Below are 144,179 nucleotides of genomic sequence, written 5' to 3'. Positions count from 1 at the left end.
CATGTCCATTGAGTTGGTGATGCCATCCAACCATCTCATCCTCTGTCGTCCCCTTCTCCTCCTGCCCTCAATCTTTCCCAGCACCAGGGTCTTTTCAAATGAATCAGCTCTTCGCATCAGGTGGCCAAAGTAGTAGAGAGTTTCAGCTTCAACATCAGTCCTTCCAAAGAACACCCAGGACTGATTTCCTCCAGGATGGACTGGTTGGATCTCCTTACAGTCCAAGGGACTCTCAAGAGTCTTCTCTAACACCACAGTTCAAAAGCATGAATTCTTCAGGGCTCAGCTTTCTTTATAGTCCAACTCACATCCATACATGACCACTGGAAAAACCATAGCCTTGACTAGATGGGCCTTTGTTGACAAAGTAATATGGCTCTGCTTTTTAATATGCTGTCTAGGTTGGTCATAACTTTCCTTCTAAGGAGTAAGCGTCTTTTAATTTCATGGCTGCAATCACCATCTGCAGTGACTTTGGAGCCCAGAAAAATAAAGTCAGCCACTGTTTTCAGTTTCCCCATCTATTTGCCATGAAGTGATGGGACCAGATGTCATGATTTTCATTTTTTGAATGTTGAACTTTAAGCCAACTTTTTCACTCTCCACTTTCACTTTCATCAAGAGGCTTTTGAGTTCCTCTTCACTTTCTGTCATAAGGGTGGTGTCATCTGCATATCTGAGGTTATTGATATTTCTCCCAGCAATCTTGATTCCAGCTTGTGCTTCTTCCAGCCCAGCGTTTCTCATGATGTACTCTGCATAGAAGTTAAACAAGCAGGGTGACAATACACAGCCCTGACGCACTCCCTTTCCTATCTGGAACCAGTCTGTTGCTCCATGTCCAGTTCTAACTGTTGCTTCCTGACCTGCATACAGGTTTCTCAAGAGGCAGGTCAGGTGGTCTGGTATTCCCATCTCTTTCAGAATTTTCCACAGTTTATTGTGATCCACACAGTCAAAGGCTTTGGCATAGTCAATAAAGCAGAAATAGATGTTTTTCTGGAACTCTCTTGCTTTTTTGATGATCCAGCGGATGTTGGCAATTTGGTCTCTGGTTCCTCTGCCTTTTCTAATAGATGGTAGTTAAATAAATGATGGTACAGCCATACTGTGGACTTCAATTCAACAATAAAACAGAATGAATGTGATACAGGAGCATCCTGAATCAATCTGCAGAGAGTTGTGCTGAATAATAAGAGCCAATCTTCCTCTTCTGATTTTGATTTTGCATTATAATTGTATCTGACGTAACCCTTGGGGATAGCTGGGTAAAGGGCACATGGGACCTCTTTGTACTAGCTTTGCAGTTTCCCACAAATCTATAATTCTTTCAAATAAAAGTGCTTTTTATAAAAGATAAAGACAGACAACTGAATAAAAAGCATAGAAGCCTGGAAAAAGAACCTCTTTAAGGAGAATATTTTAGTGACCGATAAACATATGAAAAGATAAAAAGGAAATACATATATATTAAGCATTTCTGTATATATACTACATTTCTGTACCTATATGTTATATTTCTCTCTATATTACATTCCATATATATTTGCATTTCCTTAATGACTAATATGGTGGTATTTCAGCCAGTTGTTGAAAAACATGTGAAGCAAATCGAATTCTGACACATTTTTAATGGGAATTTTAATCTGTGAAATTACTTGGAAACGTGCTTAGGAGTGTCTACCAAGATAGAACATACCCACAATTTACGACACAGAAATCCATTCCAGAGTCATACCATATGTACACCGAAGATACATACGAGAATGTTTGTAGATGCATTTTGTGAGAAGAAGGTCGGTAGTAGAATGGGTCAGCACACTGATACCTCCCAGGGTGTCTGCTCTGCTGGAATCAGTCTGGGACCCAGGCTACACTGCTTGGTGACACAGAGCCAGATGCCTTTTGGGCGGTTCTTATTCAACACTCTCATCCCTGCAGCCAGGAGCAGCTGCTACCTCGCGTTTGTCTCTTCGGATTACTGTCTGTGCCTTCCCTCCAAGTCAAACGTTTTATTGGTTCACTAATCCTCTGGATGAGAATGGACAAGGAAACCACTCCCCAGTCACCCTCTTCCTCCCCAGAGGCAAGCAGTTTTCCCATTTCCTTCACTGTAAACCAGTGTTTGTAAACTTCCTGTAAATGGAGTCAATTTGAAATGTGTTCTTTTGAATCCGGCTTCCCTGTGTCTGTGAAGCTGATCTCGTTGTCATGAAGAGCAGTGGTGTATCCTTTTATGTGCTGGGCCAGCTTCCCACTGTGTGAGTAATACCCATTCTAGTGTCGATGAGGTGTGTGTGTGGATTTTCTTATTTTCTTGCTGTTATTAACAGGGCTTCTGTGAACATTCTTCTGCATGTCTTAAATGCCTGGAAAAAAAGCTGCTGTATCATGAGAGGCACACATGGTCAGATTAATCAATGCTGTCCGACAGTTTTCCAAAACACTCACCAGCGCACACACACGGCAATGTATTTTTGAGGTGCTGCCTTCTTGCAAACACTAGTCTTACAGGACTCATTCTGCTCTGTTTCAGCCACTCTGTTGTGTGTCTAATGGCCCTCTCCTCGATGTTCGTCTGCACCTCCTCGAGGACTAAGCCATCCAGCCCCCTTTCGTGAGCCCCTGGCTCATCCCTCTTGCCCAGTGCCTTCCACCCACTTTCCTTTGGGTTGCTCTCTTTTATAGATTTGTAGGTGTTAGTGGTCCACTCCTCTGTCCTTAGCCTTTCACTTATTCAGTGGTGTTTTTTTGATGAACAAACTGCTAAAGGAACAGTCTGATGTGGCAGTCCTTTTCTTTATTGCTGGATGTGTTTTGTTCATGTTCAAGAAATCCTTAAAATACTCTCCTACCTTATCTTCTGAGAGCTTTCTTTCAAGGTTATTTTTTAAGGAGAGGGAATTTATTTTTCTCTCTCCACCCCCCCCCCCCGCTTCCTATAGATGCATACACATATCTTGAAACACAGAAGACAGAAGAACGGAAAGAAATATCTGCTCTACATGCCCTGGACACCAGTGGTGAAGATCAGAGGCCATCACAGCTACTGCATAAGCTTTGATTCAGGCACATTTGAAAAGCAAAGTGGAAATTTGTGAAGAAGTAGAGAGCTCTCAGTATTTTACAAAAAGAGCAGTGGAATAAGTTCCTTTAGAAATAGAAAAACCAGTCAGCATATCACCAAGATAATCTCCAGGCAACCAAAACCGTGTCAACGTAAAGCTTGCCTGACTTTAGAAATGCTGAAGGCTTTGCTTATCTAAATTGAACAGAATCCTGACAAGTGTGCCTGTACTTGTGGGAAAAACTGCTTTTCAAAACATACGTGCGCGTGCACACACACACACACACATACATACATTCACAAATCACATACATACACATACACTTACATATGCATATACGCATATATGCACATACATATACACACACACACGCGCGCGCTTGGGTCTATTATCAAAGTTTCTACTAAGATTTTTCATCCTTGTTGTCCTCTTGCTTTGACTAACAGAGTCTCTGGGCATCAGCTTTGGGCCTGGCAGCAACCGCACCCACGCTCTGTGGGGAGCCCAACCGCCATGCCATCAGGACCTCTTGACTGGACCACTGAATGAGAGGATCTTTGGGGAAAGGACAGGGGAGGGGACAGGCAGGCATGGGGGTCTTCTCAGGCCTTCAGCCAACTGAGTGCAGCCAAGTAAGTGGTCCCAGCTTGAGCCACAAGGAGAGGGTACTGCCTATTCCAGTCCTGCCCAAAGTTGTGACCCACAGATTTGGGGGGAATACCAACTGGTGCCATGTGGAGCCACTGAGTTCTGTAGGGGACGGTGGCACAACCCCAATGCCAAGTCTAAGGGCAGAGCTGATGCCCCCTCCTGCCCCTCCTGCCAAAGAACCCCCACCCCCACCAGCAGCAGGCTTGTCCTTTACCCTCGGCGTCCCTCGGGCTCTTAGCTGACTCGGCTCCCGTCCTGTCTCAGCTCTGACGGGGACGGTCTGTGCCCTACGGGTCGTCGACCACTGTTTGCAGATTTTCTCTGCTAAGTGGGTCTGGCCCCTCACCAGAGTGCCCCCGACCCTGAAAGGAGGGCCCCAGGAGGGCATAATAGAGCCTTGTCTCTTTATGGTACCCCCTCAACAAGACCACACTTACTGGCCCCGTCCAGGCCAGTACAGGCTCATCGAGGGGACAGACTAGACATCTGTCCAGCTAAAACCTAAATGCTGCTTCAGTGGAGGCACACAGGAGAGTGCCTTGCATATAGCTGTTGGTACATAAACATGGAAAACATTAGAATTAAGCTTTTCCCTCAACTACACCAAATAATCCCTCCTAACCTCTGTGAAGCTATGTTTATGCTTCTAGAATTTGCCTCCTCCTAATGGAGCAGTCCTGTGACTCGAGCGGACACTGTGCTCGTGGGGGCAAGGGGCTTTGGGGCGGCTGGCAGCTGGAGGACCATGGCCACGACCTTTGCTCTCGGTGGGGATGGAGGTTTCTGACAGTCACTGGCCTTGGTTTTTGTTGACATATTGACTTTCATCTTTTCTTCTTGCTACCTTCAATTCCGCTCTCTTGAGACTAAATCTGGTTGGTTGTTTGTGGGATGCCGTGGGAGGAGATGGGAGAAGCGACTGGCCTCCTCAGTGTCTCTTTTGTTGTCAGTAAGATGCAGGACGTGACAGCAGCTGTGTTTTCAGGGTTAAATGAGCCAATGGGACGGGGTGCCCAGCACAGAATGGGATCCAACAATTATTTTGCATCATGACCAATAGCACTAATAGACCAATAGTAGGTTCCATATCTGTCTACATATTACATCTTAGCTTGTGGTTGGTGAGGGTCCACCCATTGAGTTTTTATAACGGGGACAGAGGGGACCATACATATTGGACATGTCAGCTCATTTTTTTCAGGAAGAGAGAAAGACATTGTTCAAGAGGATTTAATCAAAAGCAGGACCATTCAGAGCTCCCAACTCCCCCATCCCTAGGACTAAGTGATGTTCAGAGCTGCTGTTCTATGGTAGGGGCTGCTGGCCCTTGGAGATGCTATGATTGGTACCCACAGAGGCTGCAGGAATGGTGGTTTTTAATGTGGAAAAGGCAGTGATGTTCTGAGGACAATGTAGGTTCCTGTCCACCTTGGAATTAAGACTGAAGCCCCAGACATGAGTTCCCACACCTGCCCCATGAGGTCGTGTGGTTGGAGGGCAGGTCCCAGGTCTTGAGTCACAAGAAAATGTCCTGTTCTATTGAAGCCTCCCTGTTTTATCTCAAGCACTTTAGCTGGAAATATGCCAACAGACACTGCAGGCTGAACTTGACCCATATTTGAGCTGTGTGACCTAAGCCATGACCACTTTGCACAAGTCATAGCTACCAGGAAAATCAGGCTGTTGGACCAGATTATGTTCAATCTTTTCCAAACAGCTATTTAATTATTAGAATCAAATGTTTGCAAGTTGATAGCAAAGATTTGGAAACAGGGAACTGTAACTTCATCTCTTCTCCAAGAATAATTCATGAGGATGTTTTATAATAAGATATCCTCTTTCATTCCTGCAAAACAAATCATGAGACAGATGCCCCATTGACCTCATCATACTTGATCTAAACTCTGCTGCTTCTCTGAGGAGACTTTTGCAGATTCATGAGGTGATGTTCTTTAAAGAACACAAAGTCCCCTGCATTAAAATGGGACCAAAATATAGATTTTTTCAAATCAATCTTGGAGGATACACTGTAAGGCCAGCAGTGCCATCCAACACTGGACATCTAACACAAGCAGCATATGTAACTTGAAATTTTCTAGCAGCTACATTAAAAAAAAGAGAAATTAATTCTAGTAATATTAACACAGAAAGGGGGCTTTCCTGGCGGCTCAAATGGTAAAGAATCTGCCTGCAATGCAGTATACCCAGATTTGCTCTCTGGGTTTGGAAGTTCCCCTGGAGAAGGGAATGGCTACCCACTCCAGTATACTTGCCTAGAGAATTCCCTGGACAGAGGAGTCTGGCAAGTTTCGGTCCATGGGGGCGCAAAGTGTCAGACATGACTGAGCAACTAACACTTTACTTCACGAATAAAAAATATCCCAAACCTTGTTATTTTAGTCTGTAACAGATATTAAGGAACTATTTCATATTAAGTATTCAAGTCCAGTGTGCATCTATATAGCAGTCCCTCTAATTGTGAAACTTTGCAAATTTTGGGATCTCAATAATCACAGGAGAAAAGTGAGGTGGGTCTTGGGTTCACCTGTAGGTTCTTGGGATGCTGTGCCCTCAGCTCCTTCAGGTCCTGCATCTCTGCTGCCCCTTCCAGAGCATTCTGCCTCCCCCTTCCCCCCACCTCCCAGTCCCCACACAAGCTCTTGTTCTTCCCCCAAGTTCTAATCAAGTGTTAGCAGCCCTGGGAAGAGCTTCACACTCCGGCCTCCTCCGGACACAGGCAATTCCACATTCTGTTCTGTTTGTGTGCTCGGCACACCTGTTATTTATATTGATTTGTCTTCAGGGTTTTCTCCCCTCAGTGCATATCCTGAAGGCTGGACTGTGTATTCTGTGAGTAGCAACACTGACTAAGTGTTGCTTAGCCCCGGTGCTAAGTCAGTGGCTGCAGACTCGATTTTAAACTCAGGCCTCGGGAAGTTCCCGGGGCCACCCTCTGCCCTCCTGCTCTCTGTCTGCAAGGGTGCAGCCCAAGTCCTCCAATGAGACAGAACTGTGCCAATAAATGCTACTGATTAGTGATAAAATATGAACACACGTCTGCTTTCTTATCTATTATCTTTTCTCGCCTTAGGTACAATCTGCTAATTGGAGTCCAATGCCCAATTAAGTAGGAAGCAACCTGAATTTGTCTGAAACCAAACGAAGCTTGCAGAAAGTATGAGCAGATTCTGCCCCAAAGAAGAAAAGACAAGCAGGATGAAAAGAAGGGATGAGTGGCCAGTTACTGCTGTGGGTGACAAGCACTGTGGCGGTTGTGGAGGCGAAGGGCAGAGCAACCAGAGAATGTGGCTGGTCCAGATTGTGTGACTGTGGACCGCAGCATGCCTGGCTTCCCTGTCCTTCACCATCTCTGAGATTGCTCAAATTCATGTCCATCGAGTTGGTGATGCCATCTAACCATCTCATTCTCTGTTGCCCCCTTCTCCTCCTGCCTTCAATCTTTCCGAGCATCAGAGTCTTTTCCATCCAATGAGTCAGCTCTCCGCATCAGGTGGCCAAAGTATTGGAGCTTCAGCTTCAGCATCAGTCCTGCCAATGAATATTCAGGGTTGATTTCCTATGGGAGACCCCCACAGATGGTAGGAAAAGACAGTGCAGTGAGGTGAATATTTTTGCTGTCTTTGCAAGGCCCCTATAACTGAGTCCACAGTCCAAGTGGCATGTTTCAGGGATGTTATTAAAGTAGACACACGTTAGGATCCGTAGCTACACCCATAAGACAGCAGCGAAGACTTTTTTACACTCACTCGCATCCTCCATCCCCCTAGATGTACGCGTCAATACATGGCTGTCTTGCAAAGACAGCATTCACTGTGGACACTGGAGGAGGGGACAGCTCGGACCATCCTCCCCTGATCGGAGCTCTCACTCTCCATTCTTGCAGCTTCAGCCCAGGTTGGCTTTGACTGCAGGGAAACATGGTCAAGTCTGCTCAGTCAGAGTTGCCTCATGGGAGATTCTCCATGGCTGTTCCTCTATTTGTGTCGTTCGTTTGCTAAGTCGTATCTGACTCTTTGCAACCCCACGAATGGCAGTACGCCAGGCTTCCCTGCCCTTCAACTATCTCCCAGAGTTTGCTCAAACTCATGTCCACCAGCACTGGTGAAAGGTGGTGTGTTAGCAGGTAAAGATGTAAAGAACTTGAACTTCCAGAGGACAGCGGGGCCCTGACATGGGACAAAAGAAAGCAGCTGTGTCCATGACTTTCCCCAAATGGGAGATACTTCTGCCTCGTGGGCAGAAGTGATGCCCGAGACTTTTGGACCAAAACGTTCAGGGGCTGCTGGGCAGCCTTCTGCTCTCCTCTGTCCAGTGACCTGGATGCCACCCATCTCCATGGAGGGAGCTTGGATCCTTGAGGCATAGGATGGAGGACAGTCTTACCTGCCTGCCTCAGATTTTGAGTGAAGGAGAAAAAACTGTGGCCTTGCTAAGGCTCTGCGGGCAGTGCAAGCCTTGCTGCCTCCTGTGGTGTGAGCTAGGGCACCCTAGCTGAGGAAACGGCACTCTCCTAAGAAATATGCAGTAATTAAAGGCATAAGAGACATCGTCCTTGCCGCCAGGAAATTCACTGCGTCACCTACAGCACTGGTCTCTGTCTCCGGTTCCTGGATCAGCAGTATCAACATCACCTAGAAAGCAATAACGTAGATTCATACCCTGGGGGTGGGAGGTGGGGGTCATCACGGGTGCTTCCACCAACCTTCCTGGAGACCCCGATTCCGGCCAGTTTGGGAGCCATTCATCTAAAAGATGCTGTAGGTAAGCACAGCAGAGGGTTTTCCAGGTTCTGTATCTGTAATACACACCTCAGGACACAGAGGACGTTCTGACTGAGTTCTCTGGCCCTTTGGAGGATGCATTTGTCTCTATCTTTTAACACCCTCGAATGAAGAACACCAACCATTGTCTCCTGTCTTTCTAAAGGACCTCTTCAGCTGATCCTGGGGCAAACTCTAGACCAAAGGGAACAAGCCAAGTCCCCTTTCCCTAGGGCACATACAGAAGATATTCACCAACTTGAGGGCGTTCCTGGTTTCTCACTGCTGGGTTCCCATGACACCCTCTTTGGTTTCGATTAATTTGCTAGAGATGCTCGCAGGGCTCAGGAAGCTGGTTTATTCCCTAGGTCTACCAGCTTATTACAAAGATTTTAAAGGGTACAAAGTAATAGTCAGATGAAGAAATACATAGGGTGAGGTCCCTTCTCTGTCCATTGGATTTGGAGCCCAGCATGGTGGTATGTGGAAGCATTCTTGTTCCCCAACCTGGAACCTCCCCAAACCCCATCATTTTGGGTTGTTATAGAGGCTTCTTTACAGATGCATGATGGATGAAAACATTGGCCATTGGTGATTGGATTCAACCTCTGGCTCCTCTCCCTTCCCTGGAAATAAGGGGGCCTAACATTGGAAAAGACCCTGATGCTGGGAGGGATTGGGGGTAGGAGGAGAAGGGGATGACAGAGGATGAGATGGCTGGATGGCATCACCGACTCGATAGACATGAGTTTGAATGAACTCCAGGAGTTGATGACAGACAGGGAGGCCTGGCATGCTATGATTCATGGGGTCGCAAAGAGTCGGACATGACTGAGTGACTGAACTGAACTGAACTGAACCCTCTGTTATTCAGTATTGGTTCTCATGACAGCTAGCTCCTACCCTTAAGTGGGATTCAGAAGTCACCTTGTTGACATAACAAAAGATACCTTTTCAAGGCTCTCAACACTTAGGAAATTCCAAGGGTTTGTAGAACTAGAAATGAGGATGAAGACCAAATATATATCTTATTACAAATAAAAGTATCACAGTCATATTTTAGAAGGTGGTATATTCACTTCTGGGGCTTCCCCAGTGGCTCAGTGGTAAAGAAGCCGCCTGCAATGCAGGAGTCGCAGGAGATACAGGTTCGATTCCTGGGTTGGGAAGATCCCCTGGAGAAGGGCATGGCAATCCACTCCAGTATTCTTTTCTGGAGAATCCCATGGACAGAGGAGCCTGGTGGGCTACGGTTCGTAGGGTCACAAAGAGTCAGACACGACTGAAGCAACTTAATATGCATGCACATGTATTCATTCTTGGGGTGCTTATGACTTGTTCCCATATGTTGAGTGTTTGGAGTCAAAGTTTAGAAATGACACAAAAGAGCACATGGGAAGATGCAAATGCTGTATCTGTATCCAGCAGACCTCTAACCTTCCTGGATACAGTTATGAGGGGAGGGTCACTAGGCAAGTGAAGCCCCTCCAAACACAAAGGGTCCGTGGAGCCCAGTGTATCTTCTTAAAACCTTATTTATTGATTGATTGTTGGCTGCACTGGGTCTTTGCTGCTATGTGAGGGCTTTCTCTAGTTTTAGTAAATGGGGGTCACTTTAGTTGTAGCGAGCCCGGGCTTCTCATTGCTGTGGCTTCCTTTACTGCAGAGCTCTGGGTTCACAGGCTCTAGGTTCCTGGGTCTCAGTAGTTGTGGCTCACAGGCTCAGTTGCCCCACGGCATTTGGAATCTTCCCGGACCAGGGATTGAACCTGTGTCTCCACCACTGGCAGGTGGATTTCTAACCATTGGATCACTGGGGAAGTCCCTAATATATCTTTTGCGCTTTGAATTTTTTCCCCCCTTGAGATGTTTGTTTCTTATAAAGCACAATAGTACTAATGACTTGTATGTTAAAGACATAACTGTATCTTCAAAAATCAAAGCAAACCTGCCAATGTCCAACATCTTGTTTGGAGAAAGGGACGCTAGGCCAGGATGAACAGACTTGTTCCAACTGACTGTCACTGACTAAACAATTATGAGAGGCTCAGTGTCTAGCTTGGGTCTTTGCCTTTAAGAAAGAACCTGGTGTGCGGAAGAAGTGGGCAGCGGAGAGAGGATTAAGAGAGGAACTGACCAAGTGATTAAAGGGAGAGTCTGGCAATTACAGGGAGAGGTTAATGGAGCTGAGGCCACTTCTCCAGCAGAACGTGTCCGGGAGGTGGATTAGTGAAGGTCATTGAGTGTCTGAGAGGTTGTGGTAAGGACACTTCACAGCCATTTGCTTTCTCCCCAGAGGTACAAACAGTGAGAGATGCACCGGCATTGTAACAGCAGCAACAGAAACGTTCCATTAGAAAGGTAAGAAAGAACTTCTAGGTGGTGAAAGAGGTAGAATCGTTCTACAGGCTCCAAAGAGCAGACTCGAGACCCCGGAGGGAGAATGACCTGTTCTGGACCCTGGGGCTGACGGTGTCCTGCTCCCGACAGGTCCCCAAAGCCACCTGGTGCACAGCAGACCCTGGTGCGGGTCACTCCCAACCGGCTGGCCTCTTGACTGGAGGGCTGCATGCTCCTGAGTTTTCATCAATGATCGCCGGGTGCAGAGACATCACCCTGACTGATACACTCAGAGGAGGGACCAATTCTCTGAAGAGGTTTCCTCTCTACGGGCTCTGCTGGTTACCTAGCCTGTGATGGACCGCTGTCCCTTCCTGGTCCCCATTGCCCACCCTCCACTTGCCTTGCTGGCCATACTTCCTAACCAATCACATCCACGTGAACCCTCATCTCAGCATCTGCCTTAGGGAAATCTGACTTAAGACCAAGTATGGGTTAATTTTGGCTGCGAAACAAATAACCTTACTCTTAGTGGCTCAGAACAGCTGCAGTTTATTGAACTTAACAATTCTGCAGCTTGGTGATTTGTGCTGGGCTCAGCTGGAAGGTTTTTCCCGGTCTGAGAGACTGTAAAATGGGCCAAGATATTTTGTATCTCTTCCCGTTAATGGGTGGAATCTATTTTCCTACCCTTTGAGTCTGGGTTCCTCTTGTACTTTGGACAACAGGATGAGACAGTTTTAAGCCCAGGTTTAAGCATCTTTGCAGCTCCTACTCTTTGCCCTTAGGCTGTTCCTACCCTGAGAATGTGCTGAGCCAGCCTACCGGAGGATGAGAGACCCCAGGGAGAAAGGCCAGGGTCATCCCTGCCATCCCCACCAGTTCATCCTGTGTTATGAGCCCCTGCCACCCAACCCAAAAACCACAGATGCATACACTGGCCTCACTGAGGACCACTGAACCCAGAACCCCTCAGCAGCCCACATTGCCAACCTATAGAATAGCCGATTAAATAGATGGACATTGAGCCACAAAATCTGGGGTGGTTTCTTATGCAGCGAATCTGACCAATACAGATGGACACTTAACTCTTAACTCTCTGGAGGCTGGAGCCTAGGTTATTGAATCTCCTGCGGTGCTCTCCAACTTTTCCAACCCACAATAGATTACTTGCTTCTCCCTTTCTGACACTGGAAATCTGCAGGTGCTGGAGAAGATGAAAGTCATCTTGAGAAAAAAAGCAGCTCAGACCAAGGGGTTAGGGAGCCCACTGGGTACCAAATACTGCTCCCTTGTTGGGTCACAGAACTACCCTCTGTCCATGTGAGTTTGTATGCTTTCACAAGTTCCTTCAACATGCAGTTAGAGAGCCTGCATGTGGGCTCCAAGGACAGCTTTAGTCTAAAACAGTGTGTCTGACATTTTTCTTAATTTTTTTCCCCGACTCAGGCTTTCCTTTCAGTATTTTGGAAACATTCTCCCCAGAAAACTTCACAGACTTTAAATTATTTGCAGAGATTGTAATTTAAAAATTTCTGAACCTCCTTGAAGTCTGTCCATGAACTCTGTAAATCCTTGGGTTAATAACATACACCCTGGAAGATCTGATGTAGTTAAACAAGAGAAAGCCTGGACCTTAGAATGGTTTTCCACAAGTGTAACATTTTTACCAGTCTTCCAAAGGCCTCAATTCTGAGTTGAGTGGATTTCCCAGCCTGTCAGGGGAACACGGGGAAGGAGGGATGGAGCTGACAGGAGGGCAGGTCCTTACTCAGGGGTTAGAATGAGGCAGGAGGAGAAGGGCCAGCCTAACTAAGCGGGAATTACCCAGGATGACCCAGCCCTGGCCATCCCAGGACTTGCCTTGAGGATATTGGCGGTGGAAATGTGTTAAGGTTTGAGCCAATAAATCAGGAGAAAGGGATGCAAGGAAAGGTGTTGTGCTTGGGGAGGACTTGATGAGGAGGAGAAGGCTTGAGTGAGACCTTGTAATTTTCCACTCGTCAATTCAACTTATGAGTCTCAGTGGAAGCCGAACGGAGCCTCCTGCCAGATGCTCCGGAAACCTCTCCTGGTCCTGAAGCCCACGGCGCCTCTTGATGTCTTTGCTTAGAGCTCATGTTCCTGGCTTTTGATGGCTTTAGATCCCGCTTAGGAGGAAAAAACCTACCTGAGACGAGAAAAGGCTTACAGAGCCATCTCACAGGGAATCTCTCAGACCTGGGAGTAGGAGGTCTATCCTAGTGGTTCTTGGGGCTCAGGAGGCTCTTCTCCACATCTGAAAATGGAGATGTCGTCTTTGCTCTTCCTCAGCCTGGTTGCCCAAGCATCTCTGTCTGTGATCCCGCTGAGGACCCTCTGGGGAGAGGAACTCCATACCTCCCTAGAACCATCCAGAGACATCAATTAGCTGTCAAGGCGAGTCATTAAAATGCACTATGACGACTCTTGGGCTTGATAATCATAGTAATTAAGTGCACACACTGTGTCGGGTACTAATTAAGTGACTTCAATTTTATGGGTTTGACTCCTAATGATCCGTCCTTTTACTGATCAAGATGTGTTAAGCTCAGAAGGAAATGGGGATTCCTACATTCTTGGCAGGAAGCATGTGAGGCCACACAGCGTCGGGAGGAAACCTCTTCCATTTAGTGGAAGAGCAAAGGCAAATTTTCTTGAATTTATTCCTAGATGACACCATGCTGGGCAAGAGGTGACTGCACCAAGGCCAGACCAATTTCTGGAATCTGATGGTTGGAGGAGGTATTGGAATTTGTGCTTTTGTTTTTCTGAAAGTTGATCGAAGAGGGGTTTCACATTTTTCTGCCTTTTCAAACACCAATAATTCCAGAGGACCCCAGAGATGCCTGGTTGGCAGGGGGAAGTGGGACTAGAAACAGATGTCCGAGAAGCTAAAATCAGAACATGCTCCCTTGGGCCCTGGTCCCAACCTATCACCACACTATGTTGGCTCCAGATGACCAAGGGTTTCATGTTCACCCACAGCCTTCACCCGAGGCGTCCTGCTGAAGGCATGCAAGGGAATGACTTCATGTCTAACATGAAGTCAACTATGATTGACTATATCCTGAAGGAAAAAGAGAAACATGTATTCTTTTGTGCTCTTCACATTTTAAATACTCCTGGATTCTATTATAGGATCCAGAAAAAGGGGCTCACAGATAAAATACAGAGAGTTGCAGACATTTACGTTGTCTTTTCAGTTTTCTGGTGAATTAAGAGTTTTATGGGGGATTCCTTGGTAGTTCAGTGGTTCAGATTCAACATTTCCAATGCAAGGGACGTGGATTTGACTCCTGGTTTGGGAATTGGATTCTACATGCTGTGTGGTATAGCCAAAAAAATTAAATTGTAATTTGTTGTTATGATTGATACCATTTTTTAAAAATTTAAAAAGAAGAGTTTTATAGGATTTGGGGTTAATTTTGCTTATATGTAAGTTTTGTTTTATATACATAGACCTGAGAACTTCGCCCTACGAATCCATGAATCCTGGCTTCCTTCTCTGTCTCTCTCATTGTCTCTGTCTCCAGAATTTCATAACTGAACGCATTGTAACCCTTCTTGTAAAAGAGAGGACCACCATCCTGTGAGACACCCATGAAGAAGCAGAAGTCATTACCCCTCCGTGTTTCTCACGGCCCCACTTCCTTCTGGGGGTTGCGTCCCCTCCCTACCATCCTCACTCATGGCTTGAGCAGGATGCTTGTCTTCCACCTTGATCATTGCATTTTCTCCTAACTGAGCTCCCTGCTTCTTTAGTGCATACATTGGAACACTTACACACTGCTGGCGGAAACGTAAAATGGTGTAGCTTTTTGGGGAAACAGTCTGACCAGTCTTCAAAAGGTTAAACAGAATTACCATATAACTCATCAGTTCCACTTTCAGGTATACACCCAAGAGAAATGAAAATGTGTATCTACACAAAATCTTGTAATAGGAATGTTCAGAGCAACACTCTTCATAACCAAAAAGTGAAAAGCCTCCAATATTCATCAACAGATGAATGGATATATTCAGTGTGGTACATCCATCCAAAGGAATATTATTCAGCAAGAAAAAGAAGTACTGATACACGAACTTTAAAAGCATTATGCTAAATGAAATAAGCCAATCAGAAAAGACAACATATCACATGATTCCATGTATGAAATGTGCAAAATAAGCTAATCTATAGATATAGGAAGAAGAGCAGTGTTACCAAGGGCTTCGGGAGTGACGCTTGCAGGTATGGGCTTTCTTGCTGGGGTGATGAAAATGCTCAAAACTTAATTCAGGTGGTGGCTGCACAACCCGGTGAATATAACTTAAAAAATATTGAATCATATACTTTAATTGGGTGAAATGTATGGGATGTAGATTATATTTCAATAAAGCCATTGAGAAAAGAGATGGGATTGTAACATGAAAACCATATCTTTATTGTTTTAGATTTAATATACAGTTGCTGTCTTAAGAAACCCAACTATAACAGCTTTTCATGGCTATAGAGAGTGTCGGTCATCATCAAAGCAACTTATCATACACAGAGGGGTCCTAGAATAAGCTTCTGAGCCATCCTGGGGCATCTACTTTCATTTCTCAGTGAGAGCATCTGAATCTGAAAGAAAGAAAAAAATGTGGTCACTTCCATTTGTCATGATAATTTATCCCATCTGACCGCGGCCACCGTATTTGCAGTCAGCACCATGGAGTCTAGCAATTATGTATCGCTCGGTTGTTGCAGGCACTGCCATTTATTCCCCCAAACGAGGCTGATTGATGGATGCTGGGAGACAGAGCAGCACTCGGCAGGTTAGTGAACTCAATTAGAATCCCCAGACATCCTATCCTCCCTGTCAACCACCATCAGCCCTGGTGAGATTAGCTCACCCACAGAACATGATTTTAACCAACCTGCCCAATTAAGAGTCTCCATGCAGGGCCCAAATTGGCATTTCAGGTCTGAAAATGGGCTTGGCACTCATTTCATACAAATCTCTCATTTTGTGGGTACAGAACTGAATCTGATGGACATGTGGAGACTTCATCACTGATGCTAGAAAGCCGGCCAGCACCAGAGCTCACCCAGAACGCCCATCTTGGCCTTCGAATACCCATCCCAACCTCATAACGCTGCTGGGACCTTGGATGACCTTGGGCCTCAGGAAGCCTCTGGTTCAGCCCTTTCAGGGCTGACCCAGGTCTCTGACTTTACCCAGGGTGCTGGGAGCTAAGTAAATCCCACCCCAGCAAAATCTCTTTGCATACCCTTGAAATACAACATTGTCTCACTACAGACTCATTTTGAGACCTAAACTCATCTGAGGTTCTCGGAAAAAAAATTAAACTGTTTTAGTTTAAAATGATATGCTGCTGCTAAGTCACTTCAGTTGTGTCCAACTCTGTGCAATCCCATAGATGGCAGTCCACCAGGCTCCCCCGTCCCTGGGATTCTCTGGGCAAGAACACTGGTTATTAGCATTTCTGTGTATATGAAAGAATTATTTTATCAAATATACATAAGCACATTTCCAAAGAGACAAGATTTTCCCCCATTGCTCATGGACCGATAACTTTCATAAGGTAAGGAGGAGTCACTTTTGCTGGGGTAGATAGGGGTCCAGGCTTCTCTCTTGACTCTCACCCCAGCTGTCTTGGGTTGGGCTGCACTGTGCTAAGTTTGGGTGGGAAGTCATCATAAATCAGCTGCATTTTGCCCCGTGGAAACCCCTCCGCTCGAATGCAATAGTCCCCTGAGTTCGCGGGTCTCCTGAGTCACAAAAAGCTCTGGACACACTCTGCCTAGGCTGCCTTCCCACGGTGGAGGGCAGCAGCAGAGGAGTCCGTCTGAGAGCCGAGGGACCCCTTGTGTTTATGCCATGTCAGCCCAGAGGCTCTTAGGCTACTTGTCAGCTCAGTCACTCAGGGACGGATGTGTGTCAGCTGCTGCCCAAGCCAAGAGAAAGCTCGATTCCATTTTGTACAGAGCATCCGTGAGTCTTGTCCAAGGTGGCGCCATCCATGTTTCCATGGCAACCAGCATCTGCTGGAAAGGAGCCAAAAGCCCGGATTATCGTGTCATGGACCAAGTCGTCTAGACACACTGGGCAAAAGGAGGCAGCGTGGAGGAAATCTGATGCCAAGTTTATGTGACCAACTCAACCTAGGGTATGTTTCAGGAAAAGGAACTCTGTGGCTGGAAGAGAGGTTTGTTTCCTCGGATTTCAGGGCCTGGCTGCCTTTTGGAGCTGTCGCTGCCTTGTCTACAGTAGCAGAAGACACAGCAGCCTCTCTTGCCGTTCTGGGACAAATATCTGCCAGCCATGAGACTGGCATTCCATTGAAGTATATGGAAAGGGCCTCTCTGAAGACCTTTCACACCAGCCCTCTGGCCGCCCAGCAGGCAGGAGGTGGGGCGGTGTGGATAGTCAGCAAATGAGCATCCCCCAGAGCTGGAGGGGGCAAGGGGCACCTTCCTATCATGATGGTTCTCCATGTGCCCACGTGCTGTCCTCTGTGAGACCCCGTGGTGTGCCTAGCAGCTTGTATCAAGGGGCCTTCAGACCTGGCCCGGGGTAGTAATGAGGGGTCTGAGGTTAGGATGAGCCTGTGAGAGTGAATGCTTTCTGCTAGTGGCTCTCATGGGGAACTCCAAATCTTGGTGACCATGCTGCTGTTAACTAGTCTGTGAGATGGCAGCTTGGCCTGGCCTGCGCTGGCATTTCAGGCACTGAACTGACCCTTTCAGTGGTAATGGCTCGGTTTCAGAGTCAGGAGCTGAACCCCCTTGTGACTGCCATGCAGACACTGACCCTACAGCAGGGTAATCTTCATACCTCGTCTTCCTGGGAGTTCTTTTTCTTATGTTTGTTTTATTTATTCACTTGGCTGGGCTGGGTCTTAGTTGTGGTACTGGGGTTTTCTGACCTTCATGAAAGCCCTCGGGACTTTTAGTTACAGCATTTGGATTCTTAGTTGCTGCATGTGGGATCTAGTTCCCTGACCAGGGATCGAACCTGGGCCCCCTGTGCAGGCAGCTTGGGGTCTTAGCCAATGGGACTACCAGGGAAGTTCCTTCTTGGGAACTCTTGAAGCTGCCTTCAGGAATCAGTCAAGGAGAAGAGCCCATTGGCAGGACAACAAGATCTTACTGGGATCTAGAGCCATCACGCCCCCTCCCTTCCCCCGCCTTGTTTCTGAGGGGAGGGATGCATGCATTTCTCTCTCTGTGTTGCATTTTTCCCTTGGCCGGTATTATTGCTGGTCCCCAGGGGTGATTTACTGAGGATGCTGACCTCCCAAGAACTCCGTGGTGGCTGTTACCCAATGACACAAGAGCAAGAAGGTCCAGCCGCTCCCACGCCATAGCCGCATTGACCCTTCCATTCCCAGCAACCCGGTACTGTGCCCACGTAAACAGCATCGTGCTGGAGACCAAGGAGGGCATTTCAGCCTGGACATAATGGGTTTGGACCTTTATGGAACAATGAGGCAATTGCCATTTCAGGAAAGTATCCCCATGGAGATGTCGGGGAGAAGGAAACTTTCTTGGCCTTTCTAGGTTCTTCTAGATGGTCTAATAATTAGAGGCATGAGATAGACTAGCAGGAGAAAATCAGACTGAAGTTTAATAATGTGCATATGTTGGAGAGACTCAGGGAAACTGAGCCATTGGATAGCCTATCCTTTCTCCAGGGATCTTTCTGACCCAGGAATCGAACAAGGAGGTCTCCGGCACTGCAGGTGAATTCTTTACCAGCTGAGCTACCAGGCAAGCAAACGACTGAAGTCCTCCTTTAAATGTCATCTTTAGCCAAAGAGAAAGGAAGATGTTGAGGATAGAAGTTTGGGACTGTTTGGTAAACAAGTGTTTGCTGGGCCAGCAGAGACAATGGGGCACAGAGAGGACTTTTAACAGACTGGCCATGCTGGGTTACTCCCTGTCTGCACAACTGCTTTGTACTGTAGTGGTCCATGGTGATGCTTCTTTCTTGGAACCAGCCCTGCATCCACGTTCTTTAGGCAGTTGGGGAAGGTCAAATGTTCTTCCTGCATTTTCTGGGCCTTGATAGTTTTCAAGTTTTCAAATACCCCACATGCTGAAGAGACATTTTTGGGTGGCAAATTTTGCTTCCCTATAGAGATTATTGACGAGTACACAGGCATGGCAACCCTTGGCTACAAACTTCTTGGCTGTTGATCTTTTATAAAGTACTGCATAGTGTCACACTCACTGCATTTGGGAAATGTAGGCTTAGAAATGTTTAGATAAATATTTCTAGGATGAGATGGGATGGATTCATATCAAAGTCTTGGTGTGTTTATGGGCTTTCTTTCTGCATATTTAACATGAAAGGGGATCTGGTGAGGCTGCTCTTGGCTCTAAAAGCACACTTGCTGGTTGGTGGTGAAGAGGGTTGTGGTTTGTGCCTCCTGCACCTACAGAAGCTGCATCTCTGTCACCAGGGGAGGGGCCTGCCTGATGCCTGGCCCTGTCACCCTGCCTGCCCTCCTGAAGGCAGGAATGTTTCAGTTTGGGGCACAGAATCAGGACCTTGTCTTGCTGATGCTGATAGATTTTGTAATCTATTTTTTAAAAACTCAATACAATGAGCTTAAAAGAAGTCCAAGGAACTGCATAATTACCATTTTCTATTCACTGCTCAGCCTCCTGACTTTTTCTCCTGAGGTTGAATTAGAATGTTGTCAGTTTTCGGTGATAAACGTTGTTGGTGATTGCCAAGATGAGTAGTAGTTTACGTGAGTGCAGCCGATTCAGTCAAAAAGGCGATTTTCAAGATGACAATATGGAGAAGGCAAGGGGAAGCGTTCATCCTCACAAAGACCAAGAGAAGAATGTGTATTGAAGGCGCCGCACCATCGCAGACTGTCAGATGCATTCTTCTTTAACCATGTGCAACCCTAGTCATAGAGATTACTCGAAAAGAGAAGTTAGGCGAATGTATGGAATCAAGAAAAGCACTGACAGTCTTGCAGGCCTGGTCGGTATGAGAATGAGGGCTGCCAAAGAAGATGGTGAGAAACAAATCGAGGAAGAGATGGGCACCAGGTCTGGGAATCTGCTGGAGGGAGTCAACAGGTCCACGGTGTCGATCAGGAGGCTCTCGGTGCTCTGGTGATACCTGAGACCACTCTGACTCTGACCCCTCATGACTGCTCCAGCGCAGGCACGGATGATGCTTGGTGCTTGGGCCTGGTTGTGGTCCCATCGATTCCAAATCCTCTCCCAAAAAACCACCAATCCAGATGAAGATATGACCTGCCTACTCAAACGTGATCCCTAGTTACTTTCTCAGTTACACCAGCCTTTTCTGGATTTGTAAACATGGTAAATGTTTATTCAATAAATCCCTGTAGTCACATACACAGTCAAGTCGTGCTGTGATTGTCCATAGTTACAGGCGGGGCCAGGAAAGCAAATAACCCAACGTGTACTCAGAACCTGCATTTCAGCTCCTGGGATGTGGGCTCCCATCTCAGGTCCATATTCTAAGTTCCCAGTCAGATGCTGATGGTTTTGAGCTTACATTTCTTGTACTTGGTGCTGTGTACCCCCTGATGAAGGTATACAATGGCACCCCACTCCAGTAGTCTTCCTGGAAAATCCCATGGATGGAGGAGCCTGGTGGGCTGCAGTCCATGGGGTCGCTAAGAGTCGGACACGACTGAGCAACTTCACTTTCACTTTTCACTTTCATGCATTGGAGAAGGAAATGGCAACCCACTCCAGTGTTCTTGCCTGGAAAATCTCAGGGACAGGGGAGCCTGGTGGGCTGCCGTCTATGGGGTCGCACAGAGTCAGACATGACTGAAGCAACTTAGCAGCAGCAGAACCAAGAAGCCACAGCAGGGTGGAGAAAGTAGGAAGAATGTATTATTTCTGGAAACCCCTATTTGTAATACAATTTTCTTTACCTGTAAACAACATTCATTGGGAAGTTGACAAGTATGGATACATGTTGTGGGTCTGTCTATGAACACAGATGTGTGTCTGACTTGAAACAGACAATGAAGTTGATCATTGACTCGTCAGTACAGTTTGTATTTGTATTTTCATTGCCCTGAAGAAAAAGAACAGCTATTTCCCACCTCAAAAAACAAAAACAAACAAACAAAAAACAGTCATGGGGACTATTTTCAAGATTTACAGTGAAGCATCATGCCTCAAGTGAGATTCCAGCAAAGCATCAGTCCCTGTTTTACGGCCGAAGCTCAGCTTTATATTTGTTTTGTCTTTCATGTGATTACACCAAAAACATGCACTGGTCAAGTACATCTCCTCCAACTCTTTCAGAAAAGAATAAACTGTTAATTGATGTTTTTATACTGTAATGCCTTTTATTAGTAAACCCTCTATTGCCAAAGTTACAAATCCCATTTTCTAAGGTAACTATGGTACTGGTTTTAGAATTAAAATATTTTCCAAGATTCTGATTTTTCATCTTAAATCAGAGGTCCTTCAAGTCCCCATTCTCTCTTTTTTTCCTAGCATTAGCCATTTGGCAGATGACTTTGGCTATTTAGAAAAAACATATACTATGTCTTCAGTATAATATATCTATAGAATATAAAATATTGATACATGAATATAGTAATTCTATTACATTACTTTGGGATGAGATCATTGAATAGACTTAATAACTTGCAAAGACTACAAACACTGGGCTACTAAATTTGAGTCCCCCAATGTAGTGAAGATTAGATAAAATACTGTATATAAGAGCATGTGATAGTTGCTCCACCGATGTCCACTCCGTTAATGAATTCATATCAACAAAGATGTAAAGTTAGTGGACTTCCCTGATGGTGCAGTGGATGGGAGTCTGCCTGCCAATGCAGAGGACACGGGTTTGAGCTCTGGTCCAGGAGGATTCCACATGTGGAGCAACGAAGCCCATGCACCACAACTACTGAGCCCACGACTAGAGCCTGTGCTTCGAAATAAGAGAAGCCCCCACAAGGAGAAGCCTGTGCCCTGCAACAGAGAATAGCCCCAGCTCGCCACAACTACAGAAAGCCCGTGCAAAGCAACTACGACCCAGCACAACAGAAATTAAATAAATAAAGTTTTTTAAAGATATAAATTTATCAATTCTATAGCAAATGTCTTGGCCACCCTAGATTGTTACATGACTCCCCAGAGCCCCTCTACTCATAGCCAGCAGATATGAAGCCAGACTTTCTCCCTTCCCATTAGGGCTCATCCTTTCACGCCTCTCCCAATCCATCCTTCTGTGCACAGTGATCCCTCCCCTCCAGTAAATAGCCATGGTTTTCCTCTGGGGACCAAGGAAGCTCAGCCAGAGGATCCTGTGCTTTCACATGTGAGCTTGGAGTCCTGTTAAATTTCTTGGTTTGTATTAGCTTTTGTGTCCTATTACTCTGTTGACACACAGATGATCTAGAAGCATGCTGGCTGGATGCAGTGAACTCACTCAGGACCCGCGGTTCTCTGAAGAGGGCACTTCTCCACCAGGCGGTCGCATTGCTGCGAGTGGTTGAGCTCTTCTTGGGCAAGTGGAAGTGGACACCTGCAAATCTACTCACGACTTGTCCCCAAAGCCACCCTGGAACAGTTTTCTCCTGCGTTAATGTCAACTTCTTGTCCTGATCACTTAGAAGGTGATGTGTCCCAGGAACTCAGAGTTCAGGGTCTGAGAATCACTCTTTCATGCCTGCTCCCTGTGGACACGAAGGCAGTTATTTTTTAGAAAGGGGAGCCCCAAACTGGGCCTGATTTCCAGGGGCAGAGGGGAAAAATGGGTACACTGCTGATTATGAGCACTACTGTTTACAAAGCCCCTGGGAACGTTGACTTCATTGATGATTCTCCAACCAGAGACACTTCAACTTCAGGAGCAGGACAATGGGATGGACAGTGGTCATGGATAGGACAATTGTCAGACAACGGACTGTGAATCCCACACTTTGTAAACCCAAGTGGTGAGCATCTCCTATTGGAGTGACCCCCTCCTGGGCATTTTCTCTAAGAACACAAAGCCAATAGGATGCCTGACTTCTTTCTTCTTCTTTTCTGGGCTGCACAGCATGTGGGATCTTAGTTCCCTGACCACGGACTGAACCCATACCCACTGCCTTGGAAGCATGGAGTCTTAACCACTGAACCACCAGGGAAGCCCCCAGGATACCTAACTTCTTGGTGGAAGGTGGATGGGAAACACTTGACCTGACAATGTCTTTATGAAGTGGCATGGGCATGGAATCTCCAGGATCGTCTAGGAAATCTTTGAATTTAAATGATGTCATTTACTTTTTTCAAATGAATCAATGAAATTAATATACCTTTAAGTGCTGGTCAAAACAAGCCCCACATGATAACTATGGAGAAGAGAAGAAAGACAAGCACAGCCATGCGGGGACAGCCTTTGCTGATGAAGCAGGTGATGAGCCCATTCTCTGTACACGATGGTCTCAAAAAGAGGTCCAGCCATTCCTCTGCCCCCTGACATTGTTCTGTCTGTGGTCTGAGAACAGCGTGGTCATCCCCATGCACGCCCCTCCCTAACATGTGACAGAGGCATTGCCTGTGGATGGTACCTACGGCCATATACCCTGGTACTTCTTGGTGGGTTAACTGTGGTTTCTGATGCCTAATAGGCTAGCACCGCCTCAAAGTGCAGCAAGCACATCACCCACTGTGGCTGACACAGTGGGGGATAGACTGCTTCTGTATTTTGAGTGAAACAGACCTGTCTCCTTGTAATCAGATGGGAATATGACTTTTTCGTGGATTCACACAGTTACAGAAGTACAGCTTGCTTGTGTGTTGTTATTCATTTTCATATCTCCTCCTCTAACCCAAATCCATCAAGACATGCTTTCCCCTGCTGGCTGACTGCTCTTTCCTGAGGGCGTGCATCTTCTGGGATGGTCATGGTGTTGGAATGCCCTGCCCCACAGGCTCCTTCCCACATGCTGAGTGTATTTCCAGATGTGTTGGGGCCTCTCTTAGATGGAATCAGAAGATGTAGCCTGGGCATGCGGTTAGGTGATCCATCAGCTCTATAGACCGAGCCTCACAGGGCTTGCCCGTCTCTGTGTCAGCCTAGAATAGACGGTGCTCTGCTTAGCATCTATCAAACCCAGAGTGGCTTCCAGCATAGAAAGGCACCAAGCCCCACTCATTCAGTCCTTCAAAGGACACGCGTGTGTGCACTGCATGTGCTGGCTTAGTCCACCTGTACATTCTTTGATCCTGGTCTCTACATTTAGAAAAGAGGTGGCATTGAGAGTCCAAGTTGGACCCCAGGGGCACTTGGACTTGTTATCTTGCTCCTTTCTTCCAGGAAGAAATAGACCTCCTGAGGTTCGCCAGCAGTGAAGGTCATGCAAGTGGAGACAAGAGCACAGGCAGAGGGTGTGAGGGAGGTTTGCAAAGAGAAATGCCTGATCCTGGGAAATAAAGAAAGGCTGCCAGTGAGACCTGCCAGTTTTAGTTCTGAGAGTGATGAGCACCTCGCTGTGTTGAGAGTGTAGTCTTCACTAAGCAGCATCCCATAACATCCTAAACCTTAAACACACAAGCCTGGATATTGTCACTTCCTTTTCAAATTTCAAAGAAATGAGGAAGCAGAAGTTCAGGGCCAGCTCCTGCCTGTCTGACAAGAGCTGGACTGCAGATGCAGAGATCTCCTGCTTTCGAAGCTCTGCCACCACATTCTCTCTTTTGGACATATTTAACTTTGTAATTATATCTCTTCATGACACTAATTGTTTGTGTTGTATTTTCCCCACAGAGTTATAAGATCCCTGAGTTTAAGACAACTCTGATCGATGAGCTTTGGTCCACACAACACATGGTATACTGAGTTTTATATTGTTGTTTTTTGTTGAGTGACTGGATGGGTAAATGGTTAGAACCGATGGATGGGTGGATGGATGGATGGATGGATTGATGGATGGATGGATGGGTGGATGGGTGGGTGGATGGGTGGATAGATAGATGGATGGATGGGTGGGTGAATGGATGAATGGATGGATGGGTGCATGGGTAGATGATAGATGGATGGATGAATATATGGCTGGGTGATTGGTGAACCAATTCTGATCAGTGCCAAATGGGCAAGTCAACAGATGAGGTCTCAGCCTTTAGTAACCTCTTAACATCTGTTAGAGGGACACTGAAATCCCTTGGAATCTTGTGGACTGAGGGAGGAAGGAAATGACCAACATCTCCTAAAATCTTTCTAGATCCAATATTTTTTCTTTAGGGTAAAGGCTGCTTGTTCTCTAGTTATTCTGTAAACTGTATACCACACTTAAAAGACAACTACTGGTCATCATGACAGTAAAACCCCAAAGCTAACAAGATGACTGACTTTATACACTGAGTGTATCAAATTGTCCCTATGAGGTAAATTTAAAAAGCAAATACTGCAAGCAATATGGAAAGTACTCCAAAAAAACGTGTGCTATGTTTCTTCTCAGATATTTTGGAAAAGGAGCAAGACATGACTATGGAACAATAGAATAAGACTTCATCTTCTCTCACTGATCCAAAAAGGATTCAGTTCCAGTCCAAACTGGCATCAACTCTCCCTGATTCTGTGAAACAGTCATGCCAGGCAGTGAACTTGCAGCCTTTCTTTTGTGGTCACATGGAGAATGTCCTCGGAGAAGGCAATGGCAACCCACTCCAGTACTCTTGCCTGGAGAATCCCAGGGATGGGGGAGCCTGGTGGGCTGCCATCTATGGGGTTGCACAGAGTTGGAGATGACTAAAGTGACTTAGCAGCAGCAGCAGACAATATCCCACGTGTCAGCATCACTGGGGAACCTGTTAGGAATGAAGAAATTCAGGCTTCCCGGCAGACCTGCAGAGTCAGAGGTTTGGGTGGGGGTGGGGCCCTGACACCTGTGTGTCCCCGTGTCCTCCAGGGAATATTCTCTTGAGCCCAAAGCTGCTGCTCTAAACCAGGTGAAGCTGGATTATGTGAAGCCCTGGTGTCAACTGAACAGGTCCCATCCAAGGATCCACAGCACAATCAGTCTCATTCTCTTCTCTTTTCTTTGGCAGGAATGAAGCAAAAGAGAGAACAGGTGACTCACTGCAAAAAGGGGTTTGCTCGTGAATCACCTTGTAGGAGGCAGTGGAGGGAGGTCTCATGAGTGCCCCATTTATTGATCTCTGCATTCACCAAATCTCAGCTGAGCTTGTACTGTGTGCCAGAATGGAGCAAGGAGTTGGGGTGCAATAGGACATGGAATTGAGTGTGCTCCCTGCCTTCAGGGGTCTTGTGCTCCAGCAAACAGAACAGAGGTCAGGCAGGCGAGGATCCCAAAGTATGAAGCTGTCATGGAGACGTGTTACTGGGAGCTATGGGACCGAAGGACAGAACCCCATCTTCTACTGAAGGTGGTGACCTCACTACTCCAGCTCCAGAGGAGAGAGGTTGAATTGGGGCTGCAAAGAAAGAGCAGGATGGAGGGGAAGGGTTTCAGGTAATGGGGTCAGTGCATGCAGAAACTGTGAGGCCCATAAAAGTCTGGGGACTGTAGGGGATGAAAAACAGTCAGTGGAGCCAGAGCTTAGCAAGAAAAGGGCCTGGTTAAGGATATGAGGCCACGAGGAGAAGGTCTCTGGGAACCCCAAAGTGTTTGCCCTTCCTTTGCCCTTGGGATGACTTGTGGAGGTGATGGCTACACCGGGCCATGGAAGAAAAATGAGCAGATTTTGTTTGGGGAAAACAGCTCTGGATGCAGGTGGAGAAGGGGATTAGGAGTGGAGCTGAGGGCTGGGAAATTACTTGGGAGAATATTGAGTGGACCCAGGCAGAGTGAAACAGAGCAGGACCCTCTGGTCCTCACCCCCATGTCTCTGCCTGCTTTTCATCTGTGGAAAAACTTTAGCCAAAGAATAAGTTTAATCAGAGAAGTGAGAAAACACAGAAGCAAAGAAAAGCAGTCAAACAGGACCAAACAATAATAGTTTAGTTAGTATGCAAAGTCAAGGACGTTTATTTTTTTCTTAAGTGTTATACATAACACTCTGAGCCATATCCTGTGAGCTGTCCCAAACATACTGAAACCCCTACCAGGTGGAGAAGTTAACCACATGATGACCAGCCTGTAGACATGGACATAAGCTGCTAAAATTCCAAGAACTGGCCTTGAGGAAATGGGAGCAAACCAACTCTGGAGCTGAAGACTAACTGTTTCTAAAACAATCAAGATGCTGCTGCTCAGACCACCGATGGCCAATAGCAAGAGGACCATGAGAGCTGACTGTGCTGTTTCTACATGGAGCCCCCGCCCTCTGTCTATAAAGGTTCTTGTCCCCCGATTCTCAGGGACTGGGGGGAGTTGGCCTTTGGATAGAGGTCCACAGCCATAGTCCACCAGACAGTCCAATGAAAGTCTTTGGCAAGATCCCTGGTTCTGCTGCCTGTGCCTCTGACCAGGGTGGGGCTGTCTCCTGGCGTGTAAGGTGTGGATCCAAGAACACTCATGGGCACCTGGGCATCTGAGACGTGATGGGGGTCCTGCCCCTGCCTCATCCTTCAGTGCTGTAACCCTGGAACTTACCATTGTCTCTTTGTGTTGCTGCTGCTCTGGGTACTGTTCGAGCAGCCGGCCTCAGTTACATCCCAGGGAAACTGAACAGCGTTAATTACCCACATGTCTCTGCACCTGCTGGCAGGAGCAACTCCCAGAGTGATTTTGTGCCTTAAAAGACACCTGCTCAGAAAGTGTAGTGCCTAATGAAGAAGGTTTGGGTATGAACACTGCAAACAGAATCATCCCTGGCTGTCTTGTTTTCCCTTTTTTCCCCAAGTTGAAAGACAAACAATAGCAGTTTTCATAAATATTCTTCTAAACGAATTGATATTTAAGATTACTTTCAGAAATGTGTAATTACTTTGGTAAATGCATAATCTCTTTGAATGTCAACCAATTAATGTACATTTCATCTTAACGGAAAGGCATTTAAAGAGGCAAATAAAGTCAAGTGTGCAGGAGAGATGATATTCACCATTGGAACCCACGTAGCTGAGAATAAATGAGAAAATTAACCTCCTTCTTTCTACCTCCCCACCCCAGGCAGAGAATGACGAGGAAACCAATCTGTGTAGTTCAGTGTACAGAGCAGTTCTCAGCTGAGTGGTGGGCAGGAAGGAACATACCTCGAAATAGAAATTATAGTTAAAGCCACAAGGATGCTGACAAGTCATAATGAGTAAAATGGTAAAATATCGTCAGGTCTCAGTCTTTTTAAGATCTACTTTAGCTACTCCATATTTCCAACAAATTTCAAGTTTTAGATTAATTGTCAGCCTTGAAAAATTAAGATAACAGAGCCATTCAGCCATTTATTCATTTGACAGTATTAGCTCAGCATCTACTGTGTTGGCCCCCATCCTTGGGGCTGAGTCATGAGAGTAACAAAACACCATCTCTGTTTTCTAGGAGCTTCCAAGCCTGTGCAATCTTTCTCAGAAGAGTATTTTTAGAGACATAAAACAAAATAAATAAGATTAAAACATAAAATGGATTATGGTAGTAGAGATACTGTTACTAAACTATTATAAAAGCTGCAGTGTAGTAATAGATGTAATTTTAAGTTAATGTATTAAGTGACAATTGTGATGAGACATGAAAATATCTGTGGTTTTTATGGGTGACAAAGACTAAGCTACTGCTAATATTTCAGGGTTGTTTTTTTTCCTCTGGCCCAATTTCTTTTAAGTTTATTTATTATTTTTGGCCATGATGCTGGCATGCAGGATCTTAGTTTCCCTACCAAGGATTGAACCCACCGGTGCCCCCTGCAGGGGAAGTGTGGAGTCCTAACCCTTGGACCACCGGGGAATCCCTGTGCCAACATTTAAAAGGAAATTCTCCTTTTCAGTTATGTAAGTGAAAGTAAAGTGACATTTTTCTCATGCAAACTCAGGGAATCTTAGAATCCTTCATCTAGGCTCCCTTTGGGGCCTCCGAGGGATCTGATTCCCAGCGCCTTGAGCAGCAACAGTGGCGGGAGGTGAACGCCATGGGCCTCTCAGGGGGAAACTGACCTAAGTGTTTCTGCGGGGTCGGTCTAGGTACTCCCTGTCTGACCCCACAGGGAAAACCAGACAAAGGAAAGATGGGTGAGGCTCCCAACTCGGGGAGGACTCCTGGGCGGTGAGGGCAGTGTGTAGATGTTTCTAACCCCATCTACCTTCCATTGTGTGCTGAGCCTTCCCAGCTCAACTTTTATCCAAATGATGACACCTTCCTCACAGAGAAAAGTCACAAGCAAAGCAATTAAGGGACAAACCCCTCTACCCTGGGAACACATTCTCTGGAACAAAGCTCCCTTCCCACCTGCACGCATTTGATCTCTGATGCCTTCATCTCCTCCACACCAGGAGGAGCACAGAGGGTTCTGAATCTCACGGCCATCATTTTAGAGGAGAAAAATAGATTTCGACTCGCATCAGGATATGAACGCACCTCCTAGAGTTATTGTTAGGAAGCTGAATAATGTTGAGCTAAGTAAAGAAACTAAGGCAAGACGTTGGGACTGTTTTGGGAACGAAGTGGAAGATTTCAGCATTATGCAAAGCTTCCCAATCCTCTGCAGGGATAAATCCCATCACTGTAAGACTGACTATGCCCCAAACAGGGTGCCTGCTCCTTCCTGCACACCAGCTGCCCCTGCGTTTCTTCTTGTATCTTTTCCTCCAGGGAAAGGGTCTCTTTTCCTCCAGTTGGTTGAGTAGAAAACCATGGAGTCATCCTTGATTCTTCGTAATATTCGTAGCTGACATTCAATCCATCAGCAAGTGATGTTGGCTCTACCTTCAAAGCACACCCCAAATCTAATGCTTTCTCTACCCTCCCCAGCTGCTTCCCTCTAACTGCCAGCTCCTGCCCTCCCTCCTGCCTGCAGGCTTGCCTGCCCAGCACCCACCCTGCTCTTCCTACTTCCTGTGCTTGTTGCTTTCCCTGCTCCCAGAGCTCTGAAAAACCCTCCTCCAGGCGTGACTCCTCCCTCTCCTCTGGACACTCAGGAGCCACGAGACCCTAGAGCAGCTAGAGTCACCCACCTTCCTGAAGCCCACCCACAACAAGGACCACTCACCACACCTCCAAGAGCCCAGCAGCCAGGAAATTGGTCCCCATGTCCTCTTCCTGTGCCCAGTTTCCATGCCCTCTTCCTGTGCCCAGTTTCCATGCCTTCCCTCCTCATGCCCCACAGAGGCCTCTCTTGGTAAGAAGCCGGTTGTGGATCCTCCACCGGCTGACCTCTGCTCAGAGACCTTTACCTTCCTGCGGTAACCCTCCTATTTGGAGCTCTTCCTTCAAGGGAGCAAATAAATTGCCCAAACTCTCCAATGATTATTTGAAAGTTGGTTGCCTCCCAACTGATAGTAAAAGATTAATGGGAATCTGGGAGGAGTTTTGTGATAAAGCTTGCCAGACTTCTGAGTCTGTGCCCTCATGTCCTGTATCCTGAATCTTTACGCATCTCTTCTCTACTAGAATTTTCTCATCAATGTAGACACTTAGCAAAGTTTTTCACATTAAAAAAAAAAAAGCACAAACCTTTTCCACTATACAATGCAAGGAGATCAAACCAGTCAACCCTAAAGGAAATCAGTCCTGAGTGTTCACTGGAAGGACGATGCTGAAGCTGAAGCTCCAATACTTAGGCCACCTGATGTGGAGAGCAAACTCATTGGAAAAGACCCTGATGCTGGGAAAGATTGAGGACAGGAGGAGAAGGGGACAACAGAGGATAAGATGTTTGGATGACATCACCAACTCAATGGACATGAGTTTGAGCATGCTCCGGGAGATGGTGAAGAACAGGGAAGCCTGACGTGCTGTGGACCATGGGGTGGCAAAGAGTCGGACACGACTGAGTGACTGAACAACAATACACAAAACGGTCACTGCATTTCTCCTGTTGGTTTAGCCTGCTGCTGGATCTTTTTCCATCTCTTCTTTACATGAACGTATCCTTGGATATTTGATGCAGTGAACAATCAGGACCACTCTCACTGACCTGTTTATTTCTCAGCCCAGGGGAAAAAAATTTTTTTTCCAGATATTCCCCAGGAAAATCTTCCATTTCACTGAGACATCTGTCCTAAAAGAGCTTACTATTGTAAACCCAGAGGGCTTCTCCTGTCCCCTGCTTCCTAGGCTTGCTGCTGTGTTAGGTTCCTCAAGAACCCTTCTGTCTCTGTGATATCTCCATCTGGACCTGCTTGAAGAATTTCATATGGATTTTCTCACTTAACCTGGTGACAACCCTGTGTGGCAGATACTAATACTCTCCAGATACAGTTGAGGAAGCCAGGACACAATGCAGATGAGCAGCCTGCCCGAGGAAGTGCCAGGCCAGAGGAAGGACCCCTCCAGCCTGGTCCAGCCCCTCTGTCTTACTCTGAACATCACCCCGCTCTCAGAGGAGGTTTATCCTGAGTGCGGAGTGGAAGGCAGCCCGTCCGTGATGTCAGGTTTTATTTCTCAAGTTATCGGATGCAAGGGGCAGCTGAATGTGCTATTTGACACTATTCTTGAGCTCCCACCACAGCTTTTTCCTTTTCTATGACTTCCTCCCAGACCCTGGCCCTCCTGCAGCGCTTGGAGCGTAGACCACATCATTCCTCAGTAGCAGTTTCTCAGGGACCTCAGATGGTTGCACCTGACTTTCCTGCCATCAGATTCAAGCCCTGGGAGCCCCTGCGTGTATCTCCCATGGTACCCAGTGCAGTAAGGACCACTGGCTGGTGTGTCACATGTGCACGCTGACTAACGGCCTGACTAGTGGATAATCTGTAACTTTAGTCTATTTTCACCAGCTTCCAAAAACAGTCAGCCTGGAGGAAAACCCATATGCATCCCAGTAGCTGCTGACTTCATTTGTTGGCATCTTCCCAGAATGGTACTCAGTGCTCTGCCAGCTTTGGGGGTCACTGGGGTTGTTTGAGTTATTTGTTTTACTTTCAAATCACTCCGCAGCGTGCAGGGACCATTTTCCCCTCCGAAAACCATTTGTTTGCAGTCACACCTGCCCAAATAGATTAACCCCATCCTGCAACCGCCAGCACCTCTATTACACTGACTCTCAGGTGCGTGAAAGAGCTTTGTCCCCACGCTCTATTTTTCCAATAAGAGAAAGTTAATTTGTGCCAAATGTCTTTTCATAACCAATAAAGCCTGCAGGGCTGAGAAAAGCAGATAAGTCCCGTTTCCCTGCAGTGAGGCCCACTAATTAAGACCACAGAATCCCTCTTTGGTAATTTACATCTGGAGCCCACCTTGCCTCCTAGTATCTCCTGTTTGCACACATGGGAACGCCACAGGAATGCATGGGCCCACCTGAAACAAAGGTGGGAGCTGTGCGTTTGAGGAAGTAGGCTTTTATTAATGCCTCATTATAGTTATCCTTGCCTTCTGCATGTGCACTCCTCCCCCAACAAGACATTTGGAAGATTGATTGGATGTCAGACATCAGCAGGGAGAAAGGAGAGGGACTGAGGGGTATCGCACTGTAGCTTCCTCACCTTCCGAGTCCAGCCCAGCAGCTGAGCATGGAGGAAGGACCAGGACGGGGGTCCAGTGACCTCTGCCCAAGGCTGGCATCCAGCCACTCACAGCTGGGGGAACTTGAGCTCCATGGGGGCTCATTTCCATCCACGGGGTTATTGTGAGGATTAAACCAAATGACATTGGAGAATCGTGCTGCGATTTCCCAAGCCAAGTATTATTGTCTGTTCTTTTTGACAAGGTCTAGGGCTTCCTAGTGGCTCAGATGGTGAAGAATTTGCCTGCAGTGCAGGAGACCCAGGTTCTATCCCTGGGTTGGGACGATCCCCTGGAGAAAGGAATGGCAACCCACTCCTGTATTCTGGCCTGGAGAATTCCAGGGACTAAGAGTAAGACACTACTGAGCGACTAACACTTTCACTTTCTTTCTTTTGTGAGTGAACACTTTTCTGTGTTACATTTGGTGTCCTTCCCCAACTCTCTGTGCTCTTCAGCCTGGGGACAGATGGTCTCCAGAAATGGGACTGTCTTCGGAGGACCCACCCGAGAAGCCTGAGTTATTTATGCCCGAGTTTTTTCCCAGCCTGCCGGGCTTAGGAATACAGATGGGATTCTCAGATGGCCATCAGGGGCCCAGGGCCCCCAGTTGGTAGGACTATTGTATAATTACCATCCAGGTCAGGACACTTTCACTGTAAGAGATGCTACAGCTAGCAAAGCTGGGACAACCAGGGTGATATGGGATGCTGGTCCATGCTAAGACCCAGATAGAAGGGAAAGAGATGTTGTGGCTTGTTGTCTTTAGTTCAGAAGTCACTGTGTGAGCCTGGGCAGGGGCTCAATAGTCACTCATCCCTTCCCTTGCCCTGGGTTGTAGTCTTTTCCAACGAGGGACCCTTGTGAAAACCCCAGAGGAATGAAATGGTGGTGGGAATGTTTCAGCGGAGGTGGGGGTGGGAAGGATGCTGAGAGGACGTGGACATCATTTCAGAGAGAGTGGTCAGCATCTTCCTGTGCTGCACCCTGTCCCATACCTGAGGCCGCACAAGCTCTCTCAGTGGTGGTGGCGGAGGTGGTGGTTCTTTTGTGTTTCACGTGTAGCACACTTGTGACCACACCCCAGGCCTTTGGAGGAGATAAGCAGAGATGGGGGCCCCACCCAGCGGGTGGTTTCTCCAAAGACCAACTGCTGAGTCTCTGTCTGCACCCGCATCTCCTCTCCCGTCTTTTATAAGTGGGTTCTCCTGCTTTCCTTTCTGGGCTAAATGAAATCAGGAGGGAGCAGACAGAGGTCAAAAGGCTGCTTAGCTGCAACTGCCAGGAGAGCGACCTGTAGAAGATACAGGTCTGAGAGCGGAGGCTCTGCCTCTGAGAAGAAAGCTCCATGAATTGCAGTTTCCTCCATTCTCCTTTTCAGGTATGACATATCCGTAGCGTGTCAAGCAGGACCTGACTGTCCCTCGTGGGTGCCTTATTTGTGTTGTCGAGGGTTTTATCTACTCAGTTCCCATTTCCAGTCTCAGGCACAAAGTCATGTGCCTTCAGGCCCAGACCCTGGGTTTGGAGATCAAGGCCAAGGGGAGGTGCTGATGATGCCAGAATGCCCACGTCCCCTGGAGTCATGACGTGGGTGGTCTGTGGGGATCATGACGCTGTCTCCCAGGAGACCAGGGGCAGCAGGACTAGAGAAGGTTGCTGAGGGGCTTTTGAGAAGAGGCACCAATTCATCCAACTGGCTACTCAGTCTTGGAGGCATGGTGGGGCTCACAGCCCTCCCCCCGCCACAAGACCCTACTTGTACACCCAAAATAAGTGCATCAATTCATTAAAACCTGGGGGAAAAGGACTTCTGGAAGATTATAGTGTGACTTCTCATGTAGAGTGTCATTAAATCACACACACACAAAAATCTGAAACAGCCGACTTTAAAATTAAAGCCAGAGGAAACTGAATAAAGAGGAAGAAGGTGCCTGTGATGAGAGGAAGATTTTTCAGTACAAAAAATAAAATAAATCAAAATGGGAAGACCCTGGCTTAAAAATGAAAGATGAAAAGGACAAAACAAATCTGAAAGCTTTTTCATATACGTTTCAGTGCGTGGATGGAGGTGTTTTCAGAAGGAGATTAAAGATAAAAAAGAGAGATGGAAGGAAATGTGGTGCAACTATGAAAGCCAGAGGATGTTTAAGAGAAAAAGAATGTGAAAAGAACATAAAAGACACAGGAAACGATGAGAGCAACGTAAAAAATTACTTTGGAAAAGTGCTGAAATGCAGCACTGAAGAAAGCGGTTTTCTAAACAGGTTGAAGTTCTAAGGGTAAAGTCTATGGTCACCTATTTTGGTGTGTTCCGTTCTAACTCAGAAATGACAAACAACACAAATAAATGAGTTTATTCATTCAACGCGAATGAATAAAATAGCTCTGAAATAGAAACTGAAGCTGTATCATTTGTTGCATTCTTTAACACTTATTTAGGCACTGGTTGCACCAAAAAACCTTGATGTCTATTGAATGAAGAGAGAACCAAAACAAAGAAGCAGTGCCTTAATATTAATTGGGGTTTATTTATATTAGGTCATTCATATGAAAATGTTTTGTAAAATATAATCCATAACAATTCCCCCAAATAGGGCAGGATGTCCCCCATTGATTGCTCTGCCCTGTTGTTTGACTTGTGATGTGTTTGTTTCCCTTTTAGACAGCGGTCCCCAAACCTCTGAGATCTAATGCCTGGTGATCTGAGGTGGAGCTGATGTGATAATAATAGAAATAAAGAGCACAATAAATGTAATGTGTTTGAATCATCCTGAAACTCATACCCTCCCCTGGCCCCTGGAAAACTGTCTTCCATGAAACTGGTTCCAGGTGCCAAAAAGATTGGGGACCCCGCTGTTTTAAGGGAACAGACAAAGCAGTGGAGGACTTCCCTCGTGGTCCAGTGGTTAATACTCTGTGTGTCCACTGCAGGGGGCCTGGGTTTAATCCCTAGTTGGAGAAGTTTTGCATGCCTCACAGTGTGGCCAAAAAGAGGGGGGAAAAACAATGGAAACTAGTTGCCCCAAAGAACTCTGAATTCCTAAAGATCAAGTTGAACTTTCCAAGATCTGTCTAATCACTGTGTGAATCAATAGAAAGACAATCTCAAATAGGACCCTAAGCCACTTCCTCTCTTTAGTCGATGTGATTTGTAACACGGCGACACAATTGCATTTTGGAGTTTTTAATGACATTTTACTAAAAGCCTTAAATGTCAGAAGATAAAGTGAGTCCAGATATTTTTTAAAGCATCCATCCCCGTTAAGTATTAAAGCTGCAGGTTCTGAGACCCTAATGGCCCTGGATAACAAGAGGGAAGGCTTTGCAGAGGGAATCCTCTCAACTGTAGAGAAGATCCAGGAATCCTACAGATGATGAAAACAGTACTCCTTCTGGGAAAAAGACCACAAGAAGTGGGTTCTGAGGAGCAGAAGGATGGATCCAGAAACCCTGGGAGAGGAGGAAGCGGGCAGAGAAGAGGGAGAGGAATCGGGGAGGAATTACTTTGTGTTGAGTCAATTTTATTCCAAAGGGCTCCTTTCTCTGCCCCGAGCCTCCACCTGGGACGAAGCCCATAGACAGGGCTTCCTGCCTTAAGAAACTTAAACAAAGAGGTGTGGGGGCAGAGGAGTATTTTAGGAATGAATGTATCTAGAGCGGAAGAAGAATGGAAAGGCTGCAGTAAGAAAACATTTGGAGGGAAATCAAAGAAGGCGATCATGGGGAAAAGGTAGATTTAGATCCAGATGGCGACTCTGGTGCTCAGAGCCCATGAGATCCCAAGTGGTGACTGGAGGGAGGACTTCCCTCCCCCAAACCTCAGGTCCTGTCTGGAAAGTGGGGGCCAGTGATCAAGAAGTGACTTGTACTTCTCCGGTGGTCCTGTGCCTAAGACTCTGTGCTCCCAGTGCAGGGGGGCTCTGATTCCATCCCTGGTCAGGGAACTAGATCCCACATGCTACAACTAAAGATCCTGTGTGCCATAACTAAAACTCAGCACAACCAAATAAATAAAGTCATATTAAAAAAAAAAGTTGGTGACTGCAAAGGTGGCAGGGATGGTGGTGAGTCTGCTTGTTGGGAGAGAGGTTGGTAAAGCTTCAGCGATCACGTCATACATAGTGAAGGGGCCTGAGCAGATGGGCTTTCTGCAGTCTGTCCACATTCTCATGATGCTTTTGATCAGAGGAAGACCCTCTTGTAAAGCCTGGGCTTGTCTGCTCCCAACTTAACTTCCTGGAAAACGAGAAAGGAAGGCCTGGCTGTGGACCTGGACTGGGAGACTGGGGGCAGGCTGCATTGTAAGCATCACGCACACCACTGGAAGCGCCTTACTTGGTAAACTTGTCCCTCCGTGTCGGATGTGATGAGTGGTGGGGTGGGGAAGAGGCCTGGCCTCCCCAGGTCCAGGACTTTCAAATATCAGATCCTCTGGAGGTAAGTCCAGAGCAGATATTAGCCATAGGACCCACTGCCCATTGGCACTATGCGTCCCAAGACTTTAAGGAAGTTTCAGTGTTTGTAGATCTCTAAGTGTCTGGACATCCAGGGCAGAGGATGCAGGCTGTAACTGAAAGAGCACTGGGGAAACGTGAATTGGAGAAAGGCTCGTAAGATCACAGGGGTGGTTGGTGGGACCATCCGGATCTAGAGCTGTGTCTCCATAGACACACACATGCTTCTGAAGACAAGTCGAACCTCTTGGCTCCTCTTCTTAAGGCAAGAATGAACCAAGAATATCCACGAGCTTTCCTCGTATTTTTATTTCTCTGTAAATACTAGTCATTTAAATCAGACAGGAAAAAACATCTAACACATGGACTGGAAAAGGCAGAGTTATAGATTTGAAAATACCAAAAAGAAGTAACTAATAATATTTAGAAAATGTTATTTTTCAGATTTAGCTGAAAACCTTCCAGAAAGCAAAATAGGGTACCTTGGGGACTTTCCTGGCGGTTCAGTGGTTAGGACTCTGTGCTTCCACTGCAGGGGGCAAGGGTTTGATCCCTGGTTGGGGAGCTAAGATCCCACAGGCTGCATGGCATGGCCAAAAAAAAGTAAGTAAATAAAAGTAAAATTAAAAAAATAAGGTAGCTAGTGGCGTGTCAAGTTTATACAACCTCTCAAAAGGCTAATTTGAAGCTGTCTGTTCAAATTTAAAATGAATCACACTCTGTCCCAGACATTTTCAGTCTGGAAATGAAACTTGCAGAAAAAGCCAGTCAAGTCCAAGGATGCAAGGACTTTGTCAGGATTTTGTAGGATGAAGCCTGGACCCAAGTGAACATTTATTAATAGAGGACCAGCTAAATAGTTATGGTTTGTTCTTACAAATATATGTCATGAATCTTTTAGAGAAATAATTGCCTATTTTTGACACTATGGCATTAGCTCAAAAATGTAGTTTAAAGCCTAAGAAACTGCAGAATACAGAGAATACATTTTCATTTGTGTAAAAGAAGAAATGTACTTGTGTAGATTATTCCTCCATAGATAAGCCAGCAAAGCAAAATGAAATAAAAAGAAAAGCAGGCCTGCCAGGATTCCTGTTGGAGGAAGAGACTGGACCCCATGAGCCCATCAGACGCTGACCACCTCCCATTGGGTGCACACAGGCTGTAGCTGACATTTGAAAAATCCGTGTACACGGACAGGCTTCCCCTGCCATCTGAAAGCAGAGCGATCCTAGGAAACCTTTCATAGAAGAAATGGCCTAGAGTGAAGAAGCAGTTACCTTAGCACCCATCTTGCTGACAGATGCGCACATGGAGATCAGGCCCAGATGCTCACAGGCACGGCTCACGGCTCTGATGGCTGAAGCTGAGACAATGATTGTGGTACCAGGGAAGGAGCTGTTGGGGTCGCTCCCACCCCTGGGGTGTGCTGCCCCTGTAACAGCAGCTGCTTTCTGTTAGCGAAAACAGGCACTATGATGGATCTTTCGTAAAAGTGGTGTAACATTAATTTTCCCTATATGTTATTTTTTAAATTGAAATAAAACTATTTTTAAAGAGCAAACATTATGTATCAGAACATAACTTCACATAGAAACAAATTCTAAAATTTGAAATTCGGGCCAGGGAACTGTCAGTGATTCCACTGAGAAGGAAAAGCTCAGGAAAAATTCCCTGGTGGTCCAGTGGTTAAGACTTCGTACTTGCAATGCAAGGGGTGCAGGTTCGATCCCTTGTCAGGGAACTAAGATCCCACGTGCCAAGCAGTGAGACTAAAAAATAAACAAATTCTCACTGTGGTCCTATAAAATAGGTAGATTAAAAAATACAATAAAACTTTTTTAAAAAAAGTAAAAGAAAAACTCAGTACTCTTGCCTGGAGAATCCCATGGGTGGAGGAGCCTGGTGGGCTACAGTCCATGGGGTTGCTAAGAGTCGGACACAACTGAGTGATTTCACTTTCACTTTTGACTTTCATGCATTGGACAGGGAAGTGGCAACCCACTCCAGTGTTCTTGCCTGGAGAATCCCAGGGACGGCGGAGCCTGGTGGGCTGCCGTCTATGGGGTCGCACAGAGTCGGACACGACTAAAGCGACTTAGCAGCAGCAGCAGCAACCTGGCCCCTGGGTGGTAGGCCTTGATTTAGACTGTTAGCAGCTTCTCACAGAGCACAGGGGGATCCCCAAACCCTGAGCCACCTCCTCCTCCCCTCTGGAAGAGGTGGGGGCTCAGATGGGAGAGCTGTTGGGTCAGGTGAGGGTGGAGAGCCATGCTCAGGTTGAGCAGGTGTGCCCAGGGGTGGGCAGGTGCCCGGGTGAGTGGTCCTGGAGACACAAGCTAAGGAGCAGGAAGGGGGCCTGGACACTGGACAGTGAGCCATTGTTCCACCAGGGGAAGAAAAGACTTTAGACAGAGTCCTAGGCAAGATGAAGGGAGGAGGTAGGTGACAGTGGAAACAGATGAAGGAAAAAAAAAAAACAAAAACACTGACTTGAAGTGGGGTATGCAAAGTCAGGCAGGGTCACCCTGGGGCTTGGCTGCCCCTCAAGAGTGCTGCTGGCAGGCTTGGGAGCTCTGGCTGAATTCAGAGATCCGCCAAGGGGAGTGCAGAAATAACACGTGGAGTGATTCAAAGCTAGTCTTGCTCATAAGCCCTTGTTATTCCAAAGGTTCTGACAAGTCAGGCATTCAGGCTGCTCTATAGTTGTCTTGTAGAATTAAAAATTCCAGACTTCAAGTACACATAATCACTCAACTGTATATGAGAGAACGGCTATGGTTAAACAGCCACACCTTTGACAATAATAATTAAACATTGGTATCCAATGATTTACTTTCTCTGAGACGATCATTATAATTAATAGCAGAATTTTATCCCTGAGTCTGCCAAATTCATAAATATTTCAGGATAAACTCTGCTAATTGGGATAAAAGAAGTCTTCACGGGTGTCCTGATACACCGTAAAGCACTGTTTTATGTGCCAGCAGGTCTCAGACTTAGGAGGGTGCGTGGACGTGGATGGACTTGCCTCCGGAGTTGGCATTATGAACACCAGCACAAGGCTTCCTGGGCACTGTTTTACCTGTAGTTGCAGCCTGCACTTCCTGGGGTGGATGAGCCCACAACAAGGCAGCGGAGGAGAGCCGTCTTGTTCTCTGCAGCCCCATGTGGCTGCATGGGTTCCTGCCCTCTCAGCCAGACTTCCCAAGGGTCCGCTACAGCTGAAGCAGGACTAGTTTACCTCTCTCCATCTAGACTGCCACTGGCCCTGCACCTTCCTGGGTATAATTAAGACAATATTCAGGCAAATTGTCTTCTGCAGGCCTGACTGGCTTGTGGGTCCCCTGTGAGGAAGGCTGTTCTAACATCTTAGGGGTCACGGGCCCACAGGAAGCTCAGAAAACTCACCCTCTGCTTTGGTGCCAGATTTCTATGTCTGGACCTTTCTTATGCACATGTGGGTTGTTTAACCTCCAGAGGGTACGCCTCCCATTGCCCAAAGCCCTCCCCGTTCACACCCAGATCTCAGGAAGATCAGGGGCCAGCGGAGGGGCTCGCATCCATTTTCTTTCTCTCTCTAACCCTCTCAGGACGAGGGTCTGGGGGCCACCATCCACTTCCTTCAGGGCCCAAAGCTACCGGGCTGTGGAAGAGGAACTCTGTCCTGCAGGCACACCACCAAAGATGTGTGGGAAGCTCTGGCCTTAGCCTTTACATCCAGAGGCTTTGCGTTCTCTGAACAGCTTCTCACTGGACAAGAGCTGCCCTTGGCCAGACATTCCCTCTGGGCCCGTATTCCTCATGCATCCTGGCTGCCAAGGGCACAGTGGGGATCAATGGATGGGCCGCTGGAGCACAAGATGTGCCTCCAGCCTTGGAACGGCCTCGGAGGCCACAGAAATAGTTTCTTCTTGGAAAAGCTTTTCTCTCTCTCTTCCCCCAACCTCTCTCTCTTTCTCAAGATGTGAGGTCCACTGTTTAATGCTTCCCTCCGTTCTGTCCATTTTTTCTTGCTTGGGAAGGGATTTAAGTGCTTTTGCTCTAGGCTAAGTATGACTATAGGTTTTCCCAAGAGCATGTTTTCATTTATTTCTCACTCTAACCACGGCAGAGAATATTCTGAGCCATGTTACATGATGGGCAAATGAGGTGTGTTATGTTCCTGGCCAGGCATCACTCTTTTTTCAAAAATAAAAAATTTACTTGGCCATACCATGTCCTAGTTGCAGCACGCCGATCTTCGGTCTTCACCGCAGCACGTGGGATCTCTAGCTGCAGCATGTGAAATGCTTTTGATTGTGGCCTGTGGGATCAAGTTCCCTGACCAGGGATAGAACCTGGGCTCCCTGCATTGGGAGCTGGGAGTCTTAGCCACTGGACTTCCACGGAAGTCCCTGGCCAAGCATCACTTTTGTTACCTGGTCTTGTGGCCTCTTCAGGACTTTAGAGGAGGGTCCGAGGGATATGTTCCTGGCCCTTCAGGAGGACTGGATCAGAGCTGGAGGTCGAATGAGACCCCCGAGAACCACAGGGGAGGAACCGCCAGTAACTGGAAACCCGATTTCTCTGACAAACCTTCCAATTCTTCTCAACAACTGGCTGGACTTGTATGGGAAGTCTGGTGTGTTGTGGCCACCTTGTTCTGGCCACAGAAATAGAAGCAGAACAGAAGTGTGTGCCATCAGAGAGGCAAGAAGTGATGACTCATGCACACTGGGGTCGTTGCTTGTGGTGACAGTGAGCCTTGGACACCTAGGGGCTTCCAGGGGTGGGATTGCTCTCCCCAGGGTGGGGGGTGATGGGTTCAATTTAAGGTCTTTGGGGGACACGTTAACAGCCGGTGTCACCACACAGGGGCACGGAATCAGAAAGCCCACCCACCCTCAACCCGTTGTGCAGTTCCTGAGCAGAAAGCAGGGCGCCCAGCTTGTAGTCAAGGACCACTTGTGTGCAAGATCCAGAGAGCTACTGAAGCATCACGGTGATTGCCAAGCACACTGGAACTCAGGAACTCGAAATAGGAGTTCCATGGCTGTCAGCCTCTGGGTCCACAGGCAGCTCTGCTGGTCCGGGCTGGCCTGGCTGGGTCGCTGGCTAGACCCAGCTGGGCCCCTTACCTATGCGGGTCTGGGCTGCCTCCAGTCATCTGTGTCTCTAGTCCCCTATCTGGCCAGGCCTGGGGGGTTCTCATGGCAGAGCTGGGGTCCCAGGGGAATTGTGCAGAGGGACAGCATTGCTTCTGGCACATTCTGGTGGCCAGAGATGATGACAGGAGCGCTGAAATGGCAGGGATAGGGGAATGGGAGGAGCTTCAGAGGGCAGGGTAGGGGAGGGGTGGACGGCTGCAGCCACCATGCCATCTATTGGCCAGGGAGCTTCCTGGGAGGATTTATGGAGAAATTGCAGGAATGCAAGTGTGTCTTGCAGAAACTGGAAACTCTAGGCTTCTTGCTCCTTTTTGCTTTCCAGAGGCACCACTCGGTCTCAATTTCTGCCAAGTTCACATCTCTCTTGCCACTCTTCCTGATAAGAGCCAACATTTTCATCTCCCACGAGGATAGCCATCACCATCTCTAGTTTGCCCTGTGTCAACATTGGCTCTGAACAGACATGACTGCACAGCCTCATTGAATCTGACTGTCTCAACCTCCCTACATTATATACAGGCTTATATATATATATAATATATATATATATATATATATATATATATATATATGAGTGTGTGTATCTCCTAGGATGTATACATAAGAACTATGTACATGAAATATATGAAATATAATGTGTATACTGATTAATAATGAACTTGGCTCCCATGATTATGGAGACTGAGAAGTCCCATGATCCGCAGTTGGGGAGCTGAAAACTGAGCTGATTTCCAGTGAAGAAGCCTTGTTGAGGTGTCTAGGTGGACTCACCAGGGCCCCTTGGCCAGAGCTGGGCTCCTGAGGGCTCAGAAGGGAGATTTTGCTGAAAACTTGGAGGCTAATATGTTCTGACTTAACTAAACCCTTGAGCTCATGGCTGTCAGCAAGCTTTTACAGTTCTATAAAAGCCATTCTTTGCTGATCTAATGGTCTTGTATTTATGGTGATTTATTTCCATTGGAACTGGAGACCAGCAGACAGTTCAAGGCTGCTCCAGACTGTGAGTCCATGCAGATGATAAGAAGAGTCAGCAAAGGTGCCCAGAGATCTTGTGTCTGTGGCGCCGAGGAGACAGCCTCTGTCTGCAGCCCGCGGGCTCCCCGTCCTGGGATGGAGAGGATGGGGTGGAGCGTGCTTATTCAGGGGGAGTGGGAACTCCTGAGGCCGTCAAATCTCAGATGTTCCCGGATTGCCTCACTTCCTCTTCATCTGCTCCTTTGGGTCTACGGTCTCTGGCCCTTTGGTCTCCCCTGTGATGCCTCTAGTCCTGGTCCTCTGTCCCCCACTCTCCTGCCGGTCCTGACAGGTTGGGCAGCTTGGCTTCACGCCACAGCCGATGAACTTAGCACAGCTCCTCGGCTGCGCTTGGAGAAAAGACTAGAACTTGGAGGGTCCTCGAGATCCATGTCAGATTGGCCTCCGATACCCTTTCTGGTTTCAGAGTTTGTTGTTGTTTTGCACCAAGGGTCTGCAGTTCCCCGTTTCCCTGTCTTGTGGTATTTATTCTAGACAAGTCAGAGAAAAAGGACAGGATTGTGTTCAGATAGTCTGAGACTCAGAAGTTACCTGTGCTCCCTGTGTCTTAATGTCAGAATCAGCACGCGTGCAGCCTCTGCTACTGTTGTAGCTCAGTTGCTAAGGCATGTCCAACTCTTTTGTGACCCCGTGGACTGTAGCCCTCCAGGCTCCCCTGTCCATGGGATTCTCGGGCAAGAAGACTGGAGTGGGTAGTGTTCCCTTCTGCAAGGGAATCTTCCCGACCCAGGGATCAAACCTGCGCCTCCTGCATTGCTGGAGGATTCTTTACCACTGAGCCACCCGGGAAGCCCGCAGCCTCTGTTAGTGCCCTGGAATTTTGGAATTAAAGTCGCTCACATAATGTAGTATGCCTATAATGCACCAGGAATTAATATCAATCTCCCCCGTTGTATTTAGTGCTACCCATCTGTGGACTGTCCACTGCCCCATCGTCATCTAACAGCCAGGCCTGTGTGAGAACTGCAGCCACGAGCCCCACTAGGCAGAGAAAACAGAGCCTGACCACATTCCCCCTGCCCAGTCCTGTCTCTCCTCCATGAGTGGGATGTCAGTGGTCCCAGCCCTGGAAACCCAGTGACGGCCATTAGCGGAGGTCTTGCTCCCAGTTCTGTCCCACTGGAAGCAAACTGACCAGAACCCGTGGCCAGTCTCCACGACAAGGGTCTCAGGTCCCCTCTGAGAAGCTGGCCTGGTCCTCGTGGCGTGTCTCATTCTAAAGTTGATGTTTCTTGTGTCATTTTTCAAGCCCCTCCAAGTTGTTGCCACACGGGAAGAAAGTAGAGCAGGGGTTACGTCAGAATAAGGCTCATCTTTACGACAGAAGGGATAATCTCCTAGGCTTTATGATGGCCAAGTCAGGCAGTAAACAGGTTGACTAAGCCAGTTTCTGGCTTTGTCCATGAGAATTCTTCTGCTGCTTCTGAATGTATAAAATCCTCAGAAATCCATTACCTGTGGTTTTACTGAATCCACAGAAATCAGTGGTCAACGCGCATGCTGTGGGTTCTTCCCCCGTGGCTCAAACGATAAAGAATCTACTCACAGTGCAGGAGACCTGGATTCTATCCCTGGGTTGGGAAGATACCCTGGAGGAAGGAATGGCAGCCTATTCCAGTATTCTTGCCTGGAGAATCCCCATGGACAGAGGAGCTGGGTGGGCTACAGTCCACGGGGTCACAGAGTCGACACAAGTGAACGATTAAGCACACACTGGGTGCTCAGGTTTCCTGGAAAAGACAGGAACACAGGTTCTCTGCATCTTGTTTCTAATTTAAATCAATCCCACAGCACTGAGTTTTGCAAAGTTCATAAATGAAGCCACCCCTGCTCTGCGGCCCCCTTGCTGCTGGTGGCCACCTGGGGCCAGGCCACCAACCCCTGCCCTCAAGTTCTGAGAGTGCTGTGTTCTTAAATGTGCCCTGAGCTATTCCTGAAAAGCAGGGCATCACGTTTCTGGGTCGTATGATGCTTAGGAAGTGATGTGAGCATTGTTTCTTCACAGAAGATCGCATCTCCAGGACAATGGCGGCATCCACATATACGGCCTGGCCGGGGGAATTGGATTCTCCCCCTAGTCAGACTCTGGGGAGAGAAGACAGTACAGGGTGGGCTACCTGGATGCTGACACCTGGATGCTGAAATGTCTCCATTAACTGCCCAAATCAACCCTCATCCGAGAGTCAACGGGCTCCCCTTCACCTACAGCAATGCTCTTAAGATAGGAGGGCTGGGTCCCCAAGTTGTGGCTGGCTGGCATGTCCAACTGACACACTTTCCCTTTCTCTGTCTTCAGAAAACACAAATCCCAGACCCCGACTTCCATCTGATACAAGCCTTCTGACCAAACTGACCACCAACACCAAGAAACAGCAGCCGACCAACGACTGGGCTAACAGCTCACTTTGCAATTCCTGTTTCATCTCCTGTCCAGAGGGGTTGGTTTTCAGATGAGTCCTGTGTGGGGCTGACACACTGCAGGAGTGGCAATGGGGGTCTTGCCTTAGGACTGGATCTAAGGAGAGTCGAGGGCAGGCTGTCTGTGCTCCCCACTGACCTCCCACCTCCTGCCCTCGGCGCTGTGGGGACTGTCCTGTCATCTAGGCTGCCCGAGCCCCAACCTGACCAGACCCTCCTTCTGTAAAACCAGTTTTTCTCCATGGTTGCCAGCTTTCTCCTAAGGCGTCCGCTCAGCTGCTTATGGAGTCATCCTGCCGGCTCTCCCTGGATGATGGATCACAGTTCGCTGCCCCTGACCCCATGTGGGCGAGCTGGGGCCCAACGCTGCTGTTTTGAAAGGGCAGGAGCCAGAGGCGGGCGCCCTCGATGCAGGGCGGAGGCTCTGGGAGAACCTGATGTCCCCAGACCAGAAGCCTGACAGTCAATGCATCATTTCTCCTGGAGGAAATGAATTGATCCTGTCACCAGCAAACTAAATGCAATCAGGCTCTTGACTGGAATCATAAATTGTGTTTAAGTCACAGTTAGCCAGATACTGAGACTGGAGAGCATGTAAGGAGACACGTGAGCCTGTGGATTCCCCATTTCCTAGGATTCTAAGAGGTTTTAAATTTCTTTAGAAAATACTCTGATAGAATCACATCTGTTTGCCAAAACAGTGCCAGAGAGAGAGAAAGAGAAATCGGTACAAACATCTCCTTTGGGACCGTGTTTAGTTAAACCAGAAAGAAAGCCCTGGGGCACTAAGACTGACATTCTTTTGCTTTGCTTTTCTTTGTTTGTGGGCGGTCAGTTATTCGGTGGAGAAAGGTTCAATGATGGTGAACTATTAAATCAACAAATAGCAGAAAGTTCTCCACGCCCCGCTGTGAGAGATCTGACCTCGTCCCTTCCACCTTACCCTGCGCACTTGCCTGCAAGCATTCCTTGCCTTCTGTCTGCACACATGAGAAAGCAAGCAGGGCAGCTGCCGGGTCACAACCAGCTGGGGGCTGCTGGGACTGGAGTCCAGTTACGGATCTAGAAGCACAGAAGGGTGATGGGAAGGAGGCTGGGATGGGGCGAGCATCCTGGGGGGCATCAACGGGGTCTGGTAAAGCATCCGCCTCACAGGGAGCTGACATCCTCAGGTGGAGATGAAGGCTCTGCTTCTACCGGGTATGGAGGGGTTGGTTCTATTGGGATTTAGGGGCTCAGGGTGCCCAGCTTCATCTTTAGGATATGATCTTCCCACGCATCCCCATTCTGATTCTCAGGATACCATTCCTTCCCAATCAATGCCCCCCCACTTGAATGGTAGACACTCTGTGGGACTAGAAGCTTCACTTGTGTTGTGGGTCCACCTCTCCCAGGATGAGGTTTCTGGGTTTGCCTTTCCTCCATCTCAGCCCATCAACTACTGGAGACAGGTGTCTTCTGGGCAACACTGAAGCTCACTGATGTGGTGCTTGATCTGGGAATTTCAGATTCTGGAGCCCATTTTATTGCTCCCCATCTTGTCCAGTGACATTAAGAGCAACCAGGTAATCTTACTGCCTTGTTAGTTTTACAAAAATGTTCAACAGTACCATACACAGTCATTCACACCCTTCCTTGCTTCTTGTAAGTATTCGATTATTAGTATCTGCTCATGACACTGTGTGTGTCTCTCTTGCCATATCACACCATGGAGTAGCTGTAATCTCTCCACTGCTGGACGCTAAGGCATTTAGGGCACCAGGCAGTGTGTCAGCACCAGGCTTGTTGTTTTTGCTTAGTTGCTAAGTCCTGTCTGACTCTTTTCTGAGCCCATGGACTGTAGACCACCAGGCTCTACTGTGCATGGGATTTCCCAGGCAAGAATACTGGAGTGGGGTATCATTTCCTTCTCCAGGGGATCTTCCTGACTCAGGAATTGAACCCAAGTCTTCTGCATTGGTAGGTGGATTCTTCACCACTGACCCATCAGGGAAAGCCAGCACTAGCATCAGTTCAGTTCAGTTCAGTTCAGTCGCTCAGTCGTGTCTGACTCTTTGCCACCCCATGAATCACAGCACACCAGGCCTCCCTGTCCATCACCAACTCCTGGAGTTCACTCAAACTCAGGTGCATTGAGTCAGTAATGCCATCCAGCCATCTCATCCTCTGTCGTCCCCTTCTCCTCCTGCCCCCAATCCCTCCCAGCATCAGAGTCTTTTCCAATGAGTCAACTCTTTGCATGAGGTGGCCAAAGTATTGGAGTTTCAGCTTCAGAATCAGTCCTTCCAATGAACACCCAGGAATGATCTCCTTTAGGATGGGCTGGTTGGACCTCCTTGCAGTCCAAGGGACTCTCAAGAGTCTTCTCCAACACCACAGTTCAAAAGCATCAATTCTTCGGTGCTCAGCTTTCTTCACAGTCCAACTCTCACATCCATACATGACCACAGGAAAAACCATAGCCTTGACTAGACAGACCTTTGTTGGCTAAGTAATGTCTCTACTTTTCAATATGCTATCAAGGTTGGTCATAACTTTCCTTCCAAGGAGTAAGCGTCTTTTAATTTCATGGCTGCAGTCACCATCTGCAGTGATTTTGGAGTCCCCCAAAAATAAAGTCTGACACTGTTTCTACTGTTTCCCCATCTATCTGCCATGAAGTGATGGGGCCAGGTGACATGATCTTAGTTTTCTGAATGTTGAGCTTTAAGACAACTTTTTCACTCTCCACTTTCACTTTCATCAAGAGGCTTTTTAGTTCCTCTTCACTTTCTGCCATAAGGGTGCTGTCATCTGCATATCTGAGGTTATTGATATTTCTCCCAGCAATCTTGATTCCAGCTTGTGCTTCTTCCAGCCCAGCATTTCTCATGATGTACTCTGCATAGAAGTTAAATAAGCAGGGTGACAATATACAGCCTCGACATACTCCTTTTCCTATTTGGAACCAGTCTGTTGTTCCATGTCCAGTTCTAACTGTTGCTTCCTGACCTGCATACAAATTTCTCAAGAGGCAGATCAGGTGGTCTGGTATTCCCATCTCTTTCAGAATTTTCCACAGTTTATTGTGATCCACACAGTCAAAGGCTTTGGCATAGTCAATAAAACAGAAATAGATGTTTTTCTGGAACTCTCTTGCTTTTTCCATGATCCAGCAAATGTTGGGAATTTGATCTCTGGTTCCTCTGCCTTTTCTAAAACCAGCTTGAACATCAGGAAGTTCATGGTTCATGTACTGCTGAAGCCTGGCTTGGAGAATTTTGAGCATTACTTTACTAGCGTGTGAGATGAGTGCAATTGTGTGGTAGTTTGAACATTCTTTGGCATTGCCTTTCTTTGGGATTGGAATGAAAACGGACCTTTTCCAGTCCTGTGGCCACTGCTGAGTTTTCCAAATTTGCTGGCATATCGAGTGTAGCACTTTCACGACATCATCTTTCAGGATTTGAAATAGCTCAACTGGAATTCCATCACCTCCATTAGCTTTGTTTGTAGTGATGCTTTCTAAGGCCCACTTGACTTCATATTCCATGATGTCTGGCTCTAGGTGGGTGATCACACCATCATGATTATCTTGGTAGTGAAGGTCTTTTTTGTACAGTTCTTCTGTGTTTTCTTGCCACCTCTTCTTAATATCTTCTGCTTCTGTTAGGTCCATACCATTTCTGTCCTTTATGGAGTCCATCTTTGCATGAAATGTTGCCTTGGTATCTCTAATTTTTGTGCTTTAGAGGAATACAAATGAGAACAATGAGCTGTTACTTTATACACAGTCAGTTCAGTTCAGTTGCTCAGTCGTGTCCGACTCTTTGTGACCCCATGAATCGCAGCATGCCAGGCCTCCCTGTCCATCACCAACTCCCGGAGTTCACTCAAACTCACATCCATCGAGTCGGTGATGCCATCCAGCCATGTCATCCTCTGTCATCCCCTTCTCCTCCTGCCCCCAATCCCTCCCAGCATCAGAGTCTTTTCCAATGAGTCAACCCTTCGCATGAGGTGGTCAAAGTATTGGAATTTCAGCTTTAGCATCATTCCTTCCAAAGAACACCAGGGCTGATCTCCTTTAGAATAGACGGGTTGGATCTCCTTGCAGTCCAAGGGACTCTCAAGAGCCTTCTCCAACACCACAGTTCAAAAGCATCAATTCTTCGGCGCTCAGCCTTCTTCACAGTCCAACTCTCACATCCGTACATGACCACAGGAAAAACCATAGCCTTGACTAGACGGACCTTTGTTGGCAAAGTAATGTCTTTGCTTTTGAAAATGCTATCAAGATTGGTCATAACTTTCCTTCCAAGGGCGTCTTTTAATTTCACGGCTGCAGTCACCATCTGCACTGATTTGGGACTAGGAAGACTAAATTAAAAGATGAACAATAGAATGTGTTGGCAAGACTGTGAAGGAGGGAGATTCACTCTTGTTGTTGGCGGGGATATGGGTAGTGTGGCTGTGGTGGGAATCAGCCAGGCAGATCCTTGAACTGTTTCGCACAGAACTATTGCAGGACCAGCAATTCCACTCCCTGGCATACACCCAAGAGAAATGCAAATAGACGTGTACGCACACACATGCTCACAGCAGCGTTACTCACAGGAACCAAAAAGGTAGAATCAGACCAAGTGTTCTTCAACAGGTGAATGGATAGATACATGTGGTCTATCCATACATGGGAATGTTATTTTACATAAAAAGGAATAGTGTTGATGTATTCTTCTATATGAATGAACTTTGAAAGCACGGTGGTAAGAAAAAGAAGCCAGTTCCCAAACATATTGTGTGAATTCTTTCGAGAACAGGCAGATCTAGAGAGATATAAAGTAGGTTGGGATTGCCTGGAACTTTAAGAGTGAGGAGGAAGCAGGGAATGACTCTGAAACATGACTGACTTTCTCTTTGGAGTGATGGTAACGTCCACAAGCTGATTGTTGTTGCAGTTGAATAAGTCTAAGAATATTCTAAAACTTACTAAAGTGTGCATTTGTGTAGGTGAATTGTATGGGGTGTGAGTTATATCTGAATAAAGCTGTTAAAAGTAAAAGTTAAACATACATGTATCTTGTGACACAGCAGTTCTATTTCTAGATATTCTCCAAGATAAAATAAAAATATATTTATAATAAAGCTTGTATTAAGAATGTTGATAGCAGCTTGGCTCCTAATTGTCAAAAACTGGAAAGCAGGCAAATGTCCATCAAAACTGTGGTAAGTTCAAGTTATCAGTAAAACAGAGTGAAGTAGTGATACACACAACAACAAAGATGAATTTCAGTTTCCTTATGTTGAGCCAAAGAAACTTGGCGCAAACAGGTACATGCTATAGAATGTGACTCCATCTAAACAGAATTCCAATACAGAGAAGCTGATCCAGAATCACAGAGAGGGGCTGCCTGGGGCTGGGTGCTGGGGAACGAGCTGCAACTGTACATGTGAGAATTTTCTGAAGTAATGTAAATATCTTTTAAATATTAAACAAAAATAACCAAGAATACCATATTAAAATAAAATCATATGTGTGTTCCAGCTGATATTAAGACATGTTATAAAGATATAATGATTTGCACAATAAGACATAGAAATTAATGGAACAAATAACTCAGAAACAGAATCTAGAGTTTATTTTATTAAAAAAAAATTTTTGGCCATACTGCACGGCATGCAGGATCCTAGTTCCTCAGCCAGGGATTCAACTCATGTCCCCCACCATGGAAGTGCAAGTCTTAGCCACTGGATCACCAGGGAAGTCCCAGGATCTACCATTTATATGTGATAAAGAGAGCATTTCAAAAGATCACACTGCTCAGCAACAATCTCTAGGATAACTGCTTTGAGGATGTTGATTAGATTATTGTTTGTGTCAGAAAGTATAACAAACACCTCAGTGCTCAATAATATGAAACTGTAGCAGAGATATCAACGGATAGAAGTTTGTGTTCTGTGGGACCTCGGGATAGTGTTTTTAAGTTGTGGCTAAGACGTATGACTTTTATCAGCATCACTAGGACAGTAATTTTGGAAGGTGTCTGAGATGTGAACTGGCCAATGGCGTCATTTTATAGAGGAGGACATGGAGGCTCGAAGATGCTAAGTCATGGGCCCTAGTTTACAGCTAATTAAAAACACATTCAGAACCAGTCTAAAACTGTTAAATTCCATTCTCATATGTTTTAGAATAATCACATTAAAAAGGAAGTGTTAGCTGTATAAGAAAATTTGCCATGACCTTCTTTTAAAAATGTGTTCCTCTTGAACATTTAAAAGAGGATTTGTTTGTAAACTAATTGAGGGGGAACTTAGCAAAAACATAGCAACCTGGGTACATACATTGTTTTTACAGGATTACACATAATTTCAGCAGTATGGCAGTATTTTCCTTTCTAGCCTTTGTAATAAAATCACCAAGAAATCTGCTGAAACAAGTAATTATATAGCATTTTTACTTTACTACAAAGTAAAGGTCTTGTAAGAAGTAACATTCCACCATTGTCTCCAGCATGAGTGAGAAGGCTGGTTATTTTGTAAATAAACTCTAAAGCCTGCAACCAAGCTAACTTCTGTTTGAGTCCTTCTGGGGGACCTTGCGGCCCCCCTCCGAGTCTCAAGGTCTTTGTTGGACTGAGGCTGGGTTGGGTGCAGCGGCCTTGATCCACATCCCAGCAGGATGGCCAAGCTGTCCTTCCGTCAGGCTCCTCCCTCCCTGGCGGGTGCTGTGTCACCCCTGTGCTGACCTCTTCCTGCCGAGAGTGTGGTGGGGGCCTCTCTGGACTCTGGACCACTTAATCTGCACACAGAGACCTTGCCTGTGGGCTCCTCTCAGGCTGAACAGAAAAGCACAGGGGAATTTTTAGGGCAGTGAAACGACCAATATTTTGCTTGATACAACTATGGTGGCTACACCACCCTGTGCATTTGTCAAAATCCACAGAGTTTTACAACCCAAAGAGTGAAACAGCGTATGAAAATTGAAAAATAAAATGTTTAGGTGGTTGGGAGATTTTTAGGATGGAATGCAGATATGACAAAAAAATCTAAGTGTGACAAATGTATGGAGGGAGTGGTGAGAACAGACGCTAAGTCCCTTTGGAAGTTAGCGGTCTCTAGGAGTACAGGTGAAGGGACTACTCCCATGGGAGCAGGGTGGGCCTCTGATGATGCCTTGCATGTGCCTGGAACTGAGTGATTAGCTGAACAGAACCTGGGTGGTGGGAGCCAGTTCTCCCTGTTGGAGACGAGCTTACAGGGAAGCCAGAGGGGGAGATAAGAGTGGTCCACGGGGTGATCAGTTCAGAGGGGGTCCATGGGGTGATCAGACATCAGAGTGAACTCGTGATTAACTTAACACACACACAGATGGTCACACATACAGTATCCCTAGGTATATGTACATGTATGGTTAGTACATGGGCTTCCCAGTAGTTCAGATGGTAAAGAATCTGCCTGCAATGCACAAAACCCAGGTTCGATCCCTGCCTTGGGAAGATTCCCTGGAGAAGAGAATGGCTACCCACTCCAGTATTCTTGCCTGGAGAATTCCATGTTCAGAGGAGCCTGGAAGGTTACAGCCCATGAGGTTGCACGGTCAGACGTGACTGAAGCAACTTAGCACACAGCACAACACATGGTTAGTACACACACATGTTCTCTGCTCTGACAGAGCCAAGGTCATCCACCATCTCAGAAGCCAGGCAGGAGCCACGATCCGCAAGTGAATAAATGTTCTGATTCTGTCCTGAAAGTGAAAGTGTTAGTGGTTCTGTCATGTCCGACTTTTTGTGACCCCATGGACTGCAGCCTACCAGGCTCCTGTGTCCATGAGATTCTCCAGGCAAGAATATTGGAGTGGGTTGCAGTCCCTTCTCCAGGTGATCTTTCTCACCCAGGGATCAAAACCAGGACTCTGGCATTGCAGGCAGATTCTGGTGGCCCATCTAAGCCACCAGGGAAGGCCTGATTCTGTCCTGAAGGCCATCTTTAGAAAAGGGCAGAGGAGACCATGGGTCCACAGAGGAATTTTGGTGGGGTGGAGGACCTGCCACCCCAGGCACGTCTGACTCTGTGGTGGTTCTTCTCCTGCTGGTTTCCTGTTCCTGAAAATAGAAGTGGGTTGTGGAGGGCAGATGGTGAGGCAGGTGTTTTGTGTCCATTGTGATGCAAATGATTCCTTTTCAGAGCAATGCAAATGTTTTTCCTTGGTGGAAATGGAATTGATTTCCGGCCTGAATAAAGGATGATCCAAACATTCTACTTTTTTTCGAACTTTACATTTTAATGCCTGAATTATGACCCAGTTTTGCATCTCTGAGTGAATTCATCTTAGCATCCTGCTTGTCTATTACATTTTTGTTCTTCAGATACTGTTTCTTTTTTTTTGAACCTGTTTTTGTATCTTATATCATTAATTAATGAATCAAAATTATTAAGGCATGTTTACATTTGTGTTAAAGTCATGACTTTACCTTTTTGAATGCTAGCCTTTGAGAGTTGCTACTCCTCACCAGCTAGAACGCAGATATTGCAAAGCTTAAGTTTTATCAAGTGAAAGTTGCTTAGTCGTGTCCAGCTCTTTGTAACCCCATGTACTATATATAGCTTGCCAGGCTCCTCTGTCCATAGAATTCTCCTGGCAAGAAAACTGGAGTGGGTGGCCATTTCCTTCTCCAGGGGATCTTCCCAACTCAGGGATCAAATCCAGGCCTCCCGCATTGCAGGTGGATTCTTTACCATCTGAGCCACCAGGGAAGCCCAAGAATACTGGAGTGGGTAGGCTAACCCTTCTCCAGGGGATCTTCCCGACCCAAGAATTGAAGTGGAGTCTCCTGCATTGCAGGCGGATTCTTTACCAGCTGAGCTACCAGGAAGGTTTTATCAAGGCTGTTCACAAATGTTCCACTGGATTTGCTCAGAAAATGTTGGCAGGGTTCATTACTGTGCCTGTTTTGCAGATGTTGGAAATGAGGCTCAGATGTCTTGAGCTACAAGAGTTTGGACAAGCCTGCAGTGCTGCCTCTGGAGAGTGTGATCCCAGATCAACAGGGAATTCTCAGCCCCAGCGGAGCCCTGCTGGGTCAGAACCTGGGGCTGGGAGGGAGGGTAATGGTCCTGGTGATGCTGGTACACACACGCGGGACTGAAAACCACTGTCCTGGGCAACACGGGGAAACACCCAGGGTTCTTTAAGAAAAGTGCTAATGTCTGGGTCCTCTGCTAGGCACTGATTTAATTGATCTGGAGCATGACCTGCGCATCTGTATTTTTAAGCTCCCTGAGTTCTAAAGTGTAGCCAAGTTTACAAACTGCAATCCTTTGTTGTCGTTTAGTTGCTCAGTCATGTCCGACTGTCTCATGACTCAGTGGACTGTAGCCCGCCAGGCTCCTTTGTCCATGGAGGGTCCCAGGCAAGAATAGTGGAATGGGTTGCCATTTCCTTCTCCAGGGGATCTTCCAGGCCCAGGGATGGAACCCATGTCTCCTGCATTGGCAGGTGGATTCTTTACCACTGAGCCACCAGGGAAGCCCTTTAGTGTGGAAACCCCAACTCAGAAATAGGTCTATAATTCTGAAGCAGTTCCAGCCCACTGTCATGGAAACTAGACAGATACCTAGTTAAAGAGGACAGTTTCAAATGCATCCCACGAAGAGATGTGATTTTCTTCTGCACTGATCATAAGGACCCTGACCATAGAAGAATAGGGCGTGCCTCTCTCACTGAAGATAAGTAAATAGAATGCTCCTCAGGTTAGAGAAAATAAATAAAATGAACATCATTTGGATTGGCCCCCTATGGTTCAGTTACTTCTCAATATAGCACAAATTCATTTTAATTTAATGGATTTGTTACAAATTTCCTGAAAAGGTTTTTGAGAAGGAGTTTGTGAGTTAGCAGCTGAGCATCCTACTGGGGAAGTCATTATATAGCAAGCTCCAAGTTGAGGGCATCAAATAATAACCAACAATGTATAACTTCCAAAGTCATATTCTTAAATATGGAATTGTGGAAAGGAACATTTGCCAACAGCACCACTGCCGTGTAGATGTTTCGTTTTTAAGGTGACAAACAAAGTGCCTCCTTCTCAGGGGCCGTCTGCACTGACCTTCAAGGTACTTGGTCACTGAGCTTTAGTCCAGTCAGTGAGCTCTGGTCCAGGCAGTGGACTCTGGTCCAGGTCACTCCTCCTTCACGTGCATCATGCATGGTTTCAAGGATCCTGTAGGCATGTTTTATTTACTCAGTTGGTGATGGAATCTAAGATGTGCATGCTTGCTAAGACTCTTTGGTTGTGCCTGACTCTGTGCGACCCTGCGGACTGTAGCCTGACAGGCTCCTCTATCCATGGGATTCTCCAGGAAGAATACTGAAGTGGGTTGCTGTGCCCTTCCTCTAGGGAATTTTCCCAACTCAGGGGTCAAACCCAGATCTCTCATGTCTCCTACACTGACAGGCAGGTTCTTAACCACTAGCAGCATAGGGGAAGCCGGACGTCTAGGACATAGATGTGCTAAGCTGATTGATGGAGAAGTAAGGATGTGTAGGACTATCTCATGTTTGAGACATAAGGAATCTCATGTTTTGGGAAGAATTAACATAGTCATTGATCATTACCTCATTTATTAGAGTGATTTTCTAAAGAGATTCTAAGCCAAAGGACATTGTAACAATCCCCAAAATGCAATCTTGGGATTTGCTCAAGACTCCAAATTTTCATTACTTGCTAAGTAACATTTTAAGAATTTGTGGTTCAAGATATAAGATTTTTTCACATTCAAATTGATTATTGGGATATCCAAGGGATTATAACTAGGAGCTAAGAGATTTTATTCTGTTGAGGAAAAAGCCCCTCATTCTCAAGAACTGTATCATCCATCATGCTTGCTGTGCTGTTCACCTCAAAATAAGATCTCCTTTTTATAACCAATCATATCTTCATACCATCAGATTTAAGTACATCTGTAGAATTCAACAGTCTGTGCATATACTTAATTACTGATAAGGTCTTAGGTTCCCTGCTAATAGGGCAGGGCAAGGACAATCCTTCATACAGTCCTGGATACATATCAGCTACTTCACCTCATAGATGGAAGCTCTGATGAAGGTGTCTATGTGGACTCACCAAATCTCATCATATGTGGCCTCACTGCTGGGACAACTGACCTTCAAAACCCACCTCTGCTATAAATTACCCAGGTATCTTGGAAAAATCCCATGGCTTATGAATCAGTTTTCCCACCTGTGAAATGGGGATAATAATTGGACCCATGCCACCAATTTGTTTTGGGAAGATTAAGTTCTTGTAGAGGAAAAAACCTTAGGACCAAGATGAAGGCATGCGAGAATCAGTACTGTTACCTAATGTCATTGGCAGGGTGGCTATTTTTATGGGAGAGCAGGGGAAAGCACCCAGCTGGGAAATGTGCTGGGTGTCAGATGCTGGGAGCGGGCAGGGCAGGGAGGAAGATGGGATGCTGGCCTCCATTTAGGTTCTTCACAAACACATGTCAAACATGAGAACAATCAAGTGCATCAGTGAAATAATTGGTTAAATGTGATTAAGTAAGATAAGGGCACCAAATGCAAGCATACCCAGGTCAGTAGACCAGCATCTTCGCAGGGAATGATTGTGACGCATAGTCACGTGAGGATCCTTCGAGGAGAGGCCGTTAAAGGGAATATTCACAAAACTGTAGGCTCAGAAGCTTCAGGCTGCCAGTCAATCCTTCCCCCCATGAGAGTCCCGCCCACTGAGATCAGTTCAGGGGGGTGCTGTCCACCCTCTCACGTGTCGAGGACTCTCTCCTCTGCTTCACTTTCCTCCACTTGATATTTGGATAATTGAGGAAAGGAAGCCCAAGGTGGGCCTTGAGTTTTCTGATGACAGATCTTTTTCACTGGCCTGACATCTCAGTAAACTCTTGGATTGAAGTTTATTTCTATCAAGGACCAATTGAACCAGTAAAGCGTGCGTCTGCTCATTTTGCTACTGCATTCAACTTGCATTTTAAGTGCTTATTACGTTTCTAGGACCGAGGAAGAAACAAAAGAAATGAGACTTTTTCCTTATCCTCGAGAATTGGCTGTAACCGACAAGGCATGAAACAAAAGCTACTTACAGAAGTAAAGCTTTGTGCTTCAGCGGGAAGAGGGTTGAGCTGGGGACAGAAGCCCTCGTTGTTTGCTCTGTTTGAGTTCCTGGGTGCTGTGGGTGAGGGCAGTGGTCAGGGGAAGGATGAGAGGGGATGGATGAGAGGCCTTGAGGAGCTGTCAGCAGCTTCAGGGAGAAGCAGAAGGGCACAGTGGAGGGCTGTGAATTCTGAGTCCCATCAGGTATTTTTGGTGAGGGCTGAATGAAGGATGGTTGTAGATTACAGTGGGTGGTCCCTACTCAGACCAGAAAAACCTGCGTTTCTCTGGGGCTGCTTGTTGCTCACCTCATGTGAGAGCTGGTAGCTGCCCAGGTCACGACAGGTGGAGCAGTGACAGGCAGAAAGACAGGTCCTCCGTGTATTAGAAGTGTTGTGGGCTGTGTCTGGCATGTTAACTCTCCCTCCTTTTCTGGTCTGACAGTCGTTTGTTTTCCAGCCTCAACCCTTTCTGGAATAGTTATTTCTTCTAATTATAGACCATTAATATAATTAAGCCAGGATGTTCTAACTGTGCCAAGGGCAGCAAATGAACCCCTGTTTCACCCCTTAGTCACTTGGGACATACATCTATTAGTGCATTTATCATATTAAGATAAAACCCTCTTATTATAGGCTGTTTCCCACTGACTCACAAGTCCTTTATTAGCAGGAGGCAGATTTTATGCAAATATCTACCTTTCTGTATTATTTCCTCGTGAACACAGACCTCAACAGTTGGTGTTAAGTACACTAATGTCTCAGTGCTTGCCTTGTGTTGGTTCACTAGTACAGACCAGGCATTGCTGACATTTGCCAGCTCGGGACAAATTATCCTCCTGACTGGAAACCTGTCTTGAGTTATTTTGGTGTAAATAGGATAAATATGCATCTCATCAATGGAAAAATCATAGCAAAGCCAGTGATGCTGTTTATGAATTAAGACAACACACACACACTCTTCTGTTCTTGGAAAGGGGAGAGGGACAGACATGAATAGGCATAGACATAGAGTAGGAAGGAAAAAACCAAAAAGCTAACTGTAGCTATCACTTGGCTCAAGAATTATAAATGGATCTCATGTCCATGGCTGCTCAATAATATCCAAAATTTCTAACAATTAAAATGCCAGAGAGATTAGTGAAATATTCCCTCAAAAGACTTACAAATAAAAAAAAATTTTAAATCCTTAAAAAACAAGAGGAAAGTGAGAAGACGTGTTGCAAAGGCAATATTTCCTTTAGGAAAGATGTGTATCAATACTGTGAACTTGTTGCCCACTGCCCAACAGTAATTAACGGTGTGGTCCCACCGGAGGTACACGCAATATATTAAATTTTTACATTAGTCATTAAAGATTTAGTTGTAGAGTCTCACTCTTGACAGACTCATCTCATACCAAAGTATTAAATTTTACTTTTTAGTTTAAATTATTCTCTCTTCTTTTCCAATTTAAGTCACTTGTTTGCAACAAAACAAGTGAAATGTAATCATTTGAATGAATAAAGCATGAACTCCAGAGAGTACAGCCCTCATGCTGTGTGTGTAATGAAATCTATTTCTCTTTGATGATCTCAATTAAAAGAAGTTAAGAATTGAAAGTGTGACTGTAATTATTTCTTGATGTATCTGGTTTTTTTCCCAGGCAGGCACAGTAAGCAATAGCTTCTATGAGGGGTTCCCAGGGATGTCCTTGGCATCAGGCCCCTGGCATGAACAAACAGGGATATTTCAGGGAAGAGGATCTGCTACTAATCTAAGAAAGGAAGGGTGGAAGCCCTTTGTTCATGTTAGCCATTGTTGCACAACAAATAAGCCCAAAACATAGAGATGAGGCAATTGTTCTGTTTTGCTCATGATCAGTGGGTTGGGACTACTGGCTGGGTTCAGCTGGGCGATTCTTTACTGCTGTATGCTGTTGACCAGAGTTACTTGATGGTGGTCAGCTGGAAGCTGGTTTGGCCCGGAGGGTCAAGATGACTTTCCAACCTCTGGTACTTTGGTGCAGATGGCTAGGAGGCTGGGCTTAGCCATCCCTCTCCATCCTTATGTCATATCCAGATATCTTGATGTGTGGTCTCTGCAGGAGTAGATTTGGGCTTCTTACAAGAGCTCAGAGCTCCAAGAGCAATTGTTCAAGGCATCGGGAAACAGAAGCTCCCGATTTATTAAAACCTGGCCTCAGAACCTGATGCAGAGTCACACCTGCATCATCTCTTAACCAAGCATCTACAGACTCTACTCCAATTCAGAGACAGGCACTGGTTCCGCCTCTCCACTGATGAGGTTGTCAAAGTGTGTGTGTGTCTTTAATCCTGCATGTTCTCCTGTAGCAATATTTCCCCTATAAACAGGTGACCAACTCTTACTGTCTCCCAGCTGACACATCAAAAATCTTGGTCCCTTTCAGGGAGTGGTCAGGTTGAGTTAATCTGCTTTTGCATGGGATTCATAGATAACAAGAAGTGTTAGAGTCAAGGCTTTATATTTGCTCCTGTTTGTTCCAGAGAGATACTTTAAAATCGTTAAATAAAAAAATTGGTCAGATACTATATATCTAAGTCTATGATACAAATATATTGCCTAGATCTACATTTAAATATGAGCAAAACTGAATGACCGTACTCTTGCTAATTCATCATATATTCTGGAGAAAAATTCTCCTCAGTTTATCTTGAGAGGGAACAATGACCAGCTGAGTTATCTCAATGTCTATCTAATATAAACTAGGTGGAGTCTTTCTTTTATGTCCTAAGTATTGTCCTATTTTGGAAGACCTACTGTTGAATAAGTCTTTTGAAATTGTTGCCTTCATGGAGCTTGCATTCTAATGAGAGACAGATAATAGGTAAATAAATATATAGACATGTAGTTTCAGGTACAGTAAAGTTCAGTGAAAAAAATAACAAGGTAAATGGGCAGAAAATGATTGTAGCGGCAGGAGGAGGCATTTCTGTGTGGACAGTGAAGGGGGGTCTCCTGGGATTTGACACTGAAACAGATATACCAACAAAGAGGGAGTTCATGATATGGCAGTGCTAGAAAGAACATTTCCTTTGATTTGGAAACAAGAAGCACAAAGTTCTTGAGTCAGAAATAAACTTCCACTGAGCAGCTCAGAGTGGTTGAAACAGCATCAGAAAATTAGTCAACTCCTAGTTACTAAATGCCACCTAATAAATCATCCCAAAACTCAGTGGCTTGAAACAACAATGATCATTTATTATGTCTCATGAATTCTGCTGGTCAAGAGTGCAGATGTGGCCTGGCTGGATAGTTCTGGCCTAACCCTAATCAACATGACACACCTTGAGCCCAAGGAGAAAATCAACAATTTTCCGAGCAACCTGATACTGACTTGCCTACATGATCAGTCCGTCCATAGTCTACACAGCACTAAAGTCTAGCATTCAGATTATGGAAGAGGATTTCAAGTGGGGAGACCTGCTACTACAGTCAGGAAAAGTCAGAGGAAGAGACTTTTTCATGAGTAACAAGAAGTTCGTTTTCAGTATTTACCCAAAATGGGTAACTGCTGAACAAACAAGATTCTGCTTTCCCATCTCCTAGTTTGAAATCCTAGAAGTTCATGCACATGCGCACACACACACACACACGAAAAGGAATCATGTTCACCAGTGTTTGATACATGATTATTTTTGAGTTTCAAATCATCACTATAAAAAAATTGTTTACAAGACTCAGGAAGCTGGGCCAATACAGAATATTATCTTCAACTTTTCAATGGAGCTCAGAAGGCCCTCTCCCTTAGGTTCCCTACTTCTTAGTTGTACGTTGGTTACAGTCATCATTTAATGTATTGTTATTCTTGACCTAAGTTTATAAAGGACATGGTCCCCTACCCACATCTGCTGATGCACCCAGCTCACATTCTCTGAGCACTTCCTGTGTGCCAGGCACTACGGATCTCGTCCAGTAGAGGAAGAAGGATGTGCCTTGAGGTGGGAAAGACCACAGCCCAGGACTCATGACTGGATGCAAAGATGTTTGCATCTTTGAATCACTGTGGTCAGGCCTGACTTGAGTGGAGAGTTCAAACGGGCCCGAATGTCCAGAAGTTGCCCATAATCAACAACTGGGAGTTGAGAGGAGGAACATCAGGCAGGTATGCACGCACCTAGTAGGTGATTCTCTGGGGGCCTGACTCCTTCCGATGGGAGGTTCTTCTCTCTGACTCTCTGATAAAAGCACAGAGGGTTGGTCAGATGCAGAAGGTGCACCTGCTCCAGGCACTGGGTTGCAGGAGACCATGTCCCCAAGTCCAATCCATGCTGACTTACAGCTGCAGCTGGTGGCAGGAAGGCTTCCACTGAAGACTCGCTCCAGCTCATCTTGTTTCACTCAGGCTCCGTGTTAATTGCAGGAGAGCAGATTCTGCCTCATCTAGGTCCATCACTCTTGTCTCTGAGCTCTTCACCAGAGTCCAGGCCCCATGAAGCCTGTGCTTCCAGAGGCTGCAGCATCCGTAAAGGTTTATCTACTGAACGAGAACTCAATCTCAGGGAAGCCGAATCCTGCCCTGTTTCCTTCAGAATAGCACTGACATTACGAGGCTTCCCAGGTGGTGCTAGTGGTAAAGAACCCGCCTGCCAAGGCAGGAGATGCAAGAGATGTGGGTTCCACCTCTGGGTCAGGAAGATCCCCCAGAGAAGGAAATGGCAACCCACTCCAGTATTCTTCCCTGGGAAATCCCATGAACAGAGGAGACTGGTGGGCTACAGTCCACGGGGTCACAAAGAGTCGGACACAACTGAGCATGCAACATTTTAGAATGGGTAACGACTGAAACCAAACTTTCCATTACTCATGAAATTGGATTTTCTTAGGGTTCCTTGAAATATCCAAGCTGTGTGATGGCTGATGCTCGGCCGGGCTCTGGCCCAAGGCTCCCTGGCATAAACAGTGCTAGCCAAACACCCTTCCCTGCCTGCCCAGATCCTCAGGTGATCTGAAGACAGACTCAGAGTTTACCTGGGAAGTAAACGAGTGTGTGAATGCTCCTTCAAGGGAGTGCTTCCTCAAGCTCTCTGTGCTGCCTTAACCCTCAGCACTAAGGTGCTAAGTGCACCCAACAAACATCTACACTTTATACCCTTGCTTCTCCAATGGAGTGACTGCATTCCAGAGTATAAGCCTGGCACACCCAGGGTCACCTCTCCCGCTGGAGGCAGAGTGTGGGGTACAGCATCTCTTCAGCAGCCACATCTCCCATCTCAAGTGGCCATTGATGCTGCCATCTGGAAACACTGATCACTTTTAATCAATGTTGATTCAGGTGCCTTGAGACAGATGGTGGAGATAAAGCCTAGGATACTGAGCAACTTCTTGGTCTCTGTTCTCATTGCAGCCCATCTCTGCAGCAAATAGTCTGTGAACATCAGGCAGCAAGGGCTGTGGAGGGATGTGTTGTAGCAGAACCATCCACAGCCTGCCCTCCTCCCTGGAAGAAGGAGTAGCACTTTAGATTTTTTTGGCATCTGAGACCTTTGAGGAAAGCTGCCTCCATCAGTCCGCCTCAGCAAGCTATCTCCCATGAAAGAATATAGATGATGTTTATGGCTGAGGCATACTGGGATCTTCAAAGATAATTTTATAAAAATTCAGGACTATCATGCTACTTGAGTTGATGAAAAATGAGACTGTGAATTACTGATGGCCATAGATTCTCTGTCAACTTCTCCCATTAAGAAGTGGAGTTCACCACCCAGTTGGTGACTGCTGCTTCAGTGACTTGCGTGACACCCTGATGCCAGAGAAGCTGTCCTGGGAGGCCAGTGGCAAGGTTGTGAGCAGCTTGGCAGCTCGTGGGTCTGCTAGTATGCTGAGTCTCCGTGGAAGAAGTCCACCCCCTCTACTGGAGAGTAGAAGAGGCCATGGTGTGACCCCGAGGGTGTCAGCTGAGCTTGACCTCCCAGACATGAGCACCAAGACACCAGGCACGTGAACTAGCCATCTTGGGTCTTTAGACCAACCAGTCCACCAGCTGGACATCTGAGTGCCCTAGCCACTTCACTGGTAGCAGAAGAATCTCTGTTGAGCCCAGCCTAAATGCCTACCCACAAACTTGTGAGACATAATAAAAATTTGTTTTGAGCCATAAGTTGCTGAACAGAGCTTAGTGCTGATTTGTTTAGGTTGATGTCTTAGCTCAGTCTTAGCTCAGTCAAATGCCTGGGGTTTATGACTGGAACCTGGAGATAATGCACAAGCCTGTTGCTAATTCTACACCCTAAAGCTTTCGGGTTTGAAAGTCATCTGCTTGCTATTCAAGAGCAGTGAGCAGATAGGAGTTTCCTAATTTCTGGGTCTAGCAGCGATCTTCTACTTCATTTGGGCACTTTTGCTCAAGATAAGAATGTCCTTACAGACATGAATACATTCCACATCAGCACTGCTGCTGCTGCTAAGTCGCTTCAGTCATGTCCAACTCCGAGTGACCCCATAGACAGCAGCCCACCAGGCTCCCCCGTCCCTGGGATTCTCCAGGGAAGAACACTGGAGTGGGTTGCCATTTCCTTCTCCAACGCATGAAAGTGAAAAGTGAAAGTGAAGTCGCTCAGTCATGTCCAACTCTTCGTGACCCCATGGACTGCAGCCTACCAGGCTCCTCCGTCCATGGGATTTTCCAGGCAAGAGGACTGGAGTGGGGTGCCATTGCCTTCTCCGCCACATCAGCACTACAGGAATACAAGTGAAGCCCCACTGGTTGTCACTTTTCTTTTGCTTTAATATTTATTTGTTTGGCTGCACTGGGTCTTAGTTGTGGCATGTGGGATCTAGTTTCCTGACCAGGGATGGAACCAGGGACCCTCTGCATTGGGAGCATGGAGTCTCAGCCACTAGGCCACCAGGGAAGCCCCCCACGTTGGCTTTTGTATATGTTGACATTGTTTTTATCTCTGAAAGAGAAATAAAGCAAGAACAACTTTAATGATTTAGTTTCACTTTGATCTTTCTCTTGGAGTCAGATACTCATTCATTTGAGCCATTGCAATGACTGTTCCCTTGAACTTCTACAACAAGCCACTCTTCAAGGTGAGAGGAGCTTTGTGGATCAGGAGTATCTCCAACTATCTTACAATCTCACTAATAACAATATATTTCAGTCTAGGAGGAGGTTTTCTTTCTTTTTAAATTTATGTAAATTTTATGGAAATAGAATCTGTAGATTTGGGATTTATTTATACTTAAAACCCTTCAAATGGAAGATTTTTCACTAGAAGTAAATTTCTTTGGACCCTCAAAAGATCTCTGCTGGGTCAGAGCAAGTTCTTAGTACAGCTAAATGCCCCAGCTCCCATCTTGCACACAGAGGCTTCACAGGTTGGCGGAGAAATATGAGGTCCCATCTCTGTGCTGGAGGGAAGCCCAGCACTTCCTTTTAAACTTTTAATTTTATATTGGAGTATAGTTGATTAACAATGCTGCATTAGCTTCAGGCGTACAGCAAAGTGATTCTGTTATATGTATACATGCAACTATTCTTTTTCAATTTCTTTTCCCATTTAGGTTATTACATAATATTGAGCAGAGTTCAACCCAGCACTCTCTAAAAAGATAGCAAATCATCTTCTCAGCAGGTTTAAATTTTATGAAGTGTTCGAAGTCCATAAAATTTATGGCTGTTAGTTGTCTAGGAGAATCTTGAAAGACGTTATCCTCTGGCCTTTCTGAAAGCCATGGTCCAATAACACAGATTTGTGTCAGTGGCTTCAAGTCCAACATCCCAGAAAGGACTCTGAGACCCTCACCAGATGGCTGGCATTGACAAAAGAAACCGAGTGTGCAGATAGTACAAAGAGAGGCCTTTGACTTACAATTTTTTTGCAAACTAATTTCATGTCTTCAAGTGAAAAACCTCAGAACTATTAAAATGCAAGTCTCAGAAAGTAAAATTACATGTACTCTAAACAAAAAGGTAGGAAAGCCTTGTCTGATTCAGTGAAAAATCAAATTTTTAGGATATTTTTTAAATTAACATTTTTAGAAAGAGCAAAATACTCATTAAAAACTAACACAGAAGTCAATGGCAGGGCCTCTTCTTCCAAGGAGATGGAGCAGAGGAGTTTGGCCCTGTTTGTCTCAATCAGCATGACTATCATCCTGACGTTATACAGGAAATGAACAAGAGAAGACGCACAAAGATGGAGAGATTGGTTGCACAGCCATGTGACCATGTGAATATTCTTAACATCACTGAATTGAACAGACAGGGGAGGAAAGTGAAGCCTGGCAGCTTGATTTGGGAAGGGGGGTGGGTCGGAGACCTCAGAGGTGCAGGTTCATAGTAGGGGATGAGGGCTGACCTCTGACTTCTGTCCCCGCTTTCTGCAGACAGAGGCTCCTTCCTTCTGGTGTGCCTGGATATGGCCCGTTTAGTTTTTTTCTTCACATAATCAGAAGGGAAGGAAGCCGCTTGGTGAGGTGTCCTGCAATCAGAAGGGAAGAGTGACCAGGCAGGGAAGAATGGGCGTCTGGGCAACCATTCCATGCAAAGCAAAGCTACAGGCTGCCTGTGGCTTTGCCTCCCAGGAGAACACCTCCTTAGGGCCCCCAGCCCTGGAGCAAGGGTCAGAGGAGAGAGGCACAGTCCCCAGAGGACCCAGGACCCAAGGCGAGGACAGTGGCTTCCAGGCGGGTGTAATTGGTGGTGATGGGGCAGTCCAGGGGTGACCGGTATGGGGGCAGGCCAGTCCCAGGCGGGTTCAGAATGCAGTTGCAAAGATTCCAAAGAAAGACTTGGCATTTCTGCTCAGGCACAATTAGTTTATGATCCCTGCAGCCAGAAACCACAGCCCAGAATTTCTTACTGAAGTAGCATTTTTGCTCTCTCGTCTTGTAAATGTGGCTGTGGAGGTCGGGTGATACACAATCTGTCATCCCATCAGTGAGTTAAGTGATACATGTTTGCAGTCATCGTTGCCTGCAGTGGTCCCAGAAGACAGACAGACTCCTGCCTCCTGTGACCCCTCCCTTCTAACCCCTTCCTCTTCTTCCATTTGAGTCTTGGTGCCTGGCCCAGGCGGAGGCGGCCCTGGACTCTGCTGATTCTAAGTGGCTCTGAGCTACTGGAGAAACACTCAGAAACACACTTAGCTTCCTAGCAATCTTCCAAACCAGGACCCCAAATCCATGCGATCAATACTTCTGTGAGGAAATACCCAGTACGTGTGCCCTTGCTGCTGCTGCTGCCAAGTCGCTTCAGTCGTGTCCGACTCTGTGCAACCCCAGAGACGGCAGCCCACCACCTCTATATAAATCATAGCCACGAACTTATGTACCCAGCACACTTTTTACAGGGGCACTTATAATGCACAATAGAATATTTAAAAGGTTGAGATAAAAACTATCAAGAGGTTCTATTACTTTTGTGCACCCCAGAGGGTCCCCTTGAGACCCTATTCCAAGCACCCAGCCAGCTGGGTCTCTGGCTTCTGCACCATCAGTGGGGGTGGGGGGCTGGGGGAGGCTTCTGGTGCCAGAAACAGGTCTCGCTGCAGGTATAGGGGGAATGTTATCTGTGGAAATTCCTTCCTTCCTTTCTTCTTTTTTTGGTTCATTTCTTTGGTTTGTTTTTCACTCTGGCAAGTTCTGAAATAAAACAATAGCAGGCCAGGGAAATATCCTAAGGATATGTCAACATGAAAAATGTTCTCCTCTCAAGCTTTTATGTTTCAGCAAAATAAGCTCTCTTATTCTGAAACCTCTCTTCTTTTTCCACCCCCAGTTTCCTGCCCAAGTGCCCGAGCCTAGCTTCTCATCCGTGGCATCTTCTGTAGGAGATTTATCAACTCTCCCCCAGGTCTGCTTTGGGCAGAGATGAATGACTGACTGTGTTCCTCCCCTGTTCCCTAAGAAAGCTCCCTGACCGCCGCTCATCCCATCCCTTGTCCTCTCTCCCCAGCAGACAGGAGATGAGGCAGGAGAGCCCAGTGTCTTGTTTGCTTCCACCCTGACATCTGCTCCTCCATTTTTAAGATTCAAGTGTTGTACTGAAGCCGTGAGCATTGACCTTGTGAAGCAAGCCTTGTGCACTGTTGAACCTTCCTGACTTTGCAAATAGTAACACATCTTCATATAGTAATTTTCCTGAAGTTCAAGGAGAATGAGAGCGTTAGATACCAAAGTGCTCACATGGACTGCATGGCCTTCAGGCTTCTGATTGGACAGAATGAATCTTGAGTCCAGACCCAAACTGGGGGTGCTGCTGGGGGTCCTGATGGAGCACCATCCAGCCTGTCTCTGAGCAAATCTTTGTGCAAACTCCTGCTCGTCCGCTAAGGACACACGTTTCTCACTGAAAATACTTCTGTTTTCTGTCTTCATTTTGTCTTGTATTTATGTGTGAAATACTGAAAAACAAAAGTTAAAAGGCCATCGTAATCCCCACCTCCCCTTGGTGGGAAGCACATTCAGAAGCCTGCACCCTCTCAGGAGTCCACTTCCTTTGCTGGCAGCCTCTGATATTGAGAAGAAAGAGTGAAATCCTAACCAGTTCATCAAGAAGGGAAGGCCCTCTGTATCCCTACAGCAGGGCCACCATGAGCCAAGGACAAGGTGGGGACACTCAGGGGACGGGCTCGGGGCAACTTGAGTTACAGGTGTCCTGGTGGCTGAAGCCTTGGTTGGCCGGTGACTGGGCATGCTCACTTTGCTCTTGGAAGCAGAATCTCTGTACAATCACCATGTTATACTGCCTTTTCTAGGTGAAAACCCTCCATGGAAACATCAGTGATGAGAAGGGCACAGGGATTCGACCCACCTGAGACTTGACTGGCAGCTACTGTTCGGTAAGTGAGGGCAGGTTTCTGTCCCAGGGCGGTTCCCACCCATCACTGCCTCAGGGCAGGGAGTAAAGAGGCTGTGTTCTGGCAGCTCCAGTCCCCAGTTCACTGCAGGGCTTGGGTTGGGACACGTCACCCGACCTCACCAGGAGCGTGCCCACAGCACACAAGACAGAACCAAGACCCAGGAAACAGAGCAGCAATCAGCACAAAAGCTTCATGGGGTCTAAGGTTAGAAACGGAAAGGATCAGCAAACAACAGATTTTTCTTCAAACGAGAAAACAAAGCCACAGGGGGACGAAGTACTGTCCTCAAGGTCACACCCCCAGTTAAGCACAAAATTGAAAGAGGGACCCACATTCCTGATGAGTCCCTCCTCTTTCCATCCTGGTGTGAGACGCTGGGACACAGAGATAATCCTGGAGGGAATTGAACACAGAGGTAATCCTGGAGGAAGAGGGGAAGGGCTTCAGCATCAAGGGATTTGTGAGTCTCCTCTGCCTGATGCCGACAGCCGAGCAGCCCACCCCGCGATGCCCTCCCCTCCCCTCCCTGGGGCGTAATCATGGGATCTGGACACCAGCAGCGTCTAATTTTATTCTGATTATTTTATAGATGAGAAAACTCCGCAGGTCCAAGGAGAGCTCGGGGGTAGCTGACTGGGAAAAGCCCTCAGACAGCGAGAACAGCCACTTCATCCCAGTTACCCCGAAGAGGTCCTAACACCCTAACTACTGGACAAGGCTCAAAGATGCTGCCCGTGAGGTGCCCCTAATGTGGACCCAATGCAGAAACACTCCATTAGGAAAATGAAGCCTGGTCTGCCCAGCTGGCTGCAGAAACCACGTTTACCAGGGAAAACATGTTAAATGGAGTTCCAACCTTGTGTCAGGATGTGATTCTGCTTCCTGAGGGAGCAAGTAATCTGAAGGTGAGTAGCAGCTGCAAGAAACTCAAAGAGGTGTGTGTGTGTGTGTGTGTGTGGTGGGGGGGTCCAGGACTCTGTGGTATCTGTGTAGGAGGTGGGCTGTCTTTCTCCCTTCCTGAATCCTGATAGGAGTGACCCTGGGGTCCTGGGTGGATTTAAAGGAGAGTGTGATACGCCACCTCTGTCTGACTCGTCTCTCCCAAAGATCACACCAGCCTACAGGCCCTTTGGAACCTTCACCATAAACCTCCTCTGATTTTTCCAGAAAAAAAAAAAACAAAACTCGTCTCCAAGAATGAGCACTTCTTAACTCAGCTTGAACTCTGCATGAGTAACAAATTTTGGGGGGCGGTCCTATATTATTGTCTATGACAGTAAGTTTCTGTTGGGTGCCTATTCCTTGCCAGGTACATTGCTTTGAAGGGTCACCTGTATTCTGTACAGCAGGTCTCTGCACAGGACCAGATCTCCTTCTTACTGGTGCCAGGAGATTGGCTGAGGCTGGGAGAGGCCATGTGGCCATGGGGACCCAGGCAGGTCAGGGCTAAAACCACTGGCAACACAGAAAGAGTGGGGCAGAGCCAAGATCAAATCCTGATTCCTCAGGGTCAAACCTCCTTGACACAAGGCTCTTGGGAATGTGTCAGAACCTTCTCTGAGCTCCAAACTCACACCTGAGAACCTGGGTCTCCATGACCCAGTTCTGGGGTCCCTGGTTTTGATTGTCTATCAGAATCAGCTGTGGAGACTCAACCCTGAGAACTCCAGGCTCCCTGACAGGAGCAGCAGGAGAGATGGGGGCAGAGACCCTTCGCAGGTGAGCTGGTGGGACAGCCAAGGCCAAGGCCAGCCACATCGTTGGTCCCTGGGGCTGGGGGCTGACCCCAGACTCTCCTGTGAGGCTGCGGGGGGCGGGGTGGCAGAAATCTGCCCTTCAGACAAGTTTCGGGTGATGGCGATGCTGCTACACAGGGACCATGCTGTACTGTGAGGAACACGTGCAAAGGGCAGCTCAGATGCTCGCTTGGGGTCTGGGGGATACAGGCCCGTCCTGGGAAGTGGGGCACTCTCTCCTTGAACAGACTGATACACGCTGTTTGCTCAGGATGGACACGATCCAACCAGAGTCCCATGTTTACTCCATGTTAAAGAGAGAATGTCAAGCCTTCAGTTCAGAAGCTTCATGAATATTTCAGACTGTAGAATATTTCTGCTCAAAAGGACAGTTGTTTTGAGTTACCTTGTTTAACAGATAAGTCACTAGCAGCTTTGAGAAATAAAGGCATCAGAAGAAAAGCAGGTTAGCTCTGACCCAGGCCAGACTGGAGTCTAGCCCTCCTGGTGTCCAGTTTTCTGGGGGTCTGAGACCTTCCTGGATGGAACTTCAGCACGGGCAACACCTGGATGTGCCAGCAGGCTGTGCCAAAGGCTCTGCTGGCCTGGGGGCCATTGACATCCTTGGGTACCTCAGAAGAGGGGACGTGTGGGCCCCTGTGGACCATGAGAGCAATTCTAGGAGTCAAGGGCTCGGGTGCCCCTGGCCCACCTGTGTTTTCGGGTAGTCTCTTCCTTCACAGGGCCCTGGGGGCGGAGGATGCAGTCAGATGTCTGTGACGCTGTCAGTCTTGAATCCACTTAACTCCCCCAGCCACCACCACAGCCCAGGCATCCCTGAGCTGGTTTCTCTGTCTCCACTCTGATCATCTGATGTTTAAATTACTCTGACCTGAGTTATCTCGTCTGGGCTGTCTGGCCAATTTGTGGGTGATTATTCTGGTCCTAATCCACCGGCCCTGCAGACAGAAAACCTCTAGTTTGATTAGAAGGTGAGAGACAGACACAGCCCTAAACCTTGGGGAAGAGATTTCAGGCGTGAATAGAACACCCCGGAGGTGATGCAGGCCCGGGACAGGACATCGGGAGAGTGAGGATGTCAGTCTGTCCTCGCCCTGAAAGAGCAAATGGAGGAGCTGGCGGTGCTCCTTGGAGAGACCACGAGAAGACACCCACCCAGCTCACACCCACCCTTCCTAGATGACCTCCTCTCAGCCCCCTGGGTGGGTGGCTACGCCCTAGAGCCTGCGCTCCTGGAGACAGGGAGGCTTTGGAGGTGCGTCCTCAGGGTCATGTCACTCAGGCCTTCACCGGCCCGGTGCCTCTCTGAGCCTCAGTTTCCCCATCTATGCAAGGAGGCTGGTGACCTTCTGACCTGCATGCTCTGCCCCTGTCAAGTGTCTCCTGAGAGTGAAGAGGCCCCTGGGGGAGGGGGGGGGGGAGGCGTCAGACAGGATCAGAAAGCAGCCTCAGTCCCCTCACTGTCCTCTGGAAAGAGGGCCAGGACTGCCATTGATTTATAGCCACAAAGAGCTGAGTGCTGTCCTTTGCCTCTCCCATCACCTCTGGAGAGCTGGGCCATTGCCGTTTTGGGAACCAAGGCTCTGAGGCAGGGAGGTTTAGTCCTGTGCACAAGATGGCCTCACCTGTCCTCTGCACAGGTGGACAATGGGAGAGCGAGGCCTGTTGGCCCCTGGGCTCTGAAAGGGTCCCTGTTTCTGTGGGCTCCTCAGCAGAGTGCAGGGAGGAAGTAATACTCACCACACAGAGGCACTGGAGGAAGCTTGTGGGCATTTCCCACAAGTGCCCCCTGCAGAGGGTACCCCCAAGATGGCCTGGTCCCTGGCTCCAGGAGCTCTGCCAGCAGGTCTGTGGTGAGGGGCAGGGGAAGGGGGCTTCTGTTGGAACACCTGTGAATCACTCTTGGGGGCCTTTCCCTCCCTCACACCTGTTAAATCAGCTGGTCGGGCCCCATGAAAAAACCCTGGTGAGGAATTGTGTTATATCTGTTGTACCGTATTATACTGAGACATCAGTTTGGGGACACTTGACCACTCTAGAACACTGAGAATCCCTGCCCATAAACGTAGATCTCTCTACTTACTTAAGACTTCTGTAACAGCTTTCAGTAAAGCATCAGATATTTTCAGGTTAAAATCTCACATTTTAACATTCATTTTTAAGTCCCTTATATTTGTACCATTTGCCACAAAATCTTTCGATGACTTTTTTTTTAACAGCTGTTTGAGTAAAAAAAAATACCATAAACTTTAATACACGGTTTGCATCTTAAACAACAGCATTAGGTTCTGTTATTATTTCTCATAATTTGTCTGTAGGATCTTTTGTTTTTCGTGAACAGTGGTAACATCTGAATCACGGCCATTTCCTTCTTTTCAGCCTCTTCTATACCTGGAGAGTCCTGCTATGGATTGCTCACGAGTATAGGTGGTGGCCATCCTGTTTTGGTCTTACTTTTTTTTTTCCTTGTTCCTATTTTTAAACAGAATGCTTCTGATGTTTCATTCTTAGGCAAGATTTTTTTTTTTCATAACTTTCTGACAGGTATCTTTTATCAGACTATGAAATTTTTATTGACTTCTAGTTTGCTAAGAGTTTTTACCATGGGTTTTTATCGAATTTATCAAACAATCTTTTTCTGCTCTCATTGAGCTAACTATATTGGCATTTTCTTTTAATTATTACAGTGGTGAATTATATTTTAGTTTTATAATGTTTAACTAATATTGCATTCTGTAATAATTTCAACATGTTTCTGAATATTGTCTGTTTCATATAATGAGGCATTTTTAAAATATTGAAATATTTTCTTTTAATGGAATCACTTAAGAATTAATGGCAAACTGCTTTCACATTTCATAGTTTCCTAGTGACTACAGATAATAATAAAATAACAGAATCAAGTTCTATCAAAGCTTATAGAAATAAATTGTGCTGGTGTTTAGTCAAGCTGAAAATTATAGGTTGTGTTATTTCTCAATTACACTGCTGCTGCTACTGCTAAGTTGCTTCAGTTGTGTCCGACTCTGTGCGACCCCATAGACGGCAGCCTACCAGGCTCCCCTATCCCTGGGATTCTCCAGGCAAGAACACTGGAGTGGGTTGCCATTTCCTTCTCCAATGTATGAAAGGAAAAGCGAAAGTGAAGTCGCTCAGTCATGTCTGACTCTTAGCGACCCCATGGACTGCAGCCCACCAGGCTCCTCCATCCATGGGATTTTCCAGGCGAGAGTACTGGAGTGGGGTGCCATTGCCTTCTCCATCAATTACACTAAGTACTCTTTAAAATTTCCTGTTTGTCATGAAAATATGATTTAGAATATCTTTAGTGTATTTGATTTTTTAATAATGCAGTATTTTGTTTAAACATTTTGCATCTGGGATGCTGATGGAGATTGTTCTGATTTTCCTTTCCTATGTCTGGTTTTGGCATCAGTGTTTGGTCAGCTCAGGGAAGAGGTCTCCTTCTCAGGTAGGGTTTGTGCAAGGCAGAGACTGTCTGCTCCTGGTGGAGCATCCATGCCTCCAGGGCATGTGGCTCGTGTAGTTCACACCCTGATGTCTTGGGTTCAAATCCTGACTCTGCTCTCTGTGATGCCAGGCAGGTCTCAAAACCTCCCTCAGAGCCAGTTAACTCCCCGGCAGGTCTGAACAGCACATGCCCTGCAAGAGGGTCATTGCAACAGTGAAAAGTTAATTCATAAAAGTCCCTGAGAGTAAAGCCTGGCACATGACAGAAACTCATCAGCAAATCCAAAAAGCACTGCCCAGGAGCTGGATGCAGACCCATCTGTGGGCGAGTTTCCAATGCTCCTTCCACGTGTTTAACAACAAGGGTCGGACTTGGTCCAATGCCCTTTCCTCTCCAGTAGAGTCTGATCACTCATAGTTCTCTAAGAATATGTCAATTTTTCTCTTAGTCAAAATGTTCATTCTCTGCTACATCTGTAATTATATATGATTTTTCTTTCTGCATCTTGTTTATATAGTTTCTCTGCATCAATTTTTCAACCTTATTGGTCTTGTCAGCCACAAGCCTTTGAATATGTTGATTTTCCCCATTTCATTAATTGCTACCTTTTTCTCTATTACTCCTTTCTACTGTTTTATTTGGGCTTGCTTTCTGGATTCTTTTCTAGCATCTCAAGTTCTGGGATTTCCATTTTTAGCATTTCTTCTTTTCTGATACAGTCCCATGAAACATATACCACCCCCTTCTGTCATAGGATGGGGATTTTATTTACATATTTGAGTTGTATCCATTCTTGAGTTTCCATTTTCCCTTGTTCTTTTTCTCATGAGTCCCTTATACATTTTTTAAATGCTTATTTCTGGTTGTGCTGGAAACTGTCAGCCCTGGTGTTATCATTGATTTATACCCGAGTCCTGTCTCATTGGCCGATGGACGAGGCTAGATCCTGCTCCTGCCTGTGGGGCTGGGATGGCAGGATCCCAAGTCAAAAAGCATGAATCCTCTTCACACCCCTCAGCTTGTTGCAGGTTTCCAGGGGTGCCATGCTCTCTGGGGTCTGTCATCTTGGACAGTGCAGAGCCTGGGGATGATAGAACACAAATCTCTGTTGTCAGCTCCCCGGCACCTGCTTCAGGAAGCTAAGTCATTAGACCCCAGAGTGTTAACGATGCCAGAGGGAGACCCACACCCACCTTTAGGGAGAAGATGTCCCTGTTACTCCAATCCTGTGCTGTGTTAGAGGAGAACGGCAGAGGGTCTTAACGCATGTGGAACAGGAACAGGATCCGGGCTGTTTGGGCTCCTCTTCCAAGCACATCAAGTTTCAGTGCAGGAGAGAAGCACTGCAGAGTCAGAGTCTTGAGATTGCACAGGCTGCCACCTCCTCCTCATTCTCAGATGCTACCCTGGGGACTGTCTAGGTCTGGGGGATGTGGGTAAGGATGGAAGGCTGTGCCCCCCCACCCTGAGACAGTGGGCTTCCTCCCCCTCCACCCACTGTGTTTTCACATGTGACACGTGCCCGGGCAACTCAATCTCTGCACCTGGAAGTTGACATCATGGTGCCACTGTCATCAGAATCCAAAGGATAAAAGAAGACTGTCCTCTTTGACAAGTTCCCTACCGTGACATTAGCCTGAACTTTTCATCTTGAAATGTGCACCATCTTGCAAGAAACCATGTTAGAGGGGGAGGATGAACCTTTACTCCAGAGCTGGGCTGCTGTTATTAGTTAGGATTCCCTGCTGTGTTGCCTAGGATGGGCTGGCCTTGGGTGAGGTTGGATAAGGTGCTATTTCTGGTCTGAAATGACATCATCACAGAGGCACTTTTGGCCTCCCGTTCTCATGAAGGAAATAACATTTTCTCTGAGAGGTTATTTTTCCCCTTGGATGAATCTGTATGTTGTGATGTCATTTCATCATGGCCCAAAGGATGTTTATTTCAGCCAGAGGTTCCTTCCTACACATCCTCAGAAGATGCATTAAAGAGGAGATAGTTTTATCTCCTGTGTTTAAGTAGCAGATTTCAGAGAGGATCTTACAATCATTCAGTGAATATTTCCTGAGATCATTTCTCTGGTGATGCAAACACCACATTCTGTCCAAATTCTGCCTTTTGGAAAAACATGTCAAAACAGAATAACGCTCTTTGTGGCTCATCTCTAATAAACACAGTTCAGTGGACATCATTTCTATTGACTTCGGGGAAAAAGCCCTCCTTGTCTTTGGGCTGAAAAAACAGAGAAATGCTAATAGCAGTTTCCTGTCAGAAACAGGATCTTCTAGGGACTGAGCAGAAGTGAACTTGGCAATGATCAATATTTCAACTCAGAAGGAGGCTGGGTTTGATTCAGTCTCTGGAGAATTATGTGATCATTGCTGGCATCTAGCCGAGAAGCCCTAATCCCATTAGCAAAGTACTTTCTTCCCCAAGAGGAACTGGAGGCAGAGCTGATGTGCAAACAGGGACCTCGGGTCTGACGAGGCCAGCGTGTGAGCAGCCCCCGTCCCCCAGAACTGAGCAGAGTCTGGCAGGCAACGGCTCAGGTCTTAGCATGTTTGCTTCTTGAATAATGAGACTGTCAAGTACATTTTAGGGAAGTTCTAAAGCGAGATTGATGCTTTCAAACTGTGGTGCTGGAGAAGACTCTTAAGAGTCCCTTGGGCTGCAAGGAGATCAAACCAGTCAATCCTAAAGGAAATCAACCTTGAATATTCATTGGAAGGACTGTCGCTGAAGCTGAAGCTCCAATATTTTGTCCACCTGATGGAAAGAGATGACTCATTGGAAAAGACCCTAATGCTGGGAAAGACTGAAGGCAGGGGGAGAAGGGACGACAGATGATGAGATGGTTGGATGGCATCATTGACTCAAGGACATGAAAGTGAGCAAACTCTGGCAGTTAGTGGAGGACAGAGGAGCCTGGTATGCTATGGTCCAGGGGGTCACAAAGAGTGGGACATAATTTAGTGGGACTGAACAACAAAAGGGAGATTGGGATTGACACATATATACTACCATGTATAAAATAGATAGCCAGTGGGGAGCTCCCATATACCACAGGGAGCTCAGCTCAGCGCTCTGTGATGACCTGGAAGGGTGGGATGGGGGTGAAGTCCAAGAAGGAGAGGATATATGTATACATATAGCTGATTTATCTCATTGTAGAGCAGAGACTAACACAGCATTGGGAAGCAACTATACCCCAATAAACTAAAAAATAAAATAAAAAGCAAACTTCATTGAGGCAAAATGTACATACTATAAAATGCATCTATTTTAAGTACAGTGTTTGCTGGGTTTTGACAAGTGTATGTACCATGTAATCACACTTATGGTCAATCTTCCAACATGTCCACAATTCCAATTCCTCTCCTGTTTGTGACCAATACCTTCCCAAGCCCAGACCTGGGCTGTCACAATAGTTTAGATTTGCCTTTCCTGGAATTCCTTACAAATGGAATTATGCAATGTATGTGCTTTTGTGTCTGGGTCTATTTCCCTCAGCATCATGTTTTGGGGTTCCACCCATATTGTTCATGTCTCAGCAGTCACTCTTTTCTATTGACAATCAATATTTGGTTTTCCCCCAGTTCTTAACTCTCACGAATAAAGTTGCTGTAAACATTAGCAGACAACTTTCTGTGTTGGCCTGTCTTCATACTCTGGTGGTAAGCATATATGTCACTTTATAAGAAACCTTTAAACTATTTTCCAAAATGTCTGAATTCCAGTTCTTCTAAATTCTAGCCACAGTTGGCATTTTTGGTCTTTTTAAAAAATTTTAGCCATTCTGGTGTGTGTGTGTGTGGTGGTATCCTGTTGTGTTTACAATTTGTGTTTCCTTAGTGACTAACAAACATTTCTTCATGTGTGTATCAGTCATTTGCATTATATTTTTTATGGTGTCAGTCTAAATCTCAGTTTTCACAGACTGTTACTAAAACTCAAAGAATTAAGATCGCCACAGAGAATAAATCAGATAGCCAGTGGCATCGTCATATGAGTCATATAGACTATGATATAAAGTGTATTCTTAACCTCTTATGTATTTTATTTATAGACCATGTGGCTGAAGCTCTGCCTGTAATCAATGCCTCTGTTATCAACCCTGCTCAGTGGCCAGTTCCCCAGATAAAGCGGTGAGCTCACCATTAGATCTGCCCTGTTGATCCTGGCAAACCCAAGGCTGGTCAAGGGTCTATTGTCTCAGTGATCCTGTGGGTGGGCTGACTGTGGTCCAGGTGGGCTGTGACAGGCAAATAGGAGTTGAAACTGTCCCCCAGGCTAGTGCGTGGGTCTCCCTGCAGACTGCCCTGTGGAGCCACAGGTCGTGATACAGTGGTTGGAGCCCTGGTAGAGGGACAGCGCTGATGGCATGCTGATGGCGAGGGACAACCCTCCTTCCGCTGCCTCCATGTTAGGGAAATGAGGTGCCCTGGCCCCTTGTCAGGCCTTGGGTTTGCTGGGTTTTTAAGTGGGTTCTGGATTCCCATGATGAACCTGCTTGTAGACACAAACAGCTGACTCTCCAAGTTCCTATTTCTACCAGCCTCTGGGCACCACATTAATGGTGCCATGGATAATGAACAAGTGGTCTTGGAATCCCACAGCCTTTCTGTGAGACATCCTAGTCTTCCGCCTCTGATCCCAGTCCAGCCAGAGGGGACCAGCTCACAGACAGAGCCTCCTGGTCCAGCATCAGGACAACATCGGTGTCTCAGAGGAAGTCAGCCTGACTCCACATAGGAGAAACACAAACACTTCACAACCAGGAAGACTCCTGACACCACAGCCACCAAAACCACATGATGCTGGGCTACGAGCCACAGGCTTCCTGGCCCTGCTGAAATCTAGAAGGGTTTTTTTTTTTTTTTTTTAATGCCTGGCGTGTTAAGACACATTTGTTATCTGCCTGTCACTCCTGATTTTACAGACTGGATGAACTCGTAGAGATGGGCTGGAGCACACGGTGGTCAAGGGGATAGGACGTGGGCAGTGGTCTGAGAGCCTCCCTCCCACAGCCCGGGTCTCCCAAAGCAGGTGTCACAGCCTGGCTCTATCTAGCCTTGCTGATTCCAGCTCTGAACCTCCCTTTACTACTCTCCTCTCTGCCAGCACTTCCCCTGGGACTGTTTCAGGAACAGACTCTGAGTCTAGCTCAGTCTCCTCTGATGGGCAGGAGCTAGACTGCCTGGCACCTGGTAACTGGAAGGAGGATTCGAGGAGCTCAGCCCTACCAGCCTGGCATGACTACAGCCAAAGTGTCCCAGTCTGAGACGCCCACTACTTCAGAGACCCCAGGGATGGCCCACCTGGCCATGTGCTCATCTTGTGAGGGGCAGCCATATGGTGGCCTTGCATCCTTTACTGGAGTCACGTCTTAGGGTCTCTGCCCACACAGACAAGTCTTGCAAACACAGCTGATGGTGGGTTCAGAGATTTAGCAACTGTTCTCCTATCTTGTTAATTCAGGCATTTCCACCAGCGTGTTGTCACAACATGCATCAGAGGTCATGAGATTCATGAATTAGATAACAGGATTTGCTCAGACTTGACTGGGACTGGCTCTAACCTGATTAGGATCTGGGACCAAAGCTGAATGAGAGCAAGGAAGGGTGCTTCCTGGGCTTATGTTCAGCCTTGAGATGCCCTTGTTATTCTTTGTTGTTATCCCTCCAGTGTTGCTGGTGACATCTCACAAACGCCAAGGTGACGAAAGACTCTGATAGCTGTGGAACGTGAATTTAAGGACAAAGGAGGAGGCTTTTAGGTTTGTTTGCTTTGGAACTAGATAAACCAATCTCTAAATTTTAATTTGCAATAGCTAAGCACACAAGTATAAAGCACTTTATTGTTGAAATTCCTTCAGGAAGGCATCTTTCTAACCTTAGAACTCTAGTCCCTAGTGCTATTTCCCCTTTGAAATATTTTTTGTTAGAGATAATCTTTTGGTAATATAAGGACACTCAGTGATGCAACGATGCCATGGTTGCTGCTGCTGCTGCTGCTAAGTCACTTCAGTCGTGTCCGACTCTGTGCGACCCCATACACGGCAGCGCACCAGGCTCCCCCGTCCCTGGGATTCTCCAGGCAAGAACACTGGAGTGGGTTGCCATTTCCTTCTCCAATGCATGAAAGTGAAACGTGAAAGTGAAGTCGCTCAGTCATGTCCGACTCTTAGCGACCCCATGGACTGCAGCCTACCAGGCTCCTCCGTCCATGGGATTTTCCAGGCAAGAGTACTGGAGTGGGGTGCCATTGCCTTCTCCGGCCATGGTTGCTAGGTCCTCCCAATGGCCTCTACAATGAGCCTGGATTGGCAAAGTTGATTTTCTTCCAAACCTGGCGCATGTGTGCTGACAAAACAGAACCACAGACAACTGGTTTCTTCAACAAGTGCCCCCCGCCGCCCAGCACTTCCTCCACGCAGTCTCTGATTTCCCACAGGCCTTCGCCAAGCACTAATGAGACATCACACAAGTTTCCCACATGACTGTGTCCATGTTTCGTGGCCTGCCAGAGTTTTAACTTATGTCAGGTGGATTAGCAATGACGCAACTTTTTGCTTACAAAGTTCATGTTAATTTTGCTTAATTGACAAATCTATGATTTGAAAGTTCACAGTGGCATTCCACAGAAAACTCAGCAGTAAAGGGAACCAACGAGGGATGCATTTGGATGAGGCTCAAGGAAATTAAGTTGAGTGGGAAAGAGCTAATATCAGAAGAACATATACTGCATGACTCCATTTATGTTGTTGTTGTTGTTTAGTAGCTAAGTAGTGTCCGACTCTTTTGTGACCCTGTGGACTGTAGCCTGCTAGGCTCCTCTGTCTATGGAATTCTCCAGTCAAGGATACTAGAGTGGGTTGCCATGCCCTTCTCCAGGGGATCTTCCTGACCCAGGGATTGGACCCTGCATTGCAACTGGTTTCTTTACCGTCTGAGCCACCAGGGAAGCCCCGGGGATAGGCGGTCGTGATTACTAAAATTATAACCTGAGCTGGCAAAGATAGCAAGGAGTTGAGAGCGACACTGACCTGGTTACTCTATGCATAGTTTTCTTTTTCCCTTCCTTTTTCTGTCATAAAAGTTCTACTTTCATCTGTGAACTCCCCAGAGTTTATGTTTACCTTATGAACCCCACTGCACAACACCTAAGAATAAACTTAAAACTCTTCCCTTGTATTCCCCAGACCCCCTGACTCAGCAGCCCTGGGATGTGTGTCTTCGTTTCTTCCAAGCATCCCTGCAGCCAGGATGGAAACATCCACAGTTCATGCTAATCTGCATTTGAATCCTTTGGGAAGGACCTTGGAGGCCCCAGGAAAGTGTGTTGATGTATCTCAAGGAGGTAAATTATTCAACAAATCATTGAACAAAACACTGTCATAAAAATGAATCAAAGAAGTTATTGGTGATGTGCATTTTAAAATCCATTTTTTTTTCCCCGCAATGCTTTCATTTCATAAAAGGAGATCCCAAGAGTCAATCAAACCCAGGGGCTGGGGAGAAGGGGGTCAGAGTAAAGAACCAGTAGCAGCAGCCAGACCACTGGCAACAGAGAGTCCAGGCCAGGAGTGGAGTTAAATGAGGGGCGTGAAGGAGGAAAGGAAATGGAGTGTCAGTGGCCGGGCAAGGAAATCTCTTCCTGCTGATTTTCATGGCACCAGTAGGCACTGGTGGTTCCCACTGGGAACATTAAAGGTGACCCTGTGATGGGAGGTGCCAGCCAGGTAGTCTGCTGCCTACCTCTGATTTTCTTCAAACACTTCTACTCTTCAGGTGGGCTTCCCTGATAGCTCAGTTGGTAAAGAAGCCACCTGCAATGCAGGAGATCCTGGTTCTATCCCTGGGTCGGGAAGATCCCCTGGAGAAGGGACAGGCTACCCACTCCAGTATTCTGGCCTGGAGAATTCCATGGACTGTATAGTCTATGGGGTCACAAAGAGTCGGACATGACTGAGCAGCTTTCACTTTCACTCTGCAAATACCCTTGCCCTTTTATTCCTTGTAATCTGTGAAATATGGTCTCAGAAATATTTTCTACTTTATTGAACAACATGAATTCGACTTGGCTCTTACTGGAGGCTGAAAACATGCCCAGCACACCTTTAAGCAGGTAATGGGTATGAGGTCTTCAGATGCTCACGGTGAAAGGATACTCTCCCTCCCGGGGGAAAACTGGGCATAGAGCTGGTTTGTGACTTACTGCCTGTCACCCTGATGTCTTCATGGCCCCTCTGGCCTCTTGCATAATTCCCGACGGGTAGAGACCCAGGAAGGGAGCTGCCTTTGTGGCTGGAGCAGGTATTTCCCCACCCCTACACACTGGTTCCCTCAGGCTGCTGCTCCCGCCCCATCGATCTAAGAGCCCCCAGGCTCAGCCCCTGCTGGCTGGGAGCAGACTTCTCAGAATCTTCATGACAGTCCTGGTGGAATCGCTTTTATCTCAATTACCTGGGCTTCTTCAGGTCCTTAGGGGCCTGCATGCGCTTTGAGGATTCTTGCTATGAGGGATCAGTTCCCTTCCAGCCGGGTGACACTTTCTGATAGGAGAGAATTGATAGGGGTGCATTCCATTAATCCTGACCTCACTTTCACCCCATGCCGCATTTTCAATCTGAACCGGAGATTCTTGTTAAATGACAGCTCATTTAAAAAACAGATTTGTGGGACTTCCTTGGTGGTTCAGTGGTTGGGACTTTGCTTTCCAATGTGGGGGTGGTTTCAATTCCTGGTCTCAGAGATAGGATCCCACATGCCTCAAGGCCAAAAGGCCAGGAGTATGAATGGCAGAAACAGTAATGTAACAAATTCAATGAAAACTTTTAAAATGATCCCCATCAAAAAAATCTTAAAAAAAAAAAAAACACAAAAAACCAACGATTTAACAATTAAAACAGGGGCTGGGAAGGGTGGAGGGGGGCAAAGCAGGAAGAAATTCAATGGAAATGAATGGGACAGCTGACTTTTCAGAGGTAGTAACTGGCTGTATCCCCGTCTAAGAGGGGATTTGGGGTTGCTTGTCTTCTTAACCAAAAGCACAGAATTTCACCCCATACGCTCAGACGGTGTCTTTCGATGAGTCACCAGGCTTCACTTCTCAGCTCGATGCAGCAACAGTGAAGCAACAAGCCTACTGATTATCAGTTCTAAATCAGGAAGACCATTTGAGCAGCCATCAGCTGTCATGGCCTGTCTTGAAGACACACTTATTTCAGCAGAATCAATGGAAAGGGGAAGGCATTTCAGTTACTGCCTTATGGAATGTCCAGGCTGAAAGGGAACTCAGTCGTCACTTTTCTATCCTGTTTGAAAATTATCCTCAGCAAGGGTTTGAATGATGAAGAATCCTCATCAAGTTAAAAGGCCTTGAAATAACTTGCCACGAAATGTGCAATCATTTCAAAACCAAAATGTAGGTGAGTACCAGTTGACAGAGGAAGCACAATTGGGGCTGGTGTCCCCTTGGGGCTTCCTGGCAGCCAAAGCAGGGGTGATGCTCCATGTCTAAAACAGAGTGCGGACTGGCCCTTCCCAGGGGCAGTGGAAGGAGTCTTCTCACTGAGTCTTTGAGCCTTTGCTTGTTGCCCATCTTCTCTGGAGGGTGAAGGATAACTCAGTGGGATCTGGTTTTGAAGGCCAGAGTCTGAGTCTGGGTTCTTCTTGGAAACAACTGATGGCAGAGCACAGAAGCACAGCTCAGGGAGGGAAATTTGACAAGGACAGAAGAGAGAGCCTAATGGCCCAACCCAGTTCACATCAAGGCTTAGAATCCTTGGAAAAACAGATGGACTGGGTAGCTTTTAAATTGTCCTCCAAAAATGGCTTTTCAGTCAGGCTCTGCTTGTGTACCATCAACCAATACTTTGAAGTTAACCTCTTGGGAAAAGAAGGACTTGCTCTGAGAACTGGGATCTGATTCACAGGTTTTGGAAACAGAAGACAAGGCGGGAAGTTTCAGTTCCTTCATGAGAGGGACTGCTCTAGGTGGAGTATTTTTAGTGTTTATTTTATTTACTTATTTGGCTGTGCTGGTCTTAGTTGCAGCACACGGGGTCTCCAGTCTTTGTTGCAGTATGCAGATCCTTAGTTGTGGCATGTGGAAAGTAGTTCCCTGACCAGGGATTGAACCCCGTCTCCCTGCACTGGAAGCACAGAATCTTAGCCACTGGACCACCTGGGATTGTTCCTGGGTGGAGATTTCAAGTGACCTCAGAATGGCGGGGTGTCACAGGAAAGAGACTGTTTCCTCAAAGAGTTGTTCTCTGCTTTATTCATCTGCACACAGCATCATCAATTAAACCCCATGCAGCGGGAATGTGATTCTTATGGCCTAGAAAATTTTCAAGGTATGTGTTTCCACGTGCCAGAAAGGGAAGAAAAATCTGTACAATGCTTCTCCTGAGGGTCTAATTTTGAGAGATGTCATTTCCTGCCAGAATGAATTCATGGCCGAACATGTACCTACAACCAAATCAGCTTGCATTTTGGAGCCAGTGGACAAGGACCAGTTGGATTTGGGAGGGAAGTTCTGCTTCTAGTTTGGAATCTCTGGATCTGGCCTCTTTTGTGTCATGTGTTGGATGGCAGACTCTCTTACTAATAACAAGCCCATATTTCTGACATGCAAAGCCAAATGATCTTTGGGAGGGTCATCCACAGAATATTCCAGATCTTTAAGATATTTGTGATAAAAGAAGGAGAGGTCCCAGCCCCCTCTGTCTGTGTCAGGGTATGAAGGGACCCATCATAGCAGACAGTCAGGCTGCCCCAAATCCTGAGTCAGTCTTTGTAGAAGCAGCAATAACTAGGAACCTCTAATTGTTCAGTTTAACCCAGACTCAGAATCAAAGGGCACAGGAGGGTCAAGTAAAGCTACAAAAAAAATGTGTCCTCAGTAGTAACAGATTTTGCAGGAAGGTGTTGGGGAACCCGACACCCACCAAACTTGGCAGGCCTCTGCTGGGTCTCATACCCGAGACCAGCTAACTGTGCAGAACTGAACTGGGAGGACTCTCGATGGGATGAGCATCACTGACTGTAGAAGTGGAATCAGCCCCTTCAGGAAAGGGGAAAACTCAGGAATTTGGGGGTTGAAACCCCAAGGTTAGGAGAGGTGCTAAGATTATAATGATGAAGGTTAAACAGTGTGATTTGGGATGAGGCCGAGACCAGCTGAGGATGCAGGGTTGTCACAACAGTGACTGGTAATGTTCTAATTCAGACTGGCCCCTCGGCATAAGGAATCTCCCTGGAGACCAGAGGAAGAGGGGACCCGTCATGGATGATCCATGCAGGAAACATGTTCCAGACACAGGAAAGCTAGACCCTAAGCAGCCAGGAACTTGGAGTGCAGCACAGGGGATATTGGGCTGGCTAGAGCTTGGTGAGAAGGGTGGGGGAAGGGGAGGCCGGCAGACCCTGGACCTTGGAGACCAGCAGGGGATGAGCATCTCCTCTAAGGACAGTGGGAACCTGCAGAGGATTTCCAGTGGGAAAACAATTGTTCACACATTTTTAAAAGAGCGTCTTGCTGCTGGTGAAGAATGGATAAGGAGGGGGCTGGGTCTTCAGTGTGTATTTGGTTTGAGCTTGTTTTGTTTTTTTTCTCAAACGAATTACACAACAGTTGCTCCCAGAATGACAGGTATTTAGGTTTTTATAAAATTCAAGGCTGCTTTATTAAGATGAAGACGGGAGAAGTATCCCTGGAGTCGCTTAGGGATAAGAATATATCAGAGTCATCATATCAGTGACTTTCCTCCCAAAGACTTTCTCCCTCTGGATCAGCAGGCTCATTTCTAGGGTTCAGCTGGTTGCTGAGGGCTGAGCCACATTCATTGGAGAGGGGAGGGAGGCTGGTGGTCAGAATAGAGAAGTGACCACCAAACCTACCGGGACTGCGGGTGGAGAGGGAGCGGGGCTGAGGGCCAAATACCAGAGAAAAGCTTGCTATCACACAGCATGGATGAGTCTCTGCCAACCAATGGACTGGGTTCTTACTCCCAGCTGAAACCAGAGAGCACCTGGAATGCCTACAGAGTTCCAGGCCAGAGCATAAATGGAGAAACTCAGTCCACGTACTAAAACTTTTAAAAGTCATAAATCTAAATATCAAACTGCTCAAAAATAGGCTCCATTTCACCTCTAACCTCATCAGACACATCACAGTCTCTGGGATAAAGAAAATCCCCAAGATGGTCCTCAAACACCCAAATTCCCCCAAGGAAAATGCAGATGTTCTTATTTGGAGAACTGTGTTTATGAATAGGACATGTTTGTCTATAACAAACAATCAAAGGCAGTTCCTCCAGCTCACCCCATCACATATTGATTGTATCGATGGTTTGGCTTCTCTTAAAGAGTTCTCAGGCAGGAAAGTAAACTTAATACTTTTCCGCAGTTGTGATCTTTCCACTATTTCTGCTTCTTTCCAGAAAAACCACTATTAAACTATGATCATCAAGGCCCTCACCCCTCAACCCAGAAGATGGAGGTTTTTTGTGCTGCGGTTGAGATGTACCTACAAGGCACCCTGACCCCACACTCTCCCTCACAGGACTTACCTCACAAGCAGTTATGACACAGTGTGAAGTCATTCCTTGCCAGCCTCGTGTTTTGCAAGAAAATACTCGGCAGCAGGATGTATTTCCTGAACAAATACTAATATAGAACATTCTCTAATCAAGCTGCTCTAATCATTTGCTAACTTGCTTCAGTCGTGTCCAACTCTGTGCGACTGCATAGATGGCAGCCCACCAGGCTCCCCCGTCCCTGGGATTCTCCAGGAAAGAACCCTGGAGTGGGTTGCAAGTTCCTTCTCCAATGCATGAAAGTGAAAAGTGAAAGCGAAGTCACTCAGTCATGTCCGACTGTTAGCAACCTCATGGACTGCAGCCTACCAGGCTCCTCTGTCCATGGGATTTTCCAGGCAAGAGTACTGGAATGGGGTGCCATTGCCTAATCATTCAATAAAGATTAAGTTATTTGTGGTCTTCCCTGTGTCTCAGCTGGTAAAGAATCTGCCTGCAATGTGGGAGACCTGGGTTTGATCCCTGGGTTGGAAAGATCCCCTGGAGAAGGGAAAGGCTACCCACTCCAGTATTCTAGTCCAGTATTCCATGGACTGTATAGTCCATGGAATTTGTTACTTCCAACCACCTTCTGAGACTCAGAGAGACTAATTAATTCACCCAAAGTCAAGGCTGCTGGAGAGAGTGGCCCTGAGTCTATACCCTTTAACATCATGTCCTGTGTCACCAATGTTCCATGTCACCGATGCTCTGTGTCATAAATACTCTGATGGTAATGGATGCACCAGGTGACTTTTCTATCCAAGAGGAGGGGGAAACACCAAAAGAGGGACAGGAAAGGGGAAAGGGCACCTAGAGCTAAGCCCAAGGCAGTGTGCTCCCCCGAAATCTGCTGTGAAGAGTGGATGAGGTGACACTCATGGATCCCCTTAAAGAAGGGGCTGGAAGCCAGAGGTTCACAACTTGACCTATTGTCTAAAAAACCATGACGGTCATGAACCTCACTTTCCTTTTCTGTAAAATTGCATTAAATTCTTTCTAAAGTCCTCCCATTCTCAAGCTTCGACTCTTGTGATTAACCTAATCTTTGTTTCCCAAGAATTCTTTCCGTTTATCTTTATCCTAGCCTTTGTGCTGTTCTATAAAAAATGAATTGCAGGGACGTTTCAGGAATATTAATCTCTCTTTGATAATTCAGAAGGCACTTACTTCAGAGTTTCACCGTCCTCAGGGTTATCATTTAAACATCCACTACCTTTGCTTGGTTGTTAAGCAGAAGACTTCATTAATAGAAACCTCTGCTTAATAGATGCCAGACAACAGTGGGTTTCCTATAATTGGATGGGCCACAGTTAGCAACTTCTGAAACTCTGTGCCTCTTGTGTTGATTTATCCAATGCCTTGTGGTCAGGGCCTGGGAAGGCCAGGAAGGAGTGCCAGGTAGATGGACAGGGAGAATCAAGTCACTGGTTTTGGGGGAAAGGCAATGTTGCACCCTGCCCCTGGAGGAGGGCATGGCAACCCACTCCAGTATTCCTCTGAAGAATCCCTTGGACAAAGGAGTCTGATGGGCCACAGTCCATGGGGTCGCACAGAGTCAGAAGTGACTAAGCGTGTGCACACACAGGCTGCACCCACAGAAGCCTTGCTCACCCCTAGACGCAGAGTGTGAGCAATGTCCAAGGGCTTCCCAGCCTCACCCATGGGTCGGGAGAGCACACAGCAGTGCGTGGCGTCCCCCAGGGTGAGCCCCGTCTCTTGGTGTGGGCAACGATTTGCGAGTGCAAATGTGCACATTTGATAGTCGAGGGAGGTGGAGGCAGGGTCAACAGGATGAAGAAATGTGTGTTTCACCTACAAATCAAGTCAAGCAGGTCCCTTGGCTGAGGGAAGTTCGTTTCTATAGCGGGTGCTTTGGGACAAGTGTCAGGAGCCCTGGGCATGTGCAATGGAGCCAAAGCTGGAAAAGGATACTAGTTGCCAAGCACCCTGGTGCACACGACTGGCCAGGATTCAAGCGCCATGCAGCCCAGGTCCTAACGCCAGTGCAGAGGAAGCTAGACACGATGCTCTGGACGGAGAGACGAAACAGGAGGGAAAAGGTGATCTTGGACATGGGAGTGGTGTTACTCCTTGTCCTGCTTAATAGGAATACCTTAACTTACCAAGAGTTGGAATAGTCTTAGACCTGAAGTCTCTGGGGAAAATTACCAAGTATGTACTGCAGTCTCATTGCAATCCCTTTCAATTGAGAGGAAGAAGCATCAGGCAGGAGTCCTTCCCCGAGGCCTGGAAAGAGATACCTCTCTGCCTGAAAGCCTGTTGAAAGCTCCGCCTAGCAGCCCCTCACCTGTCTGAGCATGCCCTGAAGGGACCTCGGGCTGACAATGCTCATGGCCTAGAAGACTCTGAGTGCTTTTTCTTCCTCCCTCCCGAAGAAAGGCCTTGCTGAGGTTCATTGTTTTCATTTCATGTGACTTATTAATCAAGTCTTCCTCCCTGTTATGCAGGCATTTCATAGATAATGATAATATATTCTCTAGAGCAGGAATCACAGAAAGAAGCCATCAATATTTCTGCAGGCATCTCTTCTCTCTGAGGAGCCAGGTTGCCTGCTCCTGGGGGTCCATGTTTGCAGACCCATCACCTGCCCGTTTGGTCAGCCATAGTGATGCGCCAGCTTCACATGTGTACCTGGAGCTCCACTGGTCCTAAAGGTGGGGACTCGGCAAAGATGGAAAAGAATATTAAGAAAAAAAAATGTGTATATATATGTGTCTGGGAGTGTGTGTGTGTGTGTGTGTGTATGTGTGTATAACTGAATCACTCTGCCGTACAGTAGAAATTAACACAACATTATAAATCAACTACACTTCAATTAAAAACATACTGATTAAAAAGAAAGAAGCAGATTCATGGGTACGTGTGTTACCAGAGGGGCACTGCACTGGATGGACCTGCATGGCCTGGTTCTCCAAGGCATGAGAAGCCCAATGAAGGGGAGGTGGAAAAGAAAAAAAAAACCAAACAGATCACAATTCAGTGTCCCCCAACCCCAGCCAAGGAAAGTTCAGTTCAGTTCAGTTCAGTCTCTCAGTCGTGTCCAACTCTTTTCGACCCCATGAATTGCAGCACGCCAGGCCTCCCTGTTCATCACCAATTCTCGGAGTTCACCCAGACTCACGTCCATCGAGTCAGTGATACCATCCAGCCATCTCATCCTCTGTCGTCCTCTTCTCCTCCTGCCCCCAATCCCTCCCAGCATCAGAGTCTTTTCCAATGAGTCAACTCTTTGCATGAGGTGGCCAAAGTACTGGAGTTTCAGCTTTAGCATCATTTCTTCCAAAGAAACCCCAGGGCTGATCTCCTTCAGAATGGACTGGTTGGATCTCCTTGCAGTCCAAGGGACTCTCAAGAGTCTTCTCCAACACCACAGTTCAAAGCATCAATTCTTCGGCGCTCAGCCTTCTTCACAGTCCAACTCTCACATCCATACATGACCACAGGAAAAACCATAGCCTTAACTAGATGAACCTTTGTTGGCAAAGTAATGTCTCAAGGAAAGGACCTCAGCAAACAGACATGACTTACATCCAGGGAAAAACTCAGGGGCAAGTGCAGAACAGTGTCAGGGGCTGCAGAAGTAGCATTTGGGATGGACAGCTCAGTTCAACTGCGAGAGGGGAGGGGTTTGAATGCCTTGCTGAGCTTGCAGGACCCTCAGATGTCAGTCTGTGAAGGCCGGGACCTGCTGCCAGGAGTATCGGTGGCCGATGGCCTTCAGGGTCTGTCCTTCAGGGAGGGCTCGGCCAGCCTGGGGCCACAGCTGATGACGAGAGCTTGGTTGCTCAGGCTTGACCCCACATGACCCTGAAGGACTGACAGACTTTCTGGCTCCAGGGCCCCCATAGGGTCAGCCCACATCACCAGTGCACTTTTGCCCTGCCTAGCTGGTCTCTCTTCCAGCTTTTCCATAGTGGCCAACCCTCAGGGTCCATCCCAGAGTCCATCCACCTGCAAACCCCATATGCAGCAAAGGCAGTGGGGAGGGTTGGGGTAGAACACTTGGTCTCCCCCATCAGATCCACTCTTGGCATAACCTGGGGTGGCTTCCGTGATGGTGTGACCAGCTGCAAACACACGTCTCTCTCTTCCTCCCAGCATAGCTGTGGCCTGGTTTGCAGGGCTCTTTTCTGGGATCCACTCTTCTCTCCCAAGGGCAGCCCCCATAACGAGCCCACTATAATCTGCCATTTCTCTCTACTTGGGTTCTTCCCTGGTGTCTCCACCCAGCATCCTGAGAGCCAGCGCAGTTTCCCAAAGCTGCAGCCCTCACGGCCAACTTGGTTACAGCTAACACTTTCATAAGCCAGTTTCTTCCTACTGTTCAGACCAGTCATGATGAGGTTGCCCTGGAAACACTGGCGAGGAAAACCCAGTGTTGTCTCCATGGGGTCTGGGGGCTCCATGCAACTTCAAGTCCCATTCTTGCTGGCTGATTCCAAACTTTTCTCAGAATTTTAATAACCTGTTATCTGGCTGATTGAATTATACCTGCCATCAGTCTCAAAATATTTCTCTGGACAAATGTAACTTTTAAAAAAAATCATAGAGAAAATTAAATTAATATTCACCCAAAATGTTAATAACACTCCCTTAGAGAAATGAGCATGGCCTCTGTTTCCTGACCCAGGATTGAAAATCATTGGTGAAGACCTCATTTAAAAGAAAATATGTTGCATCAGTGGGCTTTAGCCTCCTTGCCTCCCTCTCCTCTGACAACGGCTCACACCAACGAACTCACACAAACCATGCAGCTGTGTCCCTGCATCCCTGGTCTACCTATGAAACAGAATCAGAACCACAGATGTGAAGAACAGACTGGCGGCTGTTGGGGGGGAAGGGGTGAGGGCTGGAATGGGAGATTGGAGTTAGCACATGTAGGCTTTGGATATCCATCCACATGGAACAGATAAGCAGCAAGGTCCTACTCCATGGCACAGATAATGATGTTCAATATCCTCTAATCAATCAAAATGGAAAAAATGTGTATCTATCTACCTATCTATATACACATATACATCCTGTGCTTAGTCGCTCAGCCGTGTCCAACTCTTTGCGACCCCATGGATTATACCCTGCCAGGACCCCGCTAGGCTCCTCTGTCCATGGGATTCTCCAGGCAGGTTCTCTAGAGCAGGTTGCCACGCCCTCCTCTAGGGGATCTTCCCATCAAACCCAGGTCTCCCGCATCACAGGCTGGTTCTTTACCATCTGAGCCACCAGGGAAGCCTGTATATATTTATATATACCACATACTAAGCTACTGGCAGAAAGTGAAGAGGAACTAAAAAACCTCTTGATGAGGGTGAAACAGTCAGCTTAAAACTAAATATTAGAAAAACTAAGATCATGGCATCCAGCCCCATCGCTTCATGGCAAATAGATGGGGAAACAATGGAAATGGTGACTGATTTCCTCTTTTTTGGGCTCTAAAATCACTGCAGGTGGTGACAGCCACCATGAAATTAGAAGATGATTTCTTCTTGGCAGGAAAGCTCTAACAAACATAGATAGTGTATTAAAAAGCAGAGATATCACTTTTCCAACAAAGTTCCAAAAAGTCACGGCTATAGGAGATCCAACCAATCCATCCTAAAGGAAATCAATGCTGAATATTCATTGGAAGGACTGATGCTAAAGCTGAAACTCCAATACTTTGTCCACCAGATGTGAAGAATTGACTCATTTGAAAAGACCCTGATGCTGGGAAAGATTGAAGGCAGAAGGAGAAGAGGGTGACAGAGGATGAGATGGATGGATGGCATCACTATTCAATGGACATGAACTTGGGCAAACTCTAGGAGATGGTGTAGGACAGAGAAGCCTGGCATGCTGCAGTCTATGAGGTCACAAAGAGTTGGACACAACTGAGCGACTGAACAACAGCAACAAATATATATTTTTGTTATATATATATATATATATATATATATATATAACAGCATCACTTTGCTGTAGAGCAGTAATTAGCACAACACTGTAAATCAACTATACTTCAATAAAAAATAGCATGTAGAAAAAATAAAATGACCTAAGAAAGACACCTATTGTCTCTTCTCACATATATGTAAAGTATGTTATATATACATGTATATATATATATACATACACACATACATATTCTAAGTATTTAATGTTCCTATTCAATGACATGGCCGAGTGTATTCCTACTGAGAAGAATAGACAAGAGAGTCTCCTTTAAGTTCTTGAGAAATTTTATTGTCATAAAGAGATATTAATAAGCCACTCATTTTTCTTTCTGATGTTGTCAAACAGAATGACCTCAGATCAATTGTACTAACACTAAAATCAATGATTTTGAAACACGACCCTCAAAATTTACTTTATAATCAATAATGACATATAAAGGCAATTTCTTTAGTTACTTTGAATACATTTTACAACTGATCCATCCTGGCATTTCACCAGAAAGCTACATGGTTCAAAACAAGACCACCTGGAGGATTTTAAAACATTGAGAATTTTTGTTGGCTGGTGTAAGGGACTGGAATGCCTGCCTTGAAACATTTCCCAATCCTAACTGTTTCAGGCCTGCTCTGTGTTTATGAATTAACTTCTCATTTGTTCACATGGTGAATTTGTCAGATTAAAATATTTGCAACATTGCATAGAGGGGTTTCCCCTCTTCTGTGCAGAGCTGAGAGAACTGCGGCTTGGAAGAGTTTCAGTTGGGCTGTTCATTTTCCAAAAGAAAAACACAGACCCAGCACGATGTGTTTCACCTTAAAGACCACCAAGCTCTTCCTGCAGCCCAGAGCCCTGCCTCCTGTTCCATCAGGTAGAGAGGCCAGGACCCAACAGGTGATGTCTAGTGATGATGCCAGGCAAGATGCTGGTGAAGCAATGCAGAGGTCATGTCCTTGGGAGAGAGGTGAGAAACATCACCTCATTCTGAAGGTGAGAGATGCCTCTATCTGCCAGATCCCAATTGCTGGGCTGAGTGGACCCATGGCAGAGGATAACTCACAGAGCTGTTTTAACACTGAATTCATTTCCTCTGCTCTGAGTGATGAGTGGCCCTGCCCAGTACAAAGATCCCTAAAGCCAGTCTCCTCTCTTCCGTCTGTCAGAGGTGGGATGGATGAAGACTTTCTACCTATTGTCCTTGAAACTGTGGTTCTGGGCCCAGACCTAAGCCACAGACTTCCAAGCCAGAGCAATCAAATGCCCTGTTGTAGTCCTTCTTACTCTACGCACACTGCCTCCAACGGGAAAAGACCATTCTTGGCATTTGCTAAAACCAAAGGTTGTAGAGTGCATATTATTTTGCAATTCAACCCCCAAAGGAGGCTCAAAACAGAAAGAAAAAGTTAGGAATGCATATGTCCAACCTCTGACACATGTCCTGTTGTGTTCAGTACCAAGGCCAGCACCCCTCTTGCATTGCCTTGGCAACAAGACAATGGCCAAGCCCTCTAGAAGCAAGAGTAAATTAGGACTAGCCCCTGTGCCTTGGCTGGGTCCAGACATGGGGGTAGCAGCCTCCTGGGTCTTGCATGGGAAAGTGAAATTCACTCAGTTGTGTCCGACTCTTTGCGACACCATGGGCTATACAGTCCATGGAATTCTACAGGTCAGAATACTGGAATGAGTAGTCTTTCCCTTCTCCAGGGGATCTTCACAACTCAGGGGTCAAGCCCACATCTCTTGCATTGCAGACAGATTCTTTACCAGTTGAGCCATAAGGCCTTTCACAGGCTTGGCCAAAAACACAGACCCTGCACATCATGGTAAGCAAACTTGTCTTTATTGTGGGGGTTGTAAATGCCATGAAAGAAGTCAGGAAGATCTTGAGGATTTCCCAAAGAGACTCAGTTGAGTTTAAAGAAATTTAATACGTAAGAGTTTACAGTGGAGTTTTCCTGAGAATTTTCCCATATCCTCTTTTCTCCAGAAACAGGACATGATTTTCTCCAGGTCACATTCCTGCGAGGGATGAGGTGGCAGTTCCATTGCTGAAATTCTGCTTTGTCACTAGCTGCTTTCTCTGGTTGAAATTTCTCCTTCTGCCAAAAGATTCTGGCCAAAGAACTGACTTTATAACTTCCTGTTTAATAATGCTCACTGGTAAGAATTGTTTAAGTAACTCATGAATCACGCTGGGCTTCCCTGGTGGCTCAGACAGTAAAGAATCCACCCGCAATGCGGGAGACTTGGGTTCAGTCCCTGGGGTGGGGAGATCTTCTGGAGAAGGGCATGACAGTTCACTCCCATATTCTTGCCTGGAGAATCCCATGGACAGAGGAGCCTGGTGGGCTACAGTGCATGGGGTCGTAAACAATTGGACATGACTGAAGCGACTGAGCATGAATCACACTGACTTTCTAAATAATTAAAATATTTCAACCTCAGGATGAATCTGACTCAGATCAAGGATTCATAAACGTGAAACAAAATCACTGAGAATACACAGAATAATCAGGCTTCAAGGACCTGCATCAAATATGATTATAGCGGTGCCCACATGAGGGAGAATGGATCTCAACATACCAGATACCAAATTATGCCAAAAGCACGTGTTTAGATTAGTAGAATTTAGCAAACTAAGATTATCCTCACTGGGTTTTACAAGGGGCACCAGGTGCTTGCTTGAGCAACCTCAGAACTTTGTCATTGCAGATGGCTCAAGGAGACAGAAAACGTGGGCCAGGGAGAGAGGAAGGTGGCCAATCACAGCAGCTTCTGCTCACGTGGAAATTGTCTAATCTGTCTTCCTTTATTAGAAGCACACTATCATCACCATAATCTAATATCGCTCTTTCAGGGGAGAGGGAAATATAGAATGTAAATGCACAGTAGTCCCTGCAAGAAAAAAGGCATATGAGTGAACTCACAAATCCTGCCTCAACTGACGGGGAGAGAAACAGAGGGATGGACAGAGAGATAGACAAGAGGGAGAGAGAGGGGCTGAGAGGGTCCCTCTGTGTGAGACCTGGACACTCTCATCTACCCTGGTGGACACTCCGGTTCTCATGAAATTCATGCACATCCTTCCACATCCCAGCTCATTTCTCGTCATTGAATGGCATGCAGCTTGTTCTATCAAGCTGACCCCCGGATGCCCGCAGAGACTAGTAAAGCTGTTATGCTCCGTCTCTTCTGCCCTAACACCTCTGGGCACTATCCTGTTGGGAGCTGCTGCCCCAGGCTGGGGCTGCAAGCAGATGCTTATAGAATGGGATTTGAGTGCAGGCTATGAGCTAGGAGGCACTGACGGACCGGGCAAGGGGCCAGGATGAGTTGTGTCCACACTGAGTGGGGCCTGGGAGATGGCGCGGGCTTCCATGCCACCCCAGGTGAAGGTCAGGGGAAGCATCTTTATCCACTAAACCATGGACTGATGGCTGCTCCCGGGACACTGGCTCTTTGCCATCCTAGCCTGCCCCTACTGGGGCCAGGAGTCCTGCACCTGCCCTCAAGTGAACAGTAGCAGGGTATGAACAGCAAAGGCCAGAGGCTGATGGCTGCAATGGAATCCATCAGTTGATGTCCATGGTAAGCATTTCTCTGGTGCATAGAACAATATTTTGGAAGCCTAGCTGGAGTCCACAGAACATCCATCAGCCTGGACAGGCTCTATGCAAATACTGCCCTGTTGGCTGCATTTTTATCCTGCTAATATTTATTTTCAATAGATACTACCAACCAGGTATAGGGTCAGGGAAGGAAAACATCAGGAACACTTGGGCCGACATAGGTGATGGGGCCAAGCAGCTCTGGCATGGGGACCTGACTCAACTCCTCGCCAGCCGTGACTTTGGGCAAGTCAAAGCCTTCATGTTCTTATCTAAGTGTCACACATTTTACAGGGTTAATTTGATGATTAATCAAGGTACCACATGTAACCAGCACTGTACATGTTACGTCCCATTAGACATCAGTGCATTTGCTCCCCAGAGTATCCATGGAAACAGAGAGGAGGGGACCAGACTGTGCAAAGACATGACTGTCCACGGGGACATTTTCTCCATCCCTGAAGTCCCTGATGGATGTTACAGAGCTCCTGAGGCTCTGTCTAGAGCTGAGGGGCGTGCAGGAGGGCAGGACCCCAGGACCAGGTGACACCAGGGGACATCCGAGGTGACATCTGAGTGTCATTGTCCTAGGTAGAGAGGCAGATATTCAGGGGAGGTTTCAAGAAAGATAGAAGATGAGAGGGGTTTGGGTTGAAATCTCAGAATGTGCCTTTGCTCAAAACTCTCTCCTCAACACCTCAGAGTCAACAGAGAGTGAGTGTGTTGGGGGGTGGGGTGCAGTTTTTGCGTGTCCATGTGTGTCCATCTGTGACAGCACAGGGAGCAGGAGTGGCCCTGGGTGAATGACACTGGAGGAAGCGCTTGATGTCACCACTAAGTGGTTACGTGTGGAAGGAGCTTCCTTTCAAGGAAAAAGGTCGATCAGCCCATCGCTTTCCAATCACAGTGATGATGCAAATAGCAATGGGGCAGTCGAGGGTGGGAGGTGGGGATGGGGTAGGGGAGGTGGGAGGAAGCAACAGGACTGGGAACCTGCTTTGCAGTGGAGCTGAAACAGGCAGAATTCAGTCAATCCAGACTCCTTGAGATTAGAGTATAAAGGGTCCCAGCGAGGGTAGCCTTAGATGAGGATCCAGGGCCCCCAGAGAGTACAGCCCCAAGCCCGCAGAGCCCCAAGTGGCTGCCAAACACCAGCGATCACAGCTTCCTCCATGAAGTGCTCACCTGCTGGCCCTGTCTTACTGGGATCCTTGCCTTCAGGTGTTGGGGTATTTCTTTCTCAATCTGCTCAATGTTTACAGTGCTTCAGAGAAAGAAAGCTGTCTTGTGTAAATGTTTAAATTGCTTGGGAATGTGTTCCAAAATGAAACCTAAAATCCTCAGGCTAAGTTAGAAATAGAGGGCAAACAAAGCACCGACTTCAGCAGGGAAACACAGTCTGAAAAAGTGATGTGAGGAGTCCATTTGCGTCCGTGTTTGTTGGTCTGTGAGGAATGTGAAACCACAGGGGCCGGGACGGAGACCTGGTGTTTGTGCTGTTCTCTGGACTGGAGGGGAGTGCCTCCTGGGAGCCAGGGTGTGGGGGGGCAGGGGGCAAGGAGCAGGGGACAGGGGATGGGGGACAGGAGGCAGGGGGCAAGGGACAGGGGAAGGGGGCAGGGGACAGGGGTCAGGAGACAGGGGACAAGGGATGGGGGCAAGGGACAGGGGATGGGGGACAGGAGGCAAGGGACAGGGGACAGGGGCCAAAGGACAGGGGTCAGGGGACAGGGGACGGGGGCAAGGGACAGGGGACAGGGGATGGGGGCAGTGGACAGGAGTCAAGGGACAGGGGACAGGGGACAGGGGATGGGGGCAGTGGACAGGAGTCAAGGGACAGGGGACAGGGGCAAGGGACAGGGGACAGGGTCAAGGGACAGGGAACAGGGTACAGGGGATAGGGGATGGGGGACGGGGATGGGGCCAAGGGACAGGGGACAGGGGATGAGGCAAGGGACAGGGGATGGGGGACAGAGGATGGGAGACAGGAGGCAAGGGATAGGGGACAGGGGATGGGGGCAGCGGACAGGGGTCAAGGAACAGGGGACAGGGGATGGGGACAAGGGACAGGGGACAGGGGTCAAGGGACAGGGGACAGGAGGCAAGGGACAGGGGGCAGGGGACGGGGGCAAGAGACAGGGGATGGGGGAGAGGGGATGGGGGCAGGGGACAGGGGGCAGGGGACAGGGGCAGGGGACAGGGGTCAAGGAACAGGGGGCAGGGGACAGGGGATAGGGGACAGGGGCAGGGGTCAGAGAGCAAGGGACAGGGGACAGGGGATGGGGAACAGGGGCCAAGGGACAGGGGATGGGGTACAGGGGGCAAGGGACAGGGGAAAGGGTGAAAGGGATAGGGGGCAGGATGGAATCATGGGAGAAACAGCCCCAAACAGCCTGTGAAACAGCTCACAACGGGGCTGCTGATGGTGAGGTTGGGGGGCAGCAGGACTAGGCGGCCGCTGTGATTCTGATGGAAGCCGTTCCCTTCTCCAGGGGATCTTCCCAACCCAGGGATCGAACCCAGGTCTCCCACATTGCAGGCAGATTCTTTACCAGCTGAGCCACCAGGGAAGATTTTACAAGGTTCTTGGTTTTCCCAGAACTTCAGAGACAGTGCTTCTAAGGGTCTAGTGTTCAAACTATGGGATCTGCACCACTGGGGTTTTGTCCTGAAGTATAATTGTGAAGAAAAAGCTCTTGGCATAATTATTCAGCAGAACTGAAGATCATGGATAGTTTAGTTGACAGGTGGAAGCTGTGGGCCCCAGGAGGAAACTGGTTTACTTTCCTCTAACTTCCACCTCCGAGCACACTTGGTCAGATTCCCTTCTTATTCCTGGACTAAAATTCAGAGAAATTTTCCATGATTTTCCTGTTACTTTCAGTTACTGCCTCAGACTCATTTTTAGGTACAAGAAAGTTCATGCGTGTGTGTGTGTGCTAAGTCGCTTCAGGTGTGTCTGACTGTGCAAACCCATGGGCTGTATGTAGCCCGCCAGGCTCCTCTGTCCATGGGATTCTCCAGGCAAGAACACTGGAGTGGGTTGCCATTTCCTTCTCCAAGGCATGAAAGTGAAAAGTGAAAGTGAAGTTGCTGAGTCACTCTTTGTGACCCCACGGACTGCAGCCTTCCAGGCTCCTCCATCCATGGGATTTTCCAGGCAAGAGTACTGGAGTGGGGTGCCATTGCTTTCTCCACAAAGAAGCTACTTACTCCATTTTTAAAGATTTATTTTATATTGGAGTGTAGTTGACTAACAACGTTGTGTTAGTTTCGGGTATACAGCAAAGTGATTCGGTTATACATATGCATGTATCTATTCCTTTTCAATTTTTTTTCCCACTTAGGTTATTACAGAAGACTGAGCAAAGTTCCCTGTGCTATCCGATAGGTCCTTTTTGGTCGTCTATTTTAAATATAGCTGTATGTGTATGTCAATTCCAAGCTCCCAATTTATCCCTCCCCTTTGGTAACTATAAGTTTGTTCGCTAAGCTTGTGAATCCCTTTCCAGTTTGTAAATAAGTCTCTTGAAGAGCACTCATCATATAGAGAGGCACTGTGAGATGAATATTGGAAAACCTGCTTTGCCACATAATTTTGTTGTTAAGAATGAAGGAAGTGTGTTACCTCAGTGTCACTGTTACCTATACATTATTCAGATTAAAAAAAAAAACTTCCAAATGAAAAGACTTCATGTGTTATGAAGTTATTCATTAAAATCAATATGAAGGAGGGTAACTTAAAATAAACACCTTTACCTAATAGGTAGGAAGGATCAAAAATGAATTTTAAGATTTAGAGTATATAAGCAATGTTTTACACATGTAAGATATTTCTGTCTGCTCTGACAGCCTTTGAAACTAAATATAAAAATAAATCAATATAAAATATACTCTCAAATTGATATATTACAGAAGGTTAAATTTTTCTTTCAAAATTTCTGAAGCATTCTTGATTCTATTGCTCTTATTAAAATATTATTATCATTACTAAAAGATGTTGTACTGCTGGTAAATAACTTAAATGTTTAAAGTGTTCTTCATGTCATAGTCATCACCTATTCTGGCACGTTTTAAACATAGATAAAATGTTAACATTAGTAAAGTGTACCTATACACATATGTACGTGATGTGTAAATACATATCTAGACACATACACATATTTATCACTGTTATCTGTAGGGTTACCTGATCAGGCAAGATGAGAGACCCTAGAATTTTCAAACTGAAAGTCAGACTTGGACACCCACCAGATCCAGACAGTTAAGTGTCTGCCAGCAATGTGGGAGACCCGGGTTCGATCCCTGGGTCTGGAAGAGTGGTAGTGTACAAAGTTTTGAATCAGATCTGCTCCTGGTTGGGGCTTCCCAGGTGGTTCAGAGGGTAAAGAATCTGCCTGCAATGTGGGAGACTTGGGTTCAATCCCTGGCTTGGAAAGATCCTCTGGAGAAGGAAATGGCACCCCACTCCAGTACTCTTGCCTGGAAAATCCCATGGACGGAGGAGCCTGGTAGGCTACAGTCCATGGGGTCGAAAAGAGTCGGACACGACTGAGCAAGTTCACTTGACTCACTTTGGAGTCAAGACACCTGCCGTGTGAATCTGCATCTGGTCCAGACCGGCACACGGTCTCAGACACAGCAGGGCCTCCAGGCTCCAGACCTCCTCTTCCTCCACCAGCTGCTGCATCCCAGGTTTCATGGTAAACAGACAGGATGCTGGGATTAAGACTGTTCTTTAGGGGGTTGCTTAGATAAAATGAAGCAAAACAGATGATCCTGTGCTTTGAATGAAAGCGGGGATTCTACTCCTGCAGGTAATCATCTGCTCGCCTCCTGTCTGAAGTCAGGTTCCCCCAGAGCAGACACTAGGCAGTGATTGGTTAGTGTCAGACACTATGCATTAGGGAAGAACCCCTGAGGATCGAGGGGGTTGGGGGGAAGCAGGATGAAGGCAGGATGCTTGCAATTCTGGGTGGAGTCTCAGGCTCAGCCTGACCCTGAAGGGAGCACTGATCATGGGTCCTCTCCCGGGGAAAGGGGCTGGGCTGTCATATTTCGGCATAGCCAGGCAGCTCTACAGTGACACAGGGAGTTAAACTCAGGGCACTTATGCCCTGCACCCTGGGGATGTCGTCACCTGCTGGCTGCCCTGAAAGAAGCTGCAGGGGCAGCTGTTGGAGGCCAGGCCAGCCAAAGGGCACAGGATCCATCAGAGGGATGAGGAGATCCAGGGGGACACGGCCAAGAAGCCACCATGCTCGATTGGAGAATCATTCCTCTGCTGCATCACGGCCACCCCCCGACCTACATTCCGAGGGTCGGGGCGAGTTCAGCATCTCTGGTCCACCTTCCCTGGAGCTTGCTCTGGTCACAGTCGGACTGAAGCATGGAGACCCGGTGTCCTCAGCCCAGCTTTTGTTATGTTAATAGTGAAACCAAAAGATGAAAAAGTGCATCCAGCATCAGCCAGGAACTAAATGTTCTAGATGATATAAACTTACTTTAAAGCCAAAATTGCATTTAAACATTTGCATGAAAATCTTTCTAAAATATGTAATTCTGTTTCCTGCTTACTTAACTGAGTTCTCTGAATACAATCAATGTTTTCCTAAATGCCTGGCATTGGGCATTATTCAGGAGGGTCACACTGCATGTATAACTGGCATGAGGGACACTGCATCTTGGGCTCAGAGGTCCTGTAGGGTCCTGGGGACAGTTTCTGGAGCTTCTGTCCTCTACACATTCTGTGCTCTTTCAGCGCCCCCTTTGCCTGCAGCTTCTGGTGTGGGCTCTAAGATAAGGGATAAATGGGCCCCTTAGCTCCATCTCTGAACCAGAAGTCACCCTGCCCTCAGTTAGGGCTTGAGAAACATTTCTGAGTGTACAGCAGCATCAGTCATAAGATCCAGGTTACTTCCTACCTCTGCCCAGACCCTCCATGTCCTTGTTCTGGCCACTGCTTCACATTTTGAATGCTAGGTCGCTCAGTCACGTCTGACTCTTTGAGACCCCATGGACTGTAACCCTTCAGAATCTTCTGTCCAAGGAATTCTGCAGGCAAGAATCCTGGAGTGGGTTGCCATTCCCTTCTCAGAGGATCTTCCCTACCCAGGGATCGAACCTGGGTCTCCTGCATTGCAGGCGGATTCTTTACCATCTAAGCCACCAAGTAAGCCCTTCGGTCACTCCTGGACTGGGCTGACTACAGAGTCTCTTCTCTGAGGGGTTTTCCTGCCTCTAACTTTGCAGACTTCTTTAAGTGTGCATTTTCCCCTGATTTCATATTTATCCTATCAGGTTCCTCCCTCATACTGGCATTAAATTAGGCCCAAAGCATCTTTAAATTAAAAAAGAATTTTTTCACTGGAGTATAATAGCTTGGCAATGTTGTGTTCATTTCTGCTGTACAAGGAAGTGAATCAGCTATATGTATACATACATCCCCTCCCTCTTGGACCTTCCTCCACCATCCCCCATTGCACCCATCTAGGTTGTCACAGAGCGCCGAGTTCATCCTTCTGAATCAGTGGTTCTCAAGCTCATCAGACCTGTGCACCCCTTTAATATGAATATAACACAGTGCCCATATCTCTATCCTGAAATGAAATCAATAGATGATATATCTACCCATACATGTAATTTTTCAAAAGCTATGCCCTTAACGATAATACAAAGATAAATAACAGTTGTCTTTATTTCAAACCAGAACGGTTTAGGCCTAAGGAATCAGTTTCTTGTATCCATGTGGAGCATTACCCATGGACACATAGAAAAAGACGAAAGCTAAGTATTTATCCACAAAGCAAATATTAGCAGGTTTCTCACTGGTGCCATAGTTTTCCAAGCTGGTGACCAGCTTCTGAGAAAGTTTCAAAACACAGTATCACCTCCCCTCAAGTTACCTGGTTTTCCAATTCCTGCTTCAGTATTTGTTAAAACTGGGCAAGAATTAACTTGTGTTTCCATGGCAATGGCACCACACTCCAGTACTCTTGCCTGGAAAATCCCATGGACGGAGGAGCCTGGAAGGCTGCAGTCCATGGGGTCGCTGAGGATCAGACCCGACTGAGCAACTTCACTTTCACTTTTCACTTTCATGCATTGGAGAAGGAAATGGCAACCCACTCCAGTGTTCTTGCCTGGAGAATCCCAGGGACGGGGGAGCCTGGTGGGCTGCCGTCTGAGGGGTCGCACAGAGTCGGACACAACTGAAGTGACTTAGCAGCAGCCACATGAAGTATGGTACAGTTTTAGCCCATGGGTGATTTTAAGGCTTTTTGGGGCTTTGGGTCTCAGGCAGGAGAGTGGACATCTGGAGGGAGGTGAACAACCGTTCTGTGGAGACGTCAGCATAAGAGGGCTCCCTGAAACTTCCTGTGCCCCCTGAGTCTCCCTCTTCCTTGGCAGGCACGCTGTGGGTATGTGACTGCTTCTGGCCCCGGGACTGGAGGCAGAAGTGATCTGTGGGTGTGTGTCTTGGGCATGTGATCCAGAGGGACCTGGAAGCCAGGATGGAGGAGCCCTCAGACTCTCATGGGACTCCTGAAAGCAGGAAATAACCGTGTATTGGCTGAAGCCCCTGAGAATTGGGGGTTTTCTGATGTGGCAGCTGATGTTTGTTGTTCTGCTGAATGCACACCTGTTCTGTGCATCACAAGGTATTCAGTGTCACTGAGCTGTACCCACTGAACAGTAACAGGGCTCCAGAAATCACTGGAGAATCAGAGATGGCCTCATGCATTCTCACAGTGCCCAGAAGAACCACATCCTTAGATTCATGATGAACTAAACATTTCAGACCACAGAGAGGAACCACAGGGATGGCTTTCCTGATGTTTTTCTTGTTAAGCTCCCCATACCCTGCTTCTCTTCCTTGAGTCAAGCTTGTTATCCAAACACATGTGAAATGCTTCTTCCCTTTGCTGGCTCTTAGCCTCAGGTTTCCATGCACCTGGCCGGATGTCATAGGAGCACTCCCATCACAGCCTTCCCTGCCCTGCTGTGCCTGGTGGGATGGATATTGTTTGACTGTCTTCACCTGGTGAGTCAGGCTTTTTCTTTGAAGTCCCAAGAGTGCAATGCTGGCCAGCCTTGCTGTCAGACTCAGATCTACATCTGGGCCCCCCACCTTCTCCTGAACAATTAACTCATGATCCCTGAAAGATCCCCAACAGTTCAACTTTTCCTTCTGGTCGAACCTGACGTTTTCTCAGACAAAGGTGAAGAACGGGTTTATAAACCACAAATTAAAATTTTCAGAAGATCTTGCCTGATTCTAAATAATTCAGCAAAACAGACTTTGTCTACAGGAAGATTGGACAGACTCTTTAAAAAGCCCAAATCTAATCCTTCAGGAGCCGGTGGGGTTCTTTGCAGCCAGAAGATGAAAGTGGAAGTGTTCAGAAAACCCATCTGGCTCCCCTGGTTCATGCAGATGCTGTGTGAGCCCTGGATCGGGATGGGTCCGAGTTCCCTTTGCAGCTGTCTTCTGGCGGCCTGGTCTGAGACAGCTATCACAGACTGAGTCCGTGAACCTCATCCTGCCCTCAGGAGCCAGAACCCCTTCCTGGGCTCTGAGGGTCTCCTCGGTCACATCTCAGGGGTCAGATGTGTTTCTTGCCTCTAAAGCACATGCCTGCCCCGGTCAGTGCCCACTTCAAGTATCCGAATGGGGTGCTCCCAACATGTTCCTGGGGCCTCGGTATCCTCAGCCTGGAGGGCATAGACATGGTGCCAGAGATTGACTTCAGGGACTCAGACGTTTTCACAATAGAGAACATGAACTGGAAGAAGAGTTTCCTTTGTTGTCATTCAGGCCATTCAGCCTCACGGTGACTCACGGGGAAGATGAGGGCATGGAACATGGGGCAGCCTGCAGGGATTCCAATCACTTCTAGTCAATATCCGTAGAGCTTTTTACACACACTCTTCAAAACAGGGGACAACCCTGCTATCACCAGACCCAGAATCACTTCTAAGTGAAAATAAAGACAGTTTAACCCTTATATTTCTCCCTCCTTCTCCCTTTCTCTCACACACAAACTCTTTGGATAAATTACTGCAGAAACACCTAAATGAAGGATACAATTCAAAGGATGCATTTTGTATATTCCAGCTAGATTACACCTGCAGATTCTAATAATGTCCACCCCAAAAGTGAATTACAGTTCTGGGGATCAGAAATCTGTTGCAGGCCTCCCTGGGCCGCATGGAGGAGCTGGAAGGGCTGGTTCTCTCCTCCACAGGCAAACCTGGTCCTTGCCTTTCCAGCTTCCAGAGGTGTCCATGGCTCTTCATCACAAGACTCCAACCTCTGATTATATGGTCATATCGGCCTCTCTGCCTCTGACCCTCCTGCCTCCCTCCTACGAGGAGTTTCTATTGATGTCAGGCCACCTGCCTAAGTCCAGGGTCATCTCCCATATCAAGACTTAACCACACCTGCTAGGTTCTCCCTGTCATGGAAGGTGACATTCACGGATGCAGGATTAGGACATGAGCATCTGTGGAGACATTCTTCTGCTTTTTGCAATCTTTTACCTTTCTCCGCTGTCTCGCGCAGCATGTAGGGGTCTCAGTTCCCCGACTAGGGCTGGAACACATGCCCCTTGCAGTACAAGTGTGGTGTTTTAACCACTGGACTGCCAGGGAAGTCCCGGGAGACATTCTCCCCCTAGCACTCATTGCTAACTCCCCTCCTCCGTCGTGGAAGGCTGTGGTCAGGAAGAAACCAACTTACTCCTCGGAACACCCGCTCCTCGGCCATGGCTGAGGGGATCCAAGGCGGATGTGTCTCTGGCTCATCTAGGTGAGCCTCCCTCTGAGGTGTGAGAAGGGACAGAGGTGCTATCGTTTGTGCAGACCTGAGCTCAACACTTGCCTGACTCAGGCTGTGGGCGCTGGGGTCACAGGAAAGCACCGGTCAGCGTGTGGCAGGGGCAGCCTGCAGAGAAAGGTAAAGCAGGCGTGTCGAGACAGGAGGGCATGGCCAAGGATGCCAGGCAGAGGGAATGGATGACTTCCTGTTGCTCCCAGCCCCATCAACTTCTCACCCACCATGTCTCGGGTCAATAGAACCAATCCTCTTAATCTTCAGATCCTTGGGACTTCCCTGGCAGTCCAATAGATCGGACTTCACCTTCCACTAAATAAAGGGGATGCAAGTTTAATCCCTGGTCAGGGGGCTAAGATCCCACATGCATCATTGTGTTAAAAAAAAAAAAAAGCACAAAGCATAAAACAGAAGCAATATTGTAACAAATACAATAAAGTCTTTAAAAATGGTACACACCCCAATTTTTGTAAGCTGTAGATCCTTCATTGGGTTTCTGTGAGGCATCCCAAGAGTCACGCAGCCATGACAACGTTGCCAAGAACAAGTTTGTGTGATTAAACCAGAGCCCTTGTCTTGTCTCTTGATTCTATATGGTTTTTGCCACTTTTCACATCCTTTGCAAAACCGTGTGATTCGAGACCATCGGCAAACTGTGTCTGTGGTTAGTAGAACTTCTGCATCAGTAGAAAGAATCTGGTCTGTGGAAAAGAGGGAAAATGAAATTACATGAGATCACATCCCCTAGATTGTGGAGCAGGAAAAGCAGGGCCTTTTACTCATTCGGAAGGAAGAAAGTTCTTTGTGTTGCCACCTCGCACATTTGTGAGTGTGGGGAGCCTGGGCTGGTTACATAAACTGAAAAATCTCATCAAGACACCGTCAACAACTCTGCAAAATAGTGCTCCAAACACTAAAGCTTAATAACAAACAGAAGCTTTGTGTTGGAACTGAGTCAGATTCCCCATCTCCAGGGAAATTTAATGGAATTAAGTCTCCTCTGTTCCCACTTAGAAGTTCATACATAATCATAGCAGGTTATTACACAGACAGAACGCGCAGGACTGCAAAGACAGAGCTGGCATATAATGCAATTTATTTCTGCCACTGATAAATCTCCCCTTCAGTTATGGGAAAACGATCTGATGACAGAGACCAACCGGAAGTGAAGTCCCTTCTCTTGACACTGTGGCAGCTGTATCCTCCTCAGAGGTTCTGAGAACTGACAGCGTTGCCAGGTCCTCATTTCTCCAGGAGGGACGATCTCCGGCCTCTGCTGATGTAAGGACCAGCTGCCATACTGGCCCTTGGACATACGTTTCTGCAAAGTTATTAACTTTGTATCAGCCTAAGCAGGACCTTATTCTAGATTTTATTTGTAATGATCATAGATGTGAAAGAAAATTTCATCCCAGAAAATGTCAGTTCATAAATCTGCAAGGAGATGGAGCCAGTCAATCCTAAAGAAATTGGATACTTTTATTCCTTTTATTTATTCCTTTATAATCCTCTGAATATCCATTGGAAGGACTGATGCTGACGCTCTAATACTCTGGCCACCTGACTATAAGAGCTGGCTTGTTGGAAAAGACCCTGATTCTTGAAAAGATTGAAGACAGGAGGAGAAGGGGATGACAGAGGATGAGATGGTTGGATGGCATCACTGACTCAATGGACATGAGTTTGAGCAAACTCCAGGACATGGTGAAGGACAGGGATGGTTGAGGACCAGGGGTTGCCAAGAGTCGGACACTGAACAACAAAAGCTGAAAGAAGTCAGGCAAAGCTTCTGAATTCAACTAGCTCATGGTAATTTTCGGACAAGTTCTGGCTTGCAGTCAGAGTGGCCTTGCGGCTCAATTCCTGTTCCGTCACTTTGTTCTCATGTGAGCTCTGAGAGTTTGCTTAGCACGTCTCTCTCCTGCTTTCATGGAAAACCTACCACATACTCAAAAGGGGTTTAGCAGGACTAGACCAAGGTGCCACATGCATCACAGCCAACTGGGCGTCAGATGTCACAGGGCAGGGACCCGGGGTCCTGTCCTCTTCTGCCCCCTTCTCTCTCTGTGTTCTGCTTTTATGGAGCTGGGTGTGTGTGTGCTTGCTAAGCTGCTTCAGTTGGGTCCAACTCTTTGCAACCCTATGGGCTACAGCCCGCCAGGCTCCTGTATCCACGGGATTCTCTAGGAAAGAATACTGGAGTGAGTTGCCATGCCCTCCTCCAGGGGATCTTCCCAATGCAGAGATTGAACCCACATCTCTTGTGTCTCCTGAATTGGCAGCAGGCTGCTTTACCACCACCTGGGAAGCCTGAAAATTATTTTAAGATGAATGAAGTAGCAGGATAGGCTTGAGCATTTTGGTGGTAACCACCAGAATGCATAACAGAAGGAGTTGAAGAATAGGGGACAGAATTGAGGTATGCAGGGACTACGTCTCTTACTGTGCATCCATGGACCTTCCTTTTATTTTTTTGCCGTGTATTACTTTGATAGCTATTAACACATTATGAAAAACATGTACCTCAAACTAAAAAGTATGAAATTTAAATTATATCTAAAAATACTCACGTTTCTACTCTATTTTCAATTCTCAATGCCTTAGCTTGCCGATCCCACACACGACACTATCATGTCGCTGCCGGCACCAAGTGGGCTCCTTGCATGGCAATAATTCCAATTTCTCTTGACCTTCAATCCCTTTCTAGTTGAAAACAAGCATGCTGACCTCTCAGCTCCTGGAAAGAAGGTGAGAGCCACCACCTGTCTGAGTCCTTTTTTGAAGCAATAATCTCTGCTCGGCTGATGGTTTCCAAAATTATCAGTGACAGCAGGAACGGCACTACCCCTCATTTGGAGGCAAGAGCCAGCTCCACTGCTGGGTTAATAATGAGGTTGTTTTGCTTTACTTTGGTGCGGATCAGAGTCCCTGTGGCTGAACGATATATCCTAAGTGTCTCCGGCTCATTCAAGCCATTTACACAGACCACTCTTTCACCAACGATAATCAATCACAGCAGCATTGCCAAAGTTGTGGCTGCTGTTTATCTGCCACAACTCAGCCTGAGTCAGAGTAATTTCTAAGCAGCTGTCAAGACGGTCAGAGCTCCCGTAAGCTAAGTCAAATTCAAAATCAGAACTTGCCACCTCCAATTATTTAAATAGACACAAGGGGAGACAAAACACAGTTCATTGACTGTAATTAATTTGCACCATTATAAAAGTCTGGTCCTCCAGATGAAGAGATAGGTATGAACCTAGATGTGTTTGGAGGTAGCCTTATGTCCTTTATCTGAAAGTAGAAGTAATTTGAGCCAAAGAAGTCCAGACTGGGTTTCCCTGATGGCTCAGACGGTAAAGAATCTGCCTGCAATGTGGGAGACCTGCATTCGATTCTTGGGTTGGGAAGATCCCCTGGAGAAGGGCATGGCCACCCACTCCAGGATACTTGCCTGGAGAATCCCATGGACAGAGGAGCCTGGGGGGCTACAGTCCATGGGGTCTCAAAGAGTTGGACACGACTGCAGTGACTAAGCATAACACAACACAACACAACACAGGTCCAGACTGGGATGAACATGGTCGTGGCTGGTGAGTGTGAGAGGGTTGACTTGGGGAACAGTTACTTATGCTTCCCTCTGTGCACCCAAGGGCAGAACTGGACCAAAGGGACAGCAATCTGGGACTCAATAGGAAACTACATTTGCCAATAGTTAGAGAACTTAGTACAGTCTTGGAGCTTCCCAAGTCCTGGTGGCTTTGAAGGAGAGAACTGGGGTGAAGCAGAGTCAGAGAAAGATGCTTTGGGACCCTGGGCAGATCCATCTGCCACCCTTCTTCACTTCTTGGGAGCTCACCAGGGCTAAGGCCTGCTTGTGTTGGGGAGGACCTGCCTGGAACACCAGAGGTGGCAAAAGTTGGAAGAACCTTGCCCTTTCCTCTCTCTTTGGCTGCTCAGACAAAACCTCCAGCTAGTAGCTGCCTTTTTATTGAGTCCCATCCTCCCCCCGGAGAAGGCAATGGCACCCCACTCTAGTACTCTTGCCTGGAAAATCCCATGGATGGAGGAGCCTGGTGGGCTGCAGTCCATGGGTTCGCTAAGAGTCGGACACGACTGAGCGACTTCACTTTCACTTTTCACTTTCATGCATTGGAGAAGGAAATGGCAACCCACTCCAGTGTTCTTGCCTGGAGAATCCCAGGGACGGGGGAGCTTGTTGGGCTGCCGTCTATGGGGTCGCACAGAGTCGGACACAACTGAAGTGACTTAGCAGCAGCAGCAGCATCCTCACCCCCATCTCAGCACACTAGGCAGGCATACTGAGATGCAGGCGAACTTTACAGGATTCAGCTCAAATTTCACCTTTTCGAAGAAGCCTTTCCTGAAACTCTCTTCCAGGAAAAATCGGCAACTCTCAGTGGGCTCACAGGTTTGCAGTTTGGGCTTCATTTGCTGGGCTGTGAGCCCCTTGAAGGCAGGATCTACATTTACTTGTCTATTCCCACTGCTACATCACACCAGCCACATACATGCTCACTCAGCACTTTCCTTAATGAAGAAGAATATGAGAAGTGTACAGCTGGTTCTACAAGGATGCACACATCAAATTGTGGCTGCCCCATGCTCATCAGTGGGGCTAGGGCTGGTGTGAAGGGCTGTGCCTGGACCACTGTCTGTGCAGGCTTCTTGGCCAGGACCAGATGCCAGCCATGCAACTTCTATCTGAGATGAGCGTTTCCTTCCTGAGGCGTGTAAGACAGAGGAGAGGCAGTCCTGACTCGCTCCATGTCTAGCACTCGATTCCATGCATGCAGACACAGAATCCCTTCCATTTCCCCTCCCCCATTCACTATCCCTGGTTTCTTCCCGCCACTCAACAGAAGATACGTTAATTGATAGTCCATTCGAGGAAGGTACCTAAATGTTAACCTACTTAAAAACACAGAGCTTCAGCCCCACGGTGGGATGTTGTGTGTGTGTATGTGTGTGTGTGTGTGTGTGTGTTTTAGTGTATTTATTTATATATTTGGCTGTGCTTGGTCTTAGTCGTGATGTGTGGGATCTATTTCCCTGACCAGGGATCAATCCTGGGCCCTCTGCATTGGGAGCACAGAGCCTTAGCCACTGGACCATCAGGGAAGTCCCCCCATCCTGTGTGCTTTACTCCTCAAGATTCAGGAGACTTTTGTAGGGCAGAGAAGTACCTGGGATCCTAGTCCTTGGACAGGGCTGGCCTGGGGCCATCTCTTGGTGATTATAAAATAGAGTCCCACGTGATTGTTGCGCCTTCTGTTGGGAAGTGGGGTCTGTGGAGCTCCTCCTTGAATCTGTCATGAACAGAACGAACAGGACACTGCAGAAAGGGACTCAGCAGGGGTGGAAGAAGGGCACGCACCTCCCACCTGCTCTCCTGGGATTGTTCTCTGGGGAAGGGGGTTCCAGATGCCCTGTAACACGTCCAACTGCCCCAGGGGTGCATTGGAGAGGCCAGGAGCACTGTCTGCTTTGAGTCTGCAGAGGACTGTTCCAGCCAGGGAGAGAATCACACAGCCCAGCCTTTCCTGAGCACCCACCCCCCAGGCCTGGGATGTTCTAAGCTGCTGAGTTTGGGACTCCTCATTGGATACCTCTCAGCCCCTAAGAGCATCACCCGGAGGTATTCTCTTGTTCGGATGAGGGTGGACTCCACCTTGCAGTTTTCATATAACCCAGCTCCCTGGGGGCCCACAGTGTGGCTCATTCTGTACCCGAAAACAGTAAGATACCATCTCAAGTATGTCGTAGCGAATGAAGCACTGCACTGAGTCAAGCTGTCACTGTTACCATAATTATAGGATTTTTCAAAGAGCAAACTTAGAAAAGTATGCTTCGTTTGACGTCAAAGTAACAGTAAAGCTGGTAGAGAGAGGGGAAGTGTGCTCGTCATGGGCAGCGTGATGAGCACAGGCTGTGTCCCTCCCCCTCCTCCTCCCCGTCCTCCTCCTCCTCCCCCTCCTTCCTCCTCCCCCTTCCTCCCCCACCTCCTCTTTCTCCTCCCCTTCCTCCTTTTCTGTCCCTGTGTCTGGGATAGTCCTCTTGTCTCACTCAGCTCTGCTTCTCCCACAGACAACCCATCTTCACGCCCCATTTCCTCATCCCCTTTGTCTCCCCCGGGATGAGGAAATGATCTGAGCACCTGTGCTGGGACATGACCTGAGCTGAGACAGGTGAGCAGAGAGGACTGGAAGAAACCTGGCTCTCCTGAGGAGGCTTCTGTTGGGGTCATTCCCTGAGTGGCCAGGGGTTAGCACTCGGTTTGCAGGCTCACTGCTTATAATTCGTGTCTCAGAGCATCAGGCATGGAGGAACAATCAGGACTTAATTGCCTTGATGAAGTCTGAAGACTAAGGAAGCAAGTGAAGGGAGAGCCAATCCCCTCATTATTTCAACCTTCCCTGCACTGCGGTCCATGACGCAGGAAGTCACCCTGGTACATGGCTGCTGCCGGGATGCCCACGTGGGCCTTGGAGTCACTTAATTTCAAGCTACCTTTAAAATCAGCTCCTCTGAGAAACAGACATTTGCTCCATGCAGCTGTGATTAAAGAAGCTGGTCTCCATTTCCAAGCACTCAGGGTGTGTGCAGGTGAACAGCTTTGCAGTGTTTGGCTTGTTGTTCTAATAACCTGTGGGACAAAGCTGAGCATGTATGGAATTTGGAAACCTTGCTCTTAACTGATTTTTTTATGCAATCACCTCCTGATAGCCGGATGCCTGTCTCAAATCCTGCAATGTTCAAATGCCTTTTGTTTGATCTGCATCTGACTGGCGTTTTTATTCAGGGACCATAAAGGGAAAATGCAGTAGAAAAGGCGCCCTGTGGGGCAGTCTTACCAGATGGAAACCCCATGCCTCCCAAACACGCAGCTCTGACTGCCCTGGTCCCCAGGCAGCTCTCATTGTTGGATGCTCAGCAACCAGCAAGCATGGGAATTCCTCTGCAGCGATTCAGTCTCTCATGATTTCCAAGTGGGCCTGCTCCTCTGGAGGGTCTTCTGAAACTCACCTTGCAAGACTGTGACATCTAATGAGGGGGCCTGAGAGCCCCGGGCACAACTTGGCCTGGTTCCCTGTGACACCCTCTCTTGACTGATGCCCAGGGCTCCATGCATCCCCAGAGAGTGACAGTGTCTGGGAAGACAACTCCTGCCATGGTCCTGTAGCCGATGACAGTTCTACATCTGCTCTGCCCGTTTATCTATTCGGCCAACATGTTACCAGGACTCTCCCTGCAAATAACCTCAACTTGGGTGGAAATGGAATTAGCTCATGGTAGCACAAACCACTGTGGAAAAGAGCATCAAAGACGGATGCAAATCTCAGGTCCTCTCTCACCAGAAGCATGACATCACAGCCCGGGCTGACCCTTTCCCGTCAGAGGTGTGGGGTCTGCACGGCAGAGTCCTTTCTCTGCCCAACCTGCTTCTTCCCCTCATTGCTCTTCACAGCCATCGCCCCCAAGAAACTGCAGGAAGTGCTACCTTGCTCTCAGTGTCTGCTACCTGGGGGATCCTCATCATGTGTGGGAAACTGACAGAAGGTCACCATCATGGGCAGCTCATGTAAGATCCTAGAGGTCGCAGGGATAATGTGGCATGTGTCCCAGACCTGCCTGAAAGGCTGAAGGGAAGGGTTTTACTCTGCACCAGCATCCAGCATCCTACTGTCCCTCTTGGCTGAAGGATGCTCCAGGGTGTGAGGATGCTCCAGGATGTGCTCCAGCTCAGGAGGGCTCCTGACCATCCGGGCAGCTTGGGGAGCAAGCTCTCTGAGGAGCCACAGGTGTGCAGAGAAGGACTCGTGGGAGAGTTTGAGGACAGCGAGTGGGCATCCAGGTACCTGGGTGGACTTTTGAGAACAACTACAAAGTTTCACCCTTTGGTCACTCGTGCTCTGCTCAGTGTCGGAGTGGAAAAATAAGAAGGCAGTAGAGCCTAGGGTAGTGCCACTTCTGAGGGAATAAAGGAGTTACTGATTCATGGATTCAGAGCACAGTTTGGGAAGATAAAAACATTCTTGAAATGGATATGGGTGGTTACACTGCATTGTGAATGGACAATGCCTCTGTACTGTACACTTAAAAGTTGTTACAATGATCATTGTACAATGATATTTTACTACAATTAAAAAAAAAAAAAAGGAATCGCCATCTAAATCAGAAGGAGATGTCGTGTAAAATAAGAAACAATGACTGCTAGTTCCGGAGTGAAGGGAGAGGACCAGCTAGCTGGGGGGACGGTTTCATGCACATAACAAAAGGCCACCCAAAATAACAGACACCAGACACCAGGAAAATGAGGTGCTTTCCTGGACTCTCGCCATGTAAATGGGCCGCTTCAGCTGCCCCACTGGGGCAGGGAATGGATTTGATTTTAGTGGTTATGCTAATTTCTTTAAAATAAATCAGACTCCTGAAATAGCAAGCTTGGCCGCCCTTTGCATGAGTTTAGAATATAAATGAAACCTATTTGTCTCCAAGATGATCTAGGTTAAAAAGCAATAACCCACAGGAAATATATGAGCCCGTCATGAAATGGCATTCTGAGATCTCATACTCTAAAGGTATTAATAGGACAGCCGGTCTGCAATTTTTTAAAGATATTTTTGTGGTGTGTGTGTGTGTGGACCATTTTTTAAAAAGTCTTTATTGAATTTTTCACAATATTGCTTCTGTTTTGCAGTTTGGCTTTTTGACCACAATGCATGTGGGATCTGAGCTCCCTGACCAGAAATTGAACTGGCACCCCTTGCATTGGAAGGTAAAATCTTAATCCCTGGACCACCAGGGAAGTCCCCCCTGCCCTGCATTTGAGCATCATCATGATACTCAGTGATGTGCCCAGGCAAGGCAAGTAGCCATGGCTGGTGGTGCCTCTGTGGGAGAAGCAGGAAGCATAATAACTGGGAAGGGGAAGATTTTGGAACGTTTCTGATAACAGCTAAGGGGCCTTTAGTAAACAAGGGATCCTTGGGGTCTTTCCTGTCTCATCAGCCAGCATCCTTGTATATTTAAAGGAATTTCCAAAATGGAGCACATAGAAAGCATGAGAAGATCTCTTTGTTTCACTTCCCCTTGACCCTCAGAGTTTGCAGCCTGCTGGGAACTTAGCACATTTTTCTCTCAAGCCCACAGCAAAGCCCAAGGAAGAAGGTTCAGAGAAGAAGCCCCATATCAAACCTGGAAAGCCTGGCTTTCCATTCCCAGTGAGAAGAGACTGAATTCGCTTCTCCTCTGCCCAGAGAAGTGACTGAGGAATCAATGGTGACCTTAATAAAATATCGTTCAAGGAAATTTTGTTTGATGGGACCCAAAGGCAATGGTAATGAAGACGACATTCATTGCTAGATTTATTTTAAATTCTGTGCATGTATAGGTTTTAAAAAGATAGAAACTCTAGAACTTTTTGGCTGGAGGGGAACATGGTTTATCTACTTCAAACAGCTCACAATTTGAAAATGGATGCCTTCTCCAAACTATTTTGAACTAAAGGAAGCAATTTGGAACAATCTCTGTTGATCTTGACAAGAAGTGAGGCTCATAGCTGGGGGTGGGCTGTCAGTACTGTGGTGAGAGTTTGCAGGTCTTGCCTCTAGCCCACAGCCCGGTGCTCCCCAGCATGGCCCTTCAGCAGCCCTGGGATGGGATCTGCAGACTTGTAGTTACTCCACAGCAGGTGATCCCACCTGAGAAAGGTGCTAAGGTGAGGCACTGCACTCGCTCCTGCGTGTTGGCATTGGAGCAGCAGCTCAGACCATGGCTGAGCCTGAGGACCCCACCTCAGCCAAGAGATGCGTTGTCATGACAGATGAGGGGATGAACACTTCCTGCTTAAGTGGAGAGAACCTGGATGCTCTAGTTCCCCACCCGACTGAGGAAGCAGGGCTCCGATCACATGCCTGCTCTGCTGGTACCCTTGCCCAGAAGAACCCAGCCCTACAGCATCCGAGCTGAGCCCCCTGACTGCTGCCCCCGCCCTATGGACGGGGCTCCCACACAGTCCCCACCCAGAGCAGGAGAGGATTTTAGGCCACCTCCACAGAGATAGTTCTAAGGCAGGTTCGTAGGTGCTCTGCAAGGTGGAAAAGCCCAGATGCTATTGGCCTGTCAGGCTGTCTATGCTCCGACACCACTTCTAGAACAGTCTTCGGCCAACTAGACTGTCCAGCGGGGCCCCGTCAATGGCTCGTGTTCGCCGGTACTCTCCTTCCAGTATGACTTGTCACCTCTCCTGCATAGAGACCAGGGCTGTGTGGGCACCGCTCCTCTGTGTCCAGTATAGATGCCGAGGGTGGGTCTGCCGGGGTGACATCTGCTGTGTATAACTACAGGCCACCACGTATCCATTGTCCACTGCTGCATGACTAGCAGCACAAAGCTTGGTCACTTAAAAACAGGAATTTATCTAACACATGACTCTGTAGGTCTGCAATTTTGTCTGAACTTACCTGGGTCATTCTGTTCATCTTGGCAGGAGGACTTCAAGGTTGGTCAGTGATCTGGGATGGCCTCCAACATGTTTGTAAGCTGCCTGGCTGTGGGCGGGGGGCTGGCTTGTGTCTTCCACTGTTCAAGAGGTTGGTCTGGGCTTGGTACCCATGAACCCTGGGGGGCCAGAGCGGTGATGCCCAGGTACTTTTCAAGTCTTGGTGAACATCACATTTGTTAAGATCTCATTGGCCGAAGCAATTCACACAGCCAACTCAGATATCAGCTATTAGAGAGACAGACTCCATTTCTGGATGGGAGACTGTTTAATGTCATGATTCATCAGTGAGGATACATGTAGCCATGGACTTGTGGTCATTAGTTCAATCTATCCTAAGGACCTAATAAAGATTCTGGATCATTCTAGTTCAGCAAAAAACTATTTTGATGTCATAAAGACCTCAGTACTCTTGAAGTAAGAGCTGAAATTCCTTGCGTGTGGGTAGGGAGCATGTTCAGTGTGGTCAGTGTTCAGTGTGGGAAGGGCGGGTGGAAGGGTGTCCCAGGAACACCAGCTCTACCAGTCAGTGCCCTGTTGTTGTTATGCTTAGTCGTTCAGTCCTGTCCGACTCTTTGCGACACCATGGACTGTAGCCTGCCAGGCTCCTCTGTCCATAGGGATTCTCCAGGCAAGAATACTGGAGTGGGTTGCCATGACCTCCTCAAGGGGATCTTCCTAACCCAGGGATCAAACACAAGTGTCCCACATTGCAGACTTATTCTTCACCATCTGAGCCACCAGGGAAGTCCAAGAATACTGGAGTGGGTAGCCTATCCATTCTCCAGGGGATCTTCCCAATCCAGAAATCAAACCAGAGTCTCCTGCATTGCAGGCAGATTCTTTACCAGCTGAGCTACCAGGGAAGCCCTGAGCCCCAGCATGTTGCCTTTTGGGAACTGACCAGTGGCCATCAGCCCAGAAATACCCACACAGAGGATTCCTCCATGTGTATGAAAGACATCAGCTCCACAGTGACCACCCGTGGGCTAGCAGAATGCTTTTAAACATCTCACGGCTCACTCTACTTTTTAAAATTTTATTCAACTATCGCTAGTTTACAATGTGTTAATTCTGTTGTACAGCAAAGTGATTCAGTCATACATATATATATTCTTTTTCATATTCTTTTCCATTATGGTTTATCCCAGGATATTGAATATGGATCCCTGGGTCATACAGTAGGACCTTGTGGTTTTGGTTTGTTTTTTTTGTGTGTGGTTGTTTTGCTTTTAAATTTATAATATTTTTGGATCGGATATAATTGTTTTGTAATGTTGTGTTGGTTTCTGCTGTACAACAAGGTGAATCAACTACATATGTACATATACCCCCCACTCTTGTGCCTCCCTGTCCCCTAATCCACCCCTCCAAGTCATCACAGAGCACCAAGCTAAACCCACAGTCTGTCATACAGAGTGAAGTAAGTCAGAAACAGAACAACTATTGTATACTAAAGCATATATGAGGACTTGCTTATCCATCCTACATGTTATATATTAGTTTGCTAATCCCAAGCTCCTGCTCCATCCTTCCCCTCCCCCTCCCCCTTGGCAACTACAAGTTTGTTTTCTGGGTCTGGAGTCTGTTTCTGCTTTGTAGACATGCTCATGGCTTACTCTGAGTCTTTTGGTATTACTCTCCTTACACCCATTGCTTTTGGTTGGTTGGTTGTTAGTTTCTTGTAGACTATCGTTCATATACTGAGTATGCGGAATTTGGCCTCCAGGCCTTTGCTCTTTTCCCCTGAGGCTTCCATACCTCTGAGAGTGTGTGTGTGAGTGTTCCCTGTGCTACAGACTATCTCCTCTGCTTGTTCTCCAGCTCTGTAATTCAATTGTCTGCTGTAATCGTCTCCCTCTCTCTCTCACTTCATCTGTTACACGTTTTAATTGAAAACTCAATTGTTTCGCCTACTTTTAGTTCCTGAAAGTAATTTGGTGCCCTGACTACATCTCCTAAAGCTTCTCATTACTGTTTCCTATTAAATTTTCTTGTCGTTCTTCCTCTAGTTCAGCAGCAGCCGAACGTTTTGTTATTCACTTTGGGCCTCCTCTCTCACAGCCTTGAATGTCCTGAGTGAGTTGAAATATTTTTTCCACTCATTCTAGAGTTCCCCTCACCCAGACCCACCAGGGCTTTTGCAGCCTCTGGAGCAGGGATAAGCCCCACCGCAAGGGAAAGCACACCACTCTCTGTCCTCTGGGATGCGTGAGAAACAAGCTGGCAGATGGTTCTCCCTCTGGGATAGCCTTGGTGTTCCTTGGTCAGAAGGGCCCCAGGGTACACCTGTGGCTCCTTTCTGGAGAGATTGACAAGCTACCCTCTGTTGGGAAATGAGGAGAGACCTCCCATCCCCTGGAAGGGCCGCAGTTGTAGACTGGATGGGTGTCTCCCGTAGAACCATGCCCTGAAGCACACACCCTCACGTGTGGATCAGGGCTGGCCCTGTGAAGCCTTATAAGCAATAAAATCAGAGGCAGTCATGTGGTACCAGTTCTAGGCTTAAGCTTCCAGAAGATGGCTTGTATTTCGGGGAGCCCTGAGCTATCACATAAGATGCTTGGCTACCTAACTGGAGAGACCACATGGACATGACCTTGACACTACCAGAAAATGGCAGAGGTCATCCCAGCATCTCAGCATCCCAGTATCTCCTCAGCAGGTCTGTCGGCTTGATCAGTGGCAGGATCAGGAGAACTGGCCAGCTGACCCGGATTTGTTTACGATTCTGTTTACTGCAGAATCGTAAACAAATCTCCAATGCCAAGATGAAGGGGCTTTCCTCTGATTCTTGCTCAGGAAGCAGATGGTCACTACTCTCATGGGATAACAGCAATATTCCTGGTCTTTCCAGACCCAGGAGGTCAGTGATGATTCCACTGATTCTCATCTCTTCAAAAAGACTTTTTTTTCTTGACCACATTTATCAGCTATAAATGGGCTCTAGGACTCAATAATACCAACTCAAGTCATGAAACAGAATTCTTCTATTTTGCTTATATGGTTTGTTGCTGGAGAGACAAAGATGCCACCCCACCTGGAATGGCTTCCTCTTGGTAAAGGAGGGTTCTCTTTGTTGCAAGCCAAATAAAGTAAGATGTACGCTCTGAAAGACAAGCCACATTCTCTGGAATTTCCCAAGAGAAACTTGCTGTGCATTTCTGCCTGTATATACATCTGCTGTGACTCTTAACATCTCCTTAAATAATTCTCACAAGCCAGTTCTGATACGTTTTTATGTATGCCCAAGTGAGATCTTTCTATATACAAAATCCAATTTGAACTTGGGAAGGAAAAATTGAAACACCTTAATTACAGAGATTTATTATTTTTTTTAACCTGAGAAAGATTAACTTTTTCTATCATTTATAATTTCACTCCCTAGCAACCTCATTTACAAGCTGGATCCATGTTCCTTTATGAAACCTTGCTCAATTTTACAACAGCATGAAAAATCATCTGGGCAGAGAGTATTAGCTTGGATAAAAATGTATCTTCCATGCAGGGTTCAGACTCAATCCTGTGATGAAGACATTACCTTTGCTCATTAATTCTTATAAGTAGAAATGAGCTGACTCTTTGTTGAGGCAGGAGAGAGTCTCATTTAATCCCAGGGTTGGCAGCAACCACACGAATTATAGCCCCTGCTATAGATACACAAAGGTCAATCTGGGTAAGTATTCTAAGGAAGAAGGGCTGCAAAGGAGAGGCAGAAACTGGAAATACCAATGCTCTAACATGGCCACCAAGGGGCAGGATTGCTCGTGTTAATAATTCAGGAGGGAAATTTGAGAACAATGTGCAGTGATTACTTTTTAATTACGTTAATTTTCTCTTTAATATTACAAACAGGGAATGAAGTTCATTTTTCAATGCTCGTGCCAGCTGAAAGTTTCAATTAAAATTAAAAGGGAAAATTGATTTTGCTTTGGGTTCAATTAGATATTTTCTTTGGTTAGTCAGAACCGAGGGCAGAAACTGGGCTCCTATAGAATTCTGTTGACCAAGGGAGGAATAGCTACCAGCTATTCCTGGGTTCTGGGTCTTGATCTCTGGCTACACTGTGATTCTAGAAACATTTCTCACGTCAGGAAGAGTCCAGCCTCAACCTGACAAATAACACCAGACATGGTTTCTCAACTAAGGTCTTTGTCATTTTATCTGTTCTATTTTCTGAAAAATATGATAATGAAAAGGAATTAATAAAATATCTCCAAAGAGACAGTTTGTACGTAGAACAATGTGTGGAGATCAGACAGTAAACGTGTGTGCCGGGCTTCCTGGCTTGCAGTGTAGGCCCCTGCCCCCACAGGACCCCTGTCTCTGGTCCCTCCACCTCCTGCCCCAACCACTCACTGTCAAGCAGCTCTTGTTTTGGAAAAGTAGTCTCATCATACCCCTCTCCTACTTAGAATTGTTCTCACCTCCCATTTGCCTTCAAGACAGTTGAGAAATTGGAATGGACACATACACAATAGATAACTAATAAGGCCCTACTTATAGCACAGGGAACTCTACTCAGTACTCTGCTGTGACCTACATGGGAAAAGAATCTAAGAAAGAGTCAGTCAGTTCAGTGGCTCAGTCATGTCCAACTTTTTTTGACCCCAAGGACTGTAGCACACCAGGCTTCCCTGTCCATCACTAACTCCCAGAGCTTGCTCAGACTCATATCCATCGAGTCGGTGATGCCGTCCAACCATCTTATCCTCTGGTGTCCCCTTCTCCTCCTGCCTTCAATCTTTCCCAGCATCAGGGTCTTTTCCAATGAGTCAGTTCTTCACATCAGGTATCCAAATTGTTGGAGCTTCAGCTTCAGCATCAGTCCTTCCAATGAATATTCAGGACTGATTTCCTTTAGAATGGACTGGTTGGATCTCCTTGCAGTCCAAGGGACTCTCATTGAACATCGATGTTCAAAAGCATCAATTCTTCAGTGCTCAGCTTTCTTTATGGTCCACTTCTCACATCCATACATGACTACTGGCAAAATCATAGCTTTGACTAGATGGACCTTTGTTGGCAAAGTAATGCCTCTGCTTTTTAATGTGCTGTCTAGGTTTGTCATGACTTCCCTGGTGGCTCAGATGGTAAGGAGTCTGCCTGCAATGTGGGAGACCTGGGTTCGATCCCTGGGTTGGAAAGAACCACTGGAGAAGGAAATGGCAACCCACTCCAATATTCTTGCCTGGAAAATCCCATGGACAGAGGAGCATGGCAGGCTACAGTCCATGGTGTTGCAAAGAGTCAGACACAACTGAGAGACTTCACCTTCTTTGAGGTTTGTCATAGCTTTTATTCCAAGGAACAAGTGTCTTTTAATTTCATGACTGCAGTCACCATCTGCAATGATTTTGGAGCCCAAGAAAATGAAGTCTGTCACTGTTACCACTGTTTCCCCATCTATTTGCCATGAAGTGATGGGACCGGATGCCATGATCTTCATGTTTTGAATGCTGAGTTTTAAGCCAGCTTTTCCACTCTCCTTTCACTTTCATTAAGAGGGTCTTTAGTTCCTCTTCACTTTCTGCCATAAGGGTGGTGTCATGTGCATATCTGAGGTTATTGATATTTTTCCTTAGAATTCTAAGAGAGAAAAAAGGAGTGAATATATGTATATGTATAACTGACTTTGCCATACTCCTGAAACTTACACAGTATTTTAAACCAACTATACTCCACTGACAGAGAAGACAATGGCACCCCATTCCAGTACTCTTGCCTAGAAAATCCCATGGATGGAGGAGCCTGGCAGGCTGCGGTCCATGGTGTTGCTAAGAGTCAGACAGGATTGAGCGACTTCACTTTCACATTTCACTTTCATGCATTGGAGAAGGAAATGGCAACCCACTCCAGTGTTTTTGCCTGGAGAATCCCAGGGACTGGGGGAGCCTGGTGGGCTGCTGTCTATGGGGTCGCACAGTGTCGGACACAACTGAAGCGACTTAGCAGCAGCAGTAGCATACTCCACTGAAAATTAAAAAAACAAAAACAAAAAAGACAGTTGAGAATCTTGGCCTTCAGGGGCCTCACCTCTCCGTCTCAGCTCCCCAAGGCCCCTGCGTGTGGAAACATTCTCTGGGCACACTGCTTCCCACATCCTCTCAGCCTCTTCTTGTCTGACTAGCTGTTCATCTGTCACTCAGGCAGGGGTCTCAGCCTCGGCACTATGGACAAGGGAGGCCAGATCATTCTTTGTCATGGGCTGTCATGCTCATTGTAGGATAAGGCTGCCACACTAGCTAATCGCACCTCTTGAGTCATGACAGACAATATCCCTCCAGGTATTGCCAGATATCCTAGGGGGCAGATCACCTGAGCTTGAAAAGCTCTGTCTTTGCTCCCCACCTGTGTGCCCTCTACCTGCAGTGCCGTATCATGCTGTGTCCCTACTCATCCACACCCAGAGGAGCAGCCCAGCAGAGCTCACGGCTGCAGTAGATACACAACTATGGTCATTGGATGGATGGGTGGATGGATGGATGACTGGGTGAATAAATGAGCTCAGTTCTAGACAAATGATCTAAATTGCTACACTTCTATCAGGACCATCTTGTCTTAATTCTGTAGATTTGTAGTAAGTTTCAAAACTGGAAAGTGTTAGTCCTCCAATTTTCCCCATCTTTTTCAAAGATTGTTTTGGATATTCTAGTTCTAGTAGGTTTTTTATAGGCTCAGACAAGCTTATTTTAAAGTCTGTATGCAATATCACAGTCCCTGAGAATAACTAAGACAATTTTGAAAAAAATATTAAAGTGAGCAAAGTCACTCTACCCAGTATGAAGGTCTAGTTTATATCTAAGGTATTAAAGGCAGGCATGAGCTGATCGATTGACTTGGATTGGAACATGGTAGAGAACCCAGAAAGAGACCCACTCCATATATCCAACTGATTTCTGACAAAGGTGCAAAAGCAACTCGATGGAGGAAAGAGATTTTCAAGAGAGGATATATAGATGGCAAAAAAGCTCATGAAAAAAAATTTCAGCATTCTTAACCATAGGAAAATGCCAGTTAAAACCACAGTGAGATATTATGACACACCTATCAGAACAATTAAAAGATAATTACAGTATCAAGTGCTGACAAGGATGCATTAAAACTGGGTCCCTTGGGCATTGCAATTGGAAATGTATGATAATTCAGCCACTCCAGCAAGCAGTTTGGCACATCTTGTAAGACCAAACATACAACTTACATGGGATCCAACAATTGCACTCTTGGGCTTTTATCCCAGAAAGATGAAAATTTATGTTCACAGAAAAATCTGTACAGGAATATTGATAACAGCCTTCCTTCATTCACAGTCCCCCCAACTAGAAACAAACACCTGTGAGTCATTCAACTTCTGAATGTTTACAGAGTGTGGAACTTCCACTCTGCTGCTACCTGTTCAGTAATGGAAAGGAGCAGCTATTGGTACAGTTTGGATGAATTCTCAGGGGAATTATACAGCACAAAAATATCTAATCCCAAAAGATTACATACTACATGTAGTGTCATGATTCCATTGCTGTCACCTTCTTGAAGTGATAAAATTATAGAAACAGAAGAGTTTCACGTTTATCAGGGGTTAAGGAGGAGGTTGGGGGCTTCCCAGATGGTGCTAGTGATAAAGAACCCACCTGCCAGTGTAGGATAGATGAGAGACAGGGGTTAGATCCCGGGGTTGGGAAGATCCCCTGGAGGAGGGCATGGCAACCCACTCTAGTATTCTTGCCTGCAGAATCCCCATGGACAGAGGAGCCTCGTGGGCTACAGTCCATATGGGTCACAGAGAGTCGGACATGACTGAGCAACTGAGCAGCAGCAGCAGCAAGGAGGAGGTGGGGGCCAGAGGGAAGTCAGTGCTGTTGTAAAGAGCCTACAAGAGGGATCTGCGTGATGGCGCAAATGTCCTGCATCCTGGCAGTACCAGGGTCAGCATCCGAGGTGGAACCGTGTGCTGTAAGTTCGGTGAAGTCATGAGATACGAATGGGCTGTTTTGATGGGAGTTACGTACGCATCAGTGCTGTCCCTGAGGTCATTACTGGCCACGTGCTGGCTTAAACTCTGCTGTGGGAAGGGTTGCCTTTCTGTTACTTTTCTGTTGTTGACACAGGCTTGAGGACACGGTGTCTTCCTTCCTGCCTTGGCCTTGGTGGCAGGCCCAGCACACACGGCAGGGCCCTCCCCTCACCAGTCAAGTCCTTACTCTGTCCCTTGCTGGCATGGGTCCTTGGTTCCCATTCTTTCTCCCTGCCTTGGGATGCTTCCCTTGTGAGCCAGTTTCCTGGGCTCCAAAGTGAGGAGAGTGACTATGGGATGCTGTCAGGAGGGTGCATGTTTAGTGCTGAGAACGGGCCCAGAGGAGGCATCCCGGGAAGCCAGCCGTGCCATCACCGTTGTCCGGCTGTCACTGGACAATGTCACAACCTGCCTCTGCTCCCGGTCTGCTCTGTCCATCCGTGCTCCATACCTAGAACATCCTTGAAACTCACTCAGGACAGAGTTGGTGTCTTTCCTCCAGAGGCTGCTCACCTGCAGGGGGGCCAGCATGTACTTTTTGATGCAATTTTGTTTGAATTCCCACAGTTCCAGAAACGCATCCATTTTACTGAGGCTATAGTTTTTGGCTCCATGTTTCATGACCCGTGTATAATTGATTGGATGGGGAAATGTTCTGTTTTTCTGAGTAAATACCATGCTACTGTCTACTCTATGCAAATATGTATTTTAAGTTGTTCAAGTGGAAAATGAACTACATGAAAGCCTGGTGCGGAACTTGACATATTACAGGCACACAGTAAATGAGTTGATTTGGGGGAAAAAAGAGAAATATCCTATTAAAAAGAGCATGGTAAACCGTGCTGGTGGCCTTCTACAGTGTGGCAGACAGGCATCTGTGATGTAGGGCCTCCACCACTGAGAGAGGGGTGTCCGTTTAAGGTGGGGTGAGCTAAGCTATGATGTTTGTTGTTCTTGTTGTTCAGTAACCCCAGCGTGTCCGACTCTTTGCAACCCCACGGACTGCAGCATGCCAGGCCTTTCTGTCCCTCATCATCTCCCGGCATTTGCCCAAGTTCATGTTCATTGCATCAGTGATGTTTATGTTAGGTGTATTAAATGCATATGCAACTGCTAATATTTTCAACTTAAGACGGGTTTATGGGGATGTATCTTCCTTGTGGGACTTCCCAGGTGGCTCAGTGGTAAAGCATTTGCCTCCCAATGCAGGAGACATAGATTGATCCCTTGGTCAGGAAGATTCCCTGGAGAAGGAAATGGCAACCCACTCCAGTATTCTTGTCTGGAAAATCTCATGGACAGAGGAGCCTGGTGGGATACAATCCATGGGGTCCCAAGAACCAGACACATGACTTAGCAACTAAACCACCATCACCACCACCACCACCACCACTGGCTGGAAATTTAAAACTCAAACAGCTGAATCTGAATCTAAGCCTGGACAGTCCAGGGAACTGTCTTTATGAAAAATACCACATTGGTATTACCAATACCAAACTAAGCACAAAAGCTGTTTTATTTAGAAAGAGAAAATAAATCAGAGCTTACTACAAATTCTAAAATGCTGATAAATATCCAGACATTAACAAAATCCAGAAAAATAACATATGTCATGGCACAGTCAGTGCTCCAAGAACAAATCTGGAGCCACCAGTCACCATTACTGGCTCCCTGCAGCCAGGGAGATGGGCGAGTCACCAAATGGAGGAAGAGGGTTATGACAGGCTTTGGGGAAGGGGTTTGAAAACCATATTTAAATAGACTCAGAGTGAAGTGGGGCCGCGGAGCCAGGAGTCACTGCAAAGTGAACCTGGTCCATATGCTTGGAAACCATGACATGCAGCCAGATTGGGGTGGGGGGCGTGTCCTGTCCAGAATCCCTTCTCCAAAGTCTTCTCTGCACCTCTGAGCGCACAGTGTTTTTCTGGGTCGAAGTGACCTTGGTCCTTGGGGTGGTGGAATGTTTCTTATCTTGATGAGTGAAGTCTCTGACAGCCCTTAAATCTAGACAACAAAGTCTCTCGTTGAGTGAGAAAGCCAAAGTTTGTCAAAGAAGATGGGTTCTGACCTTTTAAAGCTAAAGATAGGAGAATCTCTGTTTCCTGGTTATGTTGCCACAGGCTCTGTCATCATCCCCCCATCCTTCCTGTGGATGGAACAGATGGCCAGTGTTTTTATTCCATGATCCATGTTATTTTTACTTTCTCACATACTATTTTTACTAATGAACTTCTTGACATGACTTTGTCATGATATTTGCTTGTATTTTCATCCTCAGCTAATGAATGATGATTGCCTTGCCTTATTTTAGGATATTGATTTTGTGACACCATTTTCTATAAAGGAAAGATAAACCAGTCTAAAGGAAAGATAAATCAGTGTTTCTACTAACAGTGCTGATCACTTTTAAGTTGATGGCATATAACATTTTCTTTCTGCTTCAAAATTCAGAGTTGGTAATAGCATGCAAATTTTTCAAATTATTACCAAGTTTGGGCAAGCTCTGTCAGTTTTCTTTCAAAGATGAGCTCTAAGATTTTAGCAATTCCTAAGTTTCCTTGATCTGACATTGGTAAATCTGAAAGACTCTGTATTGACAATGCTCACCCACCACAGCATTTTAAATTGTCACTACGTTGTCTTGAGCTTCAAAATTGTGTTGTCTTACAATTGCAAGCTACATTGACTAGTGTGGTGAATCCGCATATGAATTTCTTACTGAAACAATAATTTCCTCATGACATCTTATTGCCCAGGTCACAATTTTACTTCTAGCTTGTCTGGAACTGCTGGACTTCACCCGGATCCCACACACTGGAAAAGCCATCAAGGTGAATGACCCAATTAACCTACTTTTTGAAGGTATTCAAATGTATGAGAATGCCAAAGAATTGATGCTTTCGAAATGTGATGCTGGGGAAGACTCTTGAGTGTCCGAGTGTACCTTAGACAGCAAGGAGATCCAATCAGCCAATCCTTAAGGAAATCAACCCTGAATACTCATTGGAAGGCCTGAAGCTGAAGCTTCAATACTTAGGCCACGTGATGAGAGGAGCCGCCTCATTGGAAAAGACTCTGATGCTGGGAAAGATTGAGGGCAAAAGAAGAAGGAGACGACAGAGGATGAAATGATTGGATGGCATCATCAACTCAATGGACATGAATTTGAGCAAACTCTGGGAGACAGTGAAGGACAGGGTGTGCTGCAGTCCATGGGGTCACAAAGAGTCAAACATGACTTAGTGACTGAACAACAACATATAAAAAAATAAAAAAGGATGGAAATTCTGACACAGGCTACAACATGGATGATCCTTGAATACATTGTGCTAACTGGAAATAAGTCAGGCACAAAAGGAGAAATACTGCACGGTTCCACCTACATGAGGTTACTGGAGGAGTAATGTTCAATGATAAGGAAAGTAGAAGGGTGGGGCTGGTTAGGGTTTAATGGGGGTAGAGTTTCAGTTTGGGGAGATGAAAATATCTGGAAATGGTGATTGTTGTACAACAATATGAATGTACTTAATACCATTAAACTGTACACTTAAAATGGCAAATTTTATGTCATGCATATTTTATAATAATACAAAAATGTTTAAGGAAACAAGTAAGTTCTTTATGAAGAATAACAATAATTTATTATATTCCTTATAAAGAATAAGAAAAGATAAAATGACCTATCTATCTCAAGCTTTATTATTTTATGTATGAGAGGATAAATATAATAAAGGCATTCAGTTCAGTTCAGTCACTCAGCTGTGTCCGACTCTTTGGACCCAATGGACTGCAGCACACCAGACTTCCCTGTCCATTACCAACTCCCGGAACTTACTCAGACTCATGTCCATCGAGTCAGTGATGCCATCCAACCACCTCATCCTCTGCCATCCCTTTCTCCTCCCACCTTCAATCTTTCCCAGCATCAGGGTCTATTCCAGTGAGTCAGTTCTTCACATCAGGTGGCCAAAGTATTGGAGTTTCAGCTTCAGCATCAGTCCTTCCAATGAATATTCAGCACTGATTTCCTTTAGGATGGACTGGTTGAATTTCCTTGCAGTCCAAGGGACTCTCAAGAGTCTTCTCCAACACCACAGTTCAAAAACATCAATTCTTCAATGCTCAGCTTTTATAGTACAGCTCTCACATTCATACATGACTACTAGAAAAACCATAGCCTTGACTAGAAGGACCTTTGTTGGCAAAGTAATGTCTCTGTTTTTCATATGTTGTCTAGGTTGGTCACAGATTTTCTTCCAAGGAGTAGGTGTCTTTTCATTTCATGGCTGCAGTCACTATCTACAGTGATTTTGGAGCCCCCCCAAATAAAGTCTGCCACTGTTTCCACTGTCTCTCCATCTATTTGCCACGGAGTGATAGGACCAGATGCCATGATCTTACTTTTCTGAATGTTGAGCTTTAAGCCAATTTTTTCACTCTCCTCTTTCACTTTCATCAAGAGGCTCTTTAGTTCTTCTGCCGTAAGGGTGGTGTCATCTGCGTATCTGAGGTTATTGATATCTCTCCCAGCAATCTTGATTCCAGCTTGTGCTTCATCCAACCCATCGTTTCTCATGATGTACTCTGCATATAAGTTAAATAAGCAGGGTGACAATATACAGCCTTGACATACTCCTTTCCCGATTTGGAGGCAGTCTGTTTTTCCTTGTTCAGTTCTAACTGTTGCTTCCTGATGTGTACACAAATTTCTCAAGAGGCAAGTCAGGTGGTCTGGTATTCCCATCTCTTTCAGAATTTTCCACAGTTTGTGGTGATCCACAAGTCAAAGGCTTTGGCATAGTGAGTAAAGCAGAAGTAGATATTTTTCTGGAACTCTTTTACTTTTTCGATGATCCAGCAGATGTTGGCAATTTGATCTCTGGTTCCTCTGCCTTTTCTAAATCCAGCTTGAAGATCTGGAATTTCACTGTTCACATACTGTTGAAGCCTGGCTTGGAGAATTTTGAGCATTACTTTACTAGCGTGTGAGATGAGTGCAATTGAGGGGTAGTCTGAGCATTCTTTGGGGTTGTCTTTCTTTGGGATTGGAATGAAAACTGACCTTTTCCGGTCCTGTGGCCACTGCTGTGTTTTCCAAATTTGCTAGCATATTGAGTGCAGCACTTTCACAGCATCATCCTTTATGATTTGAAATAGCGCAACTGGAATTCCATCACTTTCACTAACTTTGTTCGTAGTGATGCTTCCTAAAGCCGACTTGACTTCACATTCCAGAATGTCTGGCTCTAGGTGAGTGATCACACCATCGTGATTATCTTGGTCATGAAGATCTTTTTGTACAGTTCTTCTGTGTATTCTTGCCACCTCTTCTTAATATCTTCTGCCTCTGTTAGATCTGTCCTTTATTGAGCCCATTTTTGCATGAAATATTCCCTCGGTATCTCTAATTTTCTTGAAGAGATCTCTAGTCTTTCCCATTCTGTTGTTTCCCTCTATTTCTTTGCACTGATCGCTGAGGAAGGCTTTCTTATCTCTTCTTGCTATTCTTTGGAACTCTGCATTCAAATAGGTATGTCTTTCCTCTTTTCCTTAGCTTTTCTTTCCTTTTTTTTTTCCTTAGCTTTTCATTTCTGTTCTTTTCACAGCTATTTGTAAAGCCTCCCCAGACAGCCATTTTGCTTTTTTGCATTTCTTTTTCTTGGGGATGGTCTTGCTCCCTGTCTCCTGTACAATGTCACGAACCTCTGTCCATAGCTCATCAGGCACTTTGTCTACCAGATCTAGTCCCTTAAATCTATTTCTCTCTTCCACTGTATAATCATAAGGGATTTGATTTAGGTCATACCTGAATGGTCTAGTGGTTTTCCCTACTTTCTTCAATTTAATTCAGACTTCAATTTCAGTCTAAATTTGGCAATAAGGAGTTCATGATCTGAGCCACAGTCAGCTCCTGGTCTTGTTTTTGCTGACTGTATAGAGCTTCTCCATCTTTGGCTGCAAAGAATATAATCAATCTGATTTCGGTGTTGACCATCTGGTGATGTCCATGTGCAGAGTCTTCGCTTATGTTGTTGGAAGAGGGTGTTTGCTATGACTAGTGTGTTCTCTTGGCAAAACTCTATTAGCCTTTGCCCTGCTTCATTCTGTACTCCAAGGATAAATTTACCTGTTTCTCCAGGTGTTTCTTGACTTCCTACTTTTGCATTCCAGTCCGCTATTATGAAAAGGACATCTTTTGGGGAGTTAGTTCTAGAAGGTCTTGTAGGTCTTCACAGAACTGTTCAACTTCAGCTTCTTCAGCATTACTGGCCGGAGTATAGACTTGGATTACTGTGATATTGAATGGTTTGCCTTGGAGATGAACGGAGATCATTCTGTCATTTTTGAGACTGCATTCAAGTACTGCATTTTGGACTCTTTTGTTGACCATGATGGCTACTCCATTTCTTCTAAGGGATTCTTGCCCACAGTAGTAGATATAATGGTCATTTGAGTTAAACTCACCCATTCCAGTCCATTTTAGTTCGCTGATTCCTAAAATGTCTATGTTCACTCTTGCCATCTCCTGTTTGACCACTTCCAATTTGCCTTGATTCATGGACCTAACATTACAGGTTCCTATGCAGTATTGCTCTTTACAGGATCGGACCTTGCTTCCATCACCAGTTACATCCACAACTGGGTGTTGTTTTGCTTTGACTCCATCTCTTCATTCTTTCTGGAGTTATTTCTCCACTGATCTCCAGTAGCATATTGGGCACCTACCTACCTGAGGGGTTCATCTTTCAGTGTCCTATCTTTTTGCCTTTTCATACTGTTCATGGGGTTCTCAAGGCAAGAATACTGAAGTGGTTTGCCATTCCCTTCTCCAGTGGACCACGTTTTGTCAGAATGCTCCATGACCCATCCATCTTGGGTGGCCCTACACAGCATGGCTCATAGTTTCATTGAGTTAGACAAGGCTGTGGTTCATGTGATTAGATTGGTTAATTGTCTGTGATTGTGGTTTTCAGTCTGTCTGCCCTCTGATGGAGAAGGATAAGAGGCTTATGGAAGCTTCCTGATGGAAGAGACTGACTGAGGGGGAAACTGGGTCTTGTTCTGATGGGCGGGGCCCTGCTCAGTAAATCTTTAATCCAATTCTCTGTTGATGGGTGGAGCTGTGTTCCCTCCCTGCTATTTACCTGGGGCCAAACTATGGTGGAGGTAATGAAGATAATGGTGGCCTCCTTCAAAAGATCCCATGCATGTACTGCTACACTCAGTGCCCCCAACCCTGCAGCAGGCCACCACTGACCCACGCCTCCTCTGGAGACCCCTGGACATTCATAGGCAAGTCTGGGTCAGTCTCTTGAGGGGTCACCACTCCTTTCTCTGGGGTGTGGTGCACACAAAGTTCTGTTTGTGCCCTCCAAGAGTCTGTTTCCCAGTCCTGTGTAAGGTCTGGCAGCTCTATGGTGGGGTTAATGGTGACCTCCTCCAAGAGGGTTAATGCCATACCCAGGTCTGCTGCACCCAGAGCCCCTGCCTCTGTGGCAGTCCACTGCTGACCTCCACAGAAGATGCTCAAACACAGTTCTGTCTCAGTCTCTGTGGGGTTCCTGGGTCCTGGTGCACACGAGGTTTGTTTGAGCTCTCTGAGCGTCTCTGGTGGGAATGGGGTTTGAGTCTAAAACACGAATTTGCCCCTCCCACTAATTTGTTTCAAATTAATCTATAGATTTGGGTTCCATTCGATGAATGTATTTTTCAGTCATTTTTAAGCTGCTAAGAGTCATTTGAAAGAATAAACAGAAATGCCTAAGAACATTTAGTACTTGCCTGTTACGCATTATATTAAAGTATACTATAGGATTAAAGTGATGTAGTAATGATACAAAATAAACACTGAACACAGTCCTGTTTTTGTCCAGGGTCTTGGCAGTCAGTTCATACCCTGTTCGGAGAAATCCAACATGCAGTGTTCCAGACTTGGCTCTGGGGAGGCTGAAGACACAGGAACCACCACAAGGCCCTGAGGCGCCGGGGGTGTAGGGGCCCCACGCCAGCCCTGGGGGGACCACCCGCTTGCATGTGATTCTACCTGTGCTGTGATGACAGGCCAGGGGAGGTGATGGGGAAGGGGAGCAGGACCAGAAAGAAGGCGGGGAGAACTGCGTCTTGGAACCTTCCTTTGGGGGAAGTGGCAGGCTGGAGGTGGGCAGGTGGGCAGTGCGTGGTGACAATGGGCCCAAGAGCCACATAATTGAGGTCATAGTTGGTGGCAGCCCACAAAGTTTAAGCAGAGAAGCAAATAGTTTAAAGATGAGTTGAGAGCGGTGAGCAAGGGAGGGGCAGTGAAGGATGATCAGACTCAAAGACCTTCCTTCCTGCTCAGCGCCACCAGCTACTTCCCTGAGTGTCATCACCATGGGAACATCAAAATTCATCAAAATTTCTTGCGTAACAGAAGAGGGTGGGATTCGTCCTCAGAAGAGCACTGGCCACCCAAGAACCCATGGAACCATGTGAGTGTAGCCAGGCTGCTGGGGCCAGTATATGGGGCCAAAGTCCCCTGTCCTTGCAGGAGACTCCGCCTGTGAAATATGCTGCTGGGTTTTACAGAGGTGTCACCACCGGGGTTTGTGTGCGACAAACCCTTAGAGCTGAAGCAGATATCTCTTCCTGGCAGTCCTGCTGATGAGTGTGGGCAGAGTTGGGGTGGTCCTCCGTGAGACCCTCTATCCTCGCTATGAACTTCCTTCCCTGACTCACCATCACGGGGCAGACACAGTTCTTCCACATGGTATGGAACCTCTCTAAACCAGACGCACATTGCCATTGCAACCATTACAGGCAGACGGTTGACATTTCAAGGTACTATAAGAAATTTTTATTTCCTTTGTAGCCTAAAGGATCCTTTAGAAAGGGGCTCCTGCATGTTTTCAGTGGCCATGTCATCCAAATACAACGAAACAGGCAGGCTCTTGAAATGCGTTTTACTCTACAGCTGAATTGACCTGGCACTTTACCTCATCACGTAACTTAGCATGAGCAGTCCTTTCCTAATGAAAGGGAGAGCCCCTTCCTCTCCTTATAATGGACAAAACAGGAGGACATTTCAGGGAAGGGGTTGCAAGGATCCCATGCCTCTGTTTCTTCTTCTTTGCTTTCTTCTTCTTCCTCCCCGTGTCTCGGCTAATACAATTTTCAAAACACAGCGAACAGCCCCTGGGGCCTGTGTGCACCTTGCCCAGTGCCAGTCAGGAGTTTCTTGCTCCCCTGAGTGCTGCAGTGGTCAGGATAGTCTGAAGTCTGCTGCAAAAAAAAAAAAAAAATGAACCTCATCTACAAGATGGTAACATGACAGACAGCTATGTGTCCTGCTTGTTCCAAGAGGCACTGAGAGCTGGAGGGGGGCTCTGCCCGGGCTTTGGTCACCCGGGGTCCCAGACAGAGAGGCCTCAGGCACCACCCCCTGAAGTGTTGACAGACGACACAAGTCATCTCTTCTGCTCTGTTGGCCAAAGCCAGTCTCATGACTATGCCTGGTGCACAAGAAGGGGCAGCATAATGCCCTCTCGTTCTCATGGGAAGATGCAGGAGCATCCAGAGGGCAGCCCTAATGGCCAGTGGGATGCCCATCTAAATGTCCCTGGTGGTATCCGCAGCCTCACAGGCAGCACGAGGCAGGGCAGGACCTCAAAGCCACTTTGCCCTGATCATCGATCCCCCATGCCCAGTCAACATTGACATCAAAACCTCATGCTTGGGGTCTGATGCTATTCAGGATTCTAAAAATTCCTTAAATAGAAAAGCAAGCTACCCCATCTGTGTGACGATTGAGGACAACGTGGACAGAGCACCCAGATGACCACTCACACTTTCCCTCCAACTCAGCCAAGCTCACGGGAGGACCACAGGGCCGCCTGTCCAAGCACCACCTGGCGATGAGCTGGGGGGCCAGCCTTTTGCTGCATTGAGCTCTGGCCTGAATCCTTGTTTATCCAGAAAGAGAACAAGTGTCCCACCACCTGTGATTCATTTTCATTTTTACCTTATTTTCCTACTGGGCCTTCAGTCTGCTCATTACCTTTTCTTTCGCCTCCACTTCCCTGTTATGCATTTTAATTTTTCTGGGTGATTTTCTAAATTGCACAAAGCAATTTTGCTTTTTGTTCCTGCAGCTTCTATAAAGCATTTCTCTCTTTTAATTATTCAAGCACATTCCTCCATAAATTACAGTTTCTGAGTTTCTGGATGTTTCATGCCTGTCATAACAGGTCTGCACTAGATACATGATCGGGTGGTGGAGATATTAATCAAGAAGAAGGGCCTTCAGCCCTCAGCGAGCCTTTGGCCTTGATGGAAGATGGGTGCTGGGTGAGCAAATGGAAATCAGAGATAAGATGGGCGCTGGCGAGCAGACGGGGGGCACTAAACCCACGCAGAAGGTAGGGGAAGGACGGGTGCCATGCAGCGGTGGCAGACGCTGCCCACTCACCCTTGGTCTTCCTGCCTTAGTGCCTCCTGCGTACCTCCCAGCTGCCAGCCTTCTCTATGCTTTGCCTCTGCTGGTATCCGGGAGATTACCAGGAGACTAACACCCCAGAGGGACCCCTCAGCACCATCTCCCAGAAATTCCTGACAGTCCACACTCTCTTCTGTTCTCTGACGCTTCCCCACCCTCCCAAAAAATGTTTCCTGGTGTTGTTGTTCAGTTGCTAAGTCATGTCTGACTCTCCATGACCCCATGGACTGCAGCACATCAGGCCTCTCTGTCCTTCACTATCTTCCAGGGTTTACTCAAACTCACGTTCATTGAGTCTGTGATGCCATCCAACCATCTCATCCTCTGTCACCCCTTCTCCTCCTGACCTCAATCTTTCCTGAGGTTGTGCCCCCCACCAGAAACAACCTACAGTTACTCATTTGCTTCTTGGCAACCCAACCTGGATGGTTGCCTTCACGGAAAAAGGAAAACTGCTGAATCACCAAAGGTGGAGAGACATCAGTGAGGCAGCTTAAGAGGAAGGGTGTTCCCAGCAGAAGGAGAATCTGGGCCCAGACACATTCATGGGAGGGTCTATCACCCTGGAGTTGCAAAGGGAACCAGACACTGAGCTGCAGCTCAGAAGCAGCTTAGCTATGGCCCATGTGTGCATGTGAGCTCAGTCTCTTCAGTCCTGTCTGACTCGTTGCGACCCTATGAACTGTAGCCCGCCAGGCTCCTCTGTCCATGGGATTCTCCAAGCAAGAACACTGGAGTGGGTTGCCATGCCCTCCTCTGGGGAATCTTCCTGACCCAGGGATTGAACCCGTGTCTCTTATGTCTTCTGCAGTGGCAAGAGGATTCTTTACCACTAGTGCCCTGTGGGAAGCCCAGAATCTGTCAAACACCCAAAGGAGTTCGAGACTGCAGACAGATTCCTTCAAAGCACGAGCATGGACTTGGATTCAGAAAAGTGACAGTTACCCAGTCGTGTCTGACTCTTTGCAACCCCATGGACTATATAGTCCATGGAGTTCTTCAGGCCAAAACACTGGAGTGTGTAGCCTTTCCCTTCTCCAAGGCATCTTCCCAACCCAGGGATCTAACCCAGGTCTCCCACACTGCAGGTGGATTCTTTACCAACTGAGCCACAAGGGAAGGCCCTTGGATCCAGAACCCGTGGGCTAAAAATACCGGTTCTGCCGCTCACAAGCTGTGTGACCCTGAGATACTCTTCTAACCTCTCTGTGCCTCGGTTTCCTCATCTGTAAGGTGGGGAGAGTCCCACTACCTACTGAATGGCTATTGTGAGGCTAAAGGGAATTGCTGAGCATTGTGATCACCATTGGTGGGTGGTGGTGGTAAGAGTAGCAGCTATTTTCTGTTTGTGACAATTTCAGTGGCCTCTGAGATTCAAATTGCATAGGGAAGGAGACTCAATGCCTGATCTCAAGGAGCCCGTGGCCAGATGAGGCAGAAATACATGTACAAGCAGAAATGACCCACAAGGAGGATGGGGAACGCCCTAGTGACTCAGAAGGGCTGGAGGGCTAGAGAGAGGACGCACACCTCTGGCTGGTGGACCATGTGGACCCAAACTTGAAGGACAACTTACTCACCATGGCCTGCTCCCGTGAGGTCCCTGGACCCCTGGTCAGTCCTGGGTGGTTGCCCTGCAGATGTCTGCGCGGGCCGCAGAGCAGGACGATGGGGGCCTGCTGCCCCCTACTGGCAATTACTCTGCTCAATACAATCCACCAACCTTTCCAGATCCTGGTGGCTCAGCGAGCACAGAACCCAGGAGGCAGGTCTCCAGAAGCCAAGGCAGCAATCTTGGGGGGTCCAGGCGGCAGGGGAGGAATCAGCTTGTAAAGCTCTCCTCCAGGTCGGACCCTCAGTCACCCCAGAGACACCCTCAGAGTGTTCTGCACGTGGTGACGCTGGAATAAGAAGCAGAAGGGGAAGGACAAATCATTGGCGGGTGAAGGCCCCCCTCTAGTGGTCACTGTGGTCCAGGGGCGGATGCGATCTGAACTTCAGACTGCCAGCTCATGGGTCAGCGGACTCACAGGGAAGGTGGCCGAGGCCCTGAGCCTGCGCTGAGGTGCTCCCGGAGAAGGAGGGTCGTCTTTCTGGCATCTCAGCAGATCATCCTCGGCACTGTGGGTGGGGTTGCCTCACCCCTCCCACATGCCCCCCAGACACCCCCTCCCCTCTGTCTGAGCCCTGAAGGGCCACCCTCCCTGACCGCCCTCCATGAAGCCCTGAGTGCCCCGCAGACTCCCTCCATGCCATGGTTCCCGTAACCAATGCCTTGGTAAATGCACAACTCCTAAACCACCGCCTGAAGAAGGTTGAAACCAGCTAAGGATGAGGGATTAAGTCCCACGAGCTTCCAAACCCATGATGGTCTCCTTGGAGTGGTGGTGGGGCTGGAGGGGGGCGAGGCTGTGACAGTAGAGAAGGTTCAGGGCAGGGGACTGATAAGGGGAGGGTCCCCGGCTTCTGCCTCACCCCATCCTGCACCTCCCTCTGCCAGGGGATGGGGATGGGCTTGCTGTTTCCCATCTCTGTTCTGTGTCCTCCTGGGTTTTTGCCACAAGACTCACAGCCACACTCCCCCCGGATGTGGCTGATTTCGAGAGCACAGAGCTTTATGGCCCAGGGTCAGTTGGGGGAAGAGCAGGAAGCCAGGTGAAGAACTTTGTAATTAATGAATCACAAAATTGAGGGTTGCAGGGACTTTCCTAGACCATGCCCTTTAATCTCTCCATTTTCAAGAGAAGGAAGCTGGGGACCTGGGAAGAGAAGTTGCCACCTCGGAGGGGCCCATTTAGGAGCCGTGACTTCCCAGACCCGCTGCGGTCAGGCAGAGAGCGGGGTGGGGAGGAAAACAGCCTGTTAATATTAATAGACATTCAGCCTCTGTGAGGTCATAACTTCTTGGGAACATGCATGCACTGACACACCCATTCTAGGGAAAGGCTTTCTCCAGGATGCAGTGGGGGTGAATAGGATTAATGGACAGTTGTCTCTCTGGCTGAAATACACATCCATGCCCTCTGCCCAGAGTAAGCCTCTCCCTCTAGACAATGCAGACATAAGCCCCATACCATTGCCTTTTGGCCAACTGGATGTGAGCGGCTGAGACAGGTGCATGTATGATGTGACTGGTCCTCCTGCCTGACTTAAAGCCCCAATGAGAAGAGGCTGAACCAAACAGCTCCTGCCCCTGGCGCTCGGCCATGCCATGAAAACATGAGCCGTGCAGGCTGTGAACGTGAGAGCCTGCAAGGAAGCATGTGGCTGTAAACCTGAGCTGTGACGTTGTGTACATGCTAAGTCGCTTCAGTCCTGTCCAGTTTTTTGTGACCCCATGAATTGTAGCCCACCAGGCTCCTCTATTCATGGGATTCTCTAGGCAAGAATACTGGAGTGGGTTGCTGTGCCCTCCTCCAGGGGATCTTTCCAACCCAGAGGTCGAACCGATGTCTCCTGCATTGTAGGCGAATTCTTTACCACTGAGCCATGTGGGAAGCCCTGAGATGTGAGCAAAACACTAATACATGATTCAGCCCACATTCTACATTGCATCATCTATGGGCTTTTCTTTCCCTGGCCCCCATAACAACTCATACTCCACAACAAGTAATCAGGGTGGTTACATTAAAGGCTGGAAACAGAGCTTTAAATGCTTCCTGACTGATGCCCTTATCTTCTTGGATCCTGAATAAAGTGATCCTAATGGTGTGTGCAAAGCACAGCAAATGAGTCCTGACTGCCAGGGACTACTCCTTCCAAAACAAGGCAAGCCCCAACATTGCTTTGTCATAGCACATCGGCCAGGTAAAGAGGCGGACCCCAACTCTCACGCTGAAACACCTTAAACTTAAAACTAAATACCGAGAAATAAAGGCCAAGGGCAGGCAGTCACTGAATGTTTTTTTTTTTTTTCAATGTTTGTTTATTTGGCTGCACTGAGTCTTAGCTGCAGCATGTGGGATCTTTAGTCATGGCATGTGGGATCTAGTCCCCTGACCAGAGATCGAACCTGGGCCCCCTACATTGGGAAGGCAGAGTCTTAGCCACTGGACCACCAGGGAAGTCCAAACGATTATTTTTTTAGGTAAGAAAACACAGAAGACTTGAAGAAGGTAGAATCTGTTTTCAGGTGTGTAGCCTGGTTCAGGGGAGACAAAGGGCTGGTGAAGTTCCCAGCTGGCTCACCCCAACTCTGCTTGTCTGTCTCCTTTCCAATCCACTGGGGCTGGAATGGTTTGACCAGATCGTGTGATGAGGGAGGGTGGACACAGGCTACACTTAGGCCCCCTGACTCCTGGTTTCCACTTCCTTCCTCTGCATCCTGACTCTGTGGTCAAGGACACTGTACCTATCAGGGGAATCCTGCTGCTGCTAAGTCGCTTCAGTCGTGTCCGACTCTGTGCGACCCCATAGATGGCAGCCTACCAGGCTCCCCTATCCCTGGGATTCTCCAGGCAAACACACTGGAGTGGGTTGCCATTTCCCTCTCCAATGCATGAAAGTGAAAAGTGAAAGTGAAGTCCCTCAGTCGTGTCTGACTCTTAGCGACCCCATGGACTGCAGCCTTCCAGGCTCCTCTGTCCATGGGATTCTCCAGGCAAGAGTACTGGAGTGGGGTGCCATTAATTTCACCCAAATAACAGTGTTTAAAACAGCAACCGGAGGCTGAGGGTTCAGGACTCTGGATTCCATGTAGGGTGGCAGGTTGTTGTCACCTGTCACCTGAACAGTCCCCAGGGCATCAGGCCTGGGGGTGCCCACACCCTTGGAGCCCCGCCCACCCTGACCCTGGGCTGGGCCACGTGACCTGCTTCAGCCAATGAGACATCAGGGAGCATGTGCTCCTGGGGCTGGAGCCAGGCCTGCCCACTGGAGCTTGTGCTCTGAGGATGCTTCCTGACATGGAGACAAATGGTCCATCCTCCTTGAGGACGAGAGAATTCATGGAAAGACAGGCCCAGCTATCGCTGCCAGGCCCCCCCTCCACTCTACCCCCCAGCTCAGTGGTCACACCAGTGGACCTAGGCGGGTTGGCAGAAGGACTGCTCCACAACTGCGGATGCAGGAGAAATGCCTTGTGTTGTTTTAGGCCACTAAGCTGTGAGGTGGCTCCGTATGCAGCAACAGGGAACTGGCCAGACACTCAGGCTGTCCTGATCATCCCCTGGAGCAAAGACCCGCCGCCACCAACCCACACTGGATCCAAAGAAGGTGAGCCCCCTCAGCCCACAGGCTGTGAGCTTCCTTCTGGTGCCTGTGATGGTCACGCTGCACCTGGCCCCAGTTCTTCCCTTCTGAGTCCAGTCTCTGTCATGGCCCAGCAGTTTCCTCCCTCTAGCTTCCAATCTCTTTCCAAAGCGCTACTGTATTCAGAACCTATCAAGCAAAACCACAGGAAGCCTGCCTCCCAAAGGACCGAAAAGAGACCCAGGACAGGTACACGCAGGATGGCAACACGACTCCAGGTGGAGTGCAGCCCAGACTCTCTCCCCAGGCCAGAGCCCATGGCCTGCAGGGAGCATCAGGGAAAGGCCACAGAGTTACGTGTCATGTCATCTACTAACTGGAGGCCAGTTAGGGGCCAGTGAGAGCTCTAAGCGGACAATCACCATCTGCTTTGCTGCAGTGGGTTGGAGGGAAAATGACAGGAAGCGTGGAGTCTGGTCGGAGCAGAACAGTAATTCAAAGGTAATTCAGGCATGAGAAACCCAGAGGTTTCTTTATAGCTGTGGCAGTGGAGGTGAGGGAGACGCGTTAAAGATATTTAAGAGAATTTTGCAGGTCTTCCTTTTTTTTTTTTTTACTGGTTGTAGATAGATGAAGGAAAAAAATGGAAATATTAGAGATAGCTAGATAGATAGGCATAGGAAGAAGGAGAGGAGAAAACAGAAGGTAGGAAGGAAAGAAGATAGAGAGGAGAGAGAGTAAAAGAGAAAGGCCAGGTACAGGTCTAAGCACTTTACAAATCCTGTCCCATCTAATTCTGCCAGCACCCCAGGAGGGAGGAAGCAACACTACTGTGACAATTGTTCAAAAGTATTCACCACCACAGCCACCGCACTCCCCTACCCCCAGCCATGATGGCCTGTTACTCTCCAGCACTTCACTGTGGGCTGGGCCCGGCCACTTGCTTTACACGATGTAATGTCAGCAGGTGTGCTGTAACTAAAGGCTAAACAAGAATGCATGGATTTAGCACAGTTTCCTCTTTCTCAGTGTAAGTAGAGTTCCAACACATACTTTCTTCATTTATTCTTGGTATTTGATAAACAGCAGCTGGGACACAGCTCTTAGCCCCCTGTACTCTTGGTAAACCTGGTGATTGTGGAATCTGGCTGCACCCTGTCTTCAGGGTGCCTGCGCTATCTGCTGGAGAAGGCAATGGCGCTCCACTCCAGTACTCTTGCCTGGAAAATCCCATGGGCGGAGGAGCCTGGTGGGCTGCAGTCCATGGGGTCACTAAGAGTCGGACACGACTGAGCGACTTCACTTTCACTTTTCACTTTCATGCATTGGAGAAGGAAATGGAAACCCACTCCAGTGTTCTTGCCTGGAGAATCCCAGGGACGGGGAAGCTTGGTGGGCTGCCTTCTATGGGGTCGCACAGAGTCGGACACGACTGAAGCGACTTAGCAGCAGCAGCAGTGGCGCTATCTACCCTCCTAGGGAGGAATCGCGGGGTGCTGTGCCCTCCCCTGCCTGGTTTACAGTGGTCTTGGATCTGGGTCTCTAGAGATGAAACTGAGATGGGATCCCAGGACGCTGGTTTCCTGAAAGGGGATTCCTGGGGGAAACTCACAGAGCCTGGAGGGCAGAGAAAGCCATGAACAGTGGTGGGTTTCAGGTGAGCTCCTGCGTCTCGGAGACCCCAGGGTCCCTGGAGCTTAAGTGGCACCACAGCATTGTCCCTCTGGAGGCATGGCATACAGGATCCAGATGGTCACTGACCAAGGACAGGGGCCAGTTGCCCAGGCCTTCAGCCAAGGACATCTGTCTGGAGACGAATTTGTAGGGGATAGGGACAAATCAGCCTGGTGGGGTGCTGGGGGGTTGCCGTGCCACAGGGGGTGTCTTGGGCTCCACTCAGAAATGTCACATGTGGGGCTGGGGACCCAGTATCCTGAGCAATGACACAAGGTCCCAGGTGAAGCCTGGGGAGGGAGTGTGGCTACAAGACTGGACAGCATCCTAAAGGCAAGGAGAATGACTTCCTGGACTGGCGTTGACACCACAGGTCCCCTGTCCCCTTAACCTGCAGCTGCGTCACTGACCACGTGGGCAGAGGCTTCGAAAACCCTGACAGCTTCCCCTGCCTGTGATCTTCTCCTTGAGTTCAGAGATTCGGCCCGCCTGAAGATAGTACCTTATTCCCTAAGCATCTCATGGCTTGCTCATTTCAGGAGAGGAAGCCCAGGTTCTGCTTGCCTCCTGGGACTGAGCCGAGTTCCGACTCCTTGGATCCTCGTCGCCTGTGTAACCCCCAGCTTTGCTGCCCTGCTCCCTTGGATGCTGCTGAGCATCCAGGAAAGAGAAGTAAAAGGGAAGCAAGTTGAGTTCAGAGAAGTGAAACCCAGAACATAAGGTTACTTTTGCCCCAAGACCAAAGAGTGAGACGACAGCAGGGCTGTGACGAGTGTAAAGTCACCGTTTCAAACCTCATGGCATCCAGGATCCAGATGGTCACTGACCAAGGGCAGGGGGCTAGGTCTCAGGTCCCAGGTCCCAGGTCCCAGGTCCCAGGTCACAGGCTTCACCTACACTCCTTCCTCTAGACCCCCTGTTGTCATGGTTTCTGGAGTGGTCCCCCTGTCAACAGCAGCTTGCTGGGATGATGGAAGAGGCCGGTGGGCCAAGAGTCTGACTGCTGGGCTCACCTTCGCATGGGATCAATATCTGACACACTCCCATGTCCCAGCGAATCTGAAGGCCTGAGTTTTTTACTTTCTGTCTCTGCTTCTACTCCTGGAGCTGTTTTCCTTACTCACCTGAGTTAGGAGGGGCTGAGCCACCCCTGGGGCCCAACTAGGCAGCAGGAAGGGTCAAGTTCAAGGTTTGGGTTAGAAATTAGAGGCAGCCGGCTATAGCAAGTCCTGAAGTACAGACACTGTGTGAAATCCAGCTTTTGTCAGGGACAAATCTCAAGGCTTCTGTAATGTTTTTAAGCCTCTATCTTGTTGAGTTTCTGCTGGAGCTAACAGAAGGTGCCAGGATTGCCCAAGCCTCAAATTCACCATGTAGCCAGACGGGAAGTTGGCTACCAGGTGGGAAGCCAAATGCCAGGGAAGTAAAGTGGACAGGCCACATGGAAAAGGCCATGTAAAGTGGCACATCTCCTGGATGGGGGCTCACCCTGTGCCGAGAAGTCCCAGCTTGCCATCTGTGTGTGTGTGTGTGTGTGTGTGTGTTCATGTAACTTTCACTTGGTGCCTAACTTGCATTTCCTTCAGTACCCTCATCCAGGAATGGAGGAATTCAGTGATGGATTCTGGCTTTCAACACGTTAGCCCCTTAATCTTTATTTTCACTCAAGTAAGTGCCATTAGTGGAGGTTAGCTATTCACCTTCCTGTTTGGAGGAATAACATGACATTTGTGATTCAACAGTTCCTATTCAAGGTGGTTTGTCTTGGATTCCATGCCTGAAAGCTCAAGAGAACAGGTGACGCTTCCCCTTGTCCTCGGAGGAACCAGAGAGAGCAAGGAGAAGGGGGGCCTTCCACCTGACCTTGGCGTTGCAGCCAGCTGCTTATGCTGTCACTTCCACCCCTGTACCAAGGTGAGCGGCTGGAAATAGAAGATATACGATGATTTCCCACACCCCCTTTCATTTGTTAGCGCTGATATCCCCGGACATTTTAATGGCAGTTCTCTGAGGATGTCATTGCTAATTAAGTTTCACTGGAGGGTGGCTGATCACACCTCAGGGAATATCATGGCAGTCCAAGGTCATGTGCTCACCACTGTTGACCAGTGGAATTCTGAACACCCAGTGGCTAGCCCGGGGAGCTTTATCTTCTCTTAGTCGGTGTTAGATAGCAGCCCAAGGAGGGAAAGGACACTGGGACCACACCTCAAGGATGCTGGTGCAGTCCCTGCATGTCACCGTCTTGGACTCAGTGCATCTGGATCTCAGCCAGACGGAGCAGTGGCCTGCCCATCGCACACCGCCAACGCTTCAACACTTGGTAGTTGGAGGAGATACTTAATTTTTAAAAGATTGTTTGTATGGGGGCTATTTATAAAGTCTTTATTGAATTTGTTACAAGCAAAGTGTTAGTCTCTCAGTCGTGTCCGACTCTCTGCAACCCCATGGACTGTAGCCCGTCAGGCTCCTCCTCTGTCCATGGGATTCTCCAGGCAAGAATACTAGAGTGGGTTGCTATTTCTTTCTCCAAGGGATCTTCCTGACCCAGGAATTGAACCCAGATCTCCTGCCTTGTGGGCAGATTCTTTACCATCTGAGCCACCAGAGAAGCCCTGTATTGCTTTTGTTTTACCTTTTTTTTTGGCCTCGAGGCATGTGAGATCTTAGTTCCCCAACCAGGGATTGAAC

This window comes from Bos taurus, chromosome 13, assembly GCF_002263795.3.
Source record: "Bos taurus isolate L1 Dominette 01449 registration number 42190680 breed Hereford chromosome 13, ARS-UCD2.0, whole genome shotgun sequence".
Taxonomy (NCBI): domain Eukaryota; kingdom Metazoa; phylum Chordata; class Mammalia; order Artiodactyla; family Bovidae; genus Bos; species Bos taurus.
The sequence above is the reverse complement of the archived record's forward strand: the minus strand, read 5'-3'. Positions refer to the sequence as shown.